We start from the raw sequence: 144,179 nt of genomic DNA on the forward strand, positions 1-144,179 counted from the left end.
GTCCTAGGCCCAACCATCTTCAGCTGTTTCATCAATGACCTTCCTTCCATCATAAGGTCAGAAGTGGGGATCTTTGCTGATGATTGCACAATGTTCAGCACCATTCAGGACTCCTTAGGTACTCCTCAGAAGCAGTCCATATCCAAATGCAGCAAGACCTGGACAATATCCAGGCTTGGGCTGACAAATGGCAAGTAACATTCGCGCCACACAAGTGTCAGGCAATGACCATCTCCAACAAGAGAAGAATCCAACCATCACCCCTTGATGGTCAATGGCATTACCATCACTGAATCCCCCACTATCAATGGGGGTTACCATTGACCAGAAACTGAACTGGACTAGCCCTATAAATACTGTGGCTACGAGAGCAGGTCAGACGCTAGGAATTGTGCAATGAGTAACTCACCTCCTGACTCCCCAAAGCCTGTCCATCATCTACAAGGCACAAGTCAGGAGTGTGATGGAATACTCCCCACTTTGCTGGATGAGTGCAGCTCCCACAACATTGAAGAAGCTTGACACCATCCCAGACAAAGCACCGATCCACAAATATTCACTCTCTCCACCATTGACGCACAGTAGCAGCAGTGTGTACCATCTACAAGATGCACTGCAGGAATTCACCAAGGCTCCTTCGACTGCACCTTCCAAATCCATGACCACTACTACCTAGAATGATAAGGGCAGCAAATACATGGGAATACCACCACCTGGAGGTTTCCCTCCAAGTCACTCACCATGCTGACTTGGAAATATATTGCCATTCCTTCATTATCGCTGGGTCAAAATCCTGAAACTCCCTTCCTAACAGCATTGTGGGTGTATCTACACCAAATGGACTGCAGCGGTTCAAGAAGGCAGCTCATCACTACCTTCTCAAGGGCAGCTAGGGATGGGCAATAAATGCTGGCCCCCAGCCAGTGAAGCCCACACCCTGTGAATGAATTTAAAAAAACCTAGTTGAGGTGGCATCTGTGACTTGGTTTCAGAGTGTGGTGTGTCTGACCACAGGGTGCCAAGTGGTTTACATGAACTGTGTACTTACTGTGAATATTAGAGTAGAAGATAGTTTTTGTAACTTTTGCTCTTCTTACAAATCTGTATGTATTTGTAAAGGTATAGTTGTGGGTGAAGGAGTGTTGTAATATAGTTAATCTTTTCTTGTTAAATAAATGTTTTATTCTTTTGTTATAGTTAATTAGCTTACCCTGGTGACTCTGTTCAGTAGCCACTCTCCACGTATCTAAACAAACAAATAAAAGTTGGGATCTATCAAGCCGGTTTCCACCCTGGGAGCAGGCTTGCCCAGTGGTTACATCAGCTGGGATCATAACACTAGAGAAATGGAGAATTGCAAATGTTACACTCTCGTTCAAAGAACGGTATCTTGATAATCCCAGGAACTACAAGCCAGTCAGTTCAGTATCATTGCTGGGAAAGCTTTTAGAAATGTTAATTCAGGACAAAATTGGACAAGTGTCGATTAATCAAAGAAAGCCAGCATGGATTTGGTAAAGGCAAATTGTTCTTAACTAACTTGATTGGGTTTTTTAATGATGTAACAGCCAGCATTGATGGGGCTAATGTGGTGTACATGTACTTCCAAAAGAAGTTTGATTAAGTGCCACATAATTGACTTGCATGCACAGCTGAAGCCTCTGGAATAAAAGGTACAGTAATAACATGAAGTTGGCTGAGTTACAGGAAACTGAGAGCAGTGGTGAACAGTTGCGTTTTTGGACTGGAAGAAGGCATATACTGGGGTTTGCAGGGTACAGTACTAATTATTAATGATTTATCTTGGATGTGAAAGGCACAATTTCAAAATTTGCAGATGGAGCTGCATGTACCAAGAAACTGACTGCCCCAAATGGAGCTGTGTGTAATCAGATACTGTGTGCTCGATATGGAGCATGTGTTAGTTTGCCTTCCATATTGTGGGAGTGTTGAGGGGTGAATTGTGCTGACTCTAGTCACCATAGTTTAGAACAGCTAATTCAACAGAGGGATCAAACCCAGAACCTTCAATATTTGAATTCACTGAGCCATCAAGAATGCTGTAAAATCTTGCTAATTCTTAATTAAATTGTTTTATATATTTCAATTGATCAATGTATATGACTTTGGAGTTTGGTTATTTTATTAAAACAAAACTCCGAAACATTATTATGTGTGTACAAATTATGGCAGAAGTGACAAAATTGCAGTTAAATGTGTAGAATTCTTAAGTAGAATAGGATTGATGTTATGGATGTTCTCTTCCACGTTTTATTGTCTGCTGGTCATAGGCAAAGTAAACCAAGTGGGTCCCAAATTCATTTTAAAATATTCATCATGGTTTTGAAGATTTGGTGTGACAGTGAGTCACCCAGCCAAGGGCTCAGCTGCACAATGTTCAGTTTTCTGAGACAACAGAATTGCCTTGACTTTGAATGCATATATACTGGCTCTTGTTTTTCTCAATGTTCCTGCTCCTAATTTCCCATATGCTTAAATGTAGGTATCTTTAGCCCCTCAGCTAATACCTTAGTCATGCTCCAACAGCTGCCCAGAGGGCAAAGGAAATTTGATAGCAGTGCAAAATGCTGGATTTTATTTCTCATTCCCTTCTAAGAACATAAGGACATAAAGAATGGGAGTTGGAGTGGGCCATTTGGCCCTTTGAACTTGCTCCATCTTCAACAAGATCATGGCTGATCTTATAGCTCAGCTCTACCTTTTGGCATTAGCCCTGTATTCCTTAAATCTGTTCGTATCTTGGAGCTCATCCAAACATTCATCATGAGGACATCTGGCAAAACAGATGTTTCTCTCACTGTTCAAGCCTGCTCCTTTTGTTGCAGTTGCCAGATGGCCAAATTATGAATGTTGGCTGAGATAAGAATAGCTATTGGACTCAGCTCCACGAGGGTTTTATTTACATAGTTGCAAAGGGGCCTATTTGTTTTGTTTGACAGCTTTTTTACCTTGTAATAATTTGATCTTTGTTTGAAAGGATTTTTCAATGCCTTTGTGTTTATTTGAAATAGATTAAAGGCTCCATCAATAGGAATTTCATTGGCTATGTTTGATTATCAGTTTTATGTGAATGTAAGAGGGGGACATTTCTTCAAAGGGAATGATGAATACCTGATTGTATTTTTTAACTTCATGAGCATGTTAAAACATTGCCAGTGTTATATGACTCCTGAATTCTGTACCTAGTAGATACTGGGTGAATGGGCATGGAGAATACATGGGGCATGGAGGATACATAGGGAGACGAAGGGGGTATGAGGGCATGGAGTGGGCACAGGAAATATAGCAGACCATGGTGGGGTCATTGGAGATATGAAAGGGAAATGAAGGGGTAAGGGAGGGTTGGAGGAGGCACGGAAGATATGCCAAGGCAAGGGAGGTATGAGGGGACAAGGAGGTAATAGAGGTTTGGGTGGGGGGGTTGATGCGAGAGCTAGAGGGCCCAACAACCATGAATTGAATTGGCTGTTGTCCCAGTAAACAGAGCCAGGTCATCTAACTGCCAGCCTCACCTTCCACTCCCCTCTGTTGCTTGCTCATGCCTGCCTCAGGTAGTGGCGGCTTCAACTCTAGCTGCGGCAGACACCCAGAGACCAAAATACTGGGTGACTGGGTTGACTTTTCGAAGTCGGAGCGCTGATGTCAGGAAATGACTTGACTCACGGTGCCTGAACTGAACATGAAAACCCATCCTTGTATCTCTGGAAAGGGATTGGATTGGTTGCTACAGGTGAGCCTGTTCCTCCTCTCGTTGTGCACTCGCACCTGCATATTTATAGCAGTAGCCCCTGAACGGCGATAGAAAGTTTGAACCCTTATTGATTTTCCTTTCTCTAAAGCAGGAACAACATTTTCAGTTGTAGCCCGAGATAATTAGGCTCCACAGAGACTTAGGGCTGAATTTTCCCAGAATTGCACTAAGTGCGGTAGCGGGAGGGTAAAATGAAGTCCTACCTGCGGATGAAAATGGCGGGTTTTCACGCCGCATCTTCTCAAGCTCCCCTCATTATAGATTCACTCCCGCGAAACACGCCATTTCCATGGCAGGCGGGCTCTCATTCACCCACTCGCCATCATCCCACTGTTGCATCACGCCAGCTGCCATCTTTAAAAGGCAGCCGCCAGCAAAGCGGTCATCGCCACCAGCTCACACCGCTGCCCGGGAAACATGGCCAACGAAGGAAAAAAGACTGCAGCCCCCCCACTTCAACGATGGGTCCCTTGAGTGACTGCTGGATGCCATGGAGGCCCAATGGGATGTGCTCTAACCCCGCTCTGGCTGCAGGATGGGCAGCAAAGTCACCAACCCAGCTTGGGAGGCGGTGACAGTGGTGGTCAGCGCCAATGCCCTACAGAGGAGGACAACCACCCACTGTCGCAAAAGGATGAATGATCTCCTCCATTCCGCCAGGGTAAGTCACTCTTTTCATCACTTCCAACTCACACACTCACAAGCCTATCACACACCCATAGGGCCCTCACTCACTGTCAGTGCAAAGGACCTCATCATTCACTTTTTCACACACACCTTCATTGTCCTCAGGTCGTCCATGGGACCACTCACCAGGTCCAGGACATCACTCCTGCACTGCTGCTCGTGCTCAACTCCATCGCTGTTGTCATAGTTAGCCTCCAACAGTGTGTACGCGAGAGGGGTGCTGGGCAGCTCGATCTCACTCCAGCTACCCCTTCTGCTCACGGAGTCAGCCAGGGGCCCTCGGGCACCCATAGGGAGGAGGATCAGCAGGTGCACACTCCGGGGCCATCCACCCAGGTAACTCTGGGAGTGACTGGCCTATCTGACTCCCCTCTTCCTGTGACCTCTGCAGATCCAGCTTCACAGGCCGAGGAGGGTGCCACTGCCACACAGCAGGATCCCAAAAGTAGGCCGGGGCTCTCCAAGTCTTGACCCACCAGAGGACGTCTGCCAAAGTCATCAGACAGGGAGTCACAGTCAGCAGGCTGTCTCCACCTCCACTGTCCAGGGAGCACCAAGATGTAGCAGCAGGGTTAGGAATGTTAAGACTTATCTCTTTCGAGTTAACCAAATAAACTAAATTAACAAAATGAGGGACAAAGTAAAAGCAGCCCCTAAATTAGGGAGACTGCAAAAACAAAGACAAAATTTAAAGAAAACTTATAAACGTTAAACCAAAATGTGATTAGAGGGGTCTCTAAAACACCCCAGTCCCTGCAGTGCCCACCGAGCATGGAAGGCCTCAACGGTGCCGGCAGACACCGCGTGCTCCCTCTCCAGGGACACCCGGCTATGAATGTAGCCACGGAAGAGGGGCAGACAGTCGGGTCAGACAACCCCCTGGATCTCCCACTGCCTGAATTAGTTACACAGCCTGGGGACGGGTGTTAATCACTTGTACATAATGTTTACTATTGTCAATAAACTCCCAAGTGAGTCCTCACTGCATGTTGTCATCATCCTAGTGTGATCGAGCGACTATTAGAACCTCCACTGCATCTCCATGACAGGAACATTCTCACGGAAATGGTATTGATGCTGAGATAAGCCAGACTGGAGTCAAACGTTCACAACTGCGATGTGAGGATCTACAGGGACACCTCACTGTATGTTGTCCATCATCCTCCACAAATCTGGCAGCTATGGGGGCCTCCCAAGTGCGCCTGCCTCGTCTAGCCAGTGCGAGAGCCTCATCCCCATTGTCGTCACCTCCGAGGACAACCTCACCCTCATCCCCGTCAGTGTCTTCCTCATCGGAGGAGACCTCCATCTTCTCCTCAGCCAGCTTCTCTCCCCATTGCAGCATCAGGTTGTAAAGGGCGCAGCAGATGATGACGATGTGTGACACATTCAGCGGACTGTATTGCAGGGCTCCACCAGACCGGTCCAGGCACCAGAACCGCACCTTCAGCATCCCAATGATCTGCTCCACCAAAACAAAAACAGAATTACCTGGAAAAACTCAGCAGGTCTGGCAGCATCGGCGGAGAAGAAAAGAGTTGACGTTTCGAGTCCTCATGACCCTTCGACAGAACTTGAGTTCGAGTCCAGCAAAGAGCTGAAATATAAGCTGGTTTAAGGTGTGTGCGTGGGGGGCGGAGAGATAGAGAGACAGAGAGGTGGAGGGGGGGTGGTGTGGTTGTAGGACAAACAAGCAGTGATAGAAGCAGATCATCAAAAGATGTCAACGACAATAGTACAATAGAACACATTGGTGTTAAAGTTAAAGTTGGTGATATTATCTAAACGAATGTGCTAATTAAGAATGGATGGTAGGGCACTCAAGGTATAGCTCTAGTGGGGTTATTTTTATAATGGAAATAGGTGGGAAAAGGAAAATCTTTATAATTTATTGGGGGGAAAAAAAAAGGAAGGGGGAAACAGAAAGGGGGTGGGGATGGGGGAGGGAGCTCACGACCTAAAGTTGTTGAATTCAATATTCAGTCCGGAAGGCTGTAAAGTCCCTAGTCGGAAGACGAGGTGTTGTTCCTCCAGTTTGCGTTGGGCTTCACTGGAACAATGCAGCAAGCCAAGGACAGACATGTGGGCAAGAGAGCAGAGTGGAGTGTTAAAATGGCAAGCGACAGGGAGATTTGGGTCATTCTTGCGGACAGACCGCAGGTGTTCTGCAAAGCGGTTGCCCAGTTTACGTTTGGTCTCTCCAATGTAGAGGAGACCACATTGGGAGCAACGAATGCAGTAGACTAAGTTGGGGGAAATGCAAGTGAAATGCTGCTTCACTTGAAAGGAGTGTTTGGGTCCTTGGACGGTGAGGAGAGAGGAAGTGAAGGGCAGGTGTTGCATCTTTTGCGTGGGCATGGGGTTGTGCCATAGGTGGGGGTTGAGGAGTAGGGGGTGATGGAGGAGTGGACCAGGGTGTCCCGGAGGGAGTGATCCCTACGGAATGCCGATAAGGGGGGTGAAGGGAAGATGTGTTTGGTGGTGGCATCATGCTGGAGTTGGCGGAAATGGTGGAGGATGATCCTTTGAATGCGGAGGCTGGTGGGGTGATAAGTGAGGACAAGGGGGACCCTATCATATTTCTGGGAGGGAGGAGAAGGCGTGAGGGCGGATGCGTGGGAGATGGGCCGCCAAGTTGTGAGCTGCTGCATGAACCTGGAAACTGTGCGCATACCTGCAGGATGCATTTCTGGTTGTTGCATACCAGCTATAAGTTCAGTGAGTGGAAGCCCTTGCGCTTGATAAAGTCCACTGAGTGTAGCGATGGAGACCTAAGCATCACACGAGTTCATTTAATTGCACCCTGCAGCTGTGGGAATCCCGAGATCCAGGAGAATCCAATGACCCTTGCATCCTGGCTGTCCCGATCCCGGGCAAAATGCACAAAGTTGTGTGCCATGGAGAAGATGGCATCCATGACATCATGGATGCATTTGTGGGTGGTGGGTTGTGAAATCCCACAGACGTCACCTGTGGAGCCCTGAAAGAAGCCACTGGCATAGAAATTGAGCACCATAGTAACTTTCACAGCCACTGGCAGTGGATGACCTCCATGTCCCCTTGGCACCAAGTCCTGCAGTAAGTGGCACATGTGAGCCACCAGGTCCCTAGACATGCACAGTCATCGGCTGCACTGGTTCTCAATCTTCTGCGGGAATGGCAGGCGGTGTCTATAGACACTGGGTGTTGCTAGGCGCCTACCAGCCATGGCTCGCTATCGCTCCTGGGCAACGTGTGCGAGAGACCCTGCTGTCCCTTCTTCATGAGGTTATTGCTCCTGCCTTTGCGCAGCCAGGAGCCTCAGTCGCTCTCTCCTCCCATTTCTACCGTCTCTGAAGGTCACCAGGATCTGCGTGACCACCCCATAATGCTTCCCAGAGAGTGCTGGTCACCCCTCAGATGGCCAGAAATGAGTGCGCTGCATGGCTGCCCTGTCAACCTGTGACATGGGGACACTGGTCCTAACCGGGATGCTGAGATTGCAAGGGGCTGTGAGCGCCTCCAGCAGTGACTGCTACATGGCCAGTGTTGGCGAGGAGATTGTACAACGTGTGCAGTCCAACTGCTCCATGGTGCAATAAAGTGATGGCGGACTCGAAGTCTGTGCCGGGGGGTGGGGCGCCAGGGTGGCCCTTTGGTGCCTCCGCATTGCTTGCATGGGTGGGCAGGCTAAGAGCCTGACCCCAATCATATCACTGTAGCTGCGTCTGATCTGTCTCAGTTGCTGAGGCCTGGTCAGTTTATGCAGGTGTCCCTAATGCTTGGCTACTCCCCTCACTTAACCTGACCCCCTTCCCACCTCGACTGCCTGTGCGCGGGATGCAGCGGCAGGGCAGCAATTGACCCCCCGCCCTCAGCAGTCGCCTGCAGGGCCAGGCATTGGTTGCCCCTGCCCCCCGAGGCCTGTAAACAATGGATGAGCTGTGGAGAGCACTGCTGCTCACTCACCTCAGTTCCCCCAAAGTGAAGTCCGCCAGGTGCATGTCGCCTACGTGCTGTTGGTGTGCTTTCCTGCTGACATGGGCGGATGATACGACGGGGTTCCAAGAACCTGTTAGGATGGCCTTTTAATTATATGCTAACGTATTACAATTAGCTCCCCGCCGACCAATGGCAGGAAACGCGGCCCACGTTGGCGGGCTGAGTGGAAGATCGCGACCTGCCTTCACATCATCGTGAAGCGGGTCCCGCCATATTTTCCGTGCAGACCACCTATCACACCTGCCGTCAGCGGACTCGGAAAATTCCACCCTAAATTTAAACTTTGCATGACAGAAAATGAAATGTGCTGTTCCCATTTTTTGGGAGGTAAAATAGGTACAAATCATGCCAATTTTGCAGTGCTGATCCATTGCTAAAAACATGGGTGTCATTTCAACAAGTGTTATGTCCCTTGAAGGTGTCAGTGAGGAGCCTAATGGCTGTTGAAAGAACCTTTTTCAAAGTTACATCCCGATGAAAAGGATTGTTTAGCAACATCATGGCAAGCAACAAAACGTAAACTGGAAGCAATTTTTGAAAAGAGACTCTTCCTATAGAGCCACGAGTGCTTGGCTGACTTTGAGATTACCCCTTCTCAGTGCTACAGAAAACAGCGTGTTTCCTCCAATAAATCACTAAAGGAACCAAAGTCAATTTGTTAAGTTCATCATTTTTACCTCAGGTCAGCATCTGACATGAATGTTTAATATTCATTATGTAAAGGTGTAATAAGGACAAAATACATACTTGAAATTTTATTTTAAAAATGACATTTAGGTAAACAAAGAATTTGCTGCATTTTCCTCCGAAAGACAAGGCAAAGAAATGGAATTTGAATCAAATTAATTAATTATACAATAGAGTATCTGAGCCAGGAAAATCCTTTAACAACTGCACCTATTCTTTTGTAGGCATTGTCGTCCTCAGTTTATGTCTATTCTGACATTCCACAGGTAAACTCTGCCTCATAATATTTTATAAATTAATTCCCCAGTCTCACACTCCTAAACCTGTTGTCTCCGACATATGTTGAGCTCCATGTGCAACATATTTAGAGGCCAGATCATGCCTTATAGGAAGGGTATTTTAAGCATGTTACACATACAATATCCCAGGTCCTGCTTTATTCACATGATGATTGTCATCTTCTGTGGAATTTTTTTGATTCTAAATCCTAATGGCTGAAACACAGCATCTGATATGGATGCAAACTTCAAAGGACCAATCCCAACTACACTGCACTCTTCCTTTCATATAGGCCCTAGTCCATTTGGCTTTTGTTTCATCCATACGGCCAAATCAAGGCTATGGGACACCAGAAAGCTAATAAGAATACATTAACTAGAGATGCAATATATACATTATGTGCCCTGATAACCCAAGTCAAAAATGTGCAAATTAAAAAAAGTAATGCCAGTGTGATCTCAAAAAGAATGATAAGAAATAGTTAATTCAGTAGTTAAACATTTCAATGAATTCTAAATAATTTAACACAAAATAAAGTGATATCCATGGAGTTCGAATAACTTTGGTAAAACATTTGAATGAAATGATTCACTGATTCATTCGCTTCCTCTTTGGATGGTGTCATTATGCACGTTGTGGTTCGAGTATTGTTGTGGGAGGCAGCTTTTGCCTGGTGAAAGGCATTGTTCTGGTGAGCAGTCCTGCTTCTCTTCGATCTGTCACTATGCCACATCTTTCACCCTCAGCACAGAATTTGTGCAGCTTCCATTCACGTGGGCAGACTGTAATACTGAGTTGCATTGCAAGTTCCCTTTTAGAAGGCAGTACTGACCGCATTTCCTCGTCTTCCTGCAAGTTGCACCATTTCCTGAGGGACCTTATCCAGCTGCTCATAAGCCAAGCAACCTTCTTCTCCTAGGAAAGGCAGAATTGTGGGATATGAGAATGATGATTTTGTAATTGGGTTGTGACTGTGATTTGCACGTATTTTCAATACGTTAAACATTACAATGACCTCCATTTACATGTGGTGGGTTTCTGGTGGATCATAGTATCATTGAATTTTTGAAGGAGGCCATTTGGCCATTGAGTTCTATGAAAGAGCTACACAGCTAGTTCCATTCCCAGTTCCTTCCCCATGCTGTTTAATTTTTTCCTTTTCGGCTATTTATCCACTTCCCTTTCAACTGTTGTTATGGATTCTGATTCCCTTATTTTTTTATTTTAGACTGTCCTACATACTAACAACCCTCTGTATAAAAGAAAATTTCCTAACCATCCCCCTCATTCTTCTGGTGATTATTTTAAATTTTTGCTCAGACCAGTGGCAATAGATTTTTCTGGACTTAATTATAATTTTGAACACCTCTATCAGGTCTCCACTTAATCTTTTCTGTTTTTGTGAAAAGCACTATACTCTCTCTAGCCTTCCATTGTTTCTCTACTCACTCCATGGCTTTGACATCCTTCCTAGAGCAGGGAAGTATGCATAATAGGGTGGAAATTCCTTTAGGTCCATTTTCAGGCCTGAAGTTGGTGCTGTTCATTGGAGCAACGTGGTGACTTGAAACCAGTCAAAAATTAGCCTCAGACTTCAACACTATTATCTGGGCAAGCTCATGGTGCCTGTTGCACCTCCACAGGCAGTTCACTTATTTCAAGATGAATATCAACTGCTTGACGCACCAGCAGCTTCTCAAAGATAAGACCCAGAGGGAAACTAGAGCATCAATGGGAGTACGAGGTTGGTTGGAAATACCATAGTGTCAAGAATAGGAAGCAGCAGTCCTGCTCCTCCTGGAACCACAGAATTTTTTAATTTTAAAATACGTACCTTTTGATGGTGGTCATTCCTAGGCTACAGTGGACACTGAAGAATCTTCAGTCAAGTAGGTCTGGCTCCTGTTCTGTTTATCACTAACTCGCTTCCCAGAGGTGGCCTAAAATAGGCAATAAGCTCCTCATTTACATACGTAAGAGCCTAATGCCTGTTTGAGACAGTCTCCATGGATGCTTGAAATATGACTCAAACTAATATCGAGTTGGACATGTTTCAGGTGTATAGCATGGGGCGTAGGTCTCTGAAATTGACCCTCGTGCCCATTTTACATCCGTAAGACAGGCATAATGAGGTTCAATTACTACCCCAATATTCCAACTGCAGTCTAACAATAATTTGTATATTTTCAGCATTATCACTTTGATTTTCTACTCTTTGCCCCTGTTTATAAAACTCTTAATCCCCTCTGAAAATAGGTGGAGAAGATGACAAAACAAAGATTTGTGTATTTGCACCTCTATGGCCCCTTGCTCTTCTACTGCGATGAAACTGAGATGTACAAGTATGGCTTAACCTGATTCTGCAAAATTTCTAAATTGTGAATGTCAGTCAAACAATCCCCAAGGCTGTTTTTCTTCAGTGTTGATAAAGGTTGCACTAGTTCTGTTCAAATACGACAATTTAAAAAATAACACAAATTACACTGAAGAAACACAAATAAAACAGATTCGGGTTCTAAGTGACTAATGACAGTACCCTAGAGCCGAATAAGCAGTGCTGTTCTTCAGGGAAGATATATAGTCAGATTTGATCTTACAATACCTCTGCCTCCAGTCATCTTCCTCCCACTGGGGCATTAAGCCAGAAATGCCCACCCCCATCAATCCACTCACATACAGTGGAGCACCCTGATGGTGCCCTAGTGATGTCACCTGGATAGGCAATTAAGAAACCCTGCAAGGTTGTAAGAATCAGTCAGCACTTGGTGGAAAATTAAGCTGCTGCACCAGCAACAGTGTTGCTTTCTACTCCCACAGATGGAAAAAGGCACCCACCATCTCCAAAAATCTGATTGACTATTGATACTTAGCTTTGTTCAAATTAAAGCTCCCCTTGCATTGTGCACAATGCCCAACTTCCAAATAAAGAGACCTGTCCTTAGTTTGCAATCCAGTGCCTCAATTGTGATGAATTCCATCCTTGTTTTAATGGTTGTATCCAATTCAGCAGCAAGAATCCCCCTGCTGGTTATTCACCCTGGTGACAGTCACAGGGAGTAATCTGCTGCCACAATTTGAAATAGGCTGAATAGAGTGACCCCACAAGTCCCAGTTAGGATGCAAATTATTGGGTACTACCCCCATTAATCACACCCGGAGACAGCACTGCTGAATGTAACTGGGATCGCTGTTATGCACATAATTTGTGACCAAGTGACTATCTTCCACTCACTGCATTTTGCTAGAGGAATAATCCTACTGTTCTCAGGGCTTGAATCCCTTAGAGTTTTGAAGAATGCGAGGTAATCTTATTGAAACATATAAGGTTCTGCGGGACTTGACAGGGTAGATGCTGATTGGATTGTTTCCCCTTCTGGGAGAGACTAGAAGTAGGGGACATAGTTTAAAGTAAGGGGTCTCCCATTTAAGATGGAGATGAGAATTTTTTTCACAAAGGTTCATAAGTACGTGTAATTTTCTTCCCCAGAGAGCAATGAAGGCAGGGTCACTGAATATTTTTAAGGTTGAGTTGGATAGATTCTTGACTGATAAGGGAGTCAAAAGATATAGCGGATAGACAGGAAACTGGTGTCACAATCAGGTCAGTCATGATCTTATCAAATGGAGTAGGCTTAAGGGGGCCAAATGGCCTACTTCTGCTCCAAATTTGTATGTTCATATAGTTGCTGTAGTTCTGGGTGAGAGCTTGAAGACACTATAAATTATAACCACAAGTCCCAGCACTGCTTGCAACCTGTCTGCAATCATTCTCATATACCAGTCTCAGGGATCTATTTCATTCATTTATGTGTGGGAGAAAGGACAGTGAAAGGACGATGCAAAAAAGAAACCAAAAATGCAAGTTTTATTGCTGACAATCCTGCTGCACTGGAAGATATGACAAACACGTTGCTGATCTATACATCAGTTTCACCTTACACTTATTAGCATATATGAATGTACATTCTGTGGCAGAATAGATCCAACTCAAAATGTAAGGTGGAACTTTCCATCCCGGGACTAAGTCCCGTGGCAGGGGTAGGGGCTGAATGTTTTCTGCTGCAGAAACCCCTGGGAATTCATGACCCTGGCCTCATTAAATATGCATTGGGGGCTTTTGTGATGTTTCGCACAGCGGGGTGGGCTAGATGGCTCATGCCCCGCCATCATGTCTGGGCATCATTTTAAAAGGCACCCAGACATAACTGGCCCACCATTGAAGGAAGAAGGTGGACCCCCAGGAACACTCTGAAGCTGGAAGATAGAAGTGCTGATATGTACAAGCCACGTTAGTCTGGACATGTTCTGGACAGGCATGATTTCCCACTGGCCACACAGACAATCAGGCAAGGGCTGGAAGGGGTGGGTGGCAATTCTGGTTGGGCCTTCAGCTGCATTCCGTCGGTGGGATGCAAATTGGTTTCATGCTGGCCTCTGATGGGAATTGTGACCTGTCATGGCAGGTGGGAGTGGAAGCAGAAAATCCTGCCATCATTTTACGCTGGTGTGAAACCGATTTGTGGAGCTCCTGCTGCATTGTTTCCCCTCCTCCACTTCTGCCCACCATTTAACCTGTCACCGGGGGCACAGGAAAATTCTGCCCATAGGAGCAATTCCACAATTCCCCAAGGTAAATCTTAATTTGGTTTTAATTTCACTCAGTGAAAACAAAGATATAAAAAAAATGTGGAGAGAAAGAAGTCCCAGTCATTTGAGTGCTAATAGCTCACTGCAGTCCATTTCTCAATGCCCAATAGAAAAAAGGACATTTTGTAACGTTGAACACACTACCTCAGTTGAATGCAGTTTTTGTGCTGCTCTATGTCTGCATGGAGAAGGCAATAGAATAGTTAAGCATCGGGATCCTCTGTGTTGGATTCATATCACAATAAAACATCGGCCGCTTTCTGCATGACCCCCGTCCACCTCTTGTCATTGTGAGGAGGTTTGCATTAACAGCAGTATAGTCTTCAAAAAGAAATGGGTAGGTTTTACAGTTTAATGCTCCTGGTCCTGATCTCTGCATGTAATGTAATAACAGGCATTACCACACTTGACTCCTAGCCCGCCTGCCTGATCTTGCATCCATTAATTTCGATGATCAAATAATCAACTGGGTTGTTAATCCACTGATCTCTGTGGCCAACATTCCAACTGTTGCTGCAACACGAGAAACTGAACAGCCAGAGAACTGATTGTAAAAATATAGCCCAAACTGTTACCAAAAATTAATGAAATGCCAAGCTTGGATCTATGTACTGCGTGGCTCACCCACATGGAGGAGAACTCACCAAGTGAAAGAAGTGATTCAGCAGCGGCTTGCCGGAGAAGTTCTCTCTCAGATTGGCACAGACTCACCAGTATGTCAATGCTTTCACAAGCCTGTGGGAAATACATTGAAGATTTGGAATTGGTTAAATCAGTGTTGTTAAATAACCAACTCTTCATTGAAGGACTTATTATTCTGCATGTAACATCATAATATTCAATTAGAGTTTAATGATCCATGAAGGAACATAGGTTTGGTAGCTATGCCCTCAGATGCCATAGATCCCACTTGTGATATCTTTGCAGGGCAGAAACATTGGAGTACACACATGGAGTTCTAATACCCTACTAGACTGGTTTATTCCAGTTTGATTTTTATATACATATATGTATATATACATATTATATATTTTATATATATATATATATAATTACATATACACACAAACGGCCACAAAGAGGGTAATATTAGACTCCTCCCTCCTTGATGAAAAAGTTACACAATGTTCAAAATTTCATACAACTTATTTAGATTTTGTTTTTTTCATTTATTTATAAATCCAACTTAAGCACTGGTTTCCTATTTCTACCTCCTTTCTTGACCCAAACTTTCACTGAGTGTGAGGTGAAGTTTTCTCCAACAGGAACTGATTTTGCCCTTGACCTTCTATTTAATTTTCCACTTCATATGTCTGTCTGACTCTGACTGGAATTAGTTTCAGGCACCACTTCTGCTGGAATAACTACCGGTAATCTCTTCATATCCCAACTATCCAATTCATCAGGTTCATTAGTACTAACTTCCTTCTTCTTCGCGAACCTCTGAAAGTAAGACATGATCTACATGTACAAATCTAATCTTTTCACTACCAAACATCCTGACTAAATATGTGCGATGTCCACATATTTTTACAAGTCTTCCTGGTAACCACTTCAACCACATCACTTACAATAATGTTCTTTCACCTTAACCTTGTGGTTCAACCTCAGACTTCTTTCTCTCACTCTACCCCTATCATGACTCTCTTTCTGCCTGGATTGTTTCTGCTCTACTGACTGTGCTAAATATGGCTTCAGCAATAAAAACTTGGTCTAGGCCAATTCTAATTTAGCTGGCATTCTGCCAGTAATGGTGTGCGGTGTGTTATACTGAATAAACAAAAAAATTGCCAGTTTGTGATTCAATGACAACTAATGTTCTTCCAATTTGTATCTAGCGACAAGCACACTTAACAATTTGCACTACACACTTTGCTGCTCCATTTGAAGCAGAATGATATGATGGAACTAGAGAGTGTGTTTTACCCTTTTCATTCTAATGAATTTTACAGTCTCTTCTGAAAAAAACTAAGATCTGTTGTCAGACATAATGTCCTCTGGGAATCCATGAGCAGCAAACTACACAAAATATTTAGAGTTTTGTTAGTTGTTGTTCAATTCATCGGAAACCCCTCAGCCCAGTTTGAATGGCTGTCTATCACATTGAATAGACATTGCCCTTCAAATTCTGAAAAATCTATGTGCAGACTCTGCCACACTCTAGCTGGACATTTCCATGGTTGCAAAAATACCGATGGTGGCTTCTTTTCTACTGCTTGGAAAGCTCTACATTATTTCACTGTCTTCTATACCCTTAGCTAACCCTGGCCACCAAAGACAGCTTCTTGCTAGACTTTTTGTCAAGCTCATCCCTAAGTAGTCGCTGGTAATACAAAACTTGAGTATTGCTGAAAAAAGAGACATGTCTAAGCTTTACATCTTACACCCATCAGGACGCTCGCAAAAATACCAATATAAGGGGGAAAACAACAATTTATACTCTATGTGAAGAGAGTGCTGATTGGTTGGAAAATGGTGTTGCCATGGAGAATGCACCACTGTTGGTGACTGACAGTTAGCTGTCAAACATTATTTGAAATAAGTAATGTGGTATATAAATTTCAGTGCCAGTGTGATGTAAGAATGTAGGCCGTGCATCCCAAAGACTGTCAGATCATATCAAACAGCATGTCCCAACCGCTGTTCACAATGGGCAGGGTACAGACCATACTCAACCAGCCCATGCTTGTAAAATTCTAAACACAGTGTCCAACTTTAGATGTGATTCCACGATTGGACAACATTTGCTAAATAATCCCCTGTGCTAAGAATCATGCTGACAACCAATTTAAGATTGTCAGTCCAACTTGAAATGTGGTACATTTGCATGTACTGGAAGCTACAAACATTAATATAAAGGGCCCTGTTCTTTGCAGACAGAAAGAACATGTACATTGCAACCGTTTCAGATAAACAAAGTAATTGACAGCCGTTTGCTGACTCGTTCCTCAGGACAATGCCTTGAGCAATCAGGGTCAAGCTGCCTGGTTTAAATTTCAAACAATGCTTAAATTAATACTTATCCCTAATTGTTGATCATGAAGATCACATAACTGCGATCTGTACCTTTCAGGAATTACAACCCTGGCTCCCCACATAACACAACCTCTATCAATAGGCAACTCATCCCTATGTATGAAAAATGGCTTGATTTCTAAATTAGTCTCTGTGTTGGCCACCTGTTTGTGATATAGTCATATACCCTAGCCAACATGACAGGATCTGTACGATTTGTTCTACCAATGGCAACTGCTGTGGCTGGCATCTCACCTATGTGTGAAAAGAAAAATATATCTTCCCTGTTGTGCTCTACCTGGGATGGGGATGATAATCTAGACAAGGCAGCAGCATTATAATCTTCCGATCGCCTGTATTTATTAATGTCGTACTGATAAGCACACAAAAATCAAAGCCCATTTTTGCACTCGAGCTGCAGCCAAAGTGGGTACTGGAGACTTTGGATTCAAAACAACCATCAGTGACCAAACAATGAAAATTATCCTTTCCTATGACTCTATCAAAACTCTTCCAAAAACCTCTATTAAATCTCCTCTTTGTCTTCTCTTCACCAGTGGAAATAGTCGCATCGTTCAAAAGGGAATTGGATAAGCATATGCAAGGCAACAACATATATAACGATGCAGGGAGTGGTCAAGGAAGTAGAGATGAATAACTCCAACTGAAGATCTGGCATAGCTATAATTATCAAAGTAAGTCCTATTATTATTATTATAATACTGTGGATTTTTAAAAAGTTGTACGTACTTTGATGCATTTCAGTGCTGTGCAAGCTGCCGTTTGGATCTTTATATTGCGTTGGGTCAGTGCCTTGGTGTAGTAAAGCAAAGCCTGTGAAAGAAAGAAAAGCATTCTTTCAAATATACACTTAGTGGTTTTCCTCTTAAGAAAGTACAAATGCAATTTTACATCAGATCAAGAGAAAACAATGGGCTGGATTTTACAGGGGGCGGTTTGCTCTCCCCCAGCCCCCAGAAGAAAAGTTAGACCCACACAGACCAACTCCTGCCCCACAGCAATAACACTCTGGGGCCAATCAGGTTGAGGGTCTGACTTCTGCCCCTGAGTGGACAGGAAGTCACATGCTCATGAGTTGCCAGCCAATCTGATTGGCCAGCAGCTTTAGCAGTCCCAGCAGTGCCACAACTCAGTAGTGGGCACTGCTAGGACTACAAGGAGGTGCATGAAGAAGATCATGGCAACCAGAGACAGGTAAGTCCCAGGTTTTTAATGTGAGGTGTGCCTAGAAAGTGGGGGTCTGGGTTTTGGAAAGCAGGCAGGGAAGAACAAAGTTGTCGGGGACGTTACATCAGGGGGTTGTGTGCCCTGAGGTGCACAAGACACTCCCAGATTGATGTGCCCTCCCTTCCTTCCCGCCCTTTCCCACCGAGTTCGCTTCCTGCTCATAATATGCAGCCCCTAGTGCCTTATTGTGAAATCTGTGATCTATCCCCTGTTGAACTAAGAACCTATCAACTCCTTTAATGTTTTAATAAAATCAGCATTCGCAGCACTAGATTGGCTTTTGTTCCATAAACTAACGGCTTTGTAAAATGTTTACCCATTGTTATGTTCAAGGTGTCAGCTGTGGCTCAGTGGGCAGTACTCTCACCTCTGAGTCAGATAGTTTTGGATTGAAGTTCCATCCTTGTAATCTGAGGGCAAGATGTAAACTGACACTCCATACAGTACCAAGGGAGTGTTGGACAGTCTCAGGTGCTATCATTTAATGCAATGTTGAAGTGAGACCCCATCTACACACTCAGGTGAACATACAAAATCCAATGGCACTATCTGTGGAAGAGCGCAGTAATTCTCTCTAGAGTCCTGGCCAATTATTATCGCTCAATCAACTTCACGAAAACAGATTATCTGATCATTTATCTCATTGTTGTTAGTGCTTCTGTATTTCCTATATTGTAGCAATAACTATACTTCAAGACTAGTTCATTGGCTATGAAGCATTTTCAGATGTCTGTTTACTCTGTAAATTGTTATATAAATGCAAATTCTTTCTTTCCAATTGGTTCTGTTTCTGGTGAACTCACAGATATTCAACAAGCTGGAGGATATTCATGTAGAGAAAAGGAACATGTTCCCAATTTCTAATGAAAGCATTAAGTACTCAGATCAGGTGCAGTAGGATGTAAAAGGACTCTGCATTTTTCTACTTTTCTGATGTTGTCTCTGAATGGCTGAATGACTCATTGAGTCGCCCATTGCTGCCAAAACATTTAGTCAGAAAGATACTAGTTTCATGTGGAGTGACAAGAGAAGCTGGGATTATTCTCAAGAGTGGAGAAGCTTACATGAAAATTTAAAAGAGGTGTTCAAATTTATGTGGGGTTTTGATAGAGTGAATAGGGAGAAAACGTTTTCAGTAGAACAAGGGTCAAGAATCAGAGAACAAAATTAAAATAATTTGCAAAAAACACCCACAAGGAAAATGTATTTTTTTTTAGGTGAAGAGTTGCTATGATCTGGAATGCAATAATTGAAAGGGTGATAGAAGTAGATTCAATAGTAACTTTCAAAAGGGATTTGAATATGGGCATAAACAAGGAAAACATTTGCAGGGCTTTGAAGAAAGGGATGTAGAGACTAATTACTTGGCTCTTTCAAAGAGCTGGTACAGGCACAATAGACCAAACAGTCTCCTTCTGTACTGTTTGATTCTATGATCCTATGATATGTGACAAAATAATGAGGCTGTTTTCTGGGCACTTTCAGCTGGAAGCTTCACCTACTTAAACTTAAAGGATAGAAAATCATGGACAGTACACCAGATATTCTGAGATCTGAACATTTGTCAACAATGTTAAAAGAAAAAGCCAACTATGAATCCAATGTCATCTTAAGGTTAACTTAAAGACTATTTGAGGTAATTTGCTGTAAATGCAGAGACTTACACATTGTTATGCAATATCACCTCTGACTCATTAGAACTACTTCAGCATTCAAGTAACAAGCCTGCGCTTGCACGCAGATATGTTGAAACATGAGAAATGTAAGAAATAGGACAGGAGTAGACCATTCGGCCCCTCGGGCCTGCTCCGCCACCGACTAGGATTATGGCTGCTTGTGTTTCAAATTCCACATTCTCATCTAACCCTGATAACCTTTAATTCCCTTGCCCAACAAGAATCTATCAACCTCTGCCTTAAAAATATTCAATGACCCCACCTCCACCATCTTCTGAGGCAGAAAGTTCCAAAGTCATACAACCCTCTGAGGAAAAATTTCTCCTAATCTCTTTCCTAAAAGGGTGACCCCTAATTTTAAAACAGTGCCCCATAGTTCTGGACTCGTCCACAAGAGGAAACATCCTTTCCACATCCATCTTGTTGAGGCCATTCAGGATCTTGTATACTTCAATCAAGTCACCCCTCGCTCTTCTAAACTCCAGTAGAAACAAGACCAATGTGTCCAACCTTTCCTCATAAAACAACCCACTCATTCCAGGTATCAATCTAATAAACCTCCTCTGAACTGCCTCCAACGCACTCACATCCTTCCTAAATAAGGAGACCAAAACTGTACACAGTATTCAAGGTGCAGTCTCAGCAATGCCCTGTATAACTGAAGCAGAACATCCTTACTTTTATGTTAAATTCCTCTCATAATAAAGGATAGCATTCCATTAGTCTTCTTAATTATTTGCTGGACCTGCATACTAACTTTTTGTGACTCATTTACTAGAACACCTAGATCCCTCTGCACCTCAGAATTATGCAGCCATTCTCCATTTAAATAATACACTGTTTTTTTTTAATTCTTCCTGCCAAAGTGAACAACTTTACATTTTCCCACATTAAACTCCATTTTCCAGATCTTTGCCCACTCACTCAATCTATCTATATCTGTCTGCAACCTCCTCATGTCCTTCACAACGTACTTTCCTGCCTATCTTTGTGTCATCTGCAAATTTAGCTACCATGTCTTCGCTCTCCTCATCTAAGTAACTGATGTAAATTGTAAAAAGTTGAGACCCCAGTACAGACCCTGTGGGACTCCACTTGTCACATCCTGCCAACCAAAAAAAGACCCATTTATGCATACTCTCTGCTTTCTGCCAGCTAGCCAATCCTCTATCTAGGCTAATGTGTTTTCCCTTACACCATGAGCTTTTACTTCCCGCAATAACCTTTGATGTGGCAGCTTATCAAATGCTTTCTGGAAATCCAAATGCAGTGTGTCTACAGGCTCCCCTTTATGCACTGTGCATGTAACTCCTTCAAAAAACTCCAATAAGTTGGTTAAACATTATTTTCCTTTCACAAAACCATGCTGACTCTTCCCAATTACTTTGAGTTTCTCTAAGTGTCCAGCTTTAACCTCCTTAATGATCGATTCCAACACCTTCCCCACGACAGACATCAAGCTAACCGGCCTATAATTTCCTGTTTTCTGCCTCTCTCCCTTCTTGAATAGAAAGGTTATATTTGCTACTTTCTAGTTTGATGGAACCTTTTCAGAATCTAGCAAATTTTGGAAAATTATCACCAGCACATCGACTACCTCATTAGTCACCTCTTTTAAGACCCTAGGATGTAGTCCATCAGTACCCGAGACTTGTCAGGCTGCAGCTCCATCAGTTTTCTGAGTATTATTTCCCTAGTGATTTCAATTTCACCAAGTTCCTTTCTCACATTCACCTCCTGATTTGCTGCTATTACTGAAATTTTTTTGTATTCTCTATAGTGAACACAGAGGCAAAAATATTTGTTCATTTCTTCCGCCATTTCCTTATTATCTACTATTAACTCCCCACTGTCACTCTCTAGCGGACCAACACTCACTTTACTTACTAGTGCTAGTTAATAGATTATGCATTAAATATAACTGCATGTAGACAATTCATATACTGTTATACATTGTAGTGATTAGGAATTGAACTATACACCATAAAATTAAAATATCTCTTAATATTGTATTAGAGTTTGTACCTTTTCTCTGAAATTGTTGTTTGTTGAAGCCGTAGCAAGGAAGGAAGTTGCAGCCTGCACTAGATTACTGTTAGTTTCCAATAGAAGGAAAGCTATTGCCTTTAACGTCTCCTCTAAAGGTTGAAGATTATGGATTGGCTGCTCTTCCAGTGTTTGTAACGTTTTTTCCGGCTGCAAAGACGGAATAGTCTGCAGCAGCACAACTACATTTAAAAACAAAGAGATGGTTTTTAATCACCGGCCTTCATTGCACCTCAAAAGTGTAGATTAAAAAAACTATATGGAACAAAGAAAGATGTCACAAAGTGTTTCACAGCCAATTAAGTACAAAAGTTTAATTACTGTTGGAATGTGGGAAATTTTTCAGCCAATTTACACTTGACAAACATCAATGCAATAAATGACAGTTAATCTGTGTCAGTAATGGTGTTCATGGATAATTGTTGAGCAGGACACTGGGAAGGACTACTGTGCTCTTTTTCAAATAGTTCCATGGGGTCTTTAATGCCCACCTGAGAAGGCTGATTAGGCCTCAATTTAAAGGCTCATCTGAATGAGGGCACCTCCACCAGTGCAGAACTTACTCAGAATTGCACTGTGGTTGTCAACTAAGATTTCATGCTCAAATCTCTGGATTAGGGCTGAAACTACTTTCTGACTCAGAAGTGAAATTGTTATTTTCAAGCCATCTTTAATTACCCCAACATTAACAATTAATCTTTATCTTTTATAATTTTTAAAATTTTATGATAGCATGCTCTTGGTCTATAGCATTGTTGACTAGGAGTGTATAGGTATTAGAAAAATCACACGGAGGGTGCCTTTGTGAAACTCAGGGAGAAATTCATTTGTAAAGCAATGCTTCTAGTGGTGTTATGCAGCCTTACGTCGATTCCCCAGGAGAATGCAGCACAAATGACATGTGGTAACCTGTGCAAAAGCATGTACACCAAGCCCATGATGCTGAGTTTAGTGAGAAATGTACATAACAATAGCAGCAATTTTTGCTTGCTGTCTACATGATGCGCTTCTCAGGTGTTGCCTGTTTAGTTGGACATAAAAGGTACCATTACACTCTTTCAAAGAATAACAGGTGAGTTCTCCTGGTTATCTGTCCAATGCCCACTGCTGTTTGTGGGACCTTGCTTTGTGCAAATTGGTTGCCATGTTACCACACAGTGACCACACTTCAAAAATAATTAATTGACTGTGAAAGATGCCAAATGAAGTCAAATTCTTTCTTCCTTCTTTGTTGGTTCAGACTGTGCATTGGCAATGTAACACCCAAACAGAGCCATAGTCGGTTTGATGTTGTACTAGCAGACTTGAAAAAGCTGGAAAGAGGTGCAGGGAATGATTTTAATCTAACCCACCCAGAGAGAACGGAGGGGGTTCAAGTCAGGTAATGATTTTATACCCTACCCAGTTATACTCTCCATTGTATTGGGTATAAAAAAAGAAACTGACTTTTATGGGTTAGGTTAAAATTGCTTCTATGGGGCAGATTTAATGAGTTAGCATTCCTGGGGTAGAGCTTCATGCTACAAGAGCACAAGTCGTGATTTCAGGCACAAAGCATAGCTCATCTTACATGACTTTCCAACTGGTAAAGTTTTGTACTTTCATAAAATCAACCCTTTAATGTGCTGCATAAAAGACAGAAAATTATCTCAGATAAGGGCTGGATATGCAAATATATGAAGGCATCAGAAAAATAGAGGGACTAGTCAAAATAGAAGGAAAAATAATGGAGCATTAATGATATTGGGACAATCCTGTAAAACAAAATGCAGAAACAGCAAAGGTCTGAAGTATGATGAAGTCAGGGTTAAAATCGCTTGGCATTGCACACAAGGAGCTGCCCACTTCAGTTTCTTGAGTGTGTACATTGTAAAACAAGCAGCTAAAACCATCATATTGTACCTTCATTTGCCAGCTGTGTCAGGTGATCTCCAAAGTCAGATATGTTGTGACTAGTCAGATAGTTAGCAAACTGGCAGATGGTTATCACTTCCTGTGCATCAGGGGCAGTGAACAACTCTGATTTATCGAGCATCTGATTCACGAGGGTTTGAAAAACTGGGGATCAGAATAATGCATTAATGCACAAAAAAATCAAAAGAGGTGTACATATGATTAGGCTTTTCTTTTCCCTTCCTAGACTCTGGTGCTGTCCATTTGATTCAGTTATGACTCTCATTCTGAGTTAGAAGTTTATCATAAATGCAGAGGTGGAGATATTTGCTGACGATTACTGTATGTGGTGGTCAGCTCAATTTTCGATTCCCCTGATAATGAAGCGGTCCACGCCTACATGCAACAAGAGCTGGACAGCATCCATAGTTGGGCTAATGTGTGGCAAGTAACATTTGTGCTATACAAGTGTCAGAAAATGAACACCTCTAACAAGAGAGATGCAGGGAACCCACCCAGAGAGATTCTAACCACCTGCCATTGCCAATTCCCCCACCAGCCACATCCTGGGGTTGGGAGGGAGTTGAGGGTGGGAGGTGGTATTGGGCGAGGGGAGGTGGACAGGGGTATTGCCATTGACCAAATCACAGAATCACAGAATCTCACAGTGCAGAAGAGGCCCTTTGGCCCATCAAATCTGCACTGACGTGAGAAACACCTGACCTATCTACCTAATCCCATTTACCAGCACTTGGCCCGTAGCCTTGAATGTTACGACATGCCTAGTGCTCATCCAGGTACTTTTTAAAGGATGAGGCAACCCACCTCCACCACCCTCCCAGGCAGCACATTCCAGACCGTCACCACCCTCTGGGTAAAAAAGTTTTCCTCACATTCCCCCTAAACCTCCAGCCCCTTACCTTGAACTTATATCCCCTTGTGACTGACCCCTCAACTAAGGGGAACAGCTGCTCCCTATCCACCCTGTCCATGCCCCTCATAACCTTGTACACCTCGATCAGGTCACCCCTCAGTCTTCTCTGCTCCAACAAAAACAACCCAAGTCTATCCAACCTGTCTTCATAACTTAAATATTTCATCCAAGGCAACATTCTGGTGAATCCCCTCTGCACCCCCTCCAGTGCAAACACATCCTTCCTATAATGTGGCGACCAGAACTGCATACAATACTCCAGCTGTGGCCAAATACATAACTAGAACGTGCCACCTAAGTTCTGTGACAAATAGAATAGGTCAGAGGCTGGGAATACTGCAGGGAGGGACTCATCTCCTAACTCCCCAAAGCTTTTCCACCACATACAAGACACAAACCAATTGTGTGATGGAATACTTTCCACCAGCCTGGATAAGGGCTGTCCTAACAGTCTAGGAGCTCAACACCATCAAGGGCAAATCAGCCCGCTTGATGAGCATCCCATCTACCACCTTATATATTTACTCACTCCACTACTGGCATATCCTGTGCCACTTAGAAGATGTACTGCATCAACTTGCCAAGGCTTCTTCAACAGCACTTTCTAAACCTGCGACTTCTACCACTTAGAAGGATAAAGACAATAGACACAAAGGAATACCACCTCCAGGTTTCCCTCCAAATCCTGCACCTTCCTGAATTGGAAAAATGTTCCTTCAGTGTTGCTGGGTCAAAATCCTGGAACTTCCTCCCTAACAGGACTGGGTGTACCTGCACCACAAGAATTGCAATGGTTCAAGAAAGCAGCTCACCATCCATTCCCAAGGGCAACTAGGGATGGGCAACAAAAACTGGCTTTGCCAAGACACCCACATTCCATGAATGACTAAATGAACATTTTTAAAAATTCATCCCACACTCAAAGTATGTTTGAAAGATGTTCAATCCAACATCAGAGGGGGCTATTTTTCAAACATCCCTAGAGGGGATGTTTCAAATGTCCAAAAAGGCATTAGGGTCCTAATTCCTCTTTTAGGCCTCCTCTGCTAAATTATATCCCAATGACATCAGTAGGCTCAAAGCTCATGAATTCAAATTATTCTTCAGTCACTAAGCAGCGTCCGGTAACAAAAAGTAAGTTGATGTTTTTAAAAGTTGCCCTGGAGCCAGGGTACTCCTCAGTACTCATGAGCTCCATACCCCTATCCTTCAACACTGCCATTCCATCTCCCCACTGGGAACTTAACTTAGGGCTGCTGCCGGCTCCAGCGTGTGCCCACCAACTGAACTATCACGCGTGTTGACATCGGCACGCTTGGCTGATGTCATCGTGGATCATTTCACGCTCAGTCAGGTCAAGCAGGCGCCCACCTGCTGAGCTAAAAACCCTGCCCATAAATTCAAGACTGTATGTGACTGAGTGGGAGCAACATCATGCAGTATGTTTACCCAATGAGCCACTTGGGTGTGCCACTAGTCTATTTTTAGCATCATTTTAGGACAATTTCCAGCTCTAAGGAGCCAGAAATCATTTATTACTTTGGCTTCGTCACTTAAGCCTGAAGGTGTCCTTTATAGGAAGGAGAGTCTACCTGGAGCGGCTGACGGTTTTTGCCTTTACCTGCTTCGGAGTGACCTGGACACCTCTCATTCACACTTTTGCCAAAGCGGAGACTCATTTGTTTTATCAGTTTGTCCACCGGAGCATAAAATGCATTTCCTGAGCTGGAACTCTCTAGCCAGCTGGAGAGCAAAGCCTGGTTTCCCCGTAGCTGTGGAACCACTGTAAATAGATGATTGAATAACACAGCTCAGTATTCCAACTGAATATTAACCAAAAAAAAATGATGCAAAGCTTTTGAGGACTTTTACCTCCTTGAGTCAATAGTGAACAATTTTAGCGTTTCTCATCAAATTTTTCCAATCTAATATCTTTTCCCACACAATAATCTTTCTCTAACCAGTGATTATGATAACTGAAAGGCAACCAGCAAAAACAGTTTGTGAACCACATAATTTACAGAGCAGAAGGGGGACATTCAGCCCATTGTGTATGTGGCAGCTTCTTTATTAAGCCTGCATGACTTTGAAGGAAATTGCTGTGCTTATGTATGAATCATTCTGTGTACTTAAAATGGTGAATTTCATAGATACACAAGTATTACAAATTCACTTGTTGTAGCCCCTACCCTCTGACCTGCCTCCATCAGGATCTGGGCTTGACCAAAGATTGCTGACACCTTTTATTTAACCAAGACTTTTTTAAAACATGATCTTTTTACACAGGGTGATAAGAAAGTAGATTTGCAATAAAATCAAACTGGTCTGCAGCCACCCCTTCTTGCATCTACTTTAACGCCAGCAATTTCCAATCATAAGGTGTCTTTTTTTCTTAATGTGTTTTTCAGTTTCTTTAAGGGCATATCATCCCCTATTTCAATGTTACTGAGGTAATGCCTGTGGCATTAATCCCTTACTTAAATATTCCTGTCATGTGTGTTTCTCAGACTATCTATTTATTTAAATATTCATGTTGTATGCCTGTGACACTTTCCACTTATTTACATATTAATGTGATGAAAAGGAAAATGGAATGGTGAAAATCCAAATTAATGCAGAAAATGCTTGAAACACACAATATAACTCTTGGTACATGTAATGAGGAAAGACAGGTTAATCTTTGGGGTAGAGGTGGGTGATTTTCCTCCCCTGAACCCTGCAGAGGGTTTGACAGGTGCTGCAAATCTGAAGTGTGGCATACCCCATTTTCCTAGCTCAAGAAACTTGCATGTTCTGGGTGCACACTGGGTGCAGGGCCACCCCCTGGCAGGGCTATGCATTGGGGTAGCAGCAAGAGTGATGTAAAAGGGCCTCAAAAATCTGGCATTGGCTCCAATGAGCAAAGTTTGGAACACTGGAGAGTGATATTTGGTTCTCGGTGGAACTGAAGAATTGATCATTTTCTAAACGAGCCTGGAGGGAATAATGGATGAAGAGATTTTGACAAAAACAAACTGTTCTGACTGTAATGGGTTTAATCTGTCACTTACTATTTAATGCAGGGTTAATATTTCCTGGTTTCTCTGTGCTGATCTCGGCCAGGCTTTCTAGTACATGGGTTTGCTGGGAAATCTTATCCAGGAGGCTGTCCCGAATGACCGGCCATTCTTCAAATGACAAAAGTTGCTATTAAATGAAAAAAAGGCATTAATGTTTCTTTAGGTACATTTTTAAATTAAGCAGTACTGTACTGTGGTATATTAACTTTTCTCCAAAAATACAAGTTCTTTTGAATGAAGTGACAGTAAATGAGACATATCATAATGCACTATATTCTGGTAATAACACGTACAATTGGACTGCAAAATTTGTGTTACTAACAACTATGCATAGTGCAGGATTTTTCAGATGGCTGGGTTCCTGCCCCATCACCTGAAGAGTCAGCGGGTTTCACAGCTGCCCTGGAGCCATTTAACATTCCGTGGAGTATTAATTGGCTGGAGGTGTAACTTCCGCCCCTCATTCGGGCAGAAGTTCCACCTCAAAGAGCTAGTGGCCAATCTGATTGGCTGGCAGCCCTGGAGTCCCAGCAGTGACCGTGGCCACTGGCCCAGAAGGGAAAACCAGTAAAACTTGGAAATGACTGGTACTGGTCAGAGCTGATCTCGTAAATCTTAAAATGGAACCCTAGTTCGGACCAGTACCAGCCATTTCCAAATTTTACTGGCATTTCCTTCCGTAGGACTGGGACTGCAAGCAGTCCTCAGATTCTAAGTTCCAGAGTCCAGCATTTATTGCCCATCCCTAACTGCCTTGAGAAGGTGGTGGTGAGCTGCCTTTTTGAACTGCTGCAGTCCATGTGGTGTAGGTACAGCCGCAGTGCCATTAGGAAGGGAGATTCACAATTTTGATACAGTGATACACCAAGACGGTGAGTGGCTTTGTGGGGAACTTGCAGGTGGTAGTGTTCCCATGTATCTGCTGCCTTTATCCTTCTAGGTGGTAGAGGCCACAGGTTTGAAAGATGCTATCAAAAGAGCCTTGTTGAGTTGCTGCAAGTGCATCTTGTAGATGGTACACACTGCTCCCACTGTGGTCAGTGATGGAGGCAATGAATGTTTAAGGTGGTGGATGGGGTACCAATCAAGTGGGCCACTTTGTCCTGGATGGGGTCAAGCTCCTTTTGTGTTGTTGGAGCTACACTCATCTAGACAAGCAGGGAGTATTATGTCACACTCCTGACTTGTGCATTGTAGATGGTGAACAGGTTTAGGGAAGTCAGGAGGTGAGTTACTCTGCAGAATTCCCAGCTTCTGACCTGCTCTTGTACCCACAGTATTTATATGGCTGGTCCAGTTCAGTTTCTGGTCAATGGTAACCTCCAGACGTCAACCACCCAGCTCCCGCACAACTCTCCACTGAAGATGGTCTGCCAGGCTTCCACCCCACTCCTGAATTCCTCCTGGCAGCTTCAAAAATTGACACTGGGCAGGAGGTGGCCCTCAGATGGCCAACAATTGTGTCAAGGGGGGCAGCTCACCCTAGGCCTCAGCCACCACTCCCCCCCACACTCCCCAGGAAAACTGAGGACAGGTCAGGGGGATACAGCAGGAAGGCCACCTGGGTCATTTTATAGGCCCCACCCTGACTGCAAGACCAATGGCAGGGGATCAAAAATTCTGCCCACAGTATCTTTTTGTTTCTTGTATGTAATGTAACCCCACTATTTAAGAAGAGAGGGAAATAAAACAAAACTACAGACCTGTTAGTTTGACATCAATAGTAGGGAAATATTAGAATCTATTATAAAGGGTGTGATAAATAACTGGACACTTCAGGCAGTGTTTTCCATCCTGCCAGTGGCGGGTATCATCGCAGGCAAGTAGCCATTCTCCAAATGTTTCTCGTCCCGCCCCCAGTGATGCCCGCTGCTGGCAGGACTGGGAAATCCCGGCCTTAGAAAATAAGGATACGATTGGGCAGAGTCAACATGGACTTATGAAAGGGAAATCATGTTTGACAAACCTATTTGAGTTTTTATGAGGATGTTACTTGTAGTATAGATAAAGGATGTGGTGCACTTGGGTTTTCAGAAGGCTTTGGATAAAGTCCCACACAGGAGGTTAGTAAACAAAGTTAGAGCATATGCGATTGTGGGTAATATACTGGTATGGATTGAGAATTGGTTAACAGGCAGAAAACAGATTAGGAATAAACAGGTGATTCACAGAATGGGAGGCTGTTACTAGTGGGATACTGCAAGGATCAGTGCTGGGGCTATAGCTGTTCACATAATATAAGTGATTTGGATGTGCAGACCAAACGTAATATTTCCAAATTTGCTGATCACACAACTCAGTGGGAATGTAAATTGTGACGAGGCTTCAAGGGATTTAGACAGGTTAAGTGAGTGGCCAAGAACATGGTAGGTGGAATATGATGTGAATAAGTGTAATAAAAGTTACCAACTTTTGTAGAAGAAACAGAAAGGCAGAGTATTTCTTAAATGGTGAGAGGTTGGGAAGTGTTGACGTTCAAAGGGATCTGGGTTTTCTTGTTCATGAGTCACTAAAAGCTAGCATGCAGGTGCAGCAAGCAATTAGGAAGGTATATGGTAAGTTGGCCTTCAGTGCAAGGGGAATTGAGTAGAAGAGTAAAGATGTCTTGCTGCAATCATATAGAACCTTGCTGAGACTGCATCTGGAGTATAGCCTGCAGTTTTGGTCTCCTTACCTAAGGAAGGATGTACTTGCCCTAAAGAGGGTGCAACTGATATTCACCCCAGACTAATCCCTGGGATGGTGGGATTGTCTTATGAGGAATGATTGAGTGATTTCCCCTGGTTGGGGAGTCTAGAACCAGGGGACACAGTCTCAGAATAAGAGGCAGACCATTTAAGACTGAGACGGTGAGAAATTTCTTCACTCAGAGGGTGGTGAACCTTTGGAATTCTCTACCTCAGAGGGCAATGGAAGCTCAATCATTGAGCATTTTAAGACAGAAATCAACAGATTTCTGGAAACCAATGACATCAAGGGATGTGGGGGGAAATGACGTAGAGGTAGATGACCTGTTTGAATGGCAGAGCAGGCTCAATGGACCAAATGGCCTACTCCTGCTCCTATGTTCCTACATTCCTATGTATAGTTATGCTTCACCCTGGTCAGCAAGCTTACTACAGCTGGCTTGACTTCACTAGATTACCTTGGAAAGACCTTAACCGGGTGGCTTCAATTATTTTCCGCCTGACACTTTAGCGATTGTCTTGTGTTTTTTTAGATGCAAATCTGATACCACAAATTGTGTGTCCCTGTCAAATGTCATCATGGGTTGATGAAGTATTTGGGAAGCCAGGAACAGCCTGCTTTTCTTCACCATCAATACGCTGTTGCCATACTTAGTGCACTTTTACTTGGGTTACCAAGAAAATACTTGCACAAACACGATCAAGGACTTTAAGGAAAATCTGGATTGACTAGAAGACACTGATTATGGTCTGAGAGCTATGCAGTGAAAAACAATCAAAAGCACCATGGCCTGAATTTTTCCCTCATCAGGCGCATGTGATCGGCGGGTCCAGGAGCGGACGGGAAGTGGGCCCCCAACTGCAATCAGGCCCTGACTGCGGTTTCACACTGGCTGGCCAATTAAGGCCCGCCCAGTGTGAAATGTCTCTTCTGAATGGTTGGGAAGTGCTGGGCGGGGGCAGGGGCCTTTCAGCTGCCGGATCCAATGGCGACTCAGCGGGAGCTTTAAAACCGGCATAGGCAGCTCCCTGCTGGCTGCCAGGGGGAAATCTTTAATTGGCCCTGAGACTGGAACAATGGCCTCACCAGCGGCAGGAAACGGCAAGCGGAAGGGCAGGTTGGGTGGGCACTCGACCCCCTGTTTCTCGGATGAGTGCCTGGTGGTCCTTGTGGAGAAGGTGGGTGTCAATTGGAATGCCCTTGTATCCAGGAATGGTAGGTGGAGGCCAGCACATCAGACAAAAAAGCTTGGGAGGAGGTGGCAGCCGAGGTCAGCAGCCACAATATTGTGCGGTGAAGTGTCGCAAAAGGTTCAACGACCTGCTGCGCTCAGCAAGGGTGACTACCATGTTGGCATGGATCAGTGTGGAGAAGTGTTAAGAGCTGGCCATCGCCCCATGGAGCTCAGGGGTGTTAGAGTCTGAGTGCCAATAATGCCGGAGCGAGCCAAGGGGTTGAGCCCTGGCTGCTTGGACTGAGTGCCTTGCGGCTCGAGGGCCACAAATCTGATGTGCCCTGCAAGGTGCTCCTCAGGTGAGGTTGGCCAGGCTGCAATGGCACTCCAGGTAGAGATTGGACTAATCAATGCTCCTCTGTCACTTCAGGAGAAGAGGAGCCATAACACCATCAAGAAGTTAAGGAAAGACAGAGGCCCCCCAAACCTCCTAATCATGATGAGGTATGAAATGGATGATTTGGAGCTGGTGAGCCGCTGTTCACCTCAGTCAGCCAGTTGTTGAGAGGAGGGGGCTCTAATGAAGATAAGAGTGCAGTGCACAGAGGTGAGAGGGTTGGACTGTACAAACATTCTTGTGTAGTCTCATCATTAATGGAGGCCACAAATCTGGAGTCCCATTGATCATTGAAAGGCAATGGCACCATGATGCAGATCACATTTGTCTCACCAGGGTGCCTGACATGCACAGTGACAGTGTGATCAAATGACCTGTTGTTGTTCTCCCTCAGATTCACCAGCAAACACTCAATTGCAGGACCCCAAAGAGCCACCCCTGACAGCAAAGGATCACTGGGCTTCAGATGCACCTACGTCACACCCACTTTCTGAACCAGGCACCAGCACAGATATCGGTGGGGGTTAGATCATCTGCTAGAATATTGGAGCACAGCAGTGAGGGCACTTCACACTCGCTTGAGGAGCAGGCGGAGGCAGAGAGTGCCCAGGGTGCCAGCACTGAGAGAACTGCTAGAGACTAGGATGATGCTAAGTCGATGGCAGATGATGAGCCTCTGGAGTCGTCTGTTAAGGTGGCGGATGCTGGATATCCAGTGAGATGTGTGGGAGGATCTGGTGGGGATCCATGAGGGTCTGCGTGCATGATCTCTGTTGTGGAGGAGTCCATGCAGAGCGTGAGCACTGCGTTGACGCTCATTGCCCAGCACACTGCCTCCTCCATTGAGAGAGTGGCGACTCTCATGGAGAGGCAGCTCCAGGAACAGAATCAGGCATTCATCGGGCTGCACTCGGACCTGCAACCCTCACACAGGCACTGACCTCAGTTGGTCAGTTCCATGTGGAAAATGGATGAGCCACCCAGTATCCCAGCTAGGTGCCTGTCCATCAATGGCGAGCAGGGAGGTCCAGAGCGACCTCACGTTGGCACATGGCCTGCTTGTCGTCTCTGCAGGCTCCTCTCAGGGCACTCTGGATGATGGCAGCAGCTTCTCCACCCATCTGCCTGTGACTATGGCCATTAACACCAGATATGGTAATCTTCATTTGTTGCGAGTGTCAAAATGATTTAAATTTTGTTTTTGTCTGAATGGCCTGAGTATGCTTCACCTTTTTGTTTGGTGCAGGGTATGCCAGTACCGCATGCTAGATATGAGTGGCTCTAAACTTTATTGAACAGGCATTGAGTGGACTTTGGGTTCAAATGAAAGTGTCACTTCAGATATCCTGGCTGGAGGCGGCAGCCCTGGAATGAGGTTGAAGCAGATCTTTGGCGGCTTAGCTGAAGGAACATTGGATCAAGGCATCTCTGCTGTCCCTGCCTCCCTGAAGGTTACCGAGGTCTGGCTCCATGCCCTCAGCGTTAACCTCACAGTGCTCCTCTTCTGACTCACCACTAGATTCATCCTCTGTGGTCTGTACAGCTGTGTTAATATTCTCTTCCTCCAGTGGGTCCCCCCTTGCTACTGCCAGATTGTGGAGAGCGCAGCATGTAGCCACTATCAGTGACACCCGCTTTGGGGGGTATTGTAGTGCCAGCCCTGAATGGTCCAGGCATCGAAAGTGCATCTTCAGCAGATTTTTGGTCCTCTCTATCACTGCCGTTGTGAAGGCATGACTCCTATTATAATGCCACTCTGCCTCTGTTCTTGAGTGAAGGAGAGGCATCAGAAGCGAACTTTTCAATGGATAGCCCTCATCACCAGCAGCCATCCACCCAGTCGGGTTGGAGAACTGAAGTGCCTCGGCACAGGTGTCCCAGGATGTAAGCGTCTTGGGAGCTGCCAGGGTACCTTGCACAGAATCTGCATCCTGTCATCACGCACCATCTACACGTTCATGGAGTGGAAGCCCTTCCTGTTGACAAAGGCACCTGGGTGACCCACTGGTGCCTTGATGGCCATGTGTGCAGTTGATTGCACCCTGCATGCGGGGGAACCCAGCAATCACTGCAAACCCTCTGGCTCACTCAGCCTGGCTGGCCTTGTCCGTACGGAAATGAATAAATGTCATTACCCGTCTGAACAGAGCTTCTGTCACCAGCTTGACGCAACTGTGGACAGCTGATTGGGAGACTCCACACAGATCCCCCACTGATCCCTGGAAAGAGCAGAGGCATAGAAGTTGAGGGCCACTGTGACCTTCAGAACCTCTGGCATGGGGTGTTGAGGTGTCCGCCTGCACAGTTGGAGGTGATCTCAAGCCCAATCATCTGACAAATGCAGATCATTGTCTCCCTGCAGAGGCAGAGCCTCCTTCGGCACTGCACCTCGTACATATTGAGGTAGGTGCATTGCCGCCTGAAACCCTGGCGGCAGGACAGTGGCATCTTCTGTGGCCCCTTTCGCCTTGGGCTACCTGCTGGCCCTGTGCCTGTCCTCCCACAGGTCCCTCCCCTGGAAGCTGCATTGGGACACTTGGCCTCCTCTCCCTTCTGCCCCTCTCTTCCTCCTCAGAAGAGGTGCCTCCAGCTGAAGGCACAATCCCCATTCCCAGGGTATGGGAAGGCTGTCTGATGTCTGGAAGGGTCCAAATGGTCAAAATCCTCCGGGGGCCTTGGAGACACCAATCAGTCCTGAAATGAAGCCTGGAAATGCTAAGAATGAAGCTCAGAACAGAGATGAAGCTGTCAAGTTCCAATAAGCAACCAACAGCAAACTATCTCCTAAATTCCTCACTACACACACTGGCAATGCTGCTGTCCCTTTTTATCACACCTTGGATGAGGTTTTGTTAAAAGTGGGCTGCCCATCTGCCCATTTTGCCTGTGCGATGAGCGCAAAATTGCACGGGAAACATAAAATTGAGAACAATTGCCTTTTTAATGGCTATAAGTGGCCTTTTAATTGGTGATGGGCACAGCTCTGACACATGCACGCCTACCGACCTGAAGATTGTTCGCGTGTGGGATGACGTTAGGATGCTCATCCGACATCATCTCACGCTATTTCACATCTGTTCGGGTCAGGCATGTGCCTGCCCATGAAGCGTAAAATTCTGCCCCATGAATACACTTGTTAATATATGAAGTTGTCATAAACATCTGGGCGCATTACCTGGATGAGCTGTTCAGAATGCTCTAAGTGTTTGACGATGGTGAGGTCGATATTTTCGTTTCCCGTGGTGAGTGGGAGAGGACTTCCAGCAACACTAGTGCCAACTCCTGTGTCTTCTGTTAATGCCTCACTGAGGTGACCTCTGGCATCTGGGTGTTCTGAGCTGTGGTTATTAAAAACAAACCCAATCAATTACACAAATCTTAGAAGTTTGAATAATGCTTGATATAATGTAAAACCACCACATTGAACAGAAAACTATATCAAAATATTGCACTCTGAAGAGTTTTGGGCTCTGAAGAAGAGTCATACGGACTCGAAACATTAACTCTGTTTCTCTCTCTACAGATGCTGCCAGACCTGTTGAGCTTTTCCAGCATTTTTTCATTTTATTTCACTCGAAAAGGAGTTTGCCATTGCCAAGTCCAAATTTTATCTACATCTGACCTGCTGGTTTCTCCATACTTTGGGCTCCTGTCCCTCCTTTGGCCCTGAATAGCCTTTCAAAGTTTCCTCTGTCCTATGCTATTTCATATCTCATCCCCCTTCCAAATTTCATTCTCTTTGGAAGTTGGCCTAACCAACAGCTACCATCCTCCATTTTGATGACTCTGCTTTTAGTTCCTCTTTATTTATTGACATTGGTGACCTCACTAGCTCCTCTGACTTCAAACAGAGTGCTCGCCACTTTGATATCCTCCTTTATGCTAAACATTTATTTTTCCATGATCAACTCTCACTGTCTGTAGAATCTATCCAGGGCTTGTGTATTGATCCTATACTGAGAAAACTCCACTAATTCCTGTTTATATCCTGACTGTAATAGTGGTTTGTTTGTACCACAGCATGCAACATGTTTGACAACTATATTTTCCTCCACCATCAATCTCCCATTATCCATCTCTCTGGCACTTTCCTCGTTTGCTCACTGTCCTATCAGTCTCAGCATAGTCAATAGATATCCTCCAATACTCAAACAATTCATATGCACAACCCCTCAGGAGTGTCCTGGAATGTCCTCAGGAATGTGTCCTGAGCTGTTCTCAGGAATGGCCTGAATTTCCTCCACCTTAATATCAACAAGGTCAAAGCTGTCCTATTCAGCTCCCACCAAAACCTCCAGAGACCTCTGGTGGCATCCAACAGCACACAACTTGGAACTAGCAACCTGTTTGACCCAGAATTATGTTTCTATCTTCCATATTCTATCCATTTTTATGATCAACTGTTTCCAGGTCTATAATATCACCTGTCCTCAATCTCGGATTGAAATCCTCTTCCATGTTTTTAACACTTTCAGGGTCAATGTCTCCACTGATCCCATCACAGACCTCCCATTTCCCGGCCTATTGATTGTTATTATAATTGCAATTGTGTCTGTCACTACTGCTGACTTGGATGGAGGCAGGGTCGGCTTGATTGGAATATTCTACAAACAAGCATTAAAAATGAATAAATACATTAAAATAAGATCTTCCGAAGAGACAAGAATACCTGATCTATCATTTCAAACATAAAAAGAACCATGCACTCTTTTTGCTTAATACATATTTGATTTTTTCGAAGGGGGTTTCATTGAGTATGGCAATTGTTTAAGTGCAAAGGTAGAGGAAATTTATTCTAGTATGTCAGTCATCACACAGGGTTTTTAAATAGATGATTATAGTCAGAGGGCTACCCATCAATTGAATATGACAAATAGAGCTGGGACTGACTTCATCTGTTCCTAGTTTTCACCCTAGATGGAGCTCTTGTTCCATGTGGCTTGTTTCAGAATGGAGGGAGATCAACATTCCCATTCACATCATACAGCAATTGTTGATTATATATTCTAGATTATAAAATTGAAAAGGCCTGTACTTTGGAAGACAAAGTTGTAAATAGGAAAACAAATAAAATGAATTCTATACCATTTCATCAGGAGTATGTTAAGGACAGTCAACCCACAGTTTTATAAATCCGGGAGAATAGAACTGTAAACAAAAACAAAAATTGCTGGAAAAACTCAGCAGATCTGACAGCATCTGTGGCAAGAAAGACAGGGTTAACGTTTTGAGTCCATATGATTCTTCTTCAGATGCTGTCAGACCTGCTGAGTTTTTCCAGCATTTTTTGTTTTTGTTTCAGATTTCCAGCATCTGCAGTATTTTGCCTTTAGCTATGGAATAGAATTGAAGCTTTTTTTATGAATGCTAAAGCTGACTCACAGTTGAGCTCCTTTGCTAATGGGACCAGTAAAGTATTTAACTTTGAGCATTAGCCAAGTATTCAGCACTTGTTATAAATATTCTAACTTGCTACTTTAATAACAGTGGTAATCTGAGCTGTAATACACCTTTAAGAGACTGTGAGCAGATTGACCACGTGACTGTAAGACCCAATAGCTGTGAAGTTACAGCTACGAGGTTAACGTTAGCAGGGTCTGGTTGGAGAAGCACACAACATGTTAATGATATGGTGTTTGTGTAAATAAATAGTATGTGCTTCATTTCATATCGGTCTCTGCATCTGCCGTATATTGCAATCAACTTGCCTGCCGACAGATAAGCATGCAATTGGTTCACGAGTAAAGCAACCCATAGTCAAAACATGACAATAATGCTGTTGCAAAAACAAAGTCTTTCAACATGGCACTGTGCAGTTAAACTGAGGCTCAATCTGCCTACTTGCATGGAGATAAAAGATCCCATGGAACTATTGGAAGAAGAGCAGGAGAGCTCTTTTTGTATCTTTGCCAACATTTATCCTTCAAGCAACAGCATCAAAACAGATTAACTGACCATTCATCTCAGTTATTTTTGTGGGACCTTTCTCTGTGACTGCACTTCAAAAGTAATTCAATGACTGCAAAGTACTTTAGGACATCCTGAAAGTCACCGAATAAATGTGGCTTCTTTCTTCCTTAGGTTATTTCCAACCTTCAAGTCACCTCCAGCTTTCCTCTTATTCAAATAGTATTCCTATGGGCAGCCACCAATTAATCAGTTGAACAATTCAGGCTACAAATTACATGATACCTGGTGGGCTTTAGAGACACAAACCTACCAAGCCCACTAATTATTCATTCTGTCCCTAGATAAAAACTTAAACATTATAATTAGATATTAAGTGGCTTTATCAGCTGGACTAATCAGAAAACAAGTAACCTAAGGTTGAATTAGATAGAAACTAAATTCAAGAGGCAAATAATAACTGAGAACTTCAGTACATTACATTAAATCTTGCAAGATTGGGCTCTGTGAGCAAAGCATTGCTGAATGGGAGGGTAAATTGAAAAAAACTGAGCACAAAGATCATTGTATCGGACTGGGGAGTCATTAGCACCATGAATTCGGCACACTAATATCCACACCAGACATTGTGATTTGCAATCCTATGAAAATGAAACTTTGAGCTTCACCTCAAAATCTACCCTATTATATAAATTATTATCCCAGACATAAAATTGCAAATATAACTGAATCTTCCTCCATTCAGTGGCTTATTGTGCAAATGTGTTAAGTAATGTTAAAGCTGTACAGACATCACTGAGAAAGGGTTTTGGGCTTTTCTGTCCTCCTTCAGTGACAACTGAATCTCTACTGCCAAGAACCTGTGTGGAAACTGGGCGGGGGATTATTAAAATGGAGAGGGACATTTAGCTGCTGGTGTGCTGCCCTAATTTCCCCCAACAGCAATTTTAAGTCATAGGCAGCAAGCCCACCCACACAAAACTGGTGGGGCTTTCCTTTAAATATGTAGATCAGGATACGGCTGCCATTTCAGCATTGGCCTGTGCAGCTAAGCAATGGCAGTTTTCTCATTAGTCTGAAAATAGCAAGGGGACTGATCAGTAGAAGATGATGTACTTCCAGGCGTTTACTTATTTCCCTTGGTGGCCCAGGAAAAGCAGGAGTGTTCCACTAGGTCCTGCAGGGAAACACAGGTCCTTCCTGCTTGGATTCCCCTGTGCACCCCCCCCCCCCCCCCCCCCCCCCACACCCCACACCCCCACCTTGACTCCCCACATCAAAAAATTGCTGACACCTCCGAATCTGTTGCTGTACATAAATTGTCTGCGGTCTTGTGGCCTCCAGGATACCTGATTTTAACTAACAGGCAGCCATTTCCCACCAATTTCCATCTGGATTTCACTCAGGAAGTTGGTCAGCAACGTGTTAATTGGGCCTAGCCATCAAAATTGGCTAGGCCTTCCAACTGCTGGGCTATTTTCCTGTCAGGGAGTTAAAATTATCTATAAAAATTATTCATAAACACCGTGATAAATAAAAACTGATCTCTCTAAAGTCACATCTTCCTTCTGCTGGTTGTGAAGGAGATTGGTATAATCATTGTCCTGAATTTTATCTCAACAAACTTACCAAATGTTTTTCTGAGCCTCGACATCAGAGCATTCGGAGTCAGCATCATTATCACCACCATCATCCTCATCAAAGTCTGAAGTGTTTAGGAAATCAAAGCTTTCTAAAGCACTTTCCACAGTGAGACTGAAACTGGATGATCTGCTTCTGTTTGTATTTGGTTTGCACTGCAAACAGAATGAATCAATGAAAATCATGAAATAAAAATATGACCAGGTTGACTAATGTAGAAGCCAAAGTGATTAACATTTTGTTTAGCAAAAACCAAGTAATGAAAATTGAGGCAAGAATTTAATTAACCAGGCCAACAAATTACTATAAATCTCCCAGAAAAGGGCAATCAAGGTTAAACAATTGGATTTGGTGCATTAAAGCAGAGGATGGCAGAGAGGGTTGACATGGGTGCCTGTCTGCAACTGACCAGGTAGCTGAACTCCGCTGAATCCTGAATCTCTCCAATCCATCATTGAGAAGCGCTGGTAAAGGCTGGGAGATTTGAAGGGACAGTCATCGCTGATCTATTCTTGCTGGTTCAAAGCAGTGACTTAGAAGCAGGTCATCTGTATTCTCTCTCAGCTATAATTGGTGCATAGCTTAAAGGAATCAGGAAAGGCTGGGGAAATGAACTCGGCATTGCTCTCAATAAATTCTATTGAGTGATTATATGCAGCAACGAAGACAGGAGTTTTGATAGATTTCCAATTCTCTTGATAGAAAAACTCTTTATAGTCTATATTGACAATACTTTATATTTATTACAAATGACAGAACTTTTAAGGTTTGGCGCAAATTGCTTTTGGCGACATCACTATATTAGATTAATATGCTTGCCATTGGCTTTCGTATAAGTTTTAATTTCTGACCTTAAGCTGTTGAGAATTGGATGTGAGGCTGGTGGGCCCAATTTTCATTAATACTGTTTTCTCCATTCATTAAAATCAATGCCGGAAGATTAGGATTGCTGTAAATTGGGTGTGGTGACCGATTTCCTGATTAGTGCACCCATCAAACACAATTCTGTGTCGGGAGCAGAAACTCAGAAAACCTACCGTTTGTGGGGCAATTTAGTCACTCTGCCCACATAACAACAGAGATTGCATTTCACAAATAATCTACGGGAAGAAGTGCTTCCTGACATCACCCCTGAATGACCTCCCTCTAATTTTAAGATTACACCCCTAACAGAGGAAATAGTTTCTCTCTATCTACTTTATGAATTCCTTTGTCTTAAACACCATTTTACATTACCTTTTAACCTTTTATACTCAAGGGAATACAAGCCTGTAGTCTGTGCAGCCTGTCCTCATATTTTAATCCTTTTAGCCCCAGTATCATTCTGGTGAAACTATTTTACAATCACTTCAGGGCCAGTATAACCTTTTTGAAATTTAATGTCCAAAACTGAATGCAGTGCTCCATATGGAATATAACTTGAGCTTTATATAACTGTAACAAAGCTTCGACCCCTTGAGATAATGGCCAACATTCCATCAGCCATTTTAATTTTTTGTACTTATCTACCAGCTTTTAGTGATTTCTGTGCTTTAATAATATGGGGCTGAGTTTCGCCATTGAGCTGGGAGGCTCAAGTCGGGAAATTTCCAAACTCAGCAGGCCTGCCTGCAGGCAATATTTTTGCTCCAGGAAGGTGGGAACTGATTGAGTCAGGCCCATCAACCCTAAAGGCAGGTGGGTTGGTTAAAAGGCCTGCCTTGTTTCTCTGGGAATTCTTTGCAGTTGTAGTAAAGGCTGTTGGGCCCGCTAGACCTCACTCCTCACACCCACTTAATGCTCCGCCCCCATCCACTCTCCATGCCACCTCCCTGTTTGTTTGGACAAGATGAAGAGATATGAATAAGGCAAAGCATTTGTTATTTTTAAATATACATTCACAGGATGTGAACATAGCTGGCTAAGCCAGCACTTATTGCTCATCCCTATTTGCCCTTGGGAAGGTGGTGGTGAGCTGCCTTCTTGAACCACTGCAGACCACGTGGTGTAGGTACACCCACAGTACTGTTAGGAAGGGAGTTCCAGAATTTTGACCCAGCGACAGTGAAGGAATGGCAATACATTTCCAAGTCAGGACGGTGTGTGACTTGACGGGGAACTTACAGGGGGTGATGTTCCCATGCATCTGCTGCCTTTGTCCTTCTAGACGATAAAGGTCATGGGTTTGGAAGGTGCTTTCAAAAGAGCCTTGGTGAGTTGCTGCAAGTCCATCTTGTGGATGATACACACTGCTGCCACTGTGCGTTGGTGGTAGATACAAACATACCAACAAAGAGCAAGAGTGGGTCATTCTTCCCCTTGAGCCTGCTCCTCCATTTAATAATATCATGGCTGATCTGATAGTAACCTAAAATCTGCATCCCACCTACCCCCGATAACCTATCACCCCCTTGCTTACTAAGAATCTATCCACCTCTCTCTTAAAATTACTCTGCTTCCACCGACTTTTCAGGAAGAGAGTTCCAAAGACTCACGACCCTCTGAGTGAAAAAATTTCACCTCATCTCTGTTTTAAATGGGTAACTCCTTATTTTTAACAGCGACCCCTAGTTCTAGATTTTTCCACAAGAGGAAACATTCTCTCCACCCTGTCAATACCCCTCAGGATCTTATATGTTACAATCATGCAGGCTGGAGTGAATGTTTAAGGTGGTGGATGGGATGCCAATCAAGTAGGCTGCCTTGTCCTGAATAGTGTCAAGCTTCTTGAGTGTTATTGGAGCTGCACTCATCCAGAGAAGTGGGGAATATTTCATCACACACCCAACTTGTGCCTTGTAGATGGTGGACAGGCTTTGGGGAGTCAGAGGTGAGTAACTCCCTGCAGGATTGCCAGCCTCTGATCTGCTCTTGTAACCACAGTATTTATATGGCTGGTCCAGTTCAGTTCTGGTCAATGGTAACCCTCAGGATATTAATAGTGGAGATTCAGTGATGGTAATGCCATTGACTATCAAGGGGCGATGGTTAGGTTGTCTCTTATTGGAGATGGTAATGGCCTGGCACATGTGTGGTGTGAATGTTAATGAACCTTTCATGGTGCTTTCTGATTAGCATTTTTATAGGGTTGTAAGAGTTTTTTCAAAGCAGAGTTTTGGATGGGTGTCTTTTAATAGCATTTCAAGGCTTGCCATTGTTATTATATGGCTCATTGAATCTATAGTGCATTCTGAGTGAGTGGGCTATGGAACTGGCATGGGAGGCATGGAGGGGCCACTGAGGGCATGGGGGCATGGAAAGAGTATGAGAGAGGCATGGAAAGGGCACAGGTGACATGTGGGGGTATGGGTAAGATCTTTCAAAAGGTTCCCAAATCCAGACTATGGTTCACAATCCCTCTGAGGGACCATGAACCATGTGTCCTCAACAGGCTGGCCAGACTCCATGAAAATTGAAAGGGGGAGCGGAGTATGAGATGCCTATCCCAGCAATATAACCGGCCAGATCGGGAGTACAGGGTTTGGGCTTGCCACCTGCATCCTTATACCGTGCTGGTGATAATTTCTGGCACTGGGAATGGGGCCAGGGATCCAGGAAATGTCCATCATTTTTAAAGGCCTTTGGAAGCAGCCCAATCTCCCGGAAATCCGGTCTTAAAACTCAGCTCTGCCACAGCTCCTCACTTCCCACCATTGAGAAATTATTCCGATCTATCTTTCTTTGGTCTAAAAGTGGATCACCTCACTCTTCCCCATGTTGAACACCATCAGCCAAGATTATGTCCCGTCACTTAATCTATCAAAGTCCCTTTGTAACTTTCTGCTTCCATCTACACTATTTACTGTTCCGCCTAACTAAGTGTCATCAGCAAACTTGGATATACAGCTCTCTATTACTTTACCAAGTCGTTTATAAATATAATGAAAAGCTGAAGCACCAGTTTAGATTCCTGGGGATACCACTAGTCACATCCTAACTAATAAATTTCCCATTATCTCCACTATCTGTTTCATGCCTCTTAAATAAATCCCCAGCCATGTTAATAGGTTGCTTCCAATCTGATGTGCTCTTATTTTTCTTAAGAGGCTCTTATGTGGGGCCTTATCAAATGCATTCTGGGAGTCCATATAAATAACTTCCAAAGACACTCCTTTATCTATTATGGTAGAAAAAATTCACACAGGTCCCTTAAACATGACTTATCCATTAGAAAACCATACCGCCTCTGATTAGTTCCTGTTTGCCTAAGTGCTCCATGCTCTTATATTCTAATAACTTCCCCACAACAAATGTTAGACTAATAGGCCTATAATTTTCCAGTTTATATACCTACCCTCTTTTAGTAATGGATTGGCATTGGCAATTTTCCAATCTAAGGGCACAATTCCTGAATCAAGAGATTTCTAGGAGATCTAACCTGTATTGAAATAGACTGACAAGGTAACATTGCTGGATGGAAGGATAAAAGGGGAACATTTTAACAAAGAGACCGTGTCGAATTGTAAATAATCTGAATGGTTCACATCGGATTAGTGGCACTTGTTATTTTCCAGTCATCTGGGATCAGGAGTGCCATCCTCACCTGATTCCCTGACCTAAGCTCATGTGGACTGAAATTCTATGTAGAGAGCTTTTTCTCTCATGGAGATTTTTATCACAATACCATTCTCCTAAAACAATAATAGTATGCCTATTACACATATTATTAATCAGTTGCAAGTAAAAATACTGACCTTTAACAGGTCCTCAAGTCGCATGGCTTCTTGGTCCAACTCTTGAAGTTCTTTATATTGCTCTTTGTGTGGCTCCAATGATAGAAGGAGACCCTGCAGAGCTTCCTCCAGGCTCACCCCTGAGGTTGACCTGGTTCCTCTATAATCATTGGATAGAAAAGCATCAAATTCCTGTCCATTTGGGGTCGGCAACATTTCTGTTGAGGTCAATCTCTTCACCAGTTGCTTGGTTAGATTGCCTTCATAAGCATCCAATTCAACAGGTTTTAGGTCAGACATCTCATCTGAATCTTGAAGGATTCCCACTGTGTCATTGGATTCTGAAAATATATCATTTTCTTGGCCTGATTCTTGTTGGTGGCATTCTATTTGCATGGGTGACAGGTCTCCAATATCTGATATCTCTTCTTCCTGGTCAGATTCAGGTGAATTTGGAACACCAGTTCGCTCTGTTTTGTTTGCTGATGTTGAGACATCATTTGCCTCAGTAGCTGAAATCTGAGATTCAGAGTCTTCATCTTGAGTATCAGGTGGAGTCACAGTGATTTCAGGATTGGAGTAGACTCGGCTAGTGGGTGTCAAACTGGGCAGGGTAATGCATGTGCCATTTGCAAGGTTACCATGGCTGAGTGAAATGGACTTCTCACTGGTTAAGTTCTCATTATCAAAGATGTCATCCTCAAGCTGTGAAGACTGGAATAAAAAATGTCTGCTTTAAAAATATGCGGACTGAAGCAATTTACAGAAAAGGACCACTTTTACAAATATCATGGCAGGTTTGGGAAACAATTGATCAAAATGGACCTAAAGATATCAAGAACTAGCACATAGCATAGCAGTCCAAAGGGTCAATGTCATAGGGGAATATCAGCTGGCAAGATCTCACCTCAACAATTGGTGGTGGTAACGGTGGAAAATTACATGATATAAACTGCAATAGTTTGGAGTAGTGGATATTCAAGTCTGCTTTATTTTTAATAATAGCCTTTAGACTGTTAGAGCTTCTGAGAGAAGCTATTATTTGAAATCAACTATTTTAAACCTTTACTGCAAAATAATTATGGTGTCAAATCGTGGTGAGTTCTCCTTTCTGTCACCATCATCTTTGATATCAGAACGATTGGCTGTTGCCTCAATTCTGCAAAATAAATATTACGAACAAAGTCAAGACAATAATCTTCCTAATATCTCTGCATTAGATGGACTCTGCTTACGTCAATACTAATGAAGAGAACAGGTGGTTGAGTTGATATTACCTGTTTTATACTATTGTCCAAGGTAAAAATTACTCCCTAGGACTTTTAAGGGGCTTCTAGAAAAGAATATAACAAATACAAAAAAGACTGAGGTCCATTTCAATAAGTTACAGTTTTGAGCTGCTCTTACAGGTAAGCACTGTCAGTACTTATTTTCCAATTTAGAACTAAGATGAAACCAAGAAGCAAGATGCAATTAACAGCAGACATTGCAAAAGTGCTGTATTTCAGCAGGCAATGAGTTTAGAAACTAGTGGAGACTTGTACAAATGGGCTACGAAGATGTTAAAATGTTTTTTTGTGATATTACTAGCAATCAAGTACTGGAAAACACCAACACTATCCACAATCAGCTTTTATACCAAGATGTTGAAGAAAATTCTATACAGTTTTATTTAGTAGTTAATTTACAAAGAAATCAATGAGATATTTTTTATAAGTTAAAAAAAATGTAATTTTACTTTTAAGTAAAATACCATAGCATTCTTAATCTCATTTTTTCTAGAACAAATTGAAAGAATTAAGCTACACCTATGGTTTATAATATTTAATGTCGAATACATTAAATTTTGGTGAAAAATATCTACATCTGCAGCATTTTCTTTCCAAAAAAATGAAGAGCAGTTTGATAAATATAAAAAAAGTCACCATCTACTTTTTGTGGGTGGAATTATCATCTCAAAGATTGGAGCTTCTGGTTAAGAGCTTCTGGAGTTAACTCTGCAATCAGAAGCCAAATGAGTGGCTGACCACTGTAGCTGGTAATGTTGGTGTTTAAACAGCCAAAGGTAGTTCAGATCAAACAATACAGATGTGACGTTATCATGCATGGTATACAGAGTGGAATCTGATATTGATGCCACAGTTACTGGAAAAGGAATATAGTCCCATTTCCTAAAAGTAATAAATTTAGAAGCATGCATTCCATCATTATTTGAGTACATTATGTAGCATAAATAATGAAATAAACAAACTTCTTTGATGCTTCTCAAATCAAAGCATGTAAAAGTACACACCAATCCCTCAAGGAATATACCTGAAGCTGATATCCATTAGAAATCAATGCCAGGGGTAGCCTACTAGCAGTACTAAGAGGTCCTGTAAACTTGTAGGCTCATTCTTATAATTGTCAACACAAATGTTTGCAGGTGGGACGCAAGGAACTTTGCTAGAGTCATTGTTACAACAAAGACCGGGCAGATAGATGGGGGTTAAGGATAAGGTTTATCCCTCAATCTGTTGTCTCAGTGCCCAGGCAATAGAGAGATCTATTTTTCATAACCAGAGATCAAGTCAATTTCAGCCAAAATTGGAAAGCAGTAAATTATAGATTAGATTTTATCTGAATTGCATCTGGGGAATGCCCTGTTTGTTGGTGTGAAGTAGGTGATAAAGGGCCGGAGGCCCATAATTCTAGATCTCCACCCCTGTTAATTATGTTAATTATGTAAAATGGGCTTTAACCACCCATCTCATCTCAATTTCTTGCAGGGTCCATCAGGCCATTAGAAGGAGTGTTCTTAAATAGCAGGGAGCAGCTCTTGTGCCTAATCCCCATCAGATTGAAGGATCTGAGGAGGGCAGACAACTAGGCCATAGATGTTAAAAAATCTAAATAGCACCTTTAGTGACCTTTGAGAGTCTACATGTCTTTCAGCTGCTTTTCTGCTCCAGAGCCTGAGACTAATCCCAGCATCAGGATTTCCATCCCTGAATTCAGGGTGCAGGTGTCTACCATGGTTTGGGTTTGTGGCCGGGCATATCAGACCCATGCTAAAGATATGATCTTTCAAATGCAAGTGGGTTCAGATGATATTAGGTGGGACAACTGAGTAGCGCCAAATGGGGGAGAACAGTTAGAACTTATCTGGAATCCAAAAGCCAGGTATATCCCAATACATTGTGACAGTTGGCTAATAAGGAAAATCTAAAATTCATATCTGAAAACAATTAGGCTTCCTAACAGCTACCATTGCTTACCACTGGTTTATTCATAAAGGAATTTGGTTATCCAGGAAGACTTTTTGCTTCTTCACACCAGCACAAGGGAATGGAATGACGCACACAGATCTGTAAGATCAGCAACTGCTGTAACAGGAACACACACACGCATGCGACTGGCAAAATCCCAATCACAGAAACAGATCACTCCCACAAAGGGGACTCACATAGAGCTCCAGCCTTTCCCTAGGCTGCAGCCTAAGAGATGGCAGGTCACTGAATGAGCGACTCCGTCGCAGTTTGTCAAAGAACGTGTCCCGAAGAGCATCTATGAATGACAGCCGTAGTCTGTCTGGTGATGGCTGCAGGCATTTCTTGGCACATCAAAATTCAAACAGTTAATGTGGTAAATGCTTAATGGAAGAACTGGAACGTTTTAAACAAAAACTATAGTCAGTTTACTGGGGGTATGCTCATTAAGGGAAGGACATGGCAGAAGGCAGAGATTAAATGAGTACAAATCACTTTTTAAAAACTTTGAGATGTAATTTAATGAGATTTACTGACACAAAGGCCATAATATCACAGTACTTTTCAAAGTTACTTCTTTGGCCGTAAAGTGTTTTGGGACATCCAAAACACTTTATAGATATTGTTTAAATTTAACCTCTGACTTTCTTTAACCTTAAACAAAATCTCATTAAATTATTGTATCATAATTTGGGATACCCTCTCTGTAAACATCCCAAATCTAGATTAGTTTTCCTCTCCAAAATCTGTAAATTTATCGCATTTTAAGTACCCGGCAATCCAGATTTGTATTAAATCAGCTCTAATTTGCCTCAACATTGTCAGTATCTGCTCCACGTGTAGAGTCTCATTCTGTGGGAGGTACAGAGGACATTCTATCCAATTAGCCTCAACCAAAACCTCTTCCCGTCAAAAATGAAAAATCAAAAAAAAAAGAAAATGAATTGGGTGCCCAATTCTCTGATTTGCACTCTTTTCATCCAGTGGGGTGAGAAATAGGTTAAAGCTGGATTAGGGTCTGGTCATGAGCCACTGTCCTCTAGAATCTGCATCAAAATTTTAAATATTTGTCTTTGGTGGTGGTGCTGGCTGGAATCTTCTGCCCTCTCTAGTGGTGTGTTTGGAGGTGAGGAGGAGGTAATTGGGCAAGAGCATCCCCCTGCCATCCCTCTTCCACAGCCTCTGGCCAGCCTTCCTGTCCCTCTGCTAATTGAGGCCCTTAAGTGGATAATTAAGTGGACAATTAGGGGGTTCATCAGCAAGGGCAGGGGGTTGGCCCTCAGTGATGGAGGGATGAGGACCTCTCTGCCCTTGCTGCTGACTGCCCCCACCCCCCCGCCCAAACATCAACGCTACCCCATGACCCCCCAACTCATGAAAGCCCTCCTGCCATTACTTGTAGCCTGGATTGCTCCATGATCCTGGCCCTCTGTGGTTGTTATTCCAGTAGCAGCCACCACCCCTCTAGTGGCACTGCTGAGCAAAAGAGCTATTGGCCTCTGATTAGCCACAGCTCTCGGTAAGTGCGGCCTCTACTCCTGGGGACCTGATTCCAGGGAAACGCCTGCTAATCAGCTCGTGATTCAGCAGACTTTCCCCAAAGGAGGCAACACGGATCTCCAGTTGGTTCTCCAGCCAGCACGCGAGACACCCATCACCTCCACCAAGATTCCACCTGCTGAATTGATGATACTGCATAGACTACCTGCTGTACACCCTGCCTGATATTCAGTTCCATTGATATCAATGTTACTAAATATGGGATGAGCAGTATAACAGGCAGCTGAATTGACCCATTTAGCTTTTGTTTCTGCTCAAGAAGAATCTCTATACTGATGTGTCTCCTCTAAGAATTCTCACAGCTGCATAAGCCTAATGTCCTATGGTGCCCATTCGCCACCAAATTTCCGCCTGCCACTTCCGACTGTCAGTGACTCCACACCAAATCCCAGTGACCTAACCATTTAATAATGGGGGCAGCTGCCCATTACCATAACACTGCAGGGCCAGTTGACACAAAGGCAAATTGGATGGAATAGAACCTCGGAGTAGCAGTATGCTCCATGAAGGGGAGACTGCTCAGGTATTAGAAAAGGTTATGCAGTGTCAGTTGTTTTCCTTCACCTTCACGATATCTGGCTTCTTTGGCAAAGGCAGTCAATCCTTCTGGATGGATTACCATTTGCCTTTTCAACCTTGCATCCCACTGTGGCCCCACAAGGGAACATATGCACCTGCCAATTTTAGATCCTAGGTTCTGCTGAATCTAGCTAGGCGCTTCTGGCAGAATCCCTGTGAAAATCCAAAGATTAACCCATTACAAGAATCCTGCTGCCCCACCCACCCCAAAAGCAATTTTCTGGATAGCTTTAAAGAGGTGGACAATCAGCAGATTTTGATTTCACCCAAATGCTACCCCGCTAGAATTACCCCAAAGTTATATAAAAATGCTCAGTCAGTTTCTTAACAATAATATTCAGAATGCCTGTAGTCTCAGTTAGTTCAAAGCTTCCTGGTCCAGCTATTTACAAGAAGCCTTCAGCTCATACACAATGAAGCTGAAAGAAACCTTAATATTTTAATATTAATTATTCAGATATTCAGAGTTATCAATTTAATCATACAAACATAAAATAAACAGCAAAAGGTCAATTAAAAATGGAACAATTCTATTTGGCCTGCCTTCCCTTTTTTCCATTGTTTCTCCACCTTCTATTTTCATTCTACTGACTCTATTTGTAACTAACATACATAAATCGGCTTTTCTTCTTCGGAAAAAGTCTTCAGCCAGTCGAGTTCTAGATGTGACTATTTTGACATTAATCTTGATTTTTTAAGCACCAAATTCAGAAACATTAGCTCTGGAAATGCAGGAGCGGGTTTCACAAATGAGTGTCCTGGCGCAACGGGAACTCACATTGGTAATATGGGCACAGAGATCATGCAGTTATCCACACAATATTCCATCCATTACAATTAGCGCACAGAAAATCTACTCTGGACCTCATCTCAAGTTAAATCAGACAATTCAGCAACATAAATTGTATCTACCATGATGAGGGATGTCAATGTTAGGAAGCAGAACACTTCCTGTCTCCTTCACCTTTAGTTGCCTACATCAGAGATAATGTTTAGATCCACAAGAAACCTTCCTCTACTCAGCTTCATCCACAGGAAACCAGTTCCTGTTGCGCTATTGTGACAGTTCTACATTCCACATCAGTCATGCCTTTCTAGTGAGACAAGTAAAGGAGTTATGCCCACCATTATTCTATAAACCGAGTTGGGACCTATGATATCAAATTGAACCCTTACAGTCAGCAGATGGCAGAAAAAAATCAACCCATCAGTCTGCACGGATTTTAACTTAGGGCCTGAAAAGACAGTTCTCCAAGTCACTTGACTACTCCATCTTTATTGTGGACAATTATAGTATCGCAATAATAGGACATCAGAAACATCACAAGCTACATTCTAGTATCCCTACTTAATTTTACAATATCTTTGCATTAAGACACTAAGTACAAAGAAATGGAATAAAAGAAGAGTTCAAATCTACAAAAAAGCAACGTGCTCTATTGAAACTTTGAACTCATCTATTGCTTACTATGGAACGTGTATAATATTTTATCTAACTTTGTACAGGCTTCATGATGGAGCACTTACAAAGAAGGAGAAGTCTTCAAAGGTGGGTGTTTCTGGGGTGCTTTGGCTGTATATGGAACATCGTCTTTGTACACAGGTGGCTTTGTTCAGATTGCCTGTGGATGGAGTCAGGTCTTCCTTGTCAAATGGACTATAGTTAAAACATGAAAATAATAATTAACATTCCAAACTTCTCACCTTTTATATTACCATTTAACAAAAATATCCTATCGTGTTAGTATTTTTTCATGATATGTTGTCATATAATAAAAACATTACTTTGAAATATTTCTTTACACTGATAAAAAACAATAACTGTCATCGAATAGAGGCAATGACACCAGTGACCCAGCAACACCACTGCCATCAATGGACATGAAGAGCATTGCAGCAGTTAATTAATCCACTTGACCACTCCATCTTTATTGTGGACAATTATAGTATCGCAATAATAGGACATCAGAAATATCCCAAGCTACAAGTAACACTTACTACCAGATGACCTCAAGATTTAGTTTAACAGTTCCAAGGTCATTGATGTCAACCGCAACCATTTGAGGTCTGGCTGTGAACAAGTCCTTAGTTTCACATGTTACGCTGCCAACCAAGAGATGAGTAGTCAGTCCCTTCAACTCTGACACCTGAAAATTACAGAAAGAGAGAGAAATAATGTCAGTTCATGGCATTACTTACAGTTAAAAGACTTCCATCAAAATATTGGCTAATAACTATATCGCCTTTGCTAGTAACTCGATAGTCTGTTTTCTAAGTAAGTTTCTTTTCTTGATATGTCACATACTCAACATTTTCTACTCTATTTTCACCATGTAGGGCCTTTCCTGGGGTTGGTGAGTCTGCAGCCAAGCAGCAGGGTGGGTGTGTGATGGTCCCAGGCCCCAGCCAGTCTCTAGGAGTCTGAAGCAGCAACTCAGAAAGAATCCTTGGTCTAAATTTACCCTATCACCTGCTAGATAACATCAGCTCCTGCCAGTCATTTGTCGGTGTAGCACAGTTTACATTACAAACCACTTGGTGAAGGGAGGTCCAACTAGCAGTTTCCACTCATTAGCATCATAGGTTGGTGTTTCAATGTATTATCACCATGACACCTTCAGCAGTTTAAATTTTTAATATCTGCATGAAAGTTTTCAGAAGAAATTTAAATATTTGATGAATCCTAACACGAGACTGTATAATGCCTATATTTATCTTGCAGTTTCTCACAAGCTTTCTGACACAACAAAGCTACTTTTAAAGTGCTGTTTAGGCAAAGAGAGCTACCATTCTGCAACATTAACATCCTACAGATATCAGTGAGAGAACTAACCAATAAATCTGCTGTGGGCGGTCATGGTTGAGAGAGGAATTTGACTAGGACACTAGTTAAACTCTCCACTCTTTCTTAAGTACAGTAAGGTCATAAGATCTTCAATGTCCAACTGAACTGGCAGGCTGGGTCTCAGTTTAATGATTCCTTTGAAGGACAGCAGCACCAATAATGCAATTGTTCGATGCAACATGAGACCTGTGAGTGCTCAAGCCTGCAACCTTTTCAGCCAGAGGAAAAATGGAGCCAAGGGAAAACCTACTGAATGCATAAGCCAAGAAAATATATTGGATACTGGGAACTTAAAAGAGTTCATGTTGAATTGACTGAGAACAACCTGATGTGAAACAGAGATGTCTGTGAAGGAATTCTGCACTGACACCACATAAATTTGGAAGCTTAAAAGTCAATTACTTCAGCTATAGAATTGACTGCTCGGTTTTTGCAGCAGGCTGATAAGACCAGACAGCCTGTGGAAAGTAATAATTTAGCTGCTGGACCTACTCCCAATGTCAACAGTAAGTTTGTCTTTTGGAATCACCGAATATTGCAGCACAGAAAGAGCTGGTGTTGATTCTCCAAAAGCACTATCACTTAGTCCCATTCCCATAATTTTTCCCTTTTAAATTCTTTGTCAAATATTATTCGTTTTCCTTTTTAAGAACAAATGTGGATTCTGCTTTCATCATCTGGTAGAAAGTGGCAATGGAATATTCATCCATTTCTTTGTCTAATCTCAGCATTGCTTCAAATGAAGGGAAGCTTGTGGAGAAATATTGGCTTGAAAGAGGAGAAAAGGAGGAGGGTATTTATTGAACTTTGGAGCAGATGGTGGGTTAGTGAACAAAATGTACAGGAAGTTTTTGAAGTGTCACCGTGGTCAGAAAGTTACATCAAACTATACTCCCCATGTAGGTTGCAAAGCACAGAAGCTAAAACACTTCTGGCATTTCTCTGTTCATGTGGAGTCACTTTGTTTGTCTGCAGTAGCTTTCTTAGAAAGAGAAAACATAGCTCAAACAAAAGAATGCTGGAAGCACTCAGTCGATATCTGTGACAAAAAATGTTAATGTTTTGGACATAGTGAAGTCTTCATCAGAAAATTGAGATATTACCATGAACAACTTAGAAGAAGGGATAAAGTAAGGCAAAGGGGTACAGGAAGTGGGAAAAAGGGGACCATGTACACAAGAAGCGAAACATAAATGATTGTTAAATTGATTGGGTGATAAGCAGGAGATGGTTGACTAATGAAGTCATAAACCAAAGGAGGTGTGATGATCAAAATTAGATAAATAAAAGCCATATCCAAGAACCACTATGAAATCTTGAAGCAGATTAGTGAAAATGGAGAAAGGGGTATGAAAACCTGAAGAAGCAAAGTAGACCCAGTAGAATAGTAGACTGGTGGAAGAAAAATGTGGGTGAACATCAAATCAACTCCAAGGGTCTACCTGGTTGTTATCACTTAGGGCAAACCCATCCCCAACCCATGGAGCATTCTGGTTAAGGTCAGGCCATGGCTGAAACATTACCATTTTCCTTTCATTACAGATACTGCCTGATTTTAGCTGAGTTGAGAAAATGTGACCATCTCTATGTGTACCACTGGAGAGGTGGTTATAAAACTGTTCATTAAACTACAACAGATCTAACTTTTATACATACACTGAAATCAGATCTCACATTATCAGTTATCATGTGATCAAATGACATCTGATCAAATCTCCAGGACTTCCATCCAACCAGTGATGGTCATCCTTGAATGCAGTTCTCAACATGCAATCTGATTGAATAAAGCACTAATTTGTGAGAGTCATCCCTATAACTATGAGTGTCTGCTTCAAGTACCTTAATTGAGAAGAATTCATTAATCAGAGGTACGAAAACCATCTCCTCTCCGTCCCAGCTCTGTCGGTCATTTGCTTCTATTTTGCCTTTTAATTTCCACCTTTGACGGCCAAATCGCATAAAGATCTTGTTGAAGACAAAACAAACCAGTTAGTTGTATTTTACATATGAACATTTCTAATTTCATTTCAAAACCCATAACTTCTCATTCTGTTCTCCCCATTCAAACTTTACTGGTGCTCCATTAGCTGGAATGGTCGCCGGGAACAGCACTGTCACTCAGATATCCCGAGCTACAAGGGACATGGAAATCAGAAAATGTGTTGCAAAACAGAAAGGGGGAAATAAAGGGTCAAGTGCCCTTTTTTAAAAAAATCTTATTACCTATTATCACCTCACTGAGGGTCAATATGGCCTTGCAGTACAAGGACCAAAATGTCCTGTCCCACTTACCTCATATTGATCTCCTGGACAAAGGCGTGCAAAACCGGCTAAACCTGTCAAATGAAAATTACATCAAGATCAAGTTAGAGTTTCAAGTTTGACTAGAAGTTACTCAAAGCCTTACCTTCTTAGCTACTGGATGTAAGGCTTTAAAGCTTTCAATTTGCATATAAATTCTATTTTATAAACATTTAAAAGGAAATTTATTGGATTCCTGCTATGGTGGGAGCCCTTGCTCACAAAGAATATATATTGGAAATTTAAGCTTGCACTTAACACAGTTTTGGTCAGAAAATCAGGGGTGCCCAAAGATCTGAGACATGCTCTTGGTAGGGCAAAGCTCACGACTGACAGTGAAAAATTGGAAGATTATACCTTTTAGTTTGATTTTTTTTATTGAAAAGAAGTGCCAGAGTCCATTTGATGTTACTGTGAGCTCCAACAGTCGTGTCCTGGTAGAAATATGTGTTGATAATTTTATCACGTAGGGTGCAATTTTACAGCCCCGTCATGGTGGGGGAGGGGCTGGAAAATGCTGCGAGCTGTTCAAAACTCCATCAGCTTTGGAACCAGAAAATCCCACCGGTGAAAGGGGCGGTAAAATTCTGCCCGTAGTTGCTGAATCCTGTTACATCCAGCGCTGACAGCACAAAAATAATAGTAGGTTCCCCTCTTTTGCACTTTGGCATTAAATAATCACTGAGGTGGAGAGGAGAATTGGGTGGACAAGATTGCATCTTCATAATGGCGCCCATTCCTCCACATATGCCACTTGGGTGATTGCCAAATGCTCCAGCACCAAAGAGAAAAAGACACCCCATTAAATCTGTATGGAAAATGTCATGCTTTAATTAACAAGTGTATTATTGTGTAGTCACTCAGGCTGTTTCATATGTACATGTGGTATCCACCAGCAATATTCTGTCTTGTTATTGCATTGCATATTACCATTCCCTAATTTAAAAAACCAAACAGTATGTATTCATTTTCATGACTTCAGGATGTCCCAAAATACTTTCCAGCTAATGAAAGTTATTTTAAAAGGTAGTCATTGTTGTAACATATGGAACACGCAACTCATTTGCACTCAGCAAGTGATCATAATCAGCAAAGAGATAGTGACCAGATATCTATTTATTGATGCTGGTTGAGGGATAAATATTGACCAGGACACTGGAAGAACTACCCTTCCCTTCTTTGAATAATGCCATGGGATCTTTTACATCCGCTTGGGAGGACAGACTGGGCTTCAGTTTAAAGTCTCAATCAAAAGGCAATGCCTCCAACGCAACACTGAAATGTTGCCTTGCAGTGGGACTTGAACCCACAATCTTGTGACTCAGAGGCGAGAGTGGCTGAGTTCATATTTCACTCAACATTCCCACTATGGAACTATATTTCTTTGTTAGAAATTAAATGTTCCTAAAAATGCTGCCGGCATTTACAAGCCACCAAGGGAATGGCAAGTGCATATGTGTTTCTCAAACAGACAATTTGTCTTCAGGATGAACCTGTTACTACAAACATTTTTAAAAATGATGCTGTAATCACTTCTGGGGCAGTTAAACAACTAAGTAATTAGCAGAAAAAGACAGAAAGCTGTTGAGTGATTGCTATCCAATGACTCCTGCTGGAAGATGTAGGTGTATGGCTGGTGAACCATGAAGCTGAACTACACGCTGACAATAACGGCCAGTGCATGATGAACAGTTATATTACAAAAGTGACTACACTTCAGAAGTACTTCACTGGCTATAAAACACTTTTAGATGCCCTGACTTTCAGAAAGATGCTTCTTGAATGCAAGTCTTTCTTCCTTTCTACATGGACTAGATTTACTAGTCTTCTGGACCTGTACCCCCAGCAAGAATTCCTCCCAGTTGGCATCCCAATGAGTGCAATCTTTGAAGAGTTAAAGGAATAACTGTTAGTCAAAGGCATACACAGGCATCAGCACACTGCCGCCTTCGGTGTGAGGATGGTGGGGAGAGGGTGGAGGGGTTGTGGAATGTAGGGAAAGGGCTGACAGAAATCTCAGCAAACCAGCCCTGTTTAGAAACTCTCAGTGAAATCTGCTGCGATCTAGCTTGTTAAAGTATACTATCTCAAAATAAATATTTTGACTGTCAGGTAAATATCAATATTATACAATTTTCCATAAATGAAAGCTCTCTCTCTAAAACATATATATATCTTATATATATCATTGGTTGACAATACAGAGGTGATTTTGTGAGACTGCTATTGACAGGGGTGCATATCTGAAATTCAAGCATGTAATTTTCTAATTTAGACTGAAAGACATGGGTATTATGCACTCAAGTTTGTAATAGGCTGCAGCTCCTAATAGGCAGATACCACATCCTGCACCCCCCGACCCCCCACCCACGCATCCCTCCAATGAATAATGCCAACTCATAAAATTATACCCTCGTCCGTCAGGCAATATATTAAAAAGATAAAAGATTTGTGGCTTTTATTCTGTTAACACTTACCTTTCATCTTAATGTGAAATTCTCCCAGCAGGTTTCCAATCTCTCCCTCCAGTGAGCACAATGCCTGAGGGTGAAAGGAGTTACCATCATTATAAGGCACACACAGAGCAACAGATTAGACCCAATAATATCAAGGTGAACAATATAGAATAGCTTGTGCAATGTGGAAGATCCAACAGAGATGTGCTCATATTGTTTAATGAAATGCTTTATCTTGGACACTCACTGCAAAATCAGCTGCTCTCTCTCCTACCCAAATAAACTAATTCTTGCCTCACGTCAAAGATAAGCAAATCATTAAACATGCACCTGTTTTTTCACTAGTTGGGTGAAAAATACTATAGCAAGGAGTGGTTATTTACAATTTCCACTTCTAATGGTGTGTGAAAAGCACATGGTATCATGCTGTGCAGAATAAACTGTGGACTGTTTCCAATCAGAATTTAAGTGGCAACCCTGTCTGGATCCAGAATTTAGATAAAAACAGAAAGTGCTGGAAATACCCAGCAGGTCTGACAGCATCTGTGAAGAGAGAAACAGAGTTAACGCTTTGACTCCAATATGACTTCTTCAGAGCAGAACTCCAAGTGTTTAAATGTTAGGTCAGTCACCCCAAAAGTAATTGGCTGTGGATCCTTACAGCTGAGATGCTTTTGGATATTGAGCCTCAGACCTGGAATGTATTCCCAAATCAATGGCCGGCCTTTGACGTGACTTTTTTTAACAATGACAACTTGACAATGATCAAAGAGATTTATTTGTAATATAAATAATGATTTCAATGCAACTATTTCCAATAACACGTAGAAAAAAATCTGATTCTTAAATATGAAGGCCAAATTTGCATGGGTACATAGTGTATCTAGGAATTATCCATTTGCATTGACTTATTGCTATGGTTCTACTTAATGGTCATTGTACTAATACAGTCTGTCTTCCTAATGGCTTCTTTAAGAGTTGGAATATTTTTCTGGAGAATGTTGATTTTGCAAAAGATTTTTTTGTCACAGAGTCTCTGAAGTACAAAGTGTAAGAGTTTTGAGCACTGCAGTGGAATGACTAAGGAGAGGTCAACCATGCAAAGGTAGCCTTGCAAGATTATTCACATGTCTTAGCTTTTGTATGGTGCTACTATACATTCTGAGCAGACTTCCATATAGCTGGCAATCCTCTACCCCTTCAGGAGTCCTGCATCAATCGTTTGTAACTCTTGCCTTTCCTGTATGCAAGCATTCTGTAGTGCAAATTATTTTCCCTCCTTTCATCTTACCTCCTTTGTATTTAACTCATTCTCTCCTAGGTTCTCAAAACAATGTAACTCCTTACTTCTTTCAGTCTCCATTTCTTCCTACAATCCACAGGTTTTTTAAACCCAGATTAATCATTACAATTATTAACTGCCAAGTCCTGATCCATCAATTCAGAAGTATTGATGAAGCCAAATGAATTCACTCCACTATTATCAGTTCTGACCTAGCCTGTCCACTTTAATCATCTGTTCTTTAATCATCTTCTATGACAAGTCAGTCTTGGCAATATCCATCCAACACTTACTTGGTGTTAATTGGTTTCTTGTTCCATGTACGTATGAAATATACACTAGCTGCTTCCATTTTTGAAACGTGCCCACACCACTGCAGTCGACTTTCTTGGACTTTTAAAAAAGTATTAGTTCTTGTCCAGATCATGTTCTTAAAATATAATTCTTGATTTTTTTGTATGCTTGATGCTCCCAATATTCCTCTCAATGAACTCATCTCTGCTATTAGTATTTTCTCATGAGTTCTTATGTAACACAGGTTTACATAGCAACTAGATAAGGCCAGCCAGCCCCTTGAGCCTGTTCTGCCTTGCAGATAAACCAAGGCTGGCTTGTATCCTAACCCCACCTACATTCCTTGGTTCCATAACTCTTATTAACTTTGTCTAATTAAAAATGTAGCTAACTCAATTCTGAACTTTACAACCGACCTAGCCTCAATAATTTTCCATCATCTGGATCCATGTAATAATATGGGGATAGCCATCACTTCATAAACTCATATCTTTGTTTCTACTGAACTAGCTTTGGTCTTCTCCATCCTGCTTAATCTACAGCACAAGCGCATCCAATTTTTCTTTTTTCCAAAACTCCCATCCTGTGACATTAACCCACCAAAGCATACAAACTTTCCCACCTGTTCAACTACATCCTCTCCAATTGTAATATATACATAGTCTTGATGATTCCCAAATGACATGACCTTTCTCTTTATGTAAATCAAAAATTCTACACTCCACGTACACCTTATCTGTTATTCTCGGCAAATCTGTTTTATGTGTAGCTTTAAGGACAATGGCATCAGTAAATCTGAGATTGTTTAAAATCTTGTCACATACGGAAACTCCTCCAATATTATCTTTTGGTACCAGATGCTTCGCCACTTCCAGTACCGAATTAAATAAATCAAGAGACATAGTACATCGCTGTTTAACCTCAACTGTTGATCTAAGCCATTCTGTCAGTTTGCTATCCACAGCAACAGCATCGAGGGACATACTAAAAGTATTTTCTATCAATCTGGTGAATTTCTCTTTAAGACATGTCATATCCCTTCTCGCCATGTCAAAGATCTGCTTACAATGCATGGAGTTGTAACAATGAGTGTCATGATCTATAAATTTCTCTGAAATCTATCTTATCACAAACAGTTGATTATCATACTTCATCCTGGCCTGAAAAAAAAAAGCTTCTATGTATTTTTAAATTTTCTACTGCAATTTCTCAGTAAATCTTTTTCCGGTTATACTCAGTAAGCATTAGTTCCCCTCCTTCATTTTTATGGATAGGGTCCTGCACAACAAACCTTGTCCTTATTTTCTCAGTAATAACATCTCTCCCCATTAGAAGGTATTGACATAAATCTTATGAATTAAAGTTAATGGCACCATGCTACTGGCAACAGCAGTGTTTCTGTACAGAGGCCAGTGTGCCTACTTCTCAATTCATTAACAATAGCACTTACACTATCAAGTCAAGGACGACTTATGTTTATATAGCACTTTTAACATAGAAGATACTCCCGAGCCATTTCAGAGAAACATAAGGAAAAGAGACGCTGAGCCACTAAAGGAGGGATGATCAAAGGCTTGGTGAAAGAGATAGGTTTTGAGGAGAACCTTAAGGGAGAAGATGGAGAAGCAGAAGGGTTAAGGAGAGAATTCCAGAGGGTTGGACCTGAAAGTTTCTAGTAACTGGCACTTCTATGGCCAGAAATTTACGTGCCACGATTGGATCGCGGCTGACCATAACTAGTGCAAAATCGTGCGAGAAAATCTTGGGCAAGTGTCCCGATGTCTTAGTGACATTGCGCAATATCACAGTCGGTAGGAGTTAGAAGCGCGCCTGCTGAAAATCAAAGTTCCAATTAAGCCAATTAAAGCCCCAATCAACTGGGATTTTGAGTGGCCCGTGCGCTTTTATGCTTTTTGCACGGGCCAATTGACCAGGCAGCCTTCACGTTTTTGCATCATTCATAATCCAGGGCAGAATAAAATGCCCAGAAGATGTTTGAAGGTTGAGGAGTTATGAGTACTGCTGTCAGTTGTTTGAAGCTGCATTAGAGATAGCTTGTGGCATTTTTTGTGTGCAAGTATTGTTTGAACAATACTGCAGCTCCCTGAGAAAATTCTCCCCTCAAGTGTCAGACTGCAGGATCACCCACCCTTACTGACTTAAAACAGCAACCCATCAGTTATGCCTCTGCTTTGTGCAACATTAAACAGAATTACTCTTGTTCAATCTGTTTTGTATTCTCTGCTAACTGGTTCTGCTAGAATGTAGTATTTTCTTCAGTACTGCTGCAGTTCCATGAGCTGATGCCATTAAAGACTGTACCTCTGTGTTTTCTTTGTAGCTTCTGTTTATTTCTGCTAGGCTTTCCCGAGCACCTTTAGTGGAAGGCGACATTGCAAAGGCCTGTTTCATTTTGGAAGCTCCATCTCGAAGCCTTTTCTGGATGCAAAATGTCTCGTACAATTCATCTACCTGTAAGGGCAACATGCAAAAAAAGTAGTGTTAATCAACTGCGTGCTTCATGAACTGTCAATTTTTTTCAAATTGCCAGGAGAGTGTTGCCTTAATCAGTTTGCTGTAAATATTGAAGAGGGATTTAAAGAGCAGAACAGTGCTCAGAACATCCTTCTACATGCATTCAAGAGATATCAGAATGTTAAAAGGAAAAACATAAGGATCATACTCAGAATCATAGAATTTTAGTATCAGAGATGGAGGCCATTTGGACCATCATGACTGTTCCAGTGTTTCGTCCATGGCCGGAATCACAGGTGCAGTGCTCATTCTTTCAGTCCATTCATTTTAGTGGATAGAAAATCATGAGCACTGCACCCATGATCTCCCAACATTTACAGCTGGGACACTTTGCCAGTCATACAAACACAAAAATACTGTTATTTGGAGTAATAGTGGTTTAGAAAACAATTATTTCTACGTAACAAGCATTAACATGTTGTGTTCTCTCTCACTTTAATGTGTTTATTCTGAGTCAAACTTTCAGAATTGAATTTCTAGAAGAGGAAATAGGATGTTGAATTCTGTGCTTGTGAAGTAAGTTGTCAGTGGAGCATTCCATCTTATGTTTGCTGCCGACTACTGCTGTTTTCATGTGCTACGCACCAAATTCAGAGCCCTCACTACAGCATTCTCGTGGATTATACCATGTCAGGGGCTTCCCTATTTGCAAAGGCTGGTTTTCTACACAAATCAAATTTTGCTGCACAGCAATTCTTTAAAAACCTTCAAGATGATGACACATTTGCAATGACTGGAAGTCAAATGAATCATCTTGGTGTTTAAATGACCGCAGGTATTGTGTAAAGCCACATGTTAGCCCAATGGACTAGGAAATCAAACAGGAAAATGAAAGAAAGTGGAAGTCAATTTGGTCCTCCTCTAAAGCATTATTTTGCAGCATGGTTATTACAAAATAGATTTTTTTTTAACAAGTTTTTAAACAAACTTGAGCACAAACTTGAGCTGACACATAGTGCAGCACTGAGCAAGTGCTGAACTGACAGAAGTGCTGGCTTTACAAAGTTTGTAGAGGGTACAAAACTTGGCAACTTACTAGATAGTGATGAGGATAGTTGTAGACTTCAGGATGACATAAGTAGGATAGTGAAAAAGATAGAAGCATGGCAGATATATTTCAAAGCCATGAAGTGTGAAGCGATACGCTTTAGCAGGACGATCATGGAAAAACAGTAGACTACATATCGGGTGATATTGAAAACTGGGGACGAGCAGAAATCTTGGGCCTGAATTTTTCCTGCATCAGGCAGGTTCAGCGGGAGCAGACAGGGACGGTCGCAACACCATCCGCAATCAGCTCTGCACCGCCATTTTACATGGGTGCGTCAATTAAGGCCTGTCTAGTGTAATACGTGAGCAGTAGCACTGAGCGCTACCCGTGCAGGCAGGGAGAGGAGGGAGAGTCGGGCTTTTTCATTTCGCCTGCCTGCCAACCATAAGGTTGGATAGGCAGCGTAAATTTGTCATTAATTACTTCATTAATAAGACTATCAATTATCAGCGGGTGCGCAGCCAACTCCGACACGCACCCGCCAAATGAAACATTGTGATGACATCGGGACGCATGCCCGACGTCATTGTGCATCATTTTACGCGCCAGTGTGTCAGGCCCACCCCTGCACACTGAATGTAAAATCCTGGCCTTGGTATCAATATGTACACATCTTTAAATGTGGCAGCGCAAATTGATAATGTTATTAAAAAACAGCATACGGCCTTTCTGGATTTATAAATCAAGGAATGGAATATAAAAGTAACAAAATCATGCTAGAACATTAAAACATTGTTTAGACCTCATCTGGGCTATTCCCTGCTACTCTGCCTTGAAATTTTCAGCCTCCTGAGATCTGTAGCAAAGTTGTGGCTGATTTGATTTACCTAAAAGATCAAAGTGCTTTGATTCCTTAATTGAGCTATGTATTTGATATGAACATGTATCATATTTTTTTAAAGGCCAACACACGTGTGTGGTGGTTATGTGATCTGGGACTTATGACACATGGGTTCTCCAGAACGTCTGCTATAACATCATCAGACAACTGGAGAAATGGAATAAATCCACTGCATTTATCACAACAATCTTTACATTGTTAATTACACATTTGTTCAAAGTGCTTTAGCAGTTGTCCATGTTGCCATTTGTTTTAGCTTAGCCTTATAATAAGAAAATGTTGCTGGGTCAAAATCCTGGAACTCCCTTCCTAACAGCACTGTGGGGTGTACCAACACCACATGGACTGCAGCGGTTCAAGAAGGTGGATCCCCGCCACCTTCTCGAGGGTAATTAAGGATTGGCAATATTTGCTGGCCTAGCTGATGATGCCCACATCCCGTTAAAGATTAGAAAAAAATCCTGAAATGATAAAACCCAAATGTGTACATGTCTTCTCAATATGGTAAAGTTCACTCTTTTTCTTAAGAAAGCATTTTTAGTGTCCATGGCGAGCTAGTGTCATTTAGTAGAAATGATATTAATAGCTTTGTCATGAACTGACTAATGTTAAGGACTAACCCTGCTGGGAGCTTTGTAACCACTGCCAATCATTGGTAATAGCTGTCACCTGTTGCACCATTTCCTCTCAGCTACTTCCTGCTACTAATTGTACTTGGACACTTGTCACTTTAGTTGGGTATGTTCAGTACTGATATGATTAACACAAATTTTGTGCAACACATGCTGATGAAACACTCTTGTACTTTCCAAGTCCTTCCTGGTATCATAAATGAACCCACACCCTAGAGGTTATGACCAGTTCAAGGCATCAGGGTACGCTCATAGTGATTATCACAATTCCAACTTGAGAATATTGATGAGTGCTAAAATATGTTTTAAAAAATAATGAGCAAAAAATGTTTAACCAGAGGAAATAAGTGCTAAAAAGGAATTAGATTGCACTAGGGATTAAACAAGGAGCTGGTGAGTGAAGGCGAGCTGCAACAGGTCACAAGACAGCACACACAGGAAGAAGATGGAGGGAACAGCAGATTGTTTCTACTTGTGAATTACTTTGTTTTGCATATCCTGTTTATTGTAGGTTTGGCTATGGTGGTATGAGTGCCCCTGGGGTCTACCCTGTAAAATATGCAAAGTAGCACAGGTGCTGTCAAAGGCAGCGAAACCCTTGGCAGGGCCTTTCCCCTTGGTGTCTTGAACCATTTTGAATGGCCAGTGTCAAACCTAAACAGGTTTTGCAAACATCACATAGGTTACATTGCCATCTCGCTTCTGGGCTACTGCCAGGCTGACCCTTCAAGCTATCTGTAGGTCCAATAATTAGGACCTGAACAGTCCTTTCCGCCACATTAGGGAAAGTCCCAATCAGAATGGCGATGTTGAGATATTTTGTGTGAAAAGCTGTCCATTGCTGTTGCTAAATGTGTCCTGCAGCATAACAGGACCATTTCTGGCAGGAAAGAAACTTTATTACAAATCCACTTCCATTGGGTTTAACAGTATATCAGACTGACAAAAATGGAAAACAATTTCCTATTGGCTAATCAGAAAATGAAATTTACCAGACTCACCAGTCATATGTAGCTACACTACAATTGGCTAGGACATCTCACGCTCTTCTAATAATACCACAGGATTTACACCCATACCTCAGAGTGCTGTTGGGACCTCAGTTTAGCATCTATTCCTCAGTGCTTCACTGGAGTGCCAGCTTAGATTTTGTGTTCCTGAAGCTGGACTAGAACTTACAGCTTTCTAATTTGAGAGATGAGAGTGTTAGCACTGAGCCACGGCTAACACCCAAAAAAAGCCACATAATATTCATGAAAAACCAAGTGGTAATGATACTGCTCTCCCAAAACATCTGCCTGTGAGCTCATTGGTTTTGGATATACATTGAGTTTTGTCTATTGGTTGTTATATAATCTAAGGTCAATTTAAATTGAATTGTAATATTATTTACATCTACCTTACTGATGTGGAACTCCAGCCTTCTGACATATCGCTCTATTGCTTTGATTTGCTGCAATAAGAAGTAAATGTATCATTAGATTCTGCAACTAATAGCAATGCACTGACCAGCAGATTAATAATCTAAGTAGCCACAAAATCAAAGTAAGAGCAAAAACTCGAGAGAAAAGGAAGAATGGTCATCAGAATATTGCTCCCACATCGTCATTGGTCATGTTTGGCAAAAGTATTTCATCATTAAACTTGTTCAGTTGTGGAAAATCACTTCTGCCCTCTTTAACAAAATCCTGTAGCAAGTATGTACATAGAACTCAAAACATTAAAGCCAAGTACATATTGTGGGTTATAAATAAAAACCATTTGACTAGTTGTGCCACTGTGAAGTTCCAAAAATGATTACATTGTTACAGATTCCACGATATTCCTCATTATTACTTGTTACCTAAGTAAATTATATCATGGCAGTGCTTAAGCACTTCCACCAGGAAAATCACATTCACACTGAGCACGAGTAGAAAATGGGTGCCAGGAATTTCCTCAGAGGAGTGGGTGGGGGGCGGAAAGGGTTTCATGATTGGCAACTGCAACTTTGGCAGAAACTCCAGAGGGACACACAAGCAGTTGATCTTCCGCCAAAGTTAAGGTGAATGGCTGAAAGGACCACTGAGAGAATTCCCAACAAAGGTTGCAATACTGTCACTCAGTCCCCCTACCGCTATTCCTGCAGGCACTACTTCCAGCCAGGAACATGGGATTGTCCTTTGCAGGTTTCTTCAGCTAGATTCGTCATTACAATTCTGCATGCAGTTGTTCTGATGTTGTTGAGTGCATCTCAGTGGGAACCGACTCATTTTGCAGAACTGCTATCTAATGTGGCCTGGTTCTGCAATATAACTCGGTTTCCACTGTGCCAAACTGGACTAAGTTCCACAGTAAAAATGGCCACTAGGAATTCAAATGGAGGTCTCCAACTGGCTTCTTTAACTTCAGGAGTAGCTCCATTCAGGCATTTCAAAGGTTTCCCTTTAAGATTTGGGGACTGATCTAGGCAACCTTGCCCCAACCCCAGAATATTCCTGGCGGGAGTATCACACAGCAGAATTTATTATAGTACTAATCTATATAGATAAAGTCTCACCAGACAGGAGAAAGTGGCATGTTGAATAGGTATAATAACCACTCACCTTATCCAAATCATACAAGACACCCTGTGAATAAAGCATATAAAGTGTTATATGATGACATGTTGCATTCAATTTCCAAATCCTATAAAGTGTTTATGATGCTTCACAAGTCTGGGGGCTAGAGCTGTTTGTAGATAAACAAGCTGGATTGTGGTTACTCCTGAAACAAGTTTATTGCTGCAAAGTTTGCACATATAAATGTGCCATTGACAGTGGCAATCTACTATTTAATAGCAGTGGTAAGTAAAACACAAGAAGGAAGATCCAGCAACTGGCAGCAAAGAACCTGTCTGCTGCAGAAAAGCAGCCTGTTAGAATAGCATCACACACAAATGTTGTGATAACGTGGATTGACATGGCTTGTTTTCATTTTATCTCTATAAACACACCAGAGGTTCCCTAAAATATTTATTTCAAAAAGGCAGCTCTCCTTTGAGAAATGACAAACAAATGTACAGAATAGGAGCAGGAGTAGGCCATTTGGCCCCTTGAGCGTGCTCCGCTATTCAATAAGATCTTGGCTGATCTGAATGTAACCTCAACCCCACGTTCCTGCCTACCCCCAATAACCTTTCACCCCCTTGTTAATCAAGAAGCTATCTAGCTATGCCTTAAGAATATTCACATACTCTGCCTCCACCACCTTTTGAGAGAGTTCCAAAGACTCATTAACCTCTGAAAGAAAAAAATTCTCCTCATCTCTGTCTTAAATGGGCAACCTCTTATTTTTAAAGAGTGACCACTAGTGCTGTGATAATGTGGATTGACATGGCTTATATTATAGTGTGCCCATAAACACACCAGAGTTTCCCTAAAATATTTTTTTCAAAAAAAGCTCTCCTTTCAAAACTGACATATGAAATAAGAGCAAAAGTAGGCCATTTGGCACCTCAAGCCCGCTCCACCATTCAATAAGATCATGGCTGATCTGTTTGTGTTTCGAATTCTACATTCCCATCTACTTCAGATTTCCTTTGATTCCCTTGCCTAACAAGAGTCTACCTCTGCCTTAAAAATATTCAGTGACTCTACTTCCACCGCCTTCTGAGGCAGAAAATTCCAAAGTCACAAAATCCTCTGAGAGAAAAAATTTCTCCTCATCTCTGTCCTATAAGGGTGACCCCTAATCTTAAAACAGTGCCTCTAGTTCTGGATTCACCCACAAGAGGAAACATCCTTTCCACATTCACCTTGTCAAGACCATTCAGGATCTTACATACTTCAGTCAAGTCACCCTTCACTGTTCGAAACTCCAGTCAAAACAAGCCCAGCCTGTTCAACGTATCCTCATAAAACAATCCACTTATTCCAGGTATCAATCTAATAAACCTCCGCTGAACCGCCTCCAATGCATTTACATCCTTCCTTAAATAAGGAGACAAAACTGCACACTGTATTTGATATGCAGTCTCACCAATGCCCTGTATAACTGAAGCATAACATAATCTCATAATAGAAGATAGCATCCATTAGCTTTCTTGATTACATGCTGTACCTGCATACTAGCTTTTTATGAGTCATGCTGAAGAACAGCTAGATCCCTCTGCCTCTCGGAACTCTGCAGTTGTTCTCCATTTAAGTAATACTCTGCTTTTTAATTCTTCCTGCCAAAGTGAACAACTTCAGATTTTCCCACATCAATCTCCATCTGCCAGTTTTCTGCCCACCCACTCAATTTATCTATATCTGGCTGCAAACTCCTTATGTCTTCTTCACAACATACTTTCCTACCTATCCTTGTTGCATCTGCAAATTTAGCTACCATGCCTTTGCTCCCCTTATCCAAGTCATTGATGTAAATTGTAAAAAGTTGAGGCCCCAGCACAGGCCCCTGCAGGACTCTACTTGTCACACCCTGCCAACCAGAAAAAAGACCCATTTATGCATACTCTCTATTTTCTGTCAGCCAGCCAATCTTCTATTCAGATTAATATAGTACCCCCTACACCATGAGCTTTTATTTTCTGCAATTATCTTTGATGCAGCATCTTATCAACTGCTTTCAGGAAATCCAAGTATGGTACATCTACAGGCCTCCCTTTATCTACAGCACATGTTAGTCCTTCAAAGAACGCTAATAAATTGGTTAAACATGATTTCCTTTTCATAAAGCCATGCTGACTCTTGCCAGTAATCTTGAGTTTTTCTAAGTGCCCAGCTATAACCTCTTAAATTATCGATTCTAATACCTTCCCCACGACAGATATCAAGCTAACTGGCCTATAGTTTCCTGTTTCCTGTCTCCCTCCCTTCTTGAACAGAGGGGTAATATTTGCTACTTTCCAGTCTGATGAAACCTGACCAGAATCTAGGGAATTTTGGAAAGTTAACACCAATGCATCTACTACCTCATTAGCCACTTCTTTTAAGACCTTAGGATCAAGTTAAGGACAAAGAATACATCAATGGCTGTATGGGTAAATGCACTGCAGCGTATCATATCTAGTCTGTGCAGAGTCAGCTGATCTTGCTAGGGTTACAGCAGTGCTACAATTGTTAGTGGAAGGACAGATTAGGCAAAGTTTCCACTTGTGATCACTATCTGGTGGCCCTGGCTGCAAAGTGTCAAACTTGGTTGCGATGTGTTCAATGGTTGAATTGTCTGCAGACCTCTTTTTCTAGATTCCTATCTGAGTAATAAACATTTTGAATAAGTGCTAGAAGCCTGATATAGGGCTTGTGAACGTCCCCCCCACCCCCCCCACCCCCCTCCCCAGTAAGAATTTGCCATTTTCAGACAAGGAGCGATATATTTTAAGTCAAGAAAAGAAAAGCCTTTATTTGGATTTCTCACTACTGTACAGTTTTGGAAAAATATAGAGGTGAAGTTTTGATAGTGCTTTCCCCAGGTCTTGTTGACTGCCCTATCCTATACCATGCATACTGTGTTGCTGGCATGAGCACAATTCAAAAAACTGTTCACCTAGGGGACACCACTGCCAGTTAGCACCAGGTAAAAGCATTGCAAACAGTAAACACCCTGTATCAGATCCATTACATTTACAACTCCCGGAATGGGGTCCATGACCTCGGTTATAATTTCCTTCTGTATATCTCTTATGGTTTTGCACATTTATTGCAACTTATTCAATGACTAAGGAAAAACATAGCATGAAAAATTCAGTTCACAGCTCAGCAGGTAATAAACGTCCCCATTAGCTGAGTTGTTAATATTCTCCAAGTTATTAATAAGGTAAATTCTGTAATTCCATGCTCCCAGCACAAGGGAATAAGATCAAGCTAGAACATTGTAGACCCATTTCTCCAACCCATGCTGTCAGTTCCTTACTGGGATTACAGAATTTTCCCTAATACTTCAGTAAAAATCCATCAAGTTGCCTTTTATTGGAAAGGAGGGGATTAATGTTAGCTATAACTTAAAGTAAAATAAATACAAGATACAGAATTTGCATAATGGTTCATCTTTTAGTTAGTGGCAAGGAAAGTCTCACTCATACAGTAAACTCAAATGCCTGTGTGTTTCTCCTGTGACAGCATAAAAAGTGCAGCATTTTTCTTGTACTAAGATTGACTTAAAATATTTAATATTATCCATTTTATTTTAGCAATTTTGCCTAGTAATAGGCAATAAATATTATGAATTTCCAATGACAAGGTCAGGAACCTCTACACAATGTGTAGAAGGGATAAAAATCTTCACAGGAACCTGAGCCTTTCATCACCTTGTGGTGTCCAAACACATTTCTATGATCTCACAATACATATCAGTATATATGAACTAAAAGAGAAGCTGTTTAGCTCGCTAGAGAGTTCAGAAATTAAATGGTCTGTATCCCAGTTTAATCCCAGGTCTGTACTGATCTCAGGTGAACTACAAATGGATAACATCCTTTGTCTGGGCGGGAGGGGAAAAATCAGTTGATTCTGCTTCCAATTCTTGTCCAGGGACCAATTTTAGAAGAGTGTGTGTGTGTGTGTGTGTGTGTGTGTATGTGTTTGTGTGTGTGAATATTGCAAGAGGGCAAATTAGGATTTGACTGTGAAGTCCCCTTGGATGAATATTCTGCCAAATATTCATTATCTAGATTCAAACATGCAGAATTATAAGTTTTTGTAAGAATCAACCATTTCAGGATGGGAGGAGTAAGGGAAGGAAGTGAAAGATTTACTTCACATTTGCAGCACCAGAATTCATATTAAGTGGTAAAATAAAGAGGAAGAACTGGAAATTTGAAATAAAGCCAAAAATTGCTGCAAAAGCATAGCAAGCCCAAGAGCATCTGTAAAGAGAAATAACAGGTTATGACATAAAAAAATGCTGTATATATTCAGCAGGTTTGGCAGATTTTATGGAGAGCGAAACAGGGTTAACTTTCCAGATCTGTGATCTTTCCTTAGACTTTTTACTTCTGCAACAGGTTATGACATTTGGTTCTGATGAAGAGAGCATGGCCAAAAGGTCCTAATCTTTCTTTTCTATCCACAGATGCTGACTGACGTGTACTGGGGCTGTAATTTTCTAGCCCTGTTGGCATAGGGCACCATGATGGGGGTGGTGGGGTGGGGGGGTGGGTGTACAATATGGAGAGAAGGCCAAAAATTGGTTTCTCACCATCGTGGAACCAGTTTGCGATTGTCCGTTCCACCCGTCGATGTTGGGCTGTGATTCCCACCGCCACACGTCGGGAACATCTTTTCAATGCTTTAGCATCTCATTATAAGCCCTGCTCACTGGAATCATCTCCCCATGTTGGATCATCTGTGCATGTTGGCGTGACTGCACGCCGCCGTGTTTCACAACTGTACATAAGCGACATGAACCTGGTGAGCTGCTCTTTGCTTGGGACTGTTTGCCTAACTTGCTTCGGGCAATACTCATGATCATTAGCGCCAGGCTTCGCAGGCAGCACCACATCATTTTTAGGGGGGCGCACAGGCAGGTCTCTACCTACCAGACCAGTTGTAAGTGGGGTGGCTTTTCAATGGCTGTAGGGCTAGGACTTGCTTGGGGAAGGGGGAGAAGTGGCCTCACGTAAAGGAAGAGGCTGCAGGGTGAGGCCTATACTGGGGAAGAAGGGTATCCCATGGTGTGTGCTCTGTGCTAGTGGCCTCAAGATGGGGAGGGCTGAGGAGGCAGTCTCCAGAGGAGATGAAGCCAGATGGAGATGTGAGGGTATGTGTGAGAGAGTGAGTGGTGATGTCGCTTGAGCTGGTAGTGAGTGAGATGCCAGTGAATGTGTGACGGTCTTGTGAGTGTGTGAGTTTAGAGTGATAAGATGGTTGTCTTACCCTGGCTGCAGGGATGAGATCATTCATCTGTTTTCTGTACTGGATGGCTGACCTTTCGTGTGCAGCATTGGCCCTGACCACCTCTGTCACCACGTCCCAAGCCAGAGTGGTGAGACTGAGGGGCCTCCTGCGGCCAGAGATGAGGTAGGGAAAATCATGGTGGGCCTCCATGGTGTCTAGAAGGTGTCCCAGGGATGTGTCACTGAATTGGGGGCCTGCCCTCTTTTGGGGCCATGTCTTCACTGGAGCAGCCCTGGGCTACTAGCATTGAGAAGTGTGCATGCAGCTGAAGTTTAAGGAAGCAATGAGGTAGCGGTGTGGCAGGCAAATTGGAGACATGTTTCCTGTGGCTTCATAATTAATGAAGTGGAATGGGGCGATACAGCGCAAAAACCCGCCATTGCAGCCGACGGGTAAAACAACTTTTTTCTCACCCACTACCACAATTTTTGCTAATTTGGGACAATTCCGCCCTGTGTCTTTCTACCACTGTTTTTATTTCTGTTTTGGTTGTTATTTTTGTTTTTATTTCAGTTTTGGTTGTTTGGGCTCCCACTTACCAGTCTGGAATTGCGCTTCATGTCTTTCAGCTGGGTAGTTAGTTTCTCCAGCTCTGTTTGGTGCATCTCCAGGTATTCACTGTTTAATACCAAAAGAAAAAGGGTTGAAACAGAACATGACTTATGTGCAATGGCTGTGTCACATTTCTTTCCTAGCATCCGTTTTAAATCATGTAGCAGACAATGTATTATTCTTCTGCTCAAATGGTGTATAATCTGATCCCAAGGTCTACTGGCTATAAATATTTTGAGGTCAGTTTAAAGGCTAATTGCTTCTTGGTATATCTGTAGTCACTTCAAGGTTAATTGATCCTTTTGGATGGGCAGGAATTTCTAAATAACTGGCTCTTCTCCAAAAACAGGAAACCTGGCAGAAAATGACTATAATTCCTTTTGATTCTGTAAAACTCAGAAATGTTGCTTATCATGTCTGACCTGACAACAAACAGAATCTATAATTGGCAAAGGTCAATCTTTAATTCACCTGTTTGAAATTTTTGAACAATCTCAAGTTCTTACATTAATCCTTTCTTCAGGGCCTCGTAGACTTCCTCCATTCGCTTTGGCTGCACGTCTTTGGGTGTGCAATTGTTCTTATAGGATGAAGCATTCATTTTCTTTAGTTTTCCTTGTGGTTTTTTGAGGGCTCCGTTACTTCCAATGAAGGACTGAGACCTGTAGGGAGATCACATCAGTGAAATGGACTGGAAGGAGCAGTTACAAGTAGCACCTTCAGTGAAATCCAAATGTGATGCCAGATTTGGAGGTTGGTTTGGGGGGATGTGGTTTGTGAGTGTAGGTTAGGCAAGATGATGGCTGAGGATCGGAAAGGAATGACAGAATGAAATTGTTCAGCTCAACAATGATGTGCCCCCAAGCTGGGAAAAGAAAGAATGACTTGTTTTTATATAAATGTTTATGTTGTTTCTTTCATCACCAAGACTCCTGAAAGTGCTTTATAGCCATTGAAGTATTTTTAAAGCATTGTCACTGTTTGTAATGTAGGAAACATTTCTTAAGGAAAAAGAATCTTTTTAAGGACACATAAGCCAGACCAGGAAGAAGTACAAGAGAGATGATTTGGAATGGGTGGAAGAAAGAAGACAAGCTCCCCCCGCCTCCGCCCCACCCCCCCCCCCCCCAACCCCAGCCCCTAACCCCCCTTGGTTAGTCAACTGCAAATCGACTGGCTTAAAATTGGCCGCCCCACAGCAGGAACATGCTGTCGGTAGCCTAAGCAAGCAGAGAATGAGACTTCCGCTCTTCAGTGGGAGGAAGTCATGCCCTCAGGAGCTGCTGGCCAATCTGATTTTCTGGCCACTCTAGCAGTCCCAGCAGTGTCACTGCCAGCAGCCCCACAATGAAGAGATGATGGAGACTGGACTCGGGTAAGTCCAGGAATTTTGGTCAATGATCAGGCACCCTAGGGAGGGAAGGGGGGTAGGCAGTCAAGTTTTGGAGAACAGGTGGGAGGCACAAAGGGGTGGAGGGGGTTTTGAGTAGCCACGTCTTCAAGAGATATCCTTTTGTCCCTTATATCCTCCCACAAAGTTTGAGGGGAGGAATTATGAGTTGCATCAGCTTGGCCTAGAGGAGTATGAAGGAACCATGGTAGCTACCAGGAAACCAAGCACACATATAGGGCAGAATCTTCTGTTCAGCGTGCGGGGGCGGTCACCGCATGCCAATATGTAAAATGACACATGGTGACATCGGGCATGTGTCCCAACATCACCACGTATCATTCTGATCTTTTGTTCAGCAGGCATGCACCGGAGGTGGCTGCATACCCGCCGAACTTTCAAAGGCCTTATAAGGCCATTAATAAAACAATTAACCAATTTGACAGGGCTGCCCATCCAATCTTAAGGTTGACGGGCAAGTGAAGAGCCCAGGCAGCCTTCGCATTTTTCATGAAACCTCATCCACGGGTGGGATGAGGTTTCGTGGGATGAGGTTTCATGAAGGGTTTATTATTATACATTTCATAAATATGTCCCAGCTCTTGTGATGCTGTCACATGAGGGGGACATATGTAAATGATTTTTAACTTTGTTTATTTTAAACTTTAAAACTGAACTTAATCTCCCTGAGGCAACTCCATGCGTGAAAGAGCACAGGCCCTGACACTCCCTCCTCCCCCCGCCCGCACAGGTGATGGCGGCACGCAGCCGCTCGGCTCCGTGCCCGCTCCCAACTGGCCCACCCAACGGGGAGAAAATTCTCCCCATACAGAAAGGTCTTGTTCTTGTCATAGACCAGTTGAAAGTTGAGGGAGTGTCACATGGGTGTGACCAATGATGCCTGGCACCGGGGAGAATCCAGAAATGACAGCAAAACCCACTGCCCTATGTGCCTGTAAGATCCATTTATCTGGTATTAATGTAATGCCCAACTCTGACAACTAGTGCATCAATGCCCAGTGCAAGATGCAATGGTGTGCAGCCATTTGTGAAATCCACAGTTGACCCTTGGAAGGAGCCAGAAGTGAAGAAGCTAAGGCCTTTGTGACTTAGCCAGCTACTGGCAGGGCAGTGCTGCAAGGTGTGAGATCTTCAGCCACGATGGCACAGACCTCTGTGGCCATCTGCCTGGAGAGCTATAGTCTACTGTGTTCCATTGGTTGTTGGTCATTTCAAGATAGTGATGATAGTTATGAGCTTCAAGGTGATACAGACAGGATGGTGAAATGGGCAGAAGCATAGCTGATGACATTTATCAAGGAGAAGTGTGAAGTGATGCTCTTTGGAAGGAGTAATGTGGAAAGACAATATACTATAAATGTCACAATTTTCAGAAGTGTAGATGAACAAAGGGACATTGGTGTCCATATACACAAATCTTAAAGGTGACAGGGTAAGCTGACAAGATGGTCAAAAAGCATATTATTTGGATTCATAAATAGAGAAATAGAAATATAATAGAATAGAATATAAAAGCAAAGAGATCATGCCAGAGCTTTATGGATGACTGGTTATGCCTCAGCTGAAGTATTGTGGATAATTCTACAGAACTATTCAGGAAAGATGTAAAAACCTTAGGGTGAAGAGGAGATTTACAGGGATGTTATCAGGGATGAGGGTCTTCAGTTACGAGGAGAGATTGGAAAGGTAGGATTGTGCTCTTTGGGCCAGAGGTAGTTAAGAGATGATCAAGCCAATGTTTTTCAGGATGATAAGTTTTGATAGATCAGAAAGAGAAAAGTTATTCCCTCTAGTGAGTGAGTCAATAATTAGAGGTGATAGACTCAAAATCATTGACAAGAGATCTAGAGGGGAGATGAGGAGAATTTTTTTCACTCAGAGCACTGGTTGGGATCTGAAACACTCTGCCTGAAAAGGTGGTGGAAACTGATTCCATTAAATATTTGAAAAGGGATTTGGGCAGATACTTGAGGCTGAGGAACTTGCGGCAGTATGGATGAAAAGCCAGGGTGTGGGACTAAGCACAACCACTGTTTCAAGGAGCTAGCACAGGCATGTCTGCCCTATGATTCTCTGAGCTCAATAAGCCTGCTTACAGCAAACTGTACATGAGGAGCGCTAAGAAAAATGTCAACTGCTTTAAACCAGAGACAGTGAACTTGTTTGGCTCACATCATTTTTGTTTCACACTTACTTGAGCTTTTTAGGCTTGGACTGGGCTGCCTTTTAACTGCTGGTTTTCCAGCTGTATTTGAATGTCAGCAATTTAACCAGCTGTCAAACATCAGTGAACTGAGTTCTATGTACATGTTTAAGTGTGAAGGCACGGAACTCCATATATGTGTTGAAATGTGAAGACTTATACCACTTATTACAAAACAACATTAGACCATGCTCATGTACCTACCTAGATCTTCTTTCCAGCTGTGTGCTGAAGCCGGCAAAAGATTGGCTTCTAATGATACCATTGGGCCCACCTGGCGAGGAGGGTGATCCTACTGACATGACGCTCGGTAACCTGGAGGAGATTTCTAGTTAAAAAAAAAGAAACAGACCTGAGCAAATCTTAATGCCACAGTACTTACAAACAGATAATTATTTCTTGAGCTTTTGGAGAACAGTGGGATAATGCTCGTTTAATGAAATCTGAACTGCTGAGACAGGAGCAAGTGGGTATGATTAAGAGAATGAGAGAATTGCATGAATTATACAGGATAAGGGAAGGGATGAGCAAGAGAGCAAGTGAGAGGGAGTATGACAGTGTGTGTGAAAAAAATGAGATACATGTGTGAATGAAAGAATTAGAGAGATTGAGTGCAAGACAGGTGAGATTTTGTCTTGTAATATCATCCAGTAAGAGATAAACTTCAATCTGGTGCTAGCCCAGCACATTAAAAGGAGTACAAACATTTGGCATGCTTTCAAATTAATGTTTGACATTTAAAATAAATGAAGAGAGACCATGAGATAAGGGTTAACAAAATACAAAAGAAATGTACGACATGGCAGTTGTAGTTATAAATGGATTAAAATCCACAAATTCCATTGAAGTTATATAAAAAGAGTTAAATTTGAGGTGAGGAACCCTTAATTTGACAGGCATCTCACTGATTTCATACATCATTGTGAAACTGTATGATTGTCTTTTGATGAGGTTGGGATAGGTAACTCTAATTGCTGAAGCCTTCATTCCTGCCTTTATCAACTCTAGAATTGACTATTCCAAAACTCTCCTGGTCAGTATCCCATTTTCAACCTTCACCTCTCCCCTTCCCTGTTAGTTCCCTCAGCTCAGGGAAATTCTACTGTCTCTCTCCTATCCCACACCAAGTCCCGCTCACGCATCAACCTTACCATCGCTGACCCACATTGATTTCCGGTTCCCTAAAGTCTCAAATTTCAAATTCTCTCCCTAAATGTGTTTAAATTCCTTTATGGCTTTGCTGCTCCCTACCTCTATAATTTCTTCAAGCACTACAATGACCTCTCTAAATTCTCCATTCTGACTCTGGCCTGCGGTTGTGCAACCTCTCTCTCTTTGTCCTGTCACTGGCACCTTTGGCTTCAGAAACCTGGTACCCAAGCTCTGGAACTCCTTTTCTAAACTCAGATCTCTCCAGCTCCCTCTCCTCTATCCCAGAACCTCCTAGAAATTGCACCTCTTTGATCAAGCATTTGGTCACCTCTCCTCATCCACATTTTGATTGCATCTCTGAGAAGGGCTTTGCAATGCTTTCTACTGCAGAGGCCTTATATAAATGCAAGCTGTATAATTGCAGCAGGAATTTTCCCCTCTCTGCTCACACTTCTGGAGGAAACCTACTCGTAGTACCAATTTTAGGACATAATGCTAAGAGTTATGCCTGAGATTTTGCCCTATTTACTTGAGAGTGTGGAAACTTGTGCTTTAAAGCAAGAATGTAGCACAATACAGCCTGTTATCTCTTTCAATTGAAGCTTTGTTTCACTCTTGGAGCCACTGTATTTGATACACAGCTCTTTTTATAGATTTCACATCTAATATTCAATAAAGCTCACATTGAGTACACAGAAAGGGCCATTCTTATGATGAAGGGGAGTAGAAGAACTTAAAGGGTGATCCGCAGAGAGGCAGATATTTCTTTAGACAGTATTTTCTCCTCACTCTACCCAAGCCTGACCTTGAGTTTGGAATTGGACTTGTTCAGTGCCCCGTTGCTTGGCTGGTGATCAATGTTCCCTCTAATTTCCCTTAGCTGACTCGTTGCATTACTCTGTCCCTTTATGATTGACGCACCATGCGTGACCTTCTTGTTCCTTGTGTGGTACGTTACAGATTGCTGCACAGCCATGCACCCGCACAGCTTAGGGAGTACATTGTTACCAATCACTGATGACATTACACATTGGTGACATGCACAAATGTTTTGATAACTCGATGTAATGTTCTTGTAAAGTGTTGTGTGAATGAAGCATTACACAATTTTATCTTCCATATGTACCTTCTAACTTTCATTCTAAAAACTGGCTCTCTTGCTTTGTACCCCATTTATGTCGGAGCGCTTCCAGTGATTTTGTAATATGATCCAGTTCCCTGAGTGCACACATGCCAGATTCTGTAATAATGCAGCATGGTGCCTTTATTTTAATTCATTCACAGGATGGGGGCATCACTGGTAAGGCCATCATTTATTGCCCTCCCTAATTGCCTTTGAGAAGGTGGTGGTGACCCTCCTCCCTGAATACAACTGAATGGCTTGCAATGAAAGCAGAACACTATGGATGCTGGGAATCTGAAAAAAAAACAGAAAATGCTGGAAAAACTCAGGAGGTCTGGCAGCATATGTGGAGCGAGAAACAGTTAATGTTTTGTGTCCGTATGACTCTTCTTCAGATGACTTGCGAGGTAATTTTAGAGGTCCGTTTAGAGTCAACCACATTGCTGTGGGTCTGAACTCGCATATAGGCCAGACCAGGTAAGGAAAGCAGATTTATTCCCTAAAGGACATTATGTACCAGCTAGTTTTCTGTGACAATCTGGTAGTTTTATTGTCACCATTATTGAGAATAGCTTTTCATTCTATATTTATTTTATTAATTGAATTTAAATTCCCTAGCTTATACATTGAGATTTCTGAGCCATTAACCCAGGTTTCTAAGGCATTGCACATGTGCCAGGTTCAGCAACAATTGAGCACTGCTGTGCCAGAAGGCAGGTAGCAATACACATATGCCATGTTCAAAATGATGCAGCACTGCAAATGGGTAAGATTCAGCAACAATGCAGCATGGGTGACAGATTTGGCAGCAATGAAGCAGTGTGCCAAATTCAACAACACTGCACCTGCATGAAATTTGGCAACAAAGGGGAACTGCATATATACAAAACTTGCACATTATAATTGCCCCAAAGTCACAAAAGCAAAGTAACAGTGCATGCAGAGAGAGCAGTGTTATGGGATCATCCACATCTAAACTTCAGGACAATCTTATAAACCTATGCTATCAATGGGGAATTCTGTCCAGCAGCTACGCACACTGGGAACATGGGCAGATGCACACAATTTTCATCCATTAAAATGGAAAGGACTGGTAACCCTGAGCAGTATCAAAGTGATCTTCCAATATGTCGCAACAGCAGCAGTGGGCACTTGTAAAATAGACTCTTTACAATCTTCAGTCCTATTCACAAACAAGTTTTATCCCATTCTTCATCAATACAATTTGTTATAGCTACTCTGAAAAATACTTCAGAGATTTTTAAAAGAACGTAACTAAAATGTATGAATTTTTAGTCTTAAATTTGTAATTTGTGCATTTTTTCCCTTGCAGTTCTGTTTTGTAACAGTATCAAAAATAGTTTGAAATTCAGCAATGGAAAGCTGGCATCAGTAGAGAACTATGCACCTCAAGAATTAAAATTAAATGCTAAAGTATTTAAACAATATTTTTAACTCTTGTCATTTCCTGAACTGTATTTTGAGGTTAGGAAGAGGTCAGGGCTGGCCCAGTACGATCATCTCACTCAAGTTTGTTTGTGAAATGTGGTAATTCTTTCATGTTCCTGTTGCCAGTTGCACTTATGCACAAGCTAACATTCATCACCACCTGTCACTTCACAAAGTCTGCTTTGTGCCAACATTATTTTAAATCACACTATATCCTAACATAGTACATGTACATACATAAACCAATGATATGGGACGTGAATGCCTTCAAGCTTTTCCTTGGTGCTGACACTAAAGAGTATTGGTAAGTGTTGCACCTTTTCAGGCTTAAAATGGACACAAACCAGGACAGACTGCCCCAGTAGTCATTGATCCAATTCTGCTAAGTCATGGGACCATTTTCTAGCCATCATGAGCAGATGCTGACAAGAGGCATATGCCTTCAGTACATGAATGAGGGGACTAATGCCTCCTTAAGGACCCCTCTACAAAGTTTGTTCCTGATGAGTGGGGCAGGCATTAGGCTCACTCCACTCAAGATTCTTCAGCACCTTCCTGCCTGCCAATTCCACATAAGATTTGAATTTTAAAAAACCTACTTTGAGCCAAGAGGAGCAGATTCGTTCCCCCAAACTCCACATTGCTGACAATCAGATCCTGTCCCTGCAGTCCAACATTAACTTGGCCTGTCAGATAGGTTGCCCGTGGAGGTGTCTAACGCCAGCAGCTCACTCTGAAGATGTAGATGAGGCCCAAGATTCAATATTTTAGGATGGCCTCCACATCCATGCTTGAGCCCAGAATAATATCTAATTTAAGGTGCCAATATGATCCCAGTGTAAGTGCTGGGATAGTCCAATGGGAATATCCATTGTGAATATTAGAGATTAAAGGGGAAAGACAGAAGAAGTGGCAGACAACATCACTTGAGTTCACCAAGGCAACACCAGTCAAACTAATAAATTTAAAAGGGTCTATCAGCCCCAATGTGGAGGGGACTGATGAGACCTGAAGCCAAGATTAATTCTTCAAAATCCAGACCTGAAACCACTAACCCCACAGCCATCCCTGCTCCATTTGGACACCAAGTCCATCAACCATCTGAAAAACATTATGGGCAGACTCGTCCCAGATTTGCATTAAGTGCGGTAGCGGGTGGTTAAAACATCATTTTACCTGCTGGCCGCAATGGCGGCTTTTCACACTGTATTGTCCCAAACCCGCTGCATTAATTATGCATTCCCGGTAAACATGCCCGTTTTGATGCCGGGTGGGCTCCAATTCACCTGTCACGCCATCACCTCACCACTTCATCATGCCAGATTCCATATTTAAAGTACAGCCGCGGGCATACCTTTCAGGACTGCTGCAAATAAGATATGGACCCAAAAGGCAAGAAGACTGCAGTCCCCAGGTTTAGTGATGCGTCCCTTGAGCTCCTTTTGGATGCCGTGGAGGCCCACCATGATGTCCTCTACCCCTGCTCTGGCCGTAGAAGGGGCACCACTCTGGCTTGGTAGGCAATGGCAGTGGTGATCAGTACCAATGCTGCACAGAAGAGATTGACCATCCAATGCAGATAGAGAATGAATGATCTCATCTGTGCTGCCAAGGTAAGGCAACCATCTCATCACTCTAAACTCACACACTCAAGCCCATCACACATTCACTGGCATCTCACTCACTCACTGCCAGCTCAAGAGACATCACCACTCATCCTTTCACACACACCCTCACATCTCCTATCTGGCCTCATCTCTCTGGAGACTGCCTCCTCAGCCCTCACCATCTTGAGGCCACTTGCACAGATTAACTTGTGCCCCCACACACACCCTGGGATACCCTCCTTCCCCAGTACAGCCCTGGTCCTGCAGCTCCTTCCCTTGCCTGAAGCTACTTCTCCCCCTTCGCCAAGCAAGCCCTAGCCCTGTAGCTGTACAAAGCCATCCCCACCTTACAGCTGGTCTGGTAGGTAGAGACATGCCTGTGAGCCCCCCTAAAAGTGATGTGGTGCTGTCTGTGAAGTCTGGTGCTGATGACTGTTAGTGCTGCCCGAAGCAAGGTAAGCAAACAAACCTCAAAGTCCCAAGAGAAGTGCAGCTCACCAGGTGCACATCTCTCACGCGCAGTTGTGAAACATGTCCTTGTGTAATCAGGCCGAGCTGGGTGGACAATCCAGCATGGGGGGTGGAGTCCAGCGGACTATCCTTATAATGATATGTAGATGTATTACAATGAAGTTCCTGACGTCCGGTGGCGGGAAACGCGGACCGCTACTGACAGGCTGAGCAGACAATCGCAAACTAATTTCATGACGTTGTGAAACTGATTTTTGGCCTTCTTGCCATATTGTTTGCTCGCCTGACGCCAGCAGCCACGGAAAATTCAACCGTGTGATTTTGCTAACATATTCTTTTAACGGTACGAAAAAGTAAACACAAAAAATAGAGACATGCAATTCTACTGCAACTAACAATCTAGAAAGTCCAACACAAGGGTCTAAGAATTTGTCTCAGGCTCTGATGCAAAATGAGCAGTGCTGGTTCAGCTGTCTGTACTACACAACTGCCTACATTTAATTCCATTAACTGCAATCAGGCACTGTGTATAACAGCAGCTAACCAGCACCACCCTTTTTGTCTCACCAACAAGATGAATTTCTAGCCCAAACGCTTCTCCGAGATTGAACACAGAGTGACTGGAGCAGATCTTCCCCCAAATTTTGAGCTCATTTTCTTCCACCTCTTCTATCTCCATCTCCTTTTCTGCTGAAGTTGATACACTGCTGCTTTGCTTCCACTTTTTTCATGGAGTCTACAATTTATTTGTTTTATCAATTATTTAAGAAAGGTCTCTGAATCACACCATAAATAATTAACAAGAGTCAGTCACAAGGTCAGGATCACAACATTAAATGCAGTTATTGTTTTCAATCATATACCTTGTGACAATGTCAAGCAAGCAGCAGGGAATGCCAGATTAATGTTACAAGGAGAAGAGATACAGAACAGTGTGATAGAACAATTACACCCAGCAAACTCTGGCCAAGTGGTCTGTGATTTTTCCTCCCTTCCTTTAATAGCTGGAATGGAAAAGGGAAGAGCTCTGGAGATTTCTTGATCCTTCCAGCTGACAACTGCGGACTCGGAAAACCAGCCCTCATGTTTGAACCTAGATTGTTGAGTGTTGGCAGTCTATTTGACCATGTGGCCCCATCCCTGTCACCCCATCCAGGCAAAGCCATACATGATCACTTTCAGATATCATCCCAAAGCAATCAGACGTGGGACCTGTGGGTGTCTTTCTTTGCCTTCCATAAGTTAAAAGTATGGATTTTCTTGGGATTTGCTCACTCCATTATGGCAACTTTGGCATAATGGTAACTAATGGTAACTTGTTGTAGAGTAGCCGAGTTGTACTATTAGTAATTGCCTTGTTCTGCAGACACTTCTAAAGTGGAAACATTAAGTTTATTTACAATATACTCAGCAGCAACTACACGTGTGCTTTCAACTCCAACTCTATCTCTACACTGACTGTTGAGGTAGCCTGCGTTACTCTCTTATTGGTTACTACAGATCATGAGATCTTTCCTAAAAAAGTATTATTCTTAAAGGTACGTTAGACACAAAATGAAACCACAATTATTACATAACTCCATTCAAACAGATAAAGAAAAACTTGCATTTATATATTGCCTTTTAAGAACACAGCACATCACAAAATGCTTTGTCTTAGAATCATTGAATGGTTACAGCACAGAAGGAGGCCATTTGGTCCCTTGTGTTCGTGCTGGCTCTTCACGAGAGCAACTCAGCTACTTCTACTTCCCTGTCTTTTCCCTGTAGCCCTGCAAATCTTTTCTCTACAAATAACTATCCAATTCCCTTTTGAAAGCCACAAATGTAAATACCTCCACCACACTCTCAGGCAATGCATTCTAGGTCCTAACAGCTTCCAATGTAAAAAAGTTTTTACTCATGTTGCCTCTGGTTCTTTTGCTTTTCACCCTAAATCAGTATCCTTTGGTTCTTGACCCTTCCACCAATGGGAACCGTTTTACTCTATCCAATCTGCCCAGACCCTTCGTGACTTTTATCAAATCTCGTCTCAACCTTCTCTTCTCTAAGGGGAACAGCCCCAGTTTTGCCAATCTATCTACGTAACTGAAGGCTCACCTTCCCGGAACTATTCTCATAATATTTTTCTACACGCTCTCTAATGCTGTCACAATCCTTTCTAAAGTGCAGTGCCCAGAATTGGACAATACACTTGACCTAGACTTGGGTGTGCAGGACACAATTTCAAAATTTGCAGATCACACAAAACCTAGAAGTACTGTGAACTATGAGAAAGATAATGATATACCTCAAGAGGACAGGCTAATGGGTGGTCACGTGACAGATGGAATTTAACACATAGAAATGTGAAGTGATACATTTTGGTAGGATTAATGAGGAAAAGCGATAGAAAATAAGGATACAATTCTAAAGGTGCTGCAGGAGCCGAGGGACCTAGGGGTATATGGGCACAAATCATTGAAGGTGACAGGGCAGGCTAAGAAAGCCAATGAAATACTTTTGAAGCTATTATAATGTAGGATATGTGGCAGCCAATTTGTGCATAGCAAGCTCCCACAAACATCAATGTGATAATAACCAGATAACCTGTTTCAGTGATACTGGTTGAGGAAGAAATATTATCCAGAACACCAGGAAGAACTACCTGGTCTTCTGCGGAATGTTGGTATGGCGTCTTTTATATTCATCCCGGAGGGCAGACAGGACCTCAGGTTAACATCCCCTGTGAATGTTGGCACCTCCAATAGTGCAGTGCTCCCTCAGTCCTGCACTGAGGTGCCAGTCTGGATTATTACAAGCCCACAGCTCTGGGGTGGGTCTTGAATCCACAATCTTTGAATTCAGAGGCAAGAGTGCTACCAACTGAATCACTACTGTATAAGCAGGGTTTCTGCTGAGCCTTTACCAAAGTTACAGTGGTGGAGCGAGAGAAACCCAGAAGAAATTACCTAAGCCAGGAGTGTTGGATCAAAACAAAAACAAAAATACCTGGAAAAACTCAGCAGCTCTGGCAGCATCTGTAGAGAGGAACAGAGTTAACGTTTCGAGTCCGAATGACCCTTCAACAGAATGTTACATTCCAATGTAACATTGCCCCGGTCAATAATAGCTCATTCAACACAGGCCGCAGAAAGAACCTGGGACTAATCTTAATATTTTTTCTTAATCATGACTAGTTGTAATTTACCTGAAATTAATTATTAAAATTGCATTTGCTTGCGTACAAAGTGAAGTGGAACACTCCGCATTAACCGATCTATAAGAGGAATTGTATTAACCTCTCACTCCAGCATTTCCACATCAATCACAAGGTGCATTAACTTATTAGGAATCTTAATAGAATTCAGTGGGATCGTTTTGGCCTCAATAATTCGTTATATGAGAGCATATAATCATTTTTTGTGTCACCTTGAGTCCTCAAAATGATGGAAGAATTAAAAGTGATGGAAGGAGAAGGTCAGACTGTTGCGTGTTTTTCCTCAGCAAGAAGAAGTGGGAAGCGGATGAATATCTTTTTGTATGTGTGCACATGAGGTGGCAAAGAATGTGGGAATGAAGGAAGGAAAATCCCCCCACTTGACATGGGAATTAATAATGGTGTTTAGATATGTTGGGGTTGAAGCTACTTGACTGGCTCACAACCTTGGGCAGGAGAAGAAAGAAAATGGCTTTCGTTTATAAAGCTCATTTCACAACCTCAGGACATTCTATGCCACAGAAAATGAAGTACTTTTAAAAAGTTGTCATTCTTGTAATGTACAAAATATAGCAGCCAATTTGTACACAAACAGCAATGAGATAAATGACCAGATAATCTGTTTTGATGATCTTGTTTGAAGGATAAATATTGGGCATGACACCAAGGAGAATTCCCATGCTGTCCTTTAAAATAGTGCCATTTGGATCTAATATATCCACCTAAAAGCTTGAACTGTCTTAACTGAAATACACTACCTCTGATAATACAGCACTGTCTCATGAATGTACAACGTTCTGACTCAGAGATGAGAGTGTGACCAGCTGTACCTCATTCCACCCTTGTTTTGACATTCATGTCAGAAGCAACTGAAACTTGTTTATTTTTTATTTATTTGCTCACAGCATGTGGGTGGTGTGGCTAGGCCAGCATTTGTTGCCCATCCCTAATTGCCCTTGAGAAGGTGCTGGTGAGCTACCTTCTTGAATCACTGCAGTGCATGTGGTGTAGGTACATCTACAGTGCTGTTAGGGAGGGATTTCCAGGATTTTGACTCAGCAACAGTGAAGGAACAGTGTTATAATTCCAAATGCTGGTGTGTCCCCTACAGCAGACCACAGTGAAACATTGAAAGCTGGTAAACTAGGAGAAAGGAAATAAACTGGCCTCCATTCCAGTCAGTGCCATCAGTCCAAGAATGGTGAGAAGCTGACTCTTTTTACAACAGAACATGTCATTAAAAACAGGAACTGGAGTGGGTCATCTAGCACCTCGAGCCTGTTCTACCATTCAGTTAGACTGTGGCTGATCTGTATCTTAATCCCTACTATCCAGCTAGGTTCTGTAACGCTTAATACCCTTACCTAACAAAAATCTAAAAATCTCAGTTGTAGAATTTTCAATTAGTCTAACCTCAACAAACTTTTAGATTCCGAGTTCCAGATTTCCTCTACCCTTTATGCAAAGAAATTATTCCTGAAATCGCCCCCAAACAGCCTTGCTCTAATTTTAAGGTCATGCCTTCTTATTCTGGACTCGCCCACCAGAGGAAATAAATTACTATTTTTACTAGAATAGAAAGAACTGGTGCTCCTCTGTGGGAAATCAATTCCATTAATCATGTGCCCCACTGAGTATCAGAGAATCTATTCTGAGGCGCATAACAGTGTTTACTTAATGACTGACTGACAACAAATATGGATTCCTGAGAAAGCAATTTTTAGAAAAGAAGGCATATAGTAGATAACAGAGACAATTGCTGGCTGACACTGCCAAGGAAGTTGTGCAGTCCTGCTCTGTTGTTCCATTGTTAATCCAACACTTCATTCTTTCATTCACAAGCCTATCTCTTTCTTTTCACAACTTTGACCTACAGAGATTCAAACATAAAATCTAGTCAGTTTCTGACATGTTACTTAAAGGGGCAACCTACACACAAACGAAAACACATCATACGAACGGTTCCTATTTTATTTCTCCCCAAGAACAAGTCAAGGGAAGTTGTGTCAAACTATCTGTGGGGTGGGCCATCAGCCCAGAAGAAATAATACTGTATCAAATAAAATGGTTTATCATAACCTTTTCTTTAAATGATCTGTTTAATGATGCGGAATCCTTGATTGCCATGAGGGACTGAATTTTCTCAGGCTTCCCCAATTTGCCACTCTAACTTAAATGGATATTTGATGGAAACCCCAAGTGCACAAGTAAATCTGGATCCTGACGAAGTTCCGCTGAAGTAGTGGTGGCGGAGTGGGAAAAGGAGCACGGAAATCCAGCATCGATGTTTCTAATGTCCATACACTCTGAACAGACACTGGAGTCAGTTTTAATTTCACTATTCTGTAGTCAAAGACATGACCAGATAGTATAATTATTACTCTCTAGTTCTCTCTCTCCTCCTTTAAGACATTCCTTAAATCCTTCCACTTTGCGTCCTAATATCTCCTTATATGACCTGGTGTCAAATTTTGTATGATAATTAGTCCTATGAATTGTCTTAGGACCATTTACTACACTAAAGGTGCAAATAAATATAAGTTGTTGTTGTTATTATTGGGTCTAGCCCTGCCTTGCCCTACCTGACAGTCTGACCAAATATATGATAATGCTCTTAACCGTTCTAGTTCTGATTTAAAAAGGTAAAATGCTGGAAATACTCAGCAGATCTGACAGCAGTCTCTTCGGCGAAGGAAAAAGAATTAACGTTTCAGATCGATGACCCATCATAATGGTCCTTCTCCTCTTTAAACACCAACTAGTCGGTTCACTAATCCTAATTCGTCCGATCTGCCACTGCAGTGGTAGAGACTTTGCCTCTCCTTTGCTGTTCTGAGAGAGGTAATGAACTGAAAGCAAACCTTCATGGAGATGCCATTTGTGCAATCGCTCCCTGATCCCAAAGGGTAATCGAAAAAGCTCTAGAACAGAGGTGTTGAGTTTTTTTGGCTTTGCAGGCTACAGAGTGAAAACCATGGAGATTCTAGAGTGCATACGCAACTCAGATACTACTCCCCACAGAGTTTGCTTTGTCTAAGCTGACCTGAACCCCAGTGTATAAGCAGTTTCAGTTAGTAGCCTGGGCACAGTGCACCCTAGGTGAAAGTGTTCCTTGGCTGAACCTTGCCTGGGAATAAGGATGGAAACCTAACCACTGCTTTAGGCCTGAAAGGCATTACGATAACGTTACTACCTTCTGGCTTGATGCCTTCTGGCAACTGCCCACAAAAAAAAAATGCAAACCTGCTTTTTCAGATTCCCCACTGCTTCCTGCCTCGCCTCAGACCTTTCAATCTGTGTGCAGCTGACTGGGCACAAAACGCTATAGGAACTTCTTCAGACCACCTGTACTTGGGCATGGAATCATACGGCACAGAAAGAGGCCATTCAGCCCATCATGAATGTGATATTTAATTAACCTAATTAATGAAAGACACATCTAACTCATCCCACCCTGCCATTTGCTCTTTTCCCATAGCTCCTGTTCAATATGTCCAATTCCCTTTTGAAAATTACTATTGACTCTAAATTTACCAGTTTTTCAGAAAGTGTATTCCAGGTCATAATATCTTGTTGAGTAAAACAAATTCTCCTCATTTCCCCTCTAGAATTTTTTCCCCAATTACCTTTTATCTGTATCCAACTGGCAACCTGGAGAAAATTGGAAGTGGGGGATGTCATGTTACCCTGCCTACATCATTTGTAGACTGGGCTAAGTGTCAGGCTTGGGGCTCAATGAGAAGGCCCATCTCTGAGTCAGAAAATGGTGTGTATGAGCCCCATTCTAGAGTCTTCAACATATAATCTGGTTCCTCAGTGCAGTATTGAAATAGTACCATATCGTTGCAGAGCCTCCCCCTTCTTCAAAACAGGGATAAGCTAGTATCACAACAGTGCCCCCACTAAAAATACTCTTTGCTAAATAAGTTGCAGGGTTAACTGTCTCTTTGGATTGACATTGCAAGGGTGTGGAATCCAGAACATTCCTACCCTCCTCCCCCATTTCTCCACCACCACCCCACCACCTCCCCCGCATGCTGAACGGCAGCAAGAGTTACTGGCCTTGTGAATCAATGTCACATCCCAGAATAAAGCAGGAGGGTCAACTCTTGACTTTTGTCAAAGTCACCACCACTACCATCTTGCCACAGTCCAATGAATCAACTGACATAGTGAGTCTTTTTGGTGACACCATAGATGTGTTTCCAATCTATTCAATAAAGCTATCGCTGAATAAGGTTGATGACTTCAATTTGGATTTTGTAAAATTACAAGTCTTTGCCAAAGCACTGAAAACATTTCCCAGATGTTTCAGTAAGGAAACAACAACAAATTCTTGGTGGATATATAAATCAAACTATAGCATGGTGTCTTTTTAATGCTGGTGCAATATGGATCATGTCAGTGCAAACTACCCAGTACTGAAAGGACATAACTAAGGATCTGAATATAAAAGTATATCTAAAATAGCCTGATAACAACTTGGAGTCTCTCTCAACATCATATAGAAAGCAAGTATTAGTGAGGGGGGTGGGGAGCTATTCCATTTTATTTTGCTGTTAAACTGGTGGCATTTCATTGAACAGTAATGAGAGGTCTACCCTGTTTACTGCAACTTGTGATTAACTCTGGCACAGAATCACCACAGTAGCCTCTCAGCTTCACTGTAAATTTAATGTGAGCTATTGGCACAGACTGTATCCATTAGCTGCAGATCAGACACGCTTACCTTCAGTATTCTCGTACAGCAGGAATTCTGGGTTCCCATTAACAGGATGGTGAGTGTAATTTAACAGATATCTTCACGGTGTGGACATTTCTTTGGCTAGCACAGTGTTCAGCTGAGCTCCCTTACACGGAAACCTTTTCTCATCCAGACGGTGAGATACTGCTACCCACAGGCAGGCACCAGTGAGTCTCGCTGTCTCACTCCAATAAAAGGGCCAGTGAAGATATTTTTTGTCTTCTTCATCCAGTTGCTTACTGTGAAATGACTGAAGCTATAAGTGGCTCTGTCTCAGGGTATAATATAGGGAGATAGATGGGGGAAGAGAGAGAGAGAGCTGGGTGTAGCCTGAGATTCTGCGTCATCTGTTACACAATGCGAGCAACTGGCAGCTGCCTCACAGTACAGCAAGCTTCAGCTTTCCACAGCTGTTTATTTAGACAGTCCCAACTACTTAAATAGTTTCATAGATCACAAGTAGCCCATTCTGCACACATTGTTGTATAAGACCTATAATCAACATTGATCAGGTAAACAAAAATTCTTGCACACTTTATCTCTTTCTTTCTTTGCGACATCCATGGAAACTGCCAGTGACCATCTATTATTGACCAGATCTCAACTGCATTTCAATGTCCATTTGTAAATTATTCACTTGTCTTGGGTATTAATCTATCATTATTTTGTACAGTAGGGTTATAAAATGAAGATTCATGGTCTCTTTGTTGCCGAAGTAAAATAAACACTCGGATAGAAATTACCTCAGGCTGCCATGCAAGGTTAACAGATTGTCTACTATCCTTTCAGGCTGATATTATTTCACCAAAGATGCTGACGAAAGCTGCAATGGCAGCCACACAGAAGATTCTTACAGAGTTCATCAGCATAATTGGAGGAGTTTGTGGAATGTGTTTGATGTTTATTATCCATTTACCTGCATAATCATTTTATATTTGGTTTGATTTATGCAAATATTGGGATACTAAAACCAATCATTTTGAAACATTCATTGTGAGCTTTAAAACCATTGTTTGAAATGAATAGCTGTGAACTTATGAATTGATGAACAGTATTCCTTAAAGGTATAGGACCCCTTTGTGTCTTGTTACACAGCATGACTTCAGTGCAGACTGCTGTTTAAGCTCTGCCATTCACACCACCCCCACCCTCAACCACCCACCTCCACCTCCCACCCCACCCCATACAACCAGCCACAAAAACACCTGGCAAGGCAAGAGTCAGGTAAATACTCATTCTGTGCTCTTTCACTCAAAGCTTTTGCCTGGAAACAAGGGAGTTTAAATAAATGTTTTACATTTCCATGTTAATTTCAGACAACTTTGATGATGTCACCATGTTTGTGTCTCTGCAGTTTCTCACTAAGCCTGTGATGGTAAGTCTAGCTGAAATTTGTGGAAAATGGCTATGCATTTTGAATATAAATCAACTTTGCTTACAAAGAAAACTATCTCGAACTAGAATGTTTCAGGATCATTGGCTGACGGAAAATTCTACCAAGCTGTTGTGCACAGAGGTTATAGGCCGAAATGCACCTGATGATTTATTTTCCGTAAACCACAGGTCCCTGATGTATTATCGCTGTGTATTTGAAAAATATAAGAAGGTTGTCTCACCTGGGATGGTAAGCAATAAGCCAAACAAACTAAGCAGAGCACTAGTGAGGTGCAAAGGTCTTTGGCACTAGTGGAAGAATATCCTTATCATAAGCCAAGTGATTTATTTCCTGACTCACAGCTCCTGTCAGAAACTTAAGGACCTTATTCCTTGTTGCTGACATTGGCATTCAGTTCAACTACACTGACGGCCTGCTGATAACTCACTGTTAAACTATTGGCAACAACAACTTGCATCTGTACACCCCTATTACATAATAATATGTGCCAAGGTGCTTGGGAAAGAAAATTTGACATTGAGCCACAATGGGAGATATTAGGACATCTGACCAAAGGTTTGTCCAAGATGCAAGTTTTAAAGAGCATCTTAAAAGGGGGGAGAGAGAGAGGCGGAGAGATTTTAAGAAGGGAATTCCAAAATGATGATCCAATCAATTGAAGCCAAGCCCTTAATAATGGAGCGATGAGAATCGGGGATGCACAGCCAGCCAGAATTGGAGGAGAGCAGAGACCTCAAAGGGTTGTAGGACTGGAGATGGTTACAGGGATAGGGAAGTGCAAGGCCATAGTGGGATTTTAAAATAAGTAGAGAATTTTAAAACTGAGGTGTTGCGAGACTGGGAGCCAATGTAAGTCAGCGAGGGCAGGGTGAAAGATGACCGGGACTTGGTCCAAGTTAGGATACAGGGAGCAGAGTTCTGCTTGAGCTCAAGTCTATGGAAGGTTCATAATGACTGAGAAATGGTCCATCTGTAAACTTGAGCATTCTACTCAACACTCTATTCTAGGGTGGATTTGAATTCTTGGGCAGGAAAACTGTATCGGGGAGGGTATGTTTTCGATCCCTTTCCCACTCGGGAGTGTCTGTGGGAAACCGCAACCAATTTTACTTCCCAGTTTCATTTACATGTCTTGCTGCTCAAAATAGGCAGGCAGCAAGCTGGAGACTGCTCTGTAGCACCAAGGTAAGTTATGAGAGGGGATGATCAGAGCCGTTTCTTGAGTGGAAAGGGAAAGTGGGGAAACCTAGGGTAGCAGCAGCCCAGTTTTTTCTTCTGAGCCCTGCAGAACACCTGGTTGCACCAAGGGGAATTTTTGCCTTACCTTAGAAGGTCTCCTCTATTCTTTCCTGTCTGCAGACTATCAAAATGCTATCAGGTCCTAATGACTCCCCAGTTGGTTTGAATCCATGAGGCCCCAATCTACTTTTAGCAGGCACTTTGGCTGCCTAAAAAAAGGCAACTGTTTAAAATGGGAGATGCTGGAACCCTGCTGGAAAAGGGTGGCAGCCACGTCCTAGCCATTTTAATTGTGCTTCTGCTCCATTCTTGTCAGATGGAGTGTGTTGAAATTTCCTCTTTCTGCTCTTATGCTTCAAAATGAGCATCATATCCAGCAATCTTGGGTAAATTATTCTCTTTGGAGCAAATGTTCAACAAACTGGGCAGGAAGGCCTACTCCGATACTGACAATGTAAGGTAAGATCAGGTCATTTCTCATAGTTTACCTATTGTTTCTGTGAACTAATTTAGGGTTTTTGTTAAAGCTTCAGATCCTTATCAGGACCCCATGTTTGAATGACAGGTTTATAACAGCACTGCCAGGATCCATTAGGCGGCAAGTCTCCTGCTATCAGTCTTAGCCATGTTCATGTACAAACCCTCGCACATATTTGAAAAGTGTCACTTAGTTTGTTAAATAATGCACACAATTCTTCCTTAAGAGACAGAAAGCAGAAAAGTCTGACAATTTGTGACATCATTTATCACTCAGATGATTGAGAAAGCTGCCTTACTAAGATATTTTAGCAACCAGCCGATGCCAAAACTAATTTGCTCTGATTGTCTAAACATTCTATTACAGAATCACAGAATTTTAATGGCACAGAAAGAAGTTATTTGGCCCATTGTGTCTGCACCGGCTCTCCAAATGAGCATTATGATCTAGTGCCATTACTCTGCCTTTACCCCGTACCCCTGCACATTGTTTCTATTCAAATAATTATCTAATGTCCTCTTGAATGCCTTGATTGAACCTGCCTCCACCACACTTCCAGGCAGTGCATTCCAGACCCGAACCACTCGTTGAAAAAGTTTTTTCTCACATCACATTTGCTTCTTTTGCAAATAAATATTTTCTAAGTTCAAATAAACTTTAATAGATCAGCTCTTCAAAATAATGGGATATACTATGAACGAAAAGTAAGGTCTCTCTTCAGTTTTGTTACATTAAACAGGTTTAGTGTTAATCTGAGTGAAGTTGTAGACAGACAGCTAAGTTATTCCTGGCAGTGTCCCTGGTAACCAGCCTCTGTTCCTATAGATAACACAAAACAGATGATTTAATTCTTCAATGCAGTTCTCAATGTGCTGCTAAAATCATTTAATTCTTCATACCTGTCTGAAAGGCAATATCCCATAGAGAATGAAATAGTTGGGCCAAGTTTAACTTCAAAAATACTTTTTTTTCTCAATTTTGAAGAAGAAGATGTGAATGAAAGACTTACATTTATATAGCGCCTCTCATAATCTTAGTAATAGGCGAACAGGATTACAGCCAATGAAGTACTTTTGAAGTATAGTCACTATAGTAATGTAGAAAATGTGACACTAATTTGCACAGCTTCCACAGACAGCAATTAAATAAATGGCCAGATTACCTGTTTTAGGTATTGTTTGAGGAATAAATGTTGACTAGGAGACCAGCCCTGTTCTTCTTCAAATATTGCCATGGGATCTTTTATGCCCACCCATGAGGCAAACAGGACCTTGTTTGATGCCTTGTCTGGAAGACTGCACCTCCAACAGGACAGCATTCCCTGAGTACCGCACTGAAATGCCCAGTCTATGAATCCACCACCTTCTGGCTCAGAGGCAAGAATTCCACTGATTCATGTTTGGCGCTGTATGTAAAGATGCATTAGCTACCCGAAAATGGCTTTGGTAATTATCCTTTTAGGTAAAACAAAAAAAAGGCACTGTTTTGTGAGGAGGAAGAAATATACTCCGTAATTGTGTCATGGTATGCAACACTATTTTGTCTCAGATCATACAAAGCATTCCATAACATGGTGCTCTGCTCCTCCAACTAAAGGCATCCAAACAGTGCCTTGAAATGCTGGGACAGGCAGCACAGGGCTGTCAATATCATATATAGTTCGCGACTAAAATTTGGCCTGTGGGGCAGAATTTTATGCTGATCAGGCGCATGCCCAATGCAACCAGACGTGTAATTGCACAAAACGACGTTGGGCAATGTCCCAACGTCATCCTGCATTCGCGTGATATTTCAGTCAGCGAGCACGCACAAACGTCAGAAGCGCGCCCGCCAACAAGTAAGAGGGCAATTAAGCCCAAAGGTGCAATTGACTCCGATTTTCCATGGTCCATCCAACCTTAAGGTTGACGGGTGTGGGGGGGGCACAAATCAGCTGAGCGGACTTTCCATTTTTTATAAAATCTCATTCAAGGGCAGGATGAGGTTTCCATTGTTAAATAAAATAAAAATCTATTAGCAACATTTTTAATCATCTATATGTTCAGGCACCTGATTGTGATACATGGACATTTTTTCCTGATTTTCAAAACTTTGTTTCATGGTTTACGGGTCTGCAGCTCCCTGAGGCAGCTCTCTGCCTTCAGGGACCTTTCTCTCAGCGCTCGCCCGCACCTGCGCAAATGTCATCGCCCATCCTCCTCTTGCACCCAACTCGGCAGTGCTGAGCATTTCAGCGCATGTTTCATGCTGGCTGTCTGTTAATCAGCCAGTCAGCGTGAAATCAAAGTTGGAGGTGGGGGTGGGGGTGTGATCGCAGCTGGCGGTCCGTTTCCTGACTGCTCCTGGGCCTGCCAATCACGCCCACCCACCGAGCTGAAAATTCAGGCCCATGATTCGCACAGGGTCGCTAACTCTGTTTGGAATTTTTTCTTGAGTTTTCACCATATAATCTTCAACCTCCAACCATACCAACACACTCAAACAACCATTGTTCCCCATCCCCTATATTTCTATAATAAATGAGAGTGTTAAAAGAAAAGAAAAACACACGGGGCAGAATTTTTGTCCCATGGGTGGGCATGCGCCCGACCTGCACAGGAGCAAAATAGTGCACGATGATGTCGGGCGAGTGTCCTGATGTCATTGCACACTCTCACGATCTTTCAGTCAGCGGGTGCACGCGACAGGTAGCAGCAGCGCACCCGCCAACAATTAAGAGGCCTATTAAGGCCCTAAAGTAATCAATAAATTGTATTTTTCACTGCCCGCTCAACCATTCAGTTGGCAGGCGGGCGAATAGGCCAGGCCTGGCCTTTGCATTTTTAATGAAATGGGTGGGATGAGGTTTCCCACGGTGACTAAAAACACAATAAAAACTTTTTAACACCTTTTTTTTACATGTTCCGCTTCATGTGACTGAATCACATGTGGGGCCATGTTTATATCATTTGTAAAAAGTTTACAAGTTTATTTTTCATTTTAAAATCCTTCAGCTCCCTGAGGCAACTCTATGCCTTCAGAGAGCTTTCACTGAGTGCTCCCCCGCACATGTGCACACTTCAGCGCTCACACTCCACCTGCGCCCCACCCCCACCCCAGCAGCTCTGAGGTGCTTACCGTGCCTTTCACGCTGGCTGGCTGTTAATTGGCCAGCCAGTGTGAAATCACGGTTGGAGCTCAATTGCTGGCGGTGGTTGGTCTTGTGGCCTTTCCTGGGCCCACCTGCCACGCCAGTCCGACAAGGGGAAAATCCTCTCCACAATTTTCTTTTTAAAATTCTCATATGGACTGTCACAACATGAATGCATCATGGCAGCTTCCAGGGAATCTGATATGACCAGCATGAACCCTTCCTTGCGGTTGCACACCAGCTGACCACTGATGAAATGAAATGCTTTGCAGCTGACGAGTATAACTGGTTGATCCATGGGTTCTTGCGTTGACATGTTTATGCAGTCAATGGCACCCTGCACCAGTTGGAAGCTAGCTACAGATGAGAATTGAGTCCCCACTTGTTCTGGCACTATCAATAACAGCCTATTTATACAGCATCTTTAACAAAGTAAAATGTCCCAAGGAACTTCACAGGAGTGTTATCAAACAAAATCTGATACTGAGTCACTTCAGGAGATATTAGCACAAACGCTTGGCCAATGACATAGATTTTAAGAAGTTTCTCAAAGGAGAGAGGCTGTGAGGTTTACAGAGAGAGTTCCAGGGCTCATGTCCCTGGCAGCTGAAGGCATGGCAACTAATGGCAGGAATGCTTGAGATGAGAATTAGATAAGCACAGATATCTTGGAGGAGATTACAGAGGTAGGGAGCGGAGAGGCCATGGAGGATGAGAATTTTATAGTCAAGGCATTGCTTAACTTGGAGGCAATACAGGTCAATGAGATCCGGGGTGATAGTGAATGGGCCTTGATGCTTGTTAGAACATAGGAAACAGAGTTTTGGATGGCATCAAGTTAACAGAGGGTAGGGCTTTGGGGACTGGGCAGGAATACATTGGACTAGTCAAAGCTAGAGGCAGAAAAGGCATGGATGAGGGTTCAGTAGTGGATGAACTGAAGCAGAAGCAGAGTCAGACAAGGTTAGGGAAGTGGAAATAGGCAGTCTTAATGATGGACCTGATATATGGTTGAAAGATCATCTCGAGGTCAAATATCATACCAAGGTTGTAAACAATCTGGTTCAGCCTCCGACTACTACTAGACAGACGGATGGAGTCAGTGGTGAGGATACAGCATTTATGATGGGGATTGAACACAATGGCTTCAGTCTTCCCAATATTTAATTGGAGGGAATTTCTGCTCATGCAATGCTGGATGTCAGACAAGCAGTCTAACAATTTAGAAGTGGAGTGAGTGAGAGAGGTGGTAGTGATGTAGAGCTGGCTGTGATCATGTGATGATGCTGTGTTTTCAGACAAGGTGTAGCCATAGACAAGAAATATTATGGAGCCAAGAACAGAACCTGGGGGCACCAGAGAAAACAATCTGAGGAAATATTGCAGCTGATTCTCTAGCTATAACTGGATAGATAAGAATCGAGCCAGGCACACCGTAGCTCCACCTAACTGAAAGACAGTGGAGAAGTGCTGGAGGAACATGGTACGGCCAACCATGTCAAAGACTGCAGACAGGCTGAGAAAGATAGTTTATCTGTGTCACAGTTACATTGAATGTCACTTGTGACTTTGCTAAGATCCATTCTGGTATCATGGCAGAGACTAGAGGGAAGGAAATCTGCTTTCCTAACTAGTCTGGCCTACATGTGATCCTAGACCCATAGCAATGTGATTGACTCTTAACTGCCCTCTGAAATGACCTGGCAAGCTATCAGCTCAAGGGAAATTATGGATGGGCAACAAATGCCGGCCTTGCCAGATACGCCCACATCCCATGAAAGAATGAAAAAACCTGACTGGGGGGGTTCAAACATGGGGTTCTGGGAAAGACAGGCACAGACTTGGAAGGCAGAAACATATTCAACAACTTTGGAGAGAAAAGGGAGATTGATGATGAGGCAGTGATTTGCAAGGTTTGGTTTTTGAAGAGGTAAATGATGCCAGCAGTTTTGGGGAGAGGGGGACAGTACCTAAGCATAAAAAGCCTTTAACAATAGTAGTTAACATGGGAGCCAGGAAGAGTAGTTAGGTGGTCAGAATAGCTCTCAGCCCTGTCAAACAACCTAGCAATCTTCTTTGACAGGGCTGCAGATGTCTGTGACCACCTGACATGATGATCAGAAGCATTGCTCTTCTGAAAGGTAAAGAAACCTGAATCTGAAGGAAGCCGCATATGATTAAAGTTTCCACTTTTATTCTGAGTATTATTAATTTCCTCACTTAGGCGAGTATTGCCTTTGGCAAACTCAACCCCTCAGTTGCTTCATTCTCTAATATCCCTCTGCACAGCCCTTCACAGCATGCCCTTGCTGCTGTGGATGTTGATTGTCTCCCTCGCTGGTGTCCAATTAAAAGCAGCCATAACACCACCCAGCCTGGGTGTGAGCACCTCCAGACAGTACAAATAAATTGTTCATAACACCATACTCTCACCAGACTCTTTCCCAGAAGGAATTAAGAAAGCAACTGTGAGCACTGTGTATTAGTATCGGGCATTCCTAGCCTTTATCCACCGCATGCAGTGCCACTTAATCTCTTCTCCCTTTCAGTGCTGCATTTCTCGAGTTCTGGGAAACTCATGCTGGAAGCATTAATTTCAAAGAGCTGACAAAATCTGAGGCATGAAGCCTTATTTAAATATTATAACTACCACCCCACCTCTCCAGCACGGGTTACTGGCCTGCAACAGTTAAACAGAAAGTAGACACGCTTATAGGTCATTGGTGTCAGGTTTACCAGTTCCAACAATTTAACCCACTCCAACCAGTCCTGGAAAGGTGGTTAAAACAGGCCACTAAATTTGGATTTTAAAGATGGGAATGACAAAGGGAGATGTGGAGTTTTGAAATCTAGTGAAAAATTGGTTTGTGTGATGAATCTTGATTTCAACACAGTGAGGAGGAAGTGTGTATCGATCAGTTTTGTTTGCAGCTTCACATAAACAAGAGATACAATCGGTATTGATAAGATAGCAAGAGAAAAGAGAGGCTGTGTTGGAAGGAAAGAGGCCAAAGGAGAGGGGAATCGTTCAAAAGGTGATCAGTATATGAATGTATAGATGATGAGGATGCTGTGAGCAAGATAGACAATTCAGTACAAAAACAGAATTACCTGGAAAAACTCAGCAGGTCTGGCAGCATCGGCGGAGAAGAAAAGAGTTGACATTTCGAGTCCTCATGACCCTTCGACAGAACTCAAATTCAACTCAAATATAAACAATTCAGTGTTTGAAATACAAAGTGGTACTTGTAAAGGAGAAAGCAGCAACAACACACATATAACGGGAACAGGTTGAGGTGTGACTTTGAGGTCTTCAGAGTGGCATTCATTACATCACTTGGTGTTAATGGAAAGCTAAAGTCCTGTGAGACAGACTCTTTCATGAATTTTCATCCTCTCCTGTTATGAGTCAGCTGATCTAATCACTGACATCTGAACTCAATTACCATCCACAGATAAATCTATTCTTCACATGGCACATGAGGTTAGGATGCAACAAGGTTATACAGTAAGATCAAAGACTTATGTGTAGTAGTAATGACCTCTATCTTATTTACACTTCGTTAAAAAAAATCATAGGTCAGGTAGAGTTATGCTTCATACGGGAATTCTGTTCATTTGTAAAAGAGGCATTCATGTTGATTGTCGTTGTACATGGACATACATTGGTCTGCATTGTGGATGAAAAGCATTACTGCTTCCAACTCTACCTCTCACTGGTGCTTCAGCCCCTCCCCACCTCAGTAACCTCCTCCAGTTCTACAACCCTCCTCCACTTCCAAAATCCTCATCCACTTTTACAATCCTCCCCAACTCCACAACCCCACTCACCAACTCCAACAACCCACTCCAGCTTCACAACCCTCTTCCAGTTCTAGACCCTCCTGCAACTCAGGCCCCTCAGTGCCTGTCAAATGCTGCCTCAATGACAAGGGCAATCACTCTCACCTCACTTCTGGAATTTAGCTCTTTTGTCCATATTAGGACCAAGGCTGCAACGAGGTCTGGAGTTGAATGGTGCTGGCAGAACCAAAACTGTGCTTCAGTGAGTAAGTGCTGCTTGATAGCACTGTTGACTACTCCTTCCATCACTTTGTTGATGATTGAGAGTAGGCTGATGGAGTGGTAATTGGCCATATTGGATTTGTCCTTTTTTTTGTGCTCAGGACACACCAAGGTACTTTGTTAGGTAGATGCCTGTGTTGAAGCTATACTGGAACAGCTTAGTGTTATAGGCACAGCTAGTTCCAGAATAATTCTTCAGCGCTACAGCCAGGATATTTTTGAGGCTCATCGCCTTTCTTGTGTCCAGTGCACTCTGCCCTTTCTTGACATTATGCAGAGTGAATCAAATTGGCTGAAGACTGGCTCCTCCGATGACAGGGACCTCAGGAAAAGGTTGAGATATATCATCCACTCAACACTTATGGCTGAAGATGGTTATGAAAGCTTCAGCCTTGTCTTTAGCATGACTTGCTGGGACTCCACCATCATTGAACATAGGGACATTTATGACTCGATGTGGTAGGATTTGATCTAAGCTTTTAATTGTGGACTCTTAAAGGTGCCTATTGTATACAGCTTTTGCTGTTTAACATAATGCATGTAACATTGTAGCTTCACTTTATTTTCAGGTATGTCTGCATTTCAGAAAGCAGAAAATTGCACAGCTCAGGTTTTCCTGAGCCTACACGAAAATCCAGCCTGTTGTCTCCCTAGACTAGCCCCTCAGAAATCTTTCAAAGATGGGTACTGCCAAAGGACTGGGAGGAGAAGGGAAGAGAGAACTAATAAGTCCTTTACAACAAAAAAAAAGTTTTGATTTGCATACAAACAACTTTGAAAACATCAGTGCAGAATGTTCATAGACATGCTGTGTACAGTGAATACAGATGACTTAGAAACTTGCTAATTTGCTAAGTTTGTCTTTTCATGACTATTACTGAAAAGAGAAACATTTTTTTGCTGAAGCTTTTCATCTTGCACTCATCAGGACAATTTGCAAGAAAATGCCAATGTCATTTCTTTTATTCATTCACAGGATGTGGGCTTCGCTGGCTAGGCAGTATTTATTGCCCATCCCTAGTTGTCCTTGAGAAGGTGGTGGTGAGCTGCCTTCTTGAACCGCTGCAGTCGATGTGGTGTAGATACACCCACAGTGCTGTTAGGAAGGGAGTTCCAGGATTTTAACCCAGTGACAGTGAAGGAACAACGATATATTTCTAAGTCAAGATAGTGAGTGACTTGGAGGGGAACTTCTAGGTGGTGGTGTTCCCATCTATCTGCTGCCCTTGTCCTTCTAGATGGTAGTGGTCGTGGGTTTGGAAGGTGCTGTCTAAGGAGCCTTGGTGAATTCCTGCAATGCATCTTGTAGATGGTACATACTGTTGCTACTGTGCGTCGGTGGTGGAGGGGGCGAATGTTTGTGGATGTGGTGCCAATCAAGCGGGCCGCTTTGTCCTGGATTGTGTCAAGCTTCTTGAGTGTTGGGCGAGCTGCACTCATCCAGGCAAGTGGGGAGTATTCCATCACACTCCTGACTTGTGCCTTGTAGATGGTGGCTTTGGGGAGTCAAGAAGTGGGTTACTCGTCACACGATTCCTAGCCTCCAACCCGCTCTTGTAGCCACAGTATTTATATGGCTAGTCCAGTTCAGTTTCTTGTCAATGGTAACCCCCAGGATCTTGATAGTGGGGCATTCAGTGATGGTAATGCCAGTGAACATCAAGGGATGATTCTCTCTTGTTGGAGATGGTCATTACCTGACACTTGTGTGGTGCAAATGTTACTTGCCACTTGTCAGCCCAAGCCTGGATATTGTCCAGGTCTTGTTGCATTTGGACATGGACTGCTTCAGTATCTGAGTCATCGCAAATGGTGCTGAACATTGTGCAATCATCGGCGAACATCCCCACTTCTGACCTCATGATGGAAGGAAGGTCATTGATGAAGCAGCTGAAGATGGTTGGGCCAACGACACTACCCTGAGGAACTCCTGCAGTGATGTCCAGCAGCTGAGATAACTGACCGCCAATAACCACAACCATCTTCCTTTGTGCTAGGTATGACTCCAACCAATGGAGAGTTGTCCCCCTGATTCCCATTGACTCCAGTTTTGCTAGGGCTCCTTGATGCCACACTGTCAAATGTGGCCTTGATGTCAAGGGCAGTCACTTTCACCTCACCTCTGGCATTCAGCTCTTTTGTCCATGTTTGAACCAAGGTTGTAATGAGGTCGAGAGCTGAGGGGAGTCAGGGGAAACAACAAATTTATACTGTATGAGAAGAGAGTGCTGATTGGTTGGTAAGTAGAATCTGATTGGTAGAGGTGTTGCCATGGAGAATGCACAAGTTGATGGTGACTAACAGTTAACCGCCAAGCATTGTTTGAAATTTTAACCAGGCAGTTTGACTCTAATTGGTCAAAACATTGTCCAAGGGAATGAACCAGCAAATGCTGTCACTTATTTTGTTTAGCTGAAACTGGCTAAACATAACAGTGCGACAAGGAAATGAATCTGCAAAAATAGTTTGAACTGTTGTACTGTGAACTTCAGTGGAAAGAAGATGGGCCACGATGAAAAATCAACTATCAATTGGCTATTAGTCCATTTATGCTGCTGCCAGATATCAATTTCATCCCCTGAGCATTTAAAATAATAACACCACTCCCTACAGGGAGAGTGAAGGAGGCATAAGCAGCATGCATTGTATAACTGGTTCATCATTATTGGACAAACACATTAAAAACTTTTAGAATTTAAATCTGCTTTATTTCCTAAGATTTTTCCTAAACTTTTGTGTGGTTTCTTTCTTCATTCTAAAATTTTCCCTCATCCTTCCACATATGGATGTGGACACTGATATCAGGGTACAGTTCTATCAGTTACAGAAGTTACCTTTGTACCTCTCTGGACTAGCAACTCTTTGTGTAGGAGTTCAGAACATTAAGAGTCAGTAAATAATTTAACCAGGGGAGTCAGCATGTGCCAAGGCAAGTTTTGCACTGCTCTGACATCCCAAAGCTGCATAACTGCCAGGAATGGGTCAGGGATGGGAGCCTAGTTGATTTTTCCATTCCCTAGGCTAGGTGCCCTGATGTCAGTTATGGTGCCCACACTGAAACCTTGATGAGATTAATTGGACCACACATAAGTAATCAAATCTGGAATTGTCTGCTCTAAATGGGTCAGTTTTACATCCTTCAGGGCCCCCCAGAACCATTGGCATCCAACGTTTCCTATGGTCTCCATCTGCATCTCAGTGTAGTATTGGGACTCTATGAGAGGGATATTTAATTGCATGCCAAAGATGCCTCCTTGAGACTTCCTTCTGTGCCATGATAACTTATAGTCTAAAAAGTGGTCCTGACTTTCTAGCTGAGTTCTCTTAATCTCCTGCCCTAACTGTAGGGTAGATTGGCCAAATCGCAGACAAATGGCCCATTTAGTTATTTTTGTCATTTCTTCAGCAATTCGACCAATCTCCCACCAGAGCTGCAGCTGGAAATTGAGTAAATTCTTCCTCTCCCCAAGAAATTTCTAATGATCACACCAGTCTGCTGGGACACCATCAGGACCAGAATTACAGAATAGCCCTGCTTGCATGTATATACAAATGCACACACATGCATTGCACACACATGTACATATACACGCATTCACTCAGTGAATTTCCTACTGGGCACCATTGTGGGACCACCATCACCATAAGTGGTTCAGTGGTGCAAAGAGAAGGCCCATCTCTATCTTCTCAGGATCTCAAGGCATAGGGAATAAATGTGGTCTTACCAGTAGCACCTGTATCCTGGGAACAAATCATGGCTTAAAAAAACACACATATTTTTGCAAGCACAAATATGTAGATGTGCACAAGCACACATGGAAATACAAATACACAAACACACAAATACACATGCATAATCACACTTCTTTGCAATGCTTGCTACAATATAGGTGAAGGCTCACAACATCCTTAACAAAATTGAAATTAGATCACTACATATTGGCCAGCCACATTGCAACAAACAAATAAACCGCTCAAATAATTCTTAGTAAAATACTGATAAATGTATCAAACAGGCATGAGAAGAACACGATGTGCAGTATATTCTTGTACAATGCTTCTTTACAAATATGAGTATCTAATCTCGTAGCCCATGTTACTGAAAACAATCTAAATAGCTCACATGAAGGCAGTATTAAGGTAACAAACTAAACCTCAGAACAATCTTCTTTGCATCACATGGAGTAAACACAACTACCCTGTTATTACGCTGTTTATGTTACTAAGCCACTATTGTTATCCCAAAGGGTTAATTACAGGTCTAGAGAGTGGCCTCTTTTATTAAAGTAATGACAATGGATGCAAGGTAGTTTAGAAGTCAAAGTTGTTTTTCTCCTCTATTTTATGATCAATACTTCTGCTAATATATTAAAGGCTCTTAAAAATGAATATAAAGCAAATGATCCGAGATTTATAATCTGACACACAAGGTGTCTGTACTACATTACCCGAAGTGGCATCCATGTCTTCATGAACACGTCTGCACTTGAGCTGGTGCAACAGTCTGCAGCTGCCCTGCTAGCCGAGACTCTTGAGTTATTTATAGTGCTAAATTTATCCATTCCTCGTCATTTCCTCCTCACAATTTCAGCAAATGAAAGATAACTGGGGCTTCTGCTTCAGTGTTGCTTTATAATGCGAAGACCGTGAATATGAAAACAAAGTGTTTTTTTTCTCAGCTGGTGGCCATTGAGCTGCTTCAATAAAAGTGGCTGGAATTAAAGAGACAATTTTTCACTTTTTTGCTCCTGCAGAGCATCACATATCAGGGGATAAAGCTGACTTAGGGTGGAAACGGTCTAGATTTGCACAAAGCGCAGTAGCGGGTAGGAAAAGGGACACTTTGCCTGCCAGCCACAATGGCAACTTTTTGCGCCATATCTTCCCATTTCTGGTGTGTTCCGCTTCATTAATAACGTATTCCCGGGAAACATGCCAGGTCCCTCTCACCGTCACCTCAGGCCTTCAGTAATCCAGGCACCATATTTAAAGGATGCCCCTGCACAGAGCTCGCACTCTCTAAGGCATCGGAAGCTGTTGAAAAGTCATGGTCACCAAAGGGAGGGAACATGCTGCCCCCAAATTTAGCAATGCCTCTCTCAGGTGCCTACTGGAAGCTCTGGAAGGCTGCCATGAAGTCCTCTACCCCGCTCTGGGTAAAGGCCAGTGAGCAAGGTTACCAATCCAGCTCGGGAGGCAGTGGCAGCAGTGGTCAGCACCAATACCCTGCAAAAGAGGACACCCATCCAGTGCTGAAAGAGGATGAATGATCTCTTCCGTTCCGCCAGGGTAAGTCACTCTTATCATCACTCCCAACCCGCACACTCATAAACCCATCACACATCCACAAGGATCTCACTCACTGCCACTTCAAGGGACATCACCATTCACTCGCTCACACACACCTTCACCTGCCCTGCAGATCATGTCCTCATTCCGTCCATGGCACCACTCACCAACCACACATGCCAGGCATCCCTCTCATCTGACTTGGCAGGCATCCTGCTTACATTCTCTCCATCTATATTCATGCAGGACAAGCTGGCACACAACAAAAGGGAAAGGTTGCAGACTGGTGAAGGGATGATCAACATCAAGGTCCTCAAAGACTTTGAAAATAGAGTCATCCAGCTGGCTGGCCACAATCTGGACTGTTCCTGTGCTGACAGTGAGGTCAGCGGTGCTCAACCAAGTGACGATCCGCAGTGTAATATCCATCAGACAACCATGCTGTGATTGAGTTCCCCTGTTCCGCTGTCCCCTGCTATACACTAATTATCTCTCCTTCATTTCGCAGGCACATCTGGGAAGCAGCCAGGGAATCCATGACCCAGGTTCTCGACTTAAGCTCCAAAAACACCTCAGAAGAACAATCTAATGACACCTTAATTGAAGACCCATCACAGCGCTCATCCACGCATTCCACCAGCGCAGAGACACATACCTCGGTAGGACTTAGTTCTAAGTAGTTCTAAAGTAGCCTGGGGGTCACAATCTGATGAGCACTGTCTGATCCACAGCAGGCGACGGCAAGAACTTCCCAGGTTTCCAGCACTCAGAGGACAGCTGGAGGCCGGACATTTGCTGAGTCCGACTCAGATGAGGAGCCTCTGGACTCGGTCATACCTCAGTTGCTGGAGCTGCAAAGGCAAGATCGGGAACATTAGGAAGGGATGTCCACTACACTCCTCAGATTGCAAGGCACAATGGAGGAGTCTGTCCATCTGCAGTCTGAGGTGATAGTGCCAGTATGCCAACACACCAAGGTCAACACTGATAGGATGACGGCCGTCATAGAAACCTTGGTACAGGACTTCGCTCCTTAACTGCTACGCTGGCTGAACTCCAATGCTAATGCCATAGTTGGCCTCCAAAAGTGTCAACACAAGAGGAGTGCGGGGCAGCTTGACCTCCTTCAATCTTCCCCTTCTCCTCAAGGGGTCAACCAGGGGCTCTTATGCACCCATAGGGAGGACGATCAGCAGGTGTACACCCCGTGGCCATCCACCAAGATGACTCTGGGAGTGAACGGCCCACCCGAATCCCCTCTTCCTGTGACCTCAGCAGCTCCAGCTCCACAGGCTGAGGAGGGTGCCACTGCCACACAGCAGGACCCCAAAAGCAGGCCAGGATCCTCCAGGTCTTGGCCCTCCAGTGGATGCCCGTCAAGGTCATCACGGACAGGGTGTAGCAGTCAGCAAGTTGCATCCACCTCTGCTCTGGATTTCAGGGGAGCACCAAGATATAGAGGCAAAGTTAGGAAGGTTAAGAAGGTGGAATTGCACAGCCTGGGCATGGGTGTTAACCATTTGTACTTAATTCTCACAGTTGCAAATAAACTCCCAAGAATGTCTCCTTGCCTATGGCTCCTTGTTCTGATGAGCAGTGTTTGTACCACTCTGTTCCTACACAAGATAAAGGCAGACGCCTTAGTCCAGGGCCTCTTCCCTGTGCAGTGTGTAACCTTCAGACCAAAGTGATGGTCCAGCTTCACCCTCACTGGACACATTACTGATGCCTGCATCTCGATGTGGCTTGTCATTGTTGCCAAAATGTCTGGGCAGGTGTCACAGAGTTCCCTCATTCTCTCTGTGTGCTCTTAGTGCTATTGAGCTGGGGCTGGCCAGTCAGGAGCTGAAGGCGGACAAAGGATCAGATGCACTTAAAGTTTCCCCGCTACATCTCCATGATATGACCCTGATCACAGAGTGTAAGTGAGCTGCTCTCAGCCAGACAGTCACAGAAGATCTATGGAATGTCCTCACTGCATGTCGTCATCCTCCTCCTGTAATCTAGTGACTATTATGGCCTCCATTGTGTCTCCATGACATGAGCCTGAGCACTGAGGGTATGTGCGCTGCCATCAGCCACACAAGAGTCAAATGTTCACAGATGCAAAGTGAGGATATCAGGTCTGTTCTCACTGCATCTCGTCATCACCCTCCACGAATCTTACGGCTATGAGGACATCCCGAGCGCGCCTGCCTCGTCTGGCAAGTGCTATGGCCTCATCGCTGGCATCCTCCCCTTCGAGGACTTCATCACTGTCATCTCCTTTGATGTCCTCCTCATCAGAGGGGAGGTGAATCTCTTCCATCTCCTCCTCAGCCAGGTCTTTCCTCCCGTTGCAGCGCCAGGTTGTGTAGTGTGCAGCAAGCTATGATGATGCGCAACACCCTCTGGGGACTGTATTGCAGTGCTCCATCAGACCTGTTGAGACACTGGAATCTCATTTTTAAAATGCTTATCATTTGCTCCATTAAAGTCCGGGTTGCAGCATGATCCTGGTTATACCGTCTCTCTGCTGCAGTCTGAGGCCACCACATGGGCTTCATCAGTCATATCATCTATGTGTAACCCTTGTCCCCAAGGAGCCAACCCTGCAGCCTCTCTGGACACTGGAAGATGCCAGGGATCTGAGACCTGCTAAGGATGTCGGAGTTGTGGACACTCCCTGGGAATCGTGCGCAGACTTGTAGAATGCGTTCGTGGTAGTCGCAGACCAGCTGAACATTCAGCGAGTGGAAGCCCTTGAGGTTGACATAGTTGACTGCTTGTTGCCATGGAGATCTAGGTGCCACATGAGTGCAGTTGATGGTGCCCTGCACCTGTGGAAAATCAGAGGTCTGCACAAATCCCAGCACTCTTGCTTCCTAGCTTTCCTGATCCCGAACGAAATGCACTAAGTTCTGTGCCTTCGCGAAGATGGCGACCTCCTGGATACACGTGCATGAAGGCTTGTGAGATCCTGCAAGGTCACCTGTGGAGCCCTGGAAGAAGCCACTTAATTTTTAAAATTGAGTGTCGTGTTTCCTTTCAGGGACATTGGCAGTGGATGTGCTCCATGTCCCTGTAGCACCAAATCCTGCAGCAGGTGGCAGATGCAAAGGACCAGTTCCCTAAACCTGCACAGTCTTCGGCGACACTGGTTCTCAGTCATTTTCAGGAATTACAGGCACTGTCTAGAAACACTAGTGAGGTGCTTACAAGTGACAGCTCGCTGTGGGTCTTCAGCTCCGTGCACAGCAGGCCCTGCCTCCCCTTCATGTTGAGGGAGGTGCTCCTCCCTTTGCCGAGCCAAGCGCCTCCACCGCTCTCTTCTTCTGCTGCTCCGCTCCCTGTAAGCCTTGAGGCATTCTGCTAAATCACCAGGCTCCATGATCCTGATGTTCTGCTCCTGCAGGATCAAAGAGAGGGACGCGTGGGTTAGCAAAGGTGAGGTGGAACCTCTCAGTTAAGTCTGAAGGAGCATGCAGGAGGTGCTGGCCATCACTTGATGGTGCTCATTGGCTGTCTGAAATCCCATCCACCTCCACCCACTCTACTTGACCGATTGGCAGCACTTTCGGCCATTGGACTCTATGCTGTCCTCTCAGTTCAGGTGCAGGCATTCTCCTAACCTGCACTGCAACGTTGCTCTGTTAGCTTCAACCATAGTGAATACTGAACCAAATCTTAATAAAGACATCACAAGGCTGTGAGCACCTCCACCAGATACTGCGCCATGGCCACTTTTCACAAGTCACCCAACTGCTCTGCTGCCCACTAAAACACATATTAATTTGCAGTCTATGCCTGAGGGATGAAAAGTTCTGGAGTATTTGGTGGCACTTTCATGCTTTTGCATTGCTTGATTGGGCAGGAAAGCTTCAGAGGCCTGACTCCAAGCACGTCAATGGAGTGGCAGCTGAACAGTCTCAGCTGTGGAAGAATGCTCACTTTTGACAAACTTTTCCAAGTGCATGGCCACTTCCCCCACCCCCACCCACTCCTCAGCATGTACTTGAGTACTTCCTTCAATCTGTCTGTGCTGCCTTGCCCCCCACCCACCCAGTCTGACCCGCACTGGAGTGCTTGACCCGGCACCACGCTGAAAGCCAGCCGGGGAAAAGTTTGTTGCCTGTGCCTGCTATGAATATGCGGCGCCTCTTCCTTGATGTCCTACAGGCGATGCTCATGGGCGCTGCGCAAGTTTTCGTGCACTCACCTCCGAGTTCCCCTCGAAGTTCAGCTCGCCAGATGCATGCAGTTGTGAAGCACACCGTTCTGAAGTCACGCTAGTGTGGACAGTACATTTGATGTGGGGGGGATGATTCCAGTGAATAGGGCTTATAATTAGATGCAAATGTATTAAAATTATGTTCCTGATGTCTGGCAGTGGGAAACACGGCTCAGCGTTGACGAATGGAGTGGACAATTGCAAACTGGTTTCATGACAGCGTAAAACCAAATTATGGCTTTCTCACCATATTGTTTCCCTCCCCCACCCGCCATGACACCCGACACCAAAAGTTCCAGCCTTAGCCTGCAAATGTGAAATGGCTTATAGCGAGACAACAGTCCATTTTACATCCCCCTCCCCACCCTGATTTTCATTGAAATCAATGGAAACAGACATCGGGGAGAGATGTAAAACAGGCTGCTCATTCACTATCAGCTGGTTTACACTAGTGCACAGAGTAAAAACTACCCCCAGGAGCCCCAGAAGTTTTGGGCCTGGAGGACACCTTGCCCATTATTAAACCCATTCACTTTTGTGGCCATTTACAGACGAAAGTTGAGCAAGCTGCGTACCAGGCTCAACAGCCGCTGTGCCCCTTATTCCCCAAATTTCTAGCCTTTGGTAGAAAGTTGCACTCTTTGTTTCATTTTCCATGCGTTTCTTGAATAACTGCCAATATTAATGGACAAATATTTAATACGTTGAAGAAAAGAAGGAACAAATTTGTGATTCTGTAACTGTTTTTCACGCTGTCAGGATATTTACAAGCAATGAGGTGCTTTTGAAGTGTACTCACTGCTGTAATGTAAGAAACACAGCAGCCAATGTGCACATAGCAAGATGCCACAAACATCAATTAAATTAATTACCACATTATCCATTTTAGGTGTTGGTTTAGGGATAAATATTGCCCAAGAAAATGGACAGAACTGTCCTGCTCTTCTTCAATTAGTACCATGGGATAATTTACATCCACCGAAGAGTGTAGAATCTATTATAGTGTGACTATAAATCCCAAAGATAACTAAAGGTTACTCTCCAGGTACTACACATTTGCATAAATGGTCCCAGAAAATATTACGGTGCTGGTTTCTGAATGAAATTAATACGATGTTCTTCTGTTATTGACAGATGCACCATCCCTTTATATTAAATGGGCTAATCTAACCAGTTAAAATAGCACACAGAAGAACATAGATGCACAAAGCATTTGCCTACTGATATCAACAATTAACCTCTTACTTTTCTCACATACTCTCAGGTTTGGCAATTACCATCATTCTAATTAAGGACTCATGGACTAATATTACATTTTGGAACACAAAATGGCAACAAATCTTGCTTTATGAATTTTTTTATGTTGTAGTGCCAAAATCTATGGACAGTAGGAGCTTTTGATCATGCAGACCATGAAAGTGCAATTTTACTATTAACTGTAGAAAAGTGTCTACCCATCATAATATACCAATAATGATCATTTGAAGCTTCTGCAACAGCTGATGACCCCATTGGTCTCTGTTAATATTTGAAATATTTCAAAAGCCATGTGCAGGCCTGCATGTAAACAGCTGGAGGTAGCAAACCAAAAGCTTAATTTCAATGTCTTGGACCTGTGAGGAACAATTTTAATTATTGGCCAACTGTCCAGCCTAACCACTAGGCTGCCGTCCTTTGCTTTCTGGTGAGAGGGCTGGTTACATGCCATGAGCAAATTGTGTGTTCTGAATGAGAGTCACGCTGCATCAGAAAGAAAAGTGTTATATTGTTCAAAAAGAGTTAGGAACTATATTGTTATGTGCATGTATAAATAAATATCCAGGATGCCACATCACCCATTACTGCACTACAGTCTGTGTACCAAACTAACTATGTATCATTCTGCAGCACGTGATAGATGTGAGAAATACGCTCAACGTCAGCTCCAGTAACTTCATTAATAGTGTGATTATTTCAAATATCTGGGAGCTGCAAGACATAATAAAAAAAGGGAGATTATGGAGGAAATTTAATCCCAAAAACAGGATGATTTGGGTTGGGTGGGCAATGAATATTTTACAAACTTCAAAGCCGAACTTAATCTGCCTGAAAGCCAACCACTTCTGGTTTTAACAGAAGCAGTGTGGGTCGATCTTTGAAAGCTTACATGCCTCCATTTTTACAAACTTTCTTAACAAATTCAGCCTGGTTTCTCAGGCCTTCAGCAAGAATGTCTGGAGCTTATATTTCACCCCTCTCCTAATTTTACTCAGTTCTGTTGAAGGGTCATGAGGACTCAAAACGTCAACTTTGTTCTTCTCCGCCGATGCTGCCAGACCTGCTGAGTTTTTCCAGGTAATTCTGTTTTTATTCTAGATTCATAAGTACCTTTACAACACTGCTTGTGGACCAGGAGAAGCAGGAGTGTTTCTTCAGGCCTAATAAGCTTACGTGTAACAGCCCACCCCACCACCCGCCCCCCCCCACACCCCCCCACCACCCCCACCTTATGATCTGCCTGACCCTCAACTCCATGATCACTGATCCCCCAATTTCCCCCTAACCACCTGCATTCACTGACCTACCCGTGATCTTACCCTTGCAACCATCATCTGCTTCTCCTGCAGCCACCATCTACCTGGCCATGACCACCATCTCATCGCTCACAACCACCATCTCCACCCCAACTATGCTGTACCCACTACCACAACCTCACAGTCTCAACTGCAGTCTCTGCTCCCTGCAACCCCCAAACATCACAATCTCTCCTCACCCCACCCCACAACTAGAACTACCTGCTCCTCTGCTGTGTCCTTCAGCTACAGGCTTGCCCACTCACCCAACAGCCAGTCTGTCAATCAGTCATAAAAGAATAAAAGAGGACCTCAGTTCTTCTTGGCTGCAATGATTCTGGGCTCCTCTCGGGGCTGATTTTATATACTTCTCTTTTTGATTTTTTTTTCCATTTTATTGCTTCCTCTCCATGCACTTTTACATCTTTTCCGTAAATTAATTATTCAGAAACAGGAACACAAGCCATATTGTACACAAATAAAGATTAGTGTTACACAAGAGCTTTGCAGAATATATTGTAATGGCAAAATTGTTAGCATGAATGTAGCTAGCTCTAAAAATGAAAAAGCCAGGGTTATGCACAGTACATTAAACAAGCTATGATGCAGAAGTGAAAGCACTGCAGAAGGAAATTTCAACGGGTCAAATCAACCTGTCTTATCCCCACTGCTCTTATGTTTAAAGGAAAATCATACATTAAAATCTAAGCAGACACTAGGGATGTGCTACAGACCATCACATCATCATGAAAAGGTGGAAAATATGTGTTCTAGCTGGGAAGATAAAAAGGATATGCAAGAATAGAGAAGGTATTGTATTGGGAGATTTCAATCGACCAAATGAGTAGGAGGAAACCCAAGTGCTTTAGAGTCAGAGTTGATATATGTAATGCATGATTGTTTCATGACCAAGTGCATCAAGGAAGCCATGACAGGCAGTTTTCATCTTGACCAGGTTTTTACTGAAGGACCTGACAGTGTATAAGAAGTGAAGTCTAGCATCCCTGGGACAATGGCTACAGAGTGATTAAGTTTAACATAACTTGAGATGCAGTTATGCCAGGTAAATATTTTGCTGACACTCCCAGCGTACGGCTCTGATGAAGGGTCACAAAGACTCGAAACATTAACTCTGCTTCTCTCTCCACAGATGCTGTCAGACCTGCTAAGTTTTCCAGCACTTTCTGCTTTTATTATACCTAAAAAACAGATTGGGCAGAATTCTCAGCTTGGCGGGCGGACACGTGCCCAGCCCGCTCGAGCGTTAAATAAAACGCGTTGACGTCAGCCGAGTGAACCGACGTCAACGCACACTCTTGCGATAGTTCACTAGGCGGGTGCGCGATGGAGACGGAGGCCAGTCTGTTGTTAATTAAGTGGCCAGTTAAGGCCCTTGAGACACCAATTGTCTCTGACTTTAAGTAGCCTGTGCAATTTTTAGGCCGTCGCACAGGCAAAACGGGCAGGCGGGCAAGCCACAATTTACAAAACCTCACCCACAGACGGGATAAGAGGGCTCAGTGGCCTTGTCAATACGATTAGTAAGGAGTGCAGGATATCACTTGCTGCTGATTGCAGCTTCATTTCTCTTCACAGCTGCATTCAGAGAATTTAAAGGCTTCATTTCAGAACTCAGTGTTGTTTTCCAGGCCCTCGAAGGATTCAGACCGTGTGGACCCTTCCAGGTATCAGACAGCCTTCCCTTACCCTGGTAATGGGGATTGTGGTCTCCGCTGGAGTCACCTCCTCCTCTGAGGAAGAGAGAGCCAGAAGGGAGAGGAGGCCAGGTGTCCCTATTCGGCTTCCAGGGGAGTGACCTGTGGGAGGAGAGGTGCAGGTACAAGGGGCGCAGGGCCAACAGGAAGTCCAGGGTGGAAGGGGCTGCAGAAGACACCAATATCCTGCTGCCAGGGTTTACAAGCGGCAATGCGGCTACCTCAATATGTCTGAGGTGCAGTGCCGAAGGAGGCTCCGGATCTCAAGGAAGACAGTGACCTCCATCTGTCAGAGGATCGGCCCTGAGATCAGCTCCGATTGTGTGAGTGCACACTCCATGCCAGTGGCGCTGAAGGTCAAGGTAACCCTCAACTTTTATGTCCCCGGCTCTTTCCAGGGGTCAGCAGGGGATCTTTGTGGAGTCTCCCAATCAGCTGTCCACAGTTGCACCAAGCTGGTGACAGATGCTCTATTCAGATGTGCAGTGACTTTCATTCACTACCGATCCTGGGTGGCGGTCGGCTTCCTGACCGCATGGCGCCTCTCCAGCTCCAGGGCCCCCTGCTCGTATCACAAGAGGATTAGGAGATGTGGAGGTGCCCCACCAGTCTGCGACCTCTCAGCATTGTTATGGGATGTTTTCTCCTGGAAGGACAGAGGAGAATCGATTAGTGTGCCCTCTATATGCAGCGCCATTGCAGCCTGGCCAACCCCACCTGAGGAATACCTCACAGGGCTCAGCCCATTCGTGACCCTGCAGCCACAAGACACTCAGTCCAAACAGCCAGGGCTCACCCCCTTACCCAGATGCTGCTTTAGTGACATTTTCCATTCACACTCTAACACCTCTGTGGTCCAAGGACGGGGGGGAGGGGTGGTGGTGTTGGGGGTGGGGGGGGGTGCGGGGGCAGCTCTTAACTGTTCTGCAAAGTGACCCATGCCAACATGGTACTCACCCTTCCAATCGCAGCAGATCATTGAAGCGCTTCCACACTGCACCCAAGTGTGCCTCACCACATTGTGGCTGCTGACCCTGGATGCCACCTTTTCCCAGGACTTTTTGGTGAGGTGGGGGGGGGGCCTCCTTCTCCTGTCCCTGGGACAAGGGTTTTTCTCCTCGCTGCCACCCCCTCCAGGAGGCCTGCGAGGCACCCGTCTGCAAAACACGGGGCTGATTGCCTCGCTAGCCTGCCGTCCCACCTGTGGTGTCCACCCGCTATGGATATTGTGAAAGGTGCTAAATAAGTGAAAGGTTTTCCTTCCTGTATGCAGTTGACAGGCCCACTCAATTCTATATCCATATCCAGTTTAGAAGAGGCAACTGGCACACTTCAAAGCTGGTTTCATTATTACCTGCTGTGACTGTTCCCACCACCTCTGCAATATTCACCCACGCACCCAGTGCTTTTTCATCGTTTTCATGAATAATGCTTGCAGGTGCAGCTTCAATTGTTGATGGTGGTCATTGTTCTCGGGTATGAGGCGCTCTTCTGCTGATGCAGTTGACAATCCACTGGCTTTTCTTTGCTGTGTGCAGAGCCAATGGTACAGGAAAATTGGAAGCAACGCTTGAGATGCTCAGTAGCCTAAAATGCAGCTATCAGTATACAGGTCATTTGGTCACATACGAAATACACACAAATCTGAGTAAATCTCTAGGGACATACAAATTAAGGGTCTGCCTCATAATCTAACTGGAACACCCAAGTGCGGTTCCAGTTGCTCAGTACATGGTACCCCACTGTAATTAAAAAAAAAATTTTTTGGGGTAACACTAACCTTGCAATAGGGCCACGCGTCTACTTTCACAGCTAGACTCATACGCCTATCCTGATCTGAGCAGATTGCCCCTCCTCCTATGAATCTGCCCTGTTTAAGATTTTGCTGGTGCCGGAAATCCTGAAAATGTGGCACAATTCCAGCATATTATGAGCCGTATGAGCTTTGAAGAAGGGTCATACAGACTCAAAACGTTAACTCTGCTTCTCTCTCCACAGATGCTGCCAGACCTGCTGAGTTTTTCCAGCATTTTCTGTTTTAATTTCAGATTTCCAGCATCCACAGTATTTTGCTCTCATCTTACTGTTTTTATGTGTTGGTTGTATGATAAATATTGTGGGATCACTGTGGAGAAGTCTCTTGTTCTTCCATGATATAATACAAAGGGATCTTTTATGTCCAGTTAATAGAGCAGAATTTATCATCGAGCACATAAAATATCCCATGGCATTATTGTATAAGACTGAACTTGTGATATGAAACCTCACTGTCTGTAAATCAGGATTACAATGTTGAGGCCCTCTCTTGGCAGTCACATTCACTTTCGTTATCAGGGCTTTATACTGAAACGTTTTCTTTGATGAGATAAATCCACTGAGATCCTCAGTACTGAATAATGACAGCTACCACGTCTGAAGAAATAGAATTAAGTGAAATAATTTGATTTATATTTTAAAAATAATCTTTAAACCAGTTTAGATTTTGGAATTTCTTTGGCTGCTCCAAAACACCAGCAATTGCCCTAGCCCTGAAACCAAAGGGGTTCTAAGCTCCAGTCTTTAGTAAAGCTTTCCTGCAGAAACTATTTGACTTCTTATACTGAAAAAGAATAAGGATATGTTATCCTTATGCTGCAATCTCAGGAATCAATAAAGAACAGCATATCTGATTAACCTTAACCATCTGGTGCCAGCCATGACTCAGTGGTAGCATTCTTGCCTCTGAGTCAGGAAGATTATGTGTTCAAGTCCCACTCCAGCAACATGAGCACTGATCTGGGCTGACGCTCCAGGGCAGTACCGAGGAAGTGCTGTCTTTTGGATGAGACATTAAACCAAGGCTCTATCTGCCCTCTCACATGAATGTAAAAGATCCCATGGCACCTTTTAAATGAAGAGCAGGGAAGTTATCCCCAGTGTCCTAGCTAATAGTTACCCTTCAAACAAAATGGCAAAAGAAAACTTCTGTCTCATTGCTGTTTGTGGGATCTCGCTATGTACAAAATGGCTGCCATATTTTTTACATTACATCAGTGACTACACTCCAAAAGTATTTAACTGACTGTAAAACACTTTGGATCAAGCAAGCAAGCATAAAGACAGCAGTTCATCACTGAGTGCATCTGATCACAGAGTGTGAACTTGGGAATTTGATGAATGACGGAATTTGGTGCATTGAGGGAGGATGGAAGCAATTAAATGGTTGGTGAGTATTTTGCTCATTTACCTTTCAAAAGTTGTGTAATTTATTAGTAGTTATAAGATTTTATTAGTATCAGTAAGGTTTACTAGTGTAATGAAACTCAAATACTTACCTTAATCTGAAGTGGGATGTTGGGAGCTCCAGTTCCCAATGAGCCTCAGGCCTTTTGCACATGCAGCGGTCAGGAAATGGTCGCACGTGCGTAATTCATTCATTTTACTTTCTTCAGGCCAGGAACTGGTTCTGCATGCCTGCACAGAAACAAGGAAGAGCAAACAGCCCAAAAAGCAGGTCAGATGAGCTGAACCGGAGCGCCATTATCCAGTTGGCGTCCCACAGAACAGAACACAGGAAGGGGGCAGGAAGAAGGCCCCAAACAGGGAGGGGGACAGCGAGAGATCCCAGAAGGCAGTCCCAGGTAGGGGATAAAGGCAGGGATCAGCAATAAATCCCCTTAAGTTAAGCTAAAAGAAAGGAGCAGAGAAATAGGCTCCAAATTAGAGAAAGAGCTGCAATGAGCAGAATTGAAGTGAAGTGGGCTTCGGGAAGCCCTGAAGATCTGAGAAGGCAGCTGAAGGTTGGTGACTCCATGCTGCGGGCTGTTGGGGCAAAGGTACCCTTTGAAGCTTTGGTGTTTTACTTGGCACAGCCAAAGATCTGAAATTGTGCTTGAAAGGTGACACTTGAGTGTGCTCAGAAATCCAGGTGAAAAGAATCTCGGAAAGTGAAATTGAAACCTGGTGAGGTGGGCCATTGTTGAAACCACCAGACTAGAAGCAACTTTTGGAAAAAATTCGAAGGCGAGATCTTCAAATGTGCAGATTGGAAACCCTCATGCCAGAGATGAAGTTTCAGTGAGATTGGTTGGCTCACAATGTGACAAACGTCTAGATGTTTAAGAAATCCTGGGAATCTGCTTTGGTCACACTTGTTACATATTAGGGAGTGTTCAGCGTGTGTCAGAGAAGACAGGGATTTCAAGCTTTCTGAGAAGACAAACTGCAAGGTTGTTGGGACAGTGGTTAACTGAATAGTCAGTTTTAGGACTTAATAAAATGATCAGTTTAGCAGAGGTGCTACTGGAAGACTGAGTTTAGGGAACTCAAGTGCTTGCTCTGCAGTTGAAGGAACAGTGAGTTTAGAGTGCGGATTTTGGGTGTCTCAGGGAAAGATATGAGTTGAGTGAGAAGCATCAAGTGAATGCTCAGTAATTCACCAGAATAAAACTGTTTGCAACTGTGCCAACCCCAAGCAAGAAGCCTTTATGTCAAGCTAATGGTAACTCTTCACTGGTTTAGGTGTCTGTAAAGATATTGCTGGGGTAAAGGAACAGTGGGAATTTGAATCATTTTCTTGTGTTCGTATTGAGATCTTTCCAACCTTTTTGTCTGATGTAATATTGTTCAATTTTCTTGTTTTAATAAATATTTTATTCTTTGTATTAAAAGTTCATCAGCAGACTTCTGTGAATTTGTTCAGTTTCTAAAAAAAAACAAAGCTTTGATCTATCAAGCCAGGTGTCACTCTGGGATCTGACTTGTCCAGCATTAACATCAGCTGAGATCATAATATTAGCAATAGTAAGCTCATTGGGAGTAGTATAGGGTTCATTAATTATAAGTTAATTAAGAAAATAATTAATTAACATATAATAAAGATGGAAAGGCAGGTGATGTGTTGTGACTGAAGAATGTGGAATCCTGGGCATCAATGTGATCCAGGGTAAAGTAGTAGGAAGTGTCAGCGCTTGAGGAGCTTTGGCTCAGTGTCATTGAGCTGGAGGCTGAGCTGCAGACACTGCAATGCATCAGAGAGGGGGAAAGTTATCTGGACATTTTGATCCAGCAGTGGGTCACACCTCTTAGGTTAGGTTCTATGATTTGGCCAGTGCTCAGGGACAGAATGATCTGATTGCGAGTGAGGCAGGTAAGGGGATTAAGAAGGTAGAAGTGGAGGTGTCTCAGCCCTTGCAATTGTCCAAAAGGTTTGAGATTATTGTAGCTTGAGGGGTGAAAGCAGGGGCTGCAGGATAGATGAGCGAACTGACCACCATGGTGCAGGAAACCATTCCACTGCGAGGGAGTTAATAGGAATGTACTGGTAGGGGACAGTATAGTCAGGTGGATTGGCACAATTCTCTGCAGCAGAGAGCGTGAGTCCAGGTAGCTGTGTTGGCTGCCTGTGCCAGGGTGCAGGACATCTGCTTGGGACTGGAGAGAAACTTGGAGTGGGAGGGGAAGGATCCAGTTGTCATGGTCCATGTTGGTGCCAATGACATAGATAGGACTAGGAAAGAGGTTCTGCTTAGGGGTTTTGAGAACCTGGGGCTAAATTAAAAAGCAGAACTCCAAAGGTAATAATGTCTGGATTATTACCAAAGCCATGAGCAAATTGGCATAGGGTAAACACGATTAGAGAGGTGAATATGTGGCTCAAAGACTGGTGTGGGAGAAGTGGGTTTCAATTCATAGGGCACTGGCACCAATACTGGGGAAAGTGGGGGCTGTACTGTTAGGACAGGCTACACCTGAACCATACTGGGACCAATGATCTGGCAAGTCGTATAACTAGGGCGGTAGAGAGGGCTTGAAATTAAATAGTGGGGGGAAGGGAGTGTGTGAGAAGCGATATAGTAAATCAAAGGGTAACAATGAGGTACTAGAGCAGGGTAACGATTTGGATAAAGATAACCAGGGTGTGGCAAGAAGGGACAGAGAAAACAAACTTAAGAGTGCACCAGCAGATAAGGCCAGAGATGGCAAAAATGGTAAAAAAAAACAGAATTAAAGGCTTTGTATCTGAATGTGCACAGCATTCATAACAAAATAGATGAATTGTTAGCACAGATAAAAATAAATATGTATGACCTGATAGCCATCACAGAAGCATGGTTGTATGGTGACCAAGGCTGAGACCTGAATATTGAACAGTTTTTGAAATTTTGAAAAGATAGGAAGTGTAGGAGGCCATTCAATTCAGCAAACTTATGGATTGTTCAAAACTGATCATAAACTAACTGGCCTCAGCAGATTGGTACTTGATACACAAATGGACATTGCTAAACTGCTGAACCTGGTCAAACAATGGCAGAGAATTGACTGTGTTACTGAGTTGTTACAGAATATGATGGGAGGCATGCGCAGTTAATTCTAGCCCCACTTCTCCACAGTTCATAACAATAGTTTAAATATTTCATTCACACACAAAACTGGCCAGTTGTTTACTGTTGTTCCCAGCATAAAAAAGCTCTAAGATAAAAACAAAAAAACTGCGGATGCTGGAAATCCAAAACAAAAACAAAAACAGAATTACCTGGAAAAACTCAGCAGGTCTGGCAGCATCAGCGGAGAAGAAAAGAGTTGACGTTTCGAGTCCTCATGACCCTTCGACAGAACTTGAGTTTGAGTCCAAGAAAGAGTTGAAATATAAGCTGGTTTAAGGTGTGTGTGTGGGGGGCGGAGAGAGAGAGAGAGTGGGAGGTGGAGTGGGGGTGTGGTTGTAGGGACAAACAAGCAGTGATAGAAGCAGATCATCAAAAGATGTCAACAACAATAATACAAAAGAACACATAGGTGTTAAAGTTAAAGTTGGTGATATTATCTAAACGAATGTGCTAATTAAGAATGGATGGTAGGGCACTCAAGGTATAGCTCTAGTGGGGGTGGGGAGAGCATAAAAGATGTAAAAAAAATAAAATAAATAAATACTGGAGGAACAACACCTCATCTTCCGACTAGTCACTTTACAGCCTTCCGGACTGAATATTGAATTCAACAACTTTAGGTCGTGAGCTCCCTCCCCCATCCCCACCCCCTTTCTGTTTCCCCCTTCCTTTTCTCTTTTTTTTTCCAATAAATTATATAAATTTTCCTTTTCCCACCTATTTCCATTATAAAAAGAGAAAAAAAAACAAAAATTATTTATTTATTTATTTATTTTTTTTTTTACATCTTTTATGCTCTCCCCACCCCCACTAGAGCTATACCTTGAGTGCCCTACCATCCATTCTTAATTAGCACATTCGTTTGGATATCACCAACTTTAACTTTAACACCTATGTGTTCTTTTGTATTATTGTTGTTGACATCTTTTGATGATCTGCTTCTATCACTGCTTGTTTGTCCCTACAACCACACCCCCACTCCACCTCCCACTCTCTCTCTCTCTCCGCCCCCCACACACACACCTTAAACCAGCTTATATTTCAACTCTTTCTTGGACTCGAACTCAAGTTCTGTCGAAGGGTCATGAGGACTCGAAACGTCAACTCTTTTCTAAAAAAGCTCTAACCAGGCTTCTTTCAGTAAACACAAAAAATAATTGATTTATTATAAAACAAATTACTTTTAAAAAACAAGTTAATAAACAGGTTAACATACAAGTTGTAGTTTAGAAGTATAATGATTTTCCCCCTCAAAAAAAAAGATATTTGAACCCCCATACACACACACACACAAACACAAAGAACACAAAGCAGGACATAACAAACACAGTCCCCTGCAGAGGGTGGAGCTTGGGAAAGTTTCTTTTAAAAGGATAAAATTTGAAGAGACCTCAACGCTGTCGATTTGACAGAATTCTAGTCAACAATAGGTCTGGAAATCCCTTCAGAAGGACTTTTTGATGAAACTACTTGATGACTCTTATTTTTCACAACTTGGCAGGCTTTGAAGAAACAGATGAGTTATCCTGATGAGATGTTTCTGAGGAAGGTTTAACAGAAAGATAGGGCAGGGAGAGGGAAAGGGAGAATCGATTTCTGGAAGCCTGCTTCTAAGGCACATCACACAAACTGTCTGACTGAAAGTCTTTTAGACTAAGATGTTCAAAGAATACTTCTCTTAGGCCAGGTTTTTAACCAATCAGCAAGAGTCTTTATCCAGGCAACAACAGTTCTTTGTTAACTTAGATATACAAAGTATCTTTTTCCTCTCCATGTGTTCTCTACTGTATCTTTACCCGTGGTTGCATGAAGAATGGCATATTCACAGCCCCAAATTAATATTGCAAATTTTTTTAAGCATAACTCTGGAGGAAAAATGTCCAAAATTCAATGTCCTTCAAATTCCCAAAAACAGGCTCCTCACAGAGTCCTGGGACAATTAATTATGGGTCAGGCAACAATTTATTGTGTTTTGGGTTCTGCGACGATTGATTTTGTTACTGTCTTGAGAAGCCCCTGTCTAAGCATAGAAATTTGAAAAGCAAGTAACTGCCGAGATGACAAAGAAAGCAAGGTTGAGAAACAATGGTGTGGTAATGCAAAAATGATCCTATATAATCTGGCCTCCTCACAAGCAAGAATAATTAAATAAATGAGCTGACCCAGGAGAATGACATGCTCCTTCCTCCACCCTTTCTCCTTCCTCCCCCTGCAAACTCCTTCCCCCCTGCAAATTCCTTCCTCCCCCTGGACTCCTCTCTCCCCCAGGACTCCTTCTCCCCTTCGAACTCCTTCCCTTACACCTTCCTCCCCCTTACACCTACCTCTCCAGTTGCCGTATTCGCCCCTGTTACAATCTCCTCCCCCTGTATTCCTCCCCACCAACCTCACCGTCTCCAGACACCATCATTCCTCCCCACCAACCTCACCCTCCCCCGGTACACCTTCCTCTCTCAATCAAATCTGTACCTCTCTCTCCGACCCTCCCTGGTACATCTTCCTCTCCCACTCACAGCTGGACTTTCCTCTCCACTCCCCCCCCCAATTATCATCCATAGCAGACCATGGCTAAGACCGTGATGTACTGAAGCTGACCTGCAACCATGACCTTCCAACTTCTGAGATCTCCTTCGCAGCAGAGCTATGTCCATATAAATCCACCCAGCATGGGATGCACGTGTTCCTCCAGGTTCCTGTTGCTCCAGCATCTTCTACTCCTTGGATGTCCATAATGTGAACAAGGCCTTGGCAGTAAGTCTCGACTTCTGCACGTCACACTTGTCAAGAGTGTTCTGCACCGGCGACATAGGCGGTAAACTTAAAGTAGGGGGATGATTCTGGCGAGCGGGGCTTATAATTATATGCAGATGTATTAAAATGAAGTCCCCAAAGTCTGGCGGCAGGAAACGCGTCCCACCATTGACAGGTGGAGCGGACAATCGCAAACTGGTTTCAGGACATCACGAAACCAGTTTTTGGCCTTCCCACCATTGTCTGCTCATGCCTGCCATGAAGCCTGATGCCAATGGGACTTGGAAAATTCTCCCCAAAGATCTTCACAGCATTAGATTGTGCCTGACATTCTACGCATCTTATAGGGGCTGTCAATTCATTTTTAGAATAGAGGGAACTGAGGAAGTGAAGTTGGTGCCTTCCTAAATGAGCCATCGCCATTCTGGCTGGCAACAAGCCAGCATCTCCCATGAATCAGCAAGTATGTTTAACCTCTCCAGGGATGCTTTGAGGAATCAACTCCCAATTGCCTAGCCTTTTGTCCTCCATTCATCATGATTCTTTTGCAGCTGATGATTTGGTTAACTATTCCCTGGCTTTTGATGTCCTGGTTAGCTGCAAAATTCTCACTATCCCATTCTGGTCATACCCCAAGTATGACCCTCTATCTTCGCTTCCTTAGCTCCAAAAGGGTGCAAATTTAATGCACAACTGATTTAATCATCCATCACAAGATTGAGCGGGACCGCATCAAGCCCCATCAATCCTCACTCACTCTCCTCTGCCAAAAACCACCTACCACTAGACAACAAAAATAATCCTTAACTTCTTTTCTCTACTGCCAATCATGTTTTTATCCCCTCTCTCCTGCATCTTCTACTCTTGTCTCCAACAACAAATGTGAGGAGCTCATCGATATCTTTGTTCCTAACATTGATAACAGCTTTTTCTGCTTTCCTCACCATCCCTTCCCCTTTTTCACCAAGCCAAACCTCCCCACAGACGCCCCACTGTTCTAGCCTATACTCTTTCTGATTTCTCTCCTTTGTGCATTTTGCAAGACTACAAGACCAGAAGAGTCTTTTCCTGCTCCCCTGACCTTCTTCTTCTTAGGCAGTCTCTTGGGATCAAGGATGACTTGTTCCGCTCTGGTTTGATGGGTTCTGTGATGGCTGATAAGTCCAATGTGGGACCTGCAGACTCTGTGGGGCAGGTGGTGCTTAAAGCGTTGGGTATATTGGTTGTTTGGAAGTTTGTGTACTCCCTCAAGCACCTCGACATTGCCTCTGCAAGTTCCCAATGAAGGCTCTCAATGTGTTTGGTGCCTTCTTGAATGAGTCTTCTCCATTTTGGCTGGTCACAAGCTAGAGTGTCCCATAGGTCAGCAAGTGTGTTTGACCTCTTCAGGGATGCTGTGAGGACATCCCTTGACGACTAAACTGCTGACCAGCCAACTTCTGTTTCTGGCCTTCAATCCAACTAACATTGTAATAAATGGGTCCCTTACCTCAGATATAGTTGCCCTCTCATTCAAAGTTGCCACACCACCCTGTCGCTCAAAATTTACAACTTTGTTTCCTCCGTCCTTGCAAATTACTCCTAACCACAGTGCTGAAACACCCTTAACTGAAGTCATAAATGTCACTTCTGTGACTGTCGTCATAGTGTATTATCCTCTCATATCTCCTCAACCTCACTGTAAATCTTCGCACATGTGAACACACCACCCTCTTCCAATGACTCCTCTCCATTGTCCAACTCTTTGGAACTTCCCTTGTTTGATTCAACTCATACCTATCCAGTCATAGCCAGGTCATTTCCAGTGAAGGCTTCTCCTCCAGCCTCTGGAGTACTTCAAAGATCTGTCTGACATCCAGTCTTGGATGAACTGTAATTTTCCCCAGCTAAACATTGGTCAGACTGAAGCCATCATCTTTGGTAAATACCAGAAACTACCCTCGACAGTAATTCTGTCACCTTCACTGACCTCTCTCAGTTATAACCAGACAGTTTGCAAGGGCAACTAGGGATGGACAATAAATGCTGGTCTTGCCAGTAATATCTTATCCCAGGAATGACATTTATAAACTGATTTTGACTCAGTCAGATAGTACATGCAGCAGCAAAACTGGAATTTTGGATTTTCACTCTGAATCTTAAACAATCTTAAACTTAGAGTTACATTGTTCAGGAAGCACTTTTTCAAACAAAGTGGAGTAGAAATTTCGATCTCCCTCAATCAATCACGCTAACAAATGGTGCTTTTAAGGCTGAGAAAGTTTTTTTATTGGTAAAGGCATCAAAGGATTTAGAGCAGAGGCAGGGAAAGAGGGTTTGAGGGTCTGATCGACCACGATCTGATTGAATAACAGAGGAGGCCTACAGGGCTAAATGGTCTATTCCTATCCATGAACATAATTTATTTAAGCAATTCAGTGTTTAAATGTTTGTAAGATAATAGAGCCAACAGTCAACTTTCTGAGGGGGTAAAATTGATAGTTTCTGACCAGTTGCCTGTCATACACCTGGTCAGATTTTCCATTTCATTGCCTAAGTTTTGAGCTGAATGGATTTTCAACCAAACTCCTCCACAAATATTAAGGCGACTTTTTAAGATGAGTATTTTTGGGTGTTAATATAGGTCAGCCTTAAATATTTAAAGATGGGAGAAAATCTATTCGAAAATATGGGCCTGGATTTTGTTCTCCTGGGTAGAGTTCATGTGGGATGGTACCACTGCCCTCCTGTGTCTGCCTGTGTTAGTGCTCATTAGGAATGCAGAGTGGGCTTTCAAGTGATTACCATATACCACGCCACCCCCACCCCCGCAGCTGATGATTCAGTACTCATCCATGTTGAACACCACTTGGAAGAAGCACTAAAGGAGGCAAAGGCACAGAATGTTCTCTGGTTGGGAGACTTCAATGTCCATCACCAAGAGTAGCTCGGTAGCATGACTACAGACTGTGCTGGTCGAGTTTTAAAAGACTTAGCTGCTAGACTGGGTCTGCGATGAGGGAACCAACATGAGGGAAAAAAATACTTGATTTCATCCTCAACAACCTGCCTGCAGCAGCTGCATCTGTCCATGACCGTATCGGTAGGAGTGACCACTGCATAGACCTTGTGGAGACAAAGTCCTGTCTTAACATTGAGAATACCTTCCATCATGTTGTGTGGCACTACCACCATGCTAAGCGGGATAGATTTCGGACAGAATGTAGCAATACAAGACTGGGCGTCCATGATATGCTGTGGGCCACCAGCAGCAACAGAATTGTACTCGAACACAATCTGTAACCTCATGGCCTAGCATATCCCCTATTCTACCATTACTATCAAATCAGGGGATCAACCCTGGTTCAATGAAGAGCACAGGAGGGCATGCCAGGAGCAGCACCAGGTTTATCTAGAAATGAGGTGTCAACCTGGTGAAGCTACAACAAGGACTATTTGCGTGCCAAAGCATAAGCAGCTAGTGATAGACAGACTAAGCAATTCCACAACTAGCATCTGCAGTCCTGCCACATCCAGTCGTGAATGATAGTGGATGATTAAACAACTCACTGGAGGAGAAGGCTCGACAAATACCTCCATCCTCAATGATGGAGGAGCCCAGCACAGCAGTGCAAAAGATAAGGCTGAAGCATTAACAACAATCCATGATCCATCTTGGCCTCCTCCAGAGGTCCCCAGCATCACAGATGCCAGTCTTCAGCCAAATCAATTCATGACACATGATATCAAGAAACAGCTGAAGGCAGTGGATACTGCAAATAATGCCCCTGACAATATTCTAGCAATAGCGCTGAAAATTTGTGCGCCAGAACTTGCCACACCCCTAGCCAAACTGTTCCAGTACAGCTACAACACAGGCATCTACCTGGCTATGTGGAAAATTGCCCAGCTATGTCCCACACACAAAAATCAGAACAAATCCAACCTAGCCAGTTACTGCCTCATCAGTCTACCATTGATCATCAGTAAAGTGAGGAAAAGGGTCATCAACAGTGCTATCAAAGCGGCACTGGTTTAGCAATAACCTGCTTACTGACACTCAGTTTGGGTTCCAACAGGGCCACTCAGCTCCTGGCCTCATTACAGCCTTGGTTCAAACATGGACAAAAGAGCTGAACTCCCGAGGTGAGGTGAGAGTGACTGCCCTTGATATCAAGGTTGCATTTGACCCTGTGTGGCATCAAGGAGCCCTAGCAAAACTGAGGCCAATCGGACTTAGGGGGAAAACTCTCCACAGGTTGGAATCATGCCTATCACAAAGGAAGATGGTTGTGATTGTTGGAGGTCAACCATCTCAGTTCCAGGACGTCACTGCAGGGTTTTCTCAGGGTAGTGTCCTAGGCCTAACCATCTTCAGCTGCTTCATCAATGACCTTCCTTCCATCATAAGGTCAGAAGTGGGGATTTCACTGGTGATTGTTCAGCACCATTCACATCTCCTCGGATACTGAAGCAGTCCATGTCCAAATGCAGCAATACCTGGACAATATCCAGGCTTGGGCTGGCAAGTGTCAAGTAACATTCGCTCCACACAAGTGCCATCAATGACCATCTCCATCAAGAGAAAATCTAACCACCGCCCCTTGACATTCAGTGACATTACCATTGCTGAATCCCCCATTATCAACATCCTGGGGGTTACCATTAACCAGAAACTGAACTGGACTAGCTGTATAAATGCTGTGGCTACAAGAGCAGGTCAGAGGCTAGGAATCCTACGGCGAGTAACTCACCTCCTGACTCCCCAAAGCCTGTCCACAATCTACAAGGCACAAGTCAGGAGTGTGATGGAATACTCTCCACTTACCTGGATGAGTGCAGCTCCAACAACACTCAAGAAGCTCGACACCGTCCAGGACAAAGCAGCCCGCTTGATTGACACCAAATCCACAACCATTCACTTCCTCCACCACCAACATACAGTAGCAGCAGTGTATACCATCTACAAGATGCACTGCAGCAACTCGCTAAGGCTCCTTATACAGTATCTTCCAAACCCACGTTCACTACCATCTAGAAGGACAAGGGCAGCAGATTTTTTTTTCATTCATGGGATCTGCACTTCGCTGGCTGGGCCAGCATTTATTGTCCATCCCTAGCTGCCCTTGAGAAGGTGGCAGTGAGCTGCCTTCTTGAACTGCTGCAGTCCATGTGGGGTGGGTGCACCCACAGTGTACCCACCACCTGCCAAGCCACACACCATCCTGACTTGGAAATATATCACTGTTCCTTCACTGTCGCCGGGTCAAAACCCTGGAACTCCCTTCCTAACAGCACTGTGGGTGTACCTACATCACATGGACTGCAGCGGTTCAAGAAGGCAGCTCACCACCACCTTCTTAAGAGCAATTAGGGATGGGCAATAAATGCTGGCCTAGCCAGTGATGCTCACATCCCATGAAAGAATAAAAAAGTGCTGTTAAGAGTGAATTTGTCAGTGCCAGCAAGGAAACTCCAGTGGAACTGCAGTTGAAACATTGCTGAAGAACCTGAAAATCTAATGATGAACTTAAAGGAAATGAAACACTCTTAAGATCAGAATGTGAACTCCTACTAACGACTTAGGTCTTCAGCAAGTTAATCTGTAGTTATCTGGAAGGAGAGGGGCCTGCTATAGGAGGCACTCTACCTCAAATTTGGTATTTACTGCCACTTCCCGGGGCCTTTGTCACCTTCGACAGGGCAGCCTTAGGGAGCAATGCTAAGTATGGTAGAAAGTATGGAAATCCCCAGGGACAGCAGACTCCAGCCTCCTCCCCTTTCCGTCATTTACATGTAACAGAAGGGGAAGGGAAGGGAAGAATCCCACTCCAGCAGTGGGCCACATTTTCTGAATCTTCCGACATTCTTTGCCAATACTGTGTGGAATTTTAGACAAGTACCCCCACTGTGCGTGAATATCATGTCATTCTCCTGGGTTAGCTCATTTGTTTAATTATTCCTAGCTCAGGTTGTAGCTTAGGTGTTGTGCAAGGAAGTAGCTTAATATTGGACCAGGAAATTTGTAATTCAGGTTAAAATGAAAGGGAAGTAGACATTTAAAGGTAAACAACAAGATGGAGCGCATAAATTTGCCTAAGACCTTTTGAAAATTTAAAAAGGCATTTCAAACAATTAACAAGCTTCCCTAACGTTGAAGAGGAGATGGGAAAATGAAGTTCAGGGAACGTAGAAGCCTTGAAGTGCCGGAAAGTGCAGCCCAGCACCGATCCCATTGTCTAGCAGCGGCTAAATTGAAGGTGGTATTATATATGATGTGTGCACAGGAGTGTGCTCATTTGCTACTGGACTGCAGTATTCCCACAGATCAACATTAAAACAAAGAGATAGAGGCATGTTTAGCTGACCATTGCTCTCACTGGCCCCACCAGTCCTATGGTAGATTAGTTCATGTGTTTTTATGGCAGGATATGAGATAATTCTGTGTGGTTTTAGCAGGAAGGCATGCCAGGGCCTATAGATATGGCTGCACCAATCAGGTTAGGTTGGTGCTGACCACTCAGGCGTGCCTTCTTTCAAAGTAAAGTGCTCCTGACAGCATGACACACTATGTTTGAAGTGCTTCCAAAAACACATCCAGCATTAAGATGAGCCAAGCCTTGACATATCATATTTTTGTCATCGGATTTGCTGTCAGGACCTATTTCATGAATTGAAGCCTCTGAATGCTAATCCTATGACAAAGTGAGGGAAGTACACATTTACCTCTATTCATGTAAGTGAGGGTAAAAGTTGTGGGTACAAAAAAAATCTCTCGTGCAGCCTAACTGCCTGCTAAACTGACTTCCTAATCAGATGTTGGAAGCTTCCCACTGAGAAACTCATTGTGGCACCATTGTAACTCTTTCGAGTACAAACACGTTTCCATCTGTTCCTATTCAGATGAAGTTACATTGTTTTGTAGTGTGCCATTGTGAGATTTGAACTCTTGATCTTGGGGTTACAAGCCCAGTACCATAACCATTAGGCCAAGCCCATGGCACCATTGTAGTTACACAAAAGGTAACAGCAGCATAATTACTTCACAGTGTGAGCAGAAACAAAAAGACAAATGATGTTGCAATGGCCTGAGCACTGTTCAGTGAGTCGCCTTACTTAGCCTTTTAAACTTAATTCCACATAAGGCTCATTCCCTACCAGTTGTGGTAAAGTGGATTGCTATGTACTTTTAAAAGAATGGAGTTAACTGACCACGCGACTGTATCGACCAGTCGCTATACAGTGCAGACTACTTGGGTAACTGTAAGTCAAGAACTAGAGGAGATTGAAGAAGCACGCATCGTGTTAGTGTTCTGTCCTTAGTTCCAATAAACTACCGCTGTTTGTTCAGTTAATTGGTCTTTCTGCTTATGTTGTTTCAAGCAACAACTAATGTATTAATATCAAGGGCGCAGCTCGTATTTGCTGGACAAAGCGAACCTAACAATCTAAAACTTAAAACTGGCAGCAAGGATAAACCAGATCAATTGACGGCAATCAAGAAAGCTGCGGCAAACCAGCTACGTTACTTCGCCACTACCTTGAAGCTATTTGAAAGAGCAGTCTCTTTAGTCATCAAGTATGCTGTGGCTTGGTCTCATTACGTTGAATGGTGAGTGTTCTTCTTTACTGCTAATGACATCGTTGGGGAAGACAATTCTTTTGTCCACATGCGGGAGCAAAACGTATGGGCTGATTCGCTGCTTCACATCACCGAGAACCCCGATACGAAGACTTTCAATGAGTTAGTAAGTATTGTAAAAAAAAACACCTGAAGCCAAAGCCCACAGTCAATATGCAGCATTTTAAATTCAATTCGAGGAATAGGCTTCTAGGAGAGACAATCGCTGGCTATGTGGCTGCTTTAAAGGAATTAATGGAATATTGTGAGTTTGGATCTTCGATTAATGACAGGTTGAGAGACTGATTGATTTGCGGAATCGGGGACGATGCTGTTCAAAAGCAACTGCTGTCTGAAACTAATCTAGATTTCAGTAAGGCATTAGAATTGGCAACAGCCATGGAGAGCGCTGTTAGAGATTGTGATTTCCAACCCCATATGAAAGATCAAACTTATAATCTCAACTGACATTTGGTACAGGATGAGGGTCTATTGAATTGTTCTATATGTTTTTCCTCAGATGAAATGCTTTAAATGAAGTCAATTTGTCTATATTGGATGTCAAAGGTTTGAACAGAAGTGAGGTTTCCCCCGACATGGGGCCCTTCTTGGGCACGATGTTCCTTTTACTAATAGATGCCCACTCCAAATGGAAGGATGTCTACAAAGTCCAGAGACCCATGTGTGCTACCACTATAAACCATTGGCGACAGAGTTTTGCAGTGCACTGGTTACCATAGGTGCTTGTGTCAGATAACAGGACCACAGTTACCAGCGGGGAGTTCCACAGCTTTACAACCTTCAACAGAATAATTCATATCAAAACCACCCCACCTCTGATGATTTGGCTGAGCGGGCGGTCCAAACTTTTAAGTCTGGGATGGAAAAGCTGGACGGGGATTCCATCAGCACCAGATTGTCACAGTTCCTGTTCACATACCGGACGACGCCATCCACGACCACCGGTATTGCCCCTGCTAAATTACTAATGAAGAGACCTCTCTGCACCCGTCTAACTCTTATCAGGCCAAATTTAGGGGGGAGGGTAGAGAGAAGCCAAGAGGTCCAGAAGACTGGCCATGATGGCCATAATCATGAAAGAAATTTCATGGTGGGAGACATAGTTCTCGCGAAGAGCTTTGAAAATGGGCCCAATTGGCTATTAGGTGAAGTGAGTGCTGTGACAGGACCTCTCTCCTATAATGTATAGATCAACAGCCGAATAATTAGATGACATGTGGATCATCTCCGGAAAAGGGAAACAGTCCCACAAGAAGGAACGCAATCATCACTAGCGTTTAAGTCTGCACTGCACGTGGAAGAAATGTCACATGATTTGGAAGTACCGGTCGGGCCTGTTGGACCTCAGAGTGTTGAAGACACAAACTTGCTCACTTCCACCGAAGTGGACAGTTGACCCTGAGGAGGGGATCTCAGAAAAACCATTCGAGGTCGTTGAGCTATGATGCTCGACATGTCCAAGGACGCCTCCTGAGAGACTTGACTTGTAAATAGTTATTCATGTAAATAATTGGGATTTTGTGATGCTTGTCAATTGTACTTTCAAGTGGAGCGGGAGGGATGTGGTAAAGTGAAGTGCTATGTACCTTTAAGAGGATGTAGTTAGTTGACCATGTGACTGTAGTGACCAATCGCTATACAGTGCGGACTACTTGGGTAACTGTAAGTGTAGAGCTGGAGGTGATTGAAGAAGCACACATGGTGTCAGTGCTCTGTTCATGTTTCCAATAAATCACCAGTGTTTGTTCAGTTAATCGGTCTCTGCCTATATTGTTTCAAGCACCAACTAATGTGTTAATATCAAGGGCTCAGCTCACTTTCGCCATACAAAGCGAACCTGATAACCTAAGACAGAAAAGCAACCTTGAGCATGAAGAATATGAGGAATAAAACCAAATGGACCTCTTTATATATGCCGAAGGTACACACATCAGCCCAGTTGACCCTGCAAAGCTCTACTCGCTAACACCTGGGGACTAATGCCAACATTGTGAGAGCTGTTCCACAGATTAGTTAAGCAGCAGCTTGACATAGTCATGCTCATAGAATTATACTTATCGTGCAATGACCCAGAACTCCCATTGCCATCCCTGGGTATGTTCTGTCCTACCAGCAGGGCAAACCCACCAGGGGTGGTGGCACAGAGATGGTCTGGGAGTTGGTTGGGAGCGGTCCTTGGAATTCTCAAGATTGAATCTGACCCTATGAAGTCTCATTGCTTCAGGTTAAATATGGATATAGAAACCTCCTGCTGATTACCACCTACCACCCTCCTTCCATGTTGAACATGACTTGGAGGAAGCACCGAGGATAGCATAGGAACAAAAACTCTGGATGGGGGAATGGTAGTACCAATCTGCCTGATTGACACCCCATCCACCAGCCTAAACATCCACTTGTTCCTCCACCAGCATTCTACAGGATACACAGCAGCAACTCACCAAGCCATCTTCAGCAGCACCTCCCAAACCCATGAGCTCCATTTGGAAGGGCAGGGTAGCAAACGTATTAGAGCACCATCATCTCCAAGTTCCCATCCAACACACAGCAGGCTGAATTTTACCAGCCCTTTCAGGAAAGGCTGTGGGGCAGGCAGGCTGGCAAAATGGTGCGGGAAGGTGGTGAATGATCTGCCTATCATCTTCATGACTCCACACCATATTGCCAACAGTGGGCAAGGTAGCAAATGGCATGTGTGCCTAATTGAACCACTAAAGTAGCCAAGTAAGTACATCTTCCTGTTTGCACTGGCATTTTACCAGCGCTTGGGAGGTAGGGGAGGGTGGGTGGTGTGCCACCACCAGATGGGAATACAATCAGGTAAACTCTGGTGGCCTCCCAGCAGGTTCCACAAAGGGCCCTCCTTTTTTGGACACTCTTTGGCCTACAGAGGTGACCTCCGGCACAATGGCCTCCCCATACCCCGCTTGCCTGACTTTTATGGCGCACAGCCATGGATGCTGCCTTATCTTGAGCTGCAGTCCCAGCAACAGCCACCACTATTGGTGACGTTGGTGAGGCTGCTGAGGTGTCTGGTCTCTGATTGGGCCAGCAGCTCTTGGGGCAGACTGCTGCCCTTAACATGTTACCATCAACAAAATGTGACCCTCAGTTTGATTGCCCACTGAAGCAGGGTCACACACCCCACTTTTGGCCTCAGCAGTGAGACCACTGCAGCCCATATAAAATCCAGCCTGGCATCTCCACTTGGATACATGTTGCTGATCCAGCATTGTCATTGGCTCAATTTCCAGGAACTGCTCTACCTAACAGCACTGTGAAAGTACCTTCACCAGGTGGACTGCAGTGGTACAGGAAGAAGGCTCACTATTACCTTCTCAAGGCCAACTAGGCCATTGTAAGCAATGTCCATATCTTCAGAAATATTTCTTTAAAAAGTTGGTCAGAATAACTGCTAATGAAACCCCATCTTTGAAACTTATTTCGTGGAAAGTTCAACACAAAGGTAGAATCCCACTCCCTGTTGGTGTGAATGTTTGTTGGAAGCTGCTGTATGGATGAGTTAATAGCTCCCCTATTGTTCCCAATTCTCAAAAGTGAAAATATTAATTTCCAGTTTTAGTACATATTCTCCAACTTCATGCAGCTTGTGGTCTTTGTTTATAAAGCTGTCAATTACACATTTTTCTTTTAAAAAGCTAATATTTGAAAATAATTCTTATGCACAAGTCTTTTCTGTAGCAAAATGGTAACTCTGTGAGCCTACCAGCTGGAACTATTCCTGAGAAACATGTGACTGTTTTACCTAGGGCAGCGACAGCAACTACAGTTCACATACTGTGCAGTGAGGCAAAGCTGCAGCCGCCTGACTGGCCCAAAATTGCCTGATTGGCCCCAGCAGTTGGTCGATGTCTCCTCAGTTTTGATTTGGACTATAGCTGGGTGTAGCTCCTGAGTGGACAGTCGACTACTTCTGCATGACCATTTGCCATCTAGATGCAGGGTCGCCAATTCTTTTTGGACATATTCCTGGAGATATCATCACATAAGCTCCTGCCTCCAACTACTCTAGCCCCACAATCCTACAATTGATCACCCAGTATGTCCATATTCGCAGTGCAACACCTTCCTAAATAGTCTCTTCATTACCCAGTTAGATGATTCTTGACTGTCAATCAAAAAGTCTATTTTCGAATGTGCAAGAATTTTGTAACTAATAAACAAAAGTGTTCAAAGAAAATGAAAATAAATATTTTTATTGGCCCTATGATTTATATCTTGGATCACTTGTAGCAATATCCTTCAATTACAGGAGACATCAGGGCAATCTTACCAAGACAAATGTAAATGCTCCTAACAAAGAACTCACCCTGTTTGCAGAGATAGCCTCCCATGCCTCGCCCTTGGTTGGATAATGGATACTTAGGCTATTTCTTGCTTCATAGGATGTACTGCAGATGTGTTTCCCAAACACGCCAGCCTGGATTTTCACCACCAAGGTAGGCAGCTTGAGGTGGGAAATTTCCAGACAAGAAGGAGCAGCCTTGGTAGAAAGGCCCCCAGATGTCACAATTTTTGCCCTGGGGAGGCAGATGTGAGATGGAGTTGGTCCCATCAACCCCAGAAACAAACTGTAGGCAGCCATGGGGGCAGTCAAATTCCGAAATGGTCTAGTTAGAAGGCCTGCCTTGGTTCTCTGGGACTTTGTCCCAGTTGTATCAGAAGTTGTAATAAGCCCTCAAGCCCTTGCCACTCACATCCCCTCACCTCATAATGAGGTGATCCAGTTCTACTGAAAGGGCAGAATTTTATGAGTCAGTGAGCGGGGGCGGGGCCCGCTAGCCGACGCGTAAAATGACATGCGATGACGTCGGAGGGAACTCCCGATGTCACCGCTCCCAATTTAAATTTTCAGGAAGGGGGGAGTGGAGCAAAATCAGCTGCGCACCCGCCAACCTGCCAATGGCCAATTGAGGCCATTCACAGGGTCAATTAAGTAATTAAGGGACCTGCCCGTCCAACCTTAAGGTTGGCGGACAGACCAGGAGCCCTGGCGGGAAGTAAAAAAAACATAAAACCTTATCTACGGGCGGGATGATGTTTCATGTAGGCTTTAAAAAAATTTAATAAAGATTTTGTAAAAATTATAGACATGTCCCACCTCATGTGACTTTGTCACATGAGGGGACATGCAAGGGAATTTTTCTTTTTTTCCATTTTTCATATTTTTGAAAGTAGAGGCGATCTCCCTGAGGCAGCAGTTAGCCTCAGGGAGATGAGTGCACTCTTTCACGCGCATGCGCAAAAGAGCACATTCTCGATTTTGGGACCCCCCCCCGCCCCCAGCCCGCACAGAGAACGCATAGCACTTCTCTGCAGATATCACGCTGGGCAGGCTTTAATTGGCCCACCCAAATAAAATGGCACCGCACCCCCAATGGGGGGAACATTCAGCCCAAAGAGTTCTTACACCTGTCTTCATTATGCATGTTTGGCTGAGAGTCCAGACTCATAAAAGGAATTTCTCAGTTTTGTTTTAACAACTGGAAAGAACTGTCAATTTTGCTTGAATTACATCTTTAATCAGTAATGATAAATTATTCTATGATTTGTTTTGTCAATGTCTCAAAGTTTATTTGTACAATATTAAGAGGTATGAAGTGTTTAAAGCCTTTGTCATTGATACTTTAATCATTTGTCTGATTGACACTTTTATAGAGTTGTAGGAATAGCAGTTTTTTTCAAAAGATGATTTGTGAATGGGTGTTTTTTTCTGAGCAGTTCCGCACATGCCATTGCTACTATATGGATCATTGGTTCTGTAAATAGCGTATACTGTGTGAATGGGTATGGAAAGGCCATAAATTGGTATTAGTTGGCATGGACAGTAAAAGAGGTAATGAGGTGGGGGAGGGCATGAGTTGGTATGAATTGGAATGGTGGGGGCTTGGAGGACATGGAAGGGGCATGGGGGAATGAGCAAGAGCCTTTGACCTTACCTTTCAAAAGGTTCCCAAATCCATACTATGGTTTGCGACTCCTCTGAGAGTCTATGAATCATAAGCCTTGGAGAAGCTGGCCTACCTCCATGAAAATTGCAGGAGGCTAGGAGATGCCTACCCCCACAATGGAGCCACCCAGGTCAGGAATGCAGGGTGTTCGCTACCTGCACCATTATCCCCGATGAAAATTGCGGGAGCCAGGAATCCCAGAGTTGGGTCCTCAAAAATCCAGGCCATCATGTCTCCTGTAAGATCACTGGCAACACCTGAATTTATTGTCCAACCTTATTTTCCCTCAGAATGTGGTTTGATTCACCAAAAATACAATTTTTTTCTAAACTATGGAAGACCTTGATGGAGTGAATAGGCAATAGTGAAGGGCTGGGGTTGGGGAGTTGGGGTAAGTGACAAGCAGCCATAAATTCAAAATTATTACTGACTGTGAAGAAGGATTAAGGAGAAATTTATTTACATTAATGGTTGTTTGATGCTTTGCCGCTAGGAATTTTTGAGGCAAAGTCCAATGCCAATTTAAGGAAAATTGGATAAATATTTGAAGCAGAATAATATGCAAGGCTATAAGGAGAACACAGGGCAAAAGGATTGGTGTTGGGTTGTGCCAGCTCCTTGCTGGCACAGTTCTAATGGCTTCCTCTGTACCGTCAAATTCTATGGTTCAAGTTTACTGTCACCAGTCCAGAAACAGTTTATTTTCTGCTATTTATTCCAGTCCTTATTTATTCATGTTATGTATGATTGTAGAACGGCTGTACTAAATTGATTTTCTTGACTTTCAGATTACAGCAATATGCTTGTTCCTCTTTAGCACTTGCAGAAGTTTAAACCAGCCATGGGAACGGAATCAGTGGTTGATTTTACCTCACCACAAATCATCCCCACCCTTGTGCCATAGCCTTGCACTTCAGTGGAAGATGTCCTGTTTACAACATTAAATAATTGAGAAAATTGCTTCACTGTCACACATTTTTTTTGTGTAATGTGCTTCTTTATTTCTCTAAGCTGAGATACTTCAATTGTTTTTACAGTGAGGCAACATACAATAACTTGCATTTACGTAGCAAAATTTGACACCAAGCCACATTAGGAGATATTAGGACAAGCGACCAAAAGTTCGGTTGAGCAGTTAGAATTTTAAATGTGTTTTAAGGTGGATGATTAAGGTTAATTCCAGAGTTTGTGAATTAATCCAATCTCCTCCTCCGAGTTACAATGAGCCCTGAACCACAATCCCTCTATGCCTCAGCCTTTCTGATCTCAACCATCTCCCTGCACAACCCCCTCCTCAAGCCCCAGCCTTTCCAAACCTTCCCTTTCTCCTCTCTGCTCTCTGGGCCTGGCTGCAGCCTCCATTTTTCCTTTGACCCTTCCAATCTCCACACCCTCCCCCCTCACCTCTCACCCCAGAGGCTGATTTCCATTCCCACCTCTGGCTTCCAATCTTCACCATCCCAACCCTTCTGATCTCCACCTCTATCTACTCCTAACAACCTGACAGCCTCTCAATCTGGCAGGCTCTGGCTGGGAAAGAAAGACAACAAATGTTCATCGTGTCCTTCCATTCGATTCTTTGGCTGGGCCTGGGGCCAAACACATTCACCTGAACACAAAATTTCAGCCCCCAAGCCCATCCCCGCCTCCCCATTAATATTGGAATCTTGCCATTGGAAAGGGCCATTTTTCATCTTAGATTTGATTGACAAAACTGAGAAGCTAAATCGGCAAAATAACAGCTGGGATGTTCCTACTGGGGCTAAGGAAGTAATCTCAGCCTTTCTTTCAGTGAACAATGGCATTTGTAGCAGGACTTATTGAAAAAGTATCAGAACATGAGAGTAAAAATTTCATTTTAACAGTCACCCTAAGCAGGTTTCTAGACTTTGATAGACTGTTCAGTTAGCATATAAATCTGCCTGTTATTTCTCTTCAGTACTGTATATGACAAGAGAATAAGTGATTATCAGTGGAGGTATGAGTGAATTATTCCCTTGTGCTGTCTCATGAATTATTTAACTTGCATGTGGTACATCACTAATTTCATAAACTTTAGTGCAGCACTGAAGTAAAAAGATATGATTTTAAAATACAAGTAAATGGTTGAATTTATACAATCTCTTATTGTCTCTTCAACAATCGTATCAAAACCAGTTCCCCATTAACAGCCTAAGTTTAATCTTGAGAATCTCAGATGCCTGTATCTTTATTCGTTGGTTTCTCAAATGCCTATTTCATAATTTTACAATAAAAATATCATGCCTGTTATGACCGATGCAGTTGGTAAAGCAGAGCTTTTTTAAAAATCCCAGAGGGAAACTTTAAACAACTGTCATAACCTATAATTTTAAGTGTTATGTTTGAGGTGTGACTCTAAATTCAGACCACCAGTTCTACAGGTTTTACATTAAACTAATTGAGACACTTTATTAATTTACACAGGTTAAAATTATAAATGCACATGGCTACAAATTACTACTATCATAACTGTTAACAAATTCCCAAACTAATCTTCATTAAGACAACAGCAACTCATAGACTTAACCAGACACCAGGCAAAGCATTTTCACCTTACAAATTCAAAATGAGGTTCTTTTCACTGTGGAGCCAGTTGCAGGCTTACAGCTGCCTTTTGATCTGATATTGCCTCTGTTCTGCACACCTGAAAACTGCTGACGTTGTACCTACCACCACCGATTGAATTCAAATTCTCATTGTCTCACCAGCCTCTTTCAACTTCATCTTTTAACAATGAAACCCCTTTCACAGCACCAATTTTATTAGTACTATAATCATATTGCTTGATAGCTGCTAGAAAGGCATCAGTTTTTACACAACTTCTTGAATGCTCTATTCAAAAAATGCAAATACATGCTATATCTCTTACATATCAAAACCAGTACTCATCAAAGTACCCAGACTAGCTGGCTTTAATCCAATTAAGACATACCCACAGACTAAACCTCTATTTTAAAAGAAGAATATTTTCCAAATATTATATGCACTAATAGCTTCATGACATGCTTCTTACAATATTTTTGCAGTTACTTGATTCCAACCACACAGTTTGGTCATCTCAGTGGCACTAATGCTATCTATTTGGTCATCCTGAAAGCACTGCCCCAATGTTCTGGATACTAATAAATTGGATGAAGCTCTCTGAGTTGTTTCTGTTCTAAAGTAGGCTTTCCCCCACTTCTCTTTATTCCTATTCACAACAAAGTATAGTTTACATTGGCATATCTATATCTTACGTTCTAAAGTTTGCTGCTTATGTGCCCTACGAATGGGAGTTGAATGCCTCAGGATTAATAGTTAACCTGTTACCGAGTTCTATGCACCAGAGTTTACATGCCCAGTTCACTGTGCTGTTGTTTTTTTTTAACCAAAAAACACCTTTGCTGTCAGACTGTGATACTCAAGTTAAAATTAATAACTACGTTTATTTACGTGGTTACAAAAATATAACTTTTATAAGTACACAATCTCAGAGTGGACCCTCACAAAGCAGGAAATTACACACATGCTACCCACAATTTTTTATTCAATTTTTGGTATGTGCCCCCAATAGGTAAGAGTGCACTCTCATAAAAATGATCTTACACAGCAGATAATTTGCAATATGTGGGAGAATTTTCACATCAGCGTACGGGGGGTGGGGGGGGACACGGGCCCACACGTCGATGTGTAAAATGACGCATGATGACCTTGGGCAGGCATCCAGATGTTACCCCACGTCATTCCGATCTTCTGTTCAGCAGGCACATGCCAGGGGCAGCTGCGCACCCGCCGAACTGTCAAAGGCCTGTTAAGGCCATTAGGAGAGTAATTTAAATAATTGACAGGGCTGCCCGTCCAACCTTAAAGTTGGCGGGCAGGTGAAGAGCCCAAGCGGCCTTCGCGTTTTTCATGAAACCTCATCCATAGGTGGGATGAGGTTTCATGAAGGGTTCATTAAATTCATTAATATCTTTCGTACATTTCATAAACATGTCCCAGCTCATGAGGGGACAATCTAAATAATTTTAATCTGTCTTTATTTTAAACTTTCAATTTGAACTTAATCTCCCTGAGGCAGCTCCATACCTCAGGGGCATTTCTGTGCCCTTTCTCATGCACGTGTGAAAGAGCACAGGCCCCGACTCTCCTTCCTCCCCCCACCCACACAGGTAGCACCTTAAATGACCCACTCACATAAAATGGCAGTGCGCAGCCGATCGCGGGCGGCAATCGGCTCTGCACCTGTCCGCGCCTGATCCTGACTGGCCTGCCTGACAGGCAGATGATTCTGCCCTTGGTGTTTGACTTGCACATTACATTAAGCTCTTCCCAACTTCAAAATAATGGGCCTGCAACTTCTCACTTTTTTTTGGCATTTCTGTGAAGTAGAATTGGCACAACCCAATTTGCAGGGCTACAAATTGTGCGTGGTCATTCCCAACAGATATCAGCCCCAAAAATGGATGTGGTTAAACATCTGATCCTTGTTTTGGCCTCCACATGATCTCACCATCAAGTCCCCAAACAGTTCAATCACGTGCAAAAAAAAGTTTTTATTCTTTCATGGGATGTGAGCATTGCTGGCAAGGCCAGCATTTATTGCCTGTCCCTAATTGCCACTGAGAAAGTGGTGGTGAGCTGCCTTCTGGTCTGCAGTCCAGGTGGTGTAGGTACATCCACAAAGTTGTTCATGAGGGAATTCCGGGTTTCTGGTCTAGCAACAGTGAAGAAATGCCGCTATAGTTCCAAATCAGGATGGTGTGTGACTTGGTGGTGTTCCCATGTGTCTGTTGCCTAGAAGGATGGTACTGGTCACGAGTTTGAAATGTGTTGTCGAAGGAGGCTTGGCAAGTAGCTGCTTATCAATGTTACACAATTCTGTCGCTGTACGTCAGTAGTGGAGGGCATAAATGTTTAATCTGGTGATGGAGTGTCAATCAAACAGGCTGCTGTCCTGGATGGTGTTGAGCTTCTTGAGTGTTTTTGGAGCTGCACTCACCCAGACAAATGGAGAGCATTCCATCACACTCCTAATTTGTGCTTTGTAGATGGTGCACAGGCTTTGGGGAATCAAGAGGTGAGTTACTTGCTACAGAATTCCCAGCTTCTGGCTGCTCTTGTAGCCAGAGCATTTATATGGCTGAGATAAAAGCAAAATACTGTGCATGCTGGAAATCTGAAACAAAAACAGAAAATGCTGGAAAAACTGTGGAGAGAAAAACGTTAACATTTTGAGTCCGTACGACTCTTCTTCAGGACTGAAGAGAAGTAAAAATGTGATGAAATTTATATTGTTTAAGGGGGTTGGAGCAGGTAAAGCTGGATAGAAGGCCAGCAATAGTTTGTGGCAAAGGACCTTCACTCACAACCTATCACTGGCCTTCTATGAATTCTCCATGAACATTTTTTTTTGCCTCAGTCCTAGGAGCAGGAGGAGAAGTAACAGCAGGAAAGGATGGAGGAAAGAAGAGTGAATCAGTGTTATAGGAGATGAAAACTCTGAGATATCATCTGTTTCAGAGAATTTACAGGTTGCACAGATCTGATAAAGTTCTTAGGGAGGAGCTTGGTGTTGGAAGGGTGTCTTCACCAGAGAGGTGATAGAAAACCAATGCACCCAAGGAATACGCCTTGCTCCCATGTAAAAATTGTGAGAACAACTGCTGAGAAATGCTACAATGAGGCCTATGCCTCGACCAGAGATTCTACTGAAAGGGTCTAGCAATGCTAGCAATTCTTTGATAGTTTGAGGCTCTGCAATATGCACCAGATTAAATGTTCCACATGGTTGTTACATGTGTAACTTTGCCGTTCAAAAAGGCCGAATGTGGACATTCTAGTTTAGAGGCGGAACAACGTAATGAAAAGCACCAGGATAATTGACACTCTGAGGAAACCTCAGTGTCTGGAACTGTTCTCATTTGACACAACTCCTGTAACTCCTTATCTCCTATCATCAAATAAATAATAAATCCATTAATCAAGTACTCATGCTGTAACGTCACATCATTTCGCATTAGACTTCTTTGACCGTACATGATCATGCAACTCAGCATTAAATAAATGCACCCTTTTCTGTATGCCTATTATATCCATGAATAATGAAGAAAACATAAGTGCACATTCTGTTTTAATTTTAAAATGTGGCTGTTCTAAGGGTACAAAAAGATCCTAGGTCTGAGGTGGCCCTCCTCTGGCTGCAGCTTGTCTCTGGAAGGCAGTTACTGTTGGCTGCATCTCTGGAACTCTACTTGGACAACTTGGTGTTGCTTCCTATGTGCCACTTACAGGACGCATGGAGGGTGAACATCAAATGCCTGCCTTGTTGACCTGAGAAATTGCCACCTTAAGCTGATTTACTTCAGCAGATCCACTGAGCCCTTGATGGGTGTCCCCTCTGATCAGCAGGGTAGCTAGTCTAATACCAGCTATCAGATCCTGCTGAGACATAGCAGCCTAGGTCCCATCCACCAAGATCAGAAAGCTGGTATCATGGTACTATCTATTCCCTCTCCTACCATCAGAACAGCAGTCATTTCTTCCATGGAGGAGAAGATACAAACAGATCCGTGATTGCTTCTTAGATGTGAGGCTGCTGACGATTCCAATTAAGCTGCCACATGTTTCACTGATACCTAAAGAGCTCCTCGGATGTTCATACAGCTAAGTCATAGCTAACAGTTGCTGCACATTCTCGGAGATGTAGGTATAATACCCGTCCAACACATTCCTTTTCAGGTAACTACCCACAACCTCTGGGTCACCTGTCTCCAAAAGGTGGCCTTAATAAGCTAGCATAATACATCAGTTAATTGTGTCCTGCTAAAATGAAAGGAGCTGCAAATTTTTGCATGCAAATAATTGTTGCTGCGGGTGGTGGTGGCAGCAACACATATAGTTAGATCTTGAGTAAATGACCATACCTTGATGACAGTGTAGTGTGAAGGGTTGCTATACTTATACAGCTGTAATTTTACAGGATGGACTGTCTCTCAGTATCTTTACTCCTAAGTCAAGAAAAGGGAGAGTGGTTGATGTGTTAACTGTTTTGTGCTGTCACCATTATTTGGTTTGTTGCACTTTATTTATATGGTCTACTGGCTCGATAAAGTTCCCCTTCCTTTATGAATGACTTGGAGATAAGCAATATTTTCTCATCAGGTTTGTGAACTTTTTCCATCAATGGTCTACAGCTTTTGGGAACAAGAGAGATACTCAGTACCTCTGTCTCTTCTTCCAATAATGTCACATCTTTACAGCTTTCTTTGATGATCACCAGCAGCACTCATCACAACCTAGATTCAGAAACTCAATCCAAAATAGTCAAAATGCTCCGTGCTAACAAACCAGGAGGGCAGTAGAATCAGAGGAAGCAGCTCTAGAATACAGATTAAGCTGTGCAAATGTGTGGATAAGCCGAACAAAGGTAGATAAAATTAAATGCAGCCAAGTGAAGCAAGAATAAGCGACAACATACTTCATGAATGACTTTGAAGGACAAAGCTAAAAGACACCTAACAGAGTTAGTAGACTGGGTAATAAACGTGTCTAACCAATTCCAACCAGAAATCCAAGCCATTAGAATGCTGAAGTACACAACCTTAATAGTGGAATGCAAG

At 43.1% G+C, this 144,179-nt stretch overlaps 1 protein-coding gene across 3 annotated transcripts; it reads right to left on the reverse strand.

Moving 5' to 3' along the window:
* Window positions 1-9,107: 9,107 nt before the first annotated feature.
* ripor2 (RHO family interacting cell polarization regulator 2) lies at window positions 9,108-104,612 on the reverse strand. Of its 3 annotated transcripts, none has more exons than XM_041184768.1 (23): window positions 104,531-104,612; window positions 76,234-76,357; window positions 72,922-73,077; window positions 72,403-72,481; window positions 66,593-66,616; window positions 65,407-65,460; window positions 61,271-61,420; window positions 57,394-57,457; window positions 54,908-54,951; window positions 54,455-54,580; window positions 51,769-51,917; window positions 51,298-51,427; window positions 47,829-47,975; window positions 44,405-45,097; window positions 39,720-39,886; window positions 35,359-35,521; window positions 27,916-28,051; window positions 26,487-26,648; window positions 23,941-24,096; window positions 22,018-22,220; window positions 17,819-17,902; window positions 14,698-14,788; window positions 9,108-10,321 (listed from the first exon to the last, which is right to left on the reverse strand). In XM_041184768.1, the coding sequence occupies exons 1-23, from the start codon at window positions 104,544-104,546 to the stop codon at window positions 10,221-10,223; spliced, it is 3,219 nt and encodes a 1,072-aa protein (XP_041040702.1). In that variant the 5' UTR covers window positions 104,547-104,612; the 3' UTR covers window positions 9,108-10,220. The 3 variants fall into 3 exon arrangements, with proteins under 3 accessions (XP_041040702.1, XP_041040703.1, XP_041040704.1); XM_041184769.1 differs by lacking the exon at window positions 104,531-104,612 and adding an exon at window positions 89,760-90,030; XM_041184770.1 differs by lacking the exon at window positions 47,829-47,975 and having other exon boundaries at window positions 104,531-104,610.
* Between the last annotated feature and the right edge of the window lie 39,567 nt (window positions 104,613-144,179).

Source organism: Carcharodon carcharias, chromosome 3 (genome assembly GCF_017639515.1).
Source record: "Carcharodon carcharias isolate sCarCar2 chromosome 3, sCarCar2.pri, whole genome shotgun sequence".
Classification (NCBI taxonomy): Eukaryota; Metazoa; Chordata; class Chondrichthyes; order Lamniformes; family Lamnidae; genus Carcharodon; species Carcharodon carcharias.

Coding starts and splice junctions, on each gene's coding strand:
- ripor2 (XM_041184768.1), bottom strand. Junction 61,421..65,406: donor TGGAGTTCCACATCAGTAAG/GTAGATGTAAAT, acceptor TTGCCCTTACAG/GTAGATGAATTGTACGAGAC. Junction 45,098..47,828: donor GGGAAAGGCTGGAGCTCTAT/GTGAGTCCCCTT, acceptor TTTTTATTCCAG/TCTTCACAGCTTGAGGATGA.